Source organism: Perna viridis, chromosome 11 (assembly GCF_037379345.1).
Source record: "Perna viridis isolate PV_CMFRI_1.1 ecotype Kerala chromosome 11, ASM3737934v1, whole genome shotgun sequence".
In the NCBI taxonomy this organism is placed as follows: domain Eukaryota; kingdom Metazoa; phylum Mollusca; class Bivalvia; order Mytilida; family Mytilidae; genus Perna; species Perna viridis.
In genome coordinates this window covers 5,975,701-6,080,393 of record NC_142455.1, presented here as the reverse complement: position 1 = coordinate 6,080,393, position 104,693 = coordinate 5,975,701, and the positions used below count along the sequence as shown (strand labels likewise).

The window sequence follows — 104,693 nt, the reverse complement described above, 5'->3', positions numbered from 1 at the left end:
CTAAAAAGGAGTTGAGAGCAAATAGATCGGCCAGGGTAGGCCAAGAACCGAGATCGAGACGTGTTACGATCGATATAGACCATGACATCGGTTCAAAACGAGGCTCAACAGTACCTTCTGTTGCAGAAAAGGATTATTTTTAGTTGTCTTAAACGTTGTATTTCCTGTTTTTCTTTAAAGAAAAGATTTTTTAAACTAGCATGGTATTTAACCATGTTGTTGAATAAAAATGTATTGAAGAACTTTCCGCGTTTTCGTTACAACTTGTAGCAAAACACATTTAACACGCAAATGTTATCTCTAAGCGCCTTAGTGTCATTTTGTTTACGTACACAGCATGACGTGAAATGGCTAATTTTATACTACACCTATTAACACATTTATGAGACTCTATCCCTTGCTACAAACAGTAGATAAATGCTTTTAATTCGCACGCGCCGTTGTTTTGACTGCATTTACATTGTACCGTTTAAGTAAAATACAACTTTTGAGCAACGTGTTCATTTAATAATGGTTTCATGTGCATCTAATAGGAAGAGTTTAAATAAATTCATATAAAGGTGTTGTTTATCCTCCATACTTGTCAAACAACAATTTAGGGTCATTATCAGATTCCATCCATGTATTGTGAGAAAATGTTAACGTTATATATCTAACATTTTCAGAATTCGCAGATTTAGAGTTGTTATTTGCAGTAATATATGTATATAGGTTAAATCATTATAAAACATATTTAAACTGATCACCCACTACATAGCTAATAGAACGATACATGTGGATGTTTTTATTGTAAATCCTGTCCGAACTAAACATTACCTGGATCATTCTCAGAAAATGTCCAGATTCCACAAAGTCAATTCATGGAAATGAAAAGAGACTGTCAAACACATTTGAAACTTTATTTGAAACTTCAACATCTCTAGAACACTAAACTACAATTTAACAGTAAGAAGAACAGTAACATTTTGAAAAATAAGGCATGAACATACACTGCAAGATTCCTTGGTATTACTTATTGGAAAAAGCCCCTTTACTTGCAAGAATTGAAAGAAAATTATTAAAATTAAGTGTTTAAAACTAATGTTCCTTATTTTGATCGCATCCTTTTAACATTCGCTACAGTAAATAGTAAGATCAAAATTGAAAGCGGAAATAGTTTATGACTTGTTTCCAATAAAATGAATTTGCCTAATTAGTAATCAGTTTTTCTTATCTCATGATGTAAATGTTATATTGGATTATAATAATAATAGCTTGTTGAAGATTTATTCTAAATGAAGTTTTTTTTTTTAAAATAAACAATAAAGGAATAGAAACACCAAAGACAAAATGTAATAAAAAGGACATAAATGGTAACACCAAGGATATTTTTCAAGAAAAAAATTGAATATTTTGCACAGCCGACTATTTTGCATGTGTATCTGTATTTGATTTGGTGTTTATAAGGTTTCAAAAGTATTCTAGAATTATTGGCAAATTATCAGATGTAATCATGTTACGGATCTTCCTTGGCGTTACTTCTCATATGTCCATGGTGTTACAATTTCTTTCAACGGTCATAAATATATCTGTATGCACAGCCGATTATTTTGTATGTATATATGCATGTGTATCTGTATTTGATTTGGTGTTTTAAGGGATTTTGAACAAACACGAAATTGCATGCGTTGTCATGCTAAGCTTACCCCACTCTAAGTCGGTTCGGGAAACAGGAAGTTGATGTTTGACAAACCTGAAAAGGGGCAGCACGATACAAATCATCGTGATAAATGTGTATATCAAATTTAAAATCAATCGCGTCAGTAGAAGCTTAGATATCTGTTACCGAAGTTTTTTCGAACGGACTGACGGATGAACGAACGGACAGAAGGTGATTATACTTAAATTTGAAATAAATCCCTTCAGTAGATGTTTAGAAATCTGTTACGAAAATTTGTGACATTTTGGCAGAACAATCGCCTAAGTCGGCTCGGTAAACAGGAAGTAGACGTCGGACAAACCTGGAAAGGGGAGGCATGGTACAACTCATCATGGTGAAGGTGTATATTATATTTGAAATCAATCACTTCAGTAGAAGCTGAGATTTATCTGTTACGAATTTTTTTCGGACGGACAGACGGACGGATGGACAATGTGATTGCAATATAGCCCCCTCTCTAAAGAGGGGGTATAATATAAAGAAGTGCAGCTTCAGTTTCATTTGCTTTTATATCTATCTGTCCAGAGTGTTACTTTAATTGTCCGTAGTGTTACTTTAATTGTCCGTAGTGTTACAGTATTTTTCCATGGTGTTACTGTTTATTACGAATTTTCATTTAAAACATAAACAATTGTTTCATTATTCAAAAACAACTTGTCATCATTTTTTCTTTACACAAAAGAAACAAGATTTTCAAATTTTATAAATATACATCGGTATTTAAGACCTTGAATTAGACAAAATTCCTTGGCATAATCGAATATGTCCATTGTGTTACTTTTTTGTGGTAACTCCATGGACAGTAATACCAAGGACATATTTGCCAAAACTATTCTCCAATAAGAAAATAGTTACTCCCCAGTCTAAAAATAAAATATCATCTGCAACTGCTTCAAACAGAAATTTCAATGATAACTTTTTGAAAACTTGCTTAAATTGTTTGTCATCTTTTTGCTAATAACATGGAGGTTAAAAATGATTACGGTTGTCATGAGATAATACATACCTTGGCACTGATATATTGGAAAAAGAATAATATTTTCTTTTGCTTTCTGGAACCAAATGGCAGCACAGGAAGTGGTGTTCAGAGATACTTTATTAAAGAAGAGTTATTAAAAGGGAAAGAACTCTTACACATACTTAAATGCTTTGGGTAGCACCAAGGACATGGCAAATGTCACTCTTGATTTCTACTTAAATTTTGTATTTTTTGTAGAATTTGTTGTGACAGTTTTTCTCGTTTCTGACAAATAATGGCATAATTATTATAAAAAAACATTGTAAAGGGGAGATTTTGGTGAGAAGGAAGAAAGAATCAAGCAATATAGGTGCTACAAGCGGCGAAACCACATGAGAAATCAGACCATTATGAGGTATTTGAGCACAAAATTTATTTTTATTCTGGTGCACAGAAATATATCTATTGTTATTTTTAAATTTTATGTACCAGAAATTAATTAAACAACAAGTAAGACGTGTGTTTAGTAAAATTTAATTGTATTCTATTCTATCAATCACAAGAATTTGGACATTTTTTGAGAATAACCCACCTAATCAAATATTTACTATAAATACGCGAAAAAAAATAACAGAATTCATAAACAACTTCCGAATCAATTGCGTAACTTTATCCTAAAATTATATGAAGTATTCCAAGCCAAGGAACCAATGCCGTATAATTATTTACTTGGAAAGGTCAAGTCCAGTTCATCAGTATGTTGATTTGCACACGACACTCTAAACTTAAAATTATCAAGTATTATTTAAGATACTGAAATGTGGCCTTGGGTGGAACTTCACGTGAACAAACAGGTGAAACAATTATTAAATATTTTTCATACTAGTTAGCATGACGCAGTAAATAAAAATATTGCTAAGATATCTATGATGTATGATGCAGAATATAAAAGAATGAAATGGTTAATAACGTACATTTAGACATACCCAAGGGAAGTTAAATAACTTTACTGCGATCCCGCAATTGTTTGATTTATAGAGCTTTTAATTATAAATGAAGATTTTAATCGTCCACTCTTGCTTCCCGGTTGACAAGAGTAATTTATCCCATTAATGAAATCAAAACCAAAGTCTCTATAGAAGTAATCTATTGAGAATGCTTCATTGTGTGAAATTTGTTCAAGAATTAATTATTGTCAATTGCAATTAATAGATTTAATGTGATATTAGGCAGTTCAAATAGTAGGCAGAAAGAACTTAACCTCCTCCGCGGGCTTATTTACCGCGGGCCTATTTACCACTACTGGTTTCACCACGTATCATTCCGCAAATGAAATTATGCGTTGTACATTTAAAGTTTACTTCTGGGATCACATTATTTTTAGGTTTCCCTTACCTATATTTTCGGAACATATTGCTATTGATATCCGAATGGGAGGATATATCCTGCATAAATTTTACAAATAAACATGTGAGGGTAAAAAGTTAGTATTATGTCAAACATAAATCTCAACGAAACATTAGGATTTATGTATTGATTATTTTTAATTTTCTTCTTGAACTATATACATACCATAACTACCGGTAAATCACTCATTGTAATGAAAAAAAAAACAAATAAACAAACAAAAAACAAACAAACAAACAAAACAAAACAAAACAAAACAAAAAATAAATAAATAACACTTGAGGAAATATTTATTAATTCTGTTCATTATTTAAACAATTAGCTACCAAAATGAGCTTGAATATTTACTTTCATATTTTTGGAGCAACACGCGTCTGTATGTTGTTCTAGCGTTTATTACAGTATACTTCTGTAAATGTATAGGAACCAATAACACTCTTATTTAGTATGCAGCAGGTTTTCAAAATAAAACAAACAAACAAACAAACAAACAAACAAACAAACAGAACAAAAACAAACAAAAAACAGAACAAAAAACAAAAAACAAAAAACAAAAAAACAAAAAACCAAAAAAAAAACGCTGACGTATATTTTTGTAGTGTTATAAACATTGAAAGAATGTATATCACAGTTCATGAATGTTTTGGCCAACTATCTTTCAAAAAGATAGCCGACGGATTTCATCGCTTTTTCAGTAGATATTAAAATACCAAAATCCGATTGTTGGACACTGTAATCATTGCGCTATGCTTCATACATCATTTGGTTATTCCGTTGGTTCTATAAAAAAAGCCAATGTATGAAAGTCAAAAACTGTTTTGGACTGAAAATTTTCCGTTCATGAAAGACCTCACTGGATCCTCCAATTTCACGGTTGTCATCACTTTTGTCCAATGAAATTCTAGGTTGTAAGCTCAATCGGTTAGGATGCTTTGTTGAGCATCATCAGTTCCACGAGATGTCAAAGTGAACTCAATACCCGCTGCATCGAAAGAAAAAAATATATATAACAATTAGATTAGAAACTAATGCGCTAACGTGAGGAAAAACGGTATTGGCCTTTACAAGAACTTCATCTTATTTTCCCTGAAACTTAGATGGAGATGTACTCAAAGTTGTTGGTGTCGTAATACCTGCATATCTGATGTTGGGAAGTAGTCCCATTAGGTTTATAGTCCATTCTGTGATTAATAAAGACCATACATTAAAATTGAAAAATAAATCTAACATTTCCATGACAATAACTGATCGTTTTATATATAAATTACAAAAAAGAGCGGCAAGGCAACGACTTACGATGCATAGGATTCTGTCAGTACTTTTAATTGAAGAATGATCCGAAGATTTTGCAGGAATCGACTTAAGAAATTTAAAGTCATGGATCAATGTGAACTTTATGAACAGGTTGGTAAACTATTTAGTACTTAATTTCTCGATCTTCGGGAGAAATTGAATGTATTCTAACGCTCCACACAGCGGCAGACGTTCCATTCCTCTTGTACTAATTCTAGAGTGGATTTCGAACGTCAGACGCTCTTCGGAGCTTGATGTATTCACTGGTTTGAAATACGTTGGATGCTAGGACAAAAACGTTAATTTTTTTTCTTTCTTCGCGTGTACATATAATACATATCTGTTATGTTTTTTTTTAATGTTTTTATGTGTTTGGTGTTAGATAAATATTACTAAAAATGATTCATTATGATTGTTCTGCATTATCATGCATCCTGATCCATTTAGTTTCATACTCTATTAAAATAAAATGGTAAACTTTCGTAAGTTAAGATGAAAAATTAAAAAAGGTTTTATATGGTTTATGGTATTAATTAAATACCAAACGCATCTTTGCACATCATTCGTCTTTTTTTACAGTATGGTAACTTTAAAAAAAGTTTCTATACCTAATTAATTGCATTAATACTTTTTTCCCACATTTTGACCATATTTTTTCCCCGACGCAGTCGGTTAAGTTTTATATTTTACTCATATATTTTACGCTCATCTTTGGAAATGCAGATCACCTGATAGAAATTCTTTTTCCCTTTTGGCCAAATATTGGTAACTTATTGCGTTCGAAAAGCTGTATCGAAGATTTAAATCGCGTCTCCTTTGTTGTTTATTTAATGAAATGTAAAATAAAAAGTGCCAATTTATTTCGCTTAGGCTACATGTATCTGCACTTGTTTTAACTTAAGGAGGTAGACCTGGGGTAAGGGACACAACTCTAACAAATCATTGGAACGTTTTCATTCAGCATTTTACATCAATATCATGTAAGCATCGAAATAACTTGGACTGACTTCATTCTGTTTCAAATGAAAGCTTGAAAGGCTTTGGTGAAATTGAATATGATACAAGGATATCGCTGATTTCAATAGTTTTGTTCCTTACCCTAGGTCTACCTCCTTAAGTCAGTCATATTTCGGTATCTAATTTACACACTCTCCCTTTCAGAATGACAAGGGAACTATTGCAATGGAAGAAAGTTACAATTCCAAGAAGTCATCAAGCGTGAAGACGTTGCTTTCAAATCTTGGATTGGAGTCAAACGTTCACGGTATTTCGAGATTAGTTTCTAACCGGCCGTTATATTTGAAGTTTCTGTGGCTTATTGCTTTTCTTGGATTAGCAGGATTTGGGCTATATCAAGTGTCGAGCATATTCCTTAACTTTCTCCAGTACCCAGTAAAAACTACAGTACGGGTCAGGTTTAACCCTCTTCCATTTCCGTCCGTTACAGTTTGCAATATGAACATCATTAAAAGATCAGAAGCTGACAGAATTAAAAACAAGAAGTTAAAACAAATACTGAATGTAAGTAATTTATTATTAAAATCGGATATACAGACATTTAAAAAAAATGTTTGTTTACCAGGATAGCGTTTCTATTTTTCACTGTCACCAAAAGAGCTGTACGTACATACGCAATTTTCATTTCCGGTTATTTTCCCCTTTTCTTTAGACGAACACCTCGGTATTTTTTAGCGGTGAGCTCGCATCTAGCCCGAGAGGTTGTGGATTCGAACTGCGGTCGGGTCGCACCAAAGGCTTTAAAATTGGTAGCCACCTCTCCGCCAAGCACGCGGTATACAAGGGGATAGAATGATAACTTGGGAGTGAGCACAATGTGTCATAGGGCGTTAACCCAATCAAGTAAATTCATCACACGACGCAGTTTGAACGATAAAATACTGATAAAGTATATAATAATATTTTCAATAACTGTTTTAACATAATTATGCATTGGTATTCTGACGAAAAAAAGGTGCTTAATAAGTTTTACATTCAAATCGAAGTAGCAGTTTATAAACTTTGACCTTAAACGACATTAAATCCACTTCTGGAAAGGCAAAATTACGTACAATTGCGGTTAGAATTCAAAGAAAAATAATATAATTATCAGAATACGATTTTAACTCTTATTCAGATGGAAATATTGGTTTGTCAACGGGTAATATCTGTAAATGAGATTAACGATATAACTCTTAGTTAATAGTTATTTTGTGAATTTCTTACACGTAGCTATTGTCCATAAAGAGTTTACCGTGATGTCCTGTCAATTTTTGAATAAAATTGGGCTTATAAATAATTGTACGTGTTATGTATTCCACATTAAAATCTCTAGTTTGTACGCTGATATTTTTTCATTTGGAAATTATGATACTGAGAAACAAAAAACATGTTTCTTCTTGCTATAATTTCGACAGAAAATTTTGAGATGAAAATTCAAACAAATATAAATCTTTGACTGTTCAAATCATTTATATTTCGTAGGGAACTTACGTTCCACCAATTAGCAACACGACAAATACAACATCTAACAGTCTGCGGGGAATTTTAGATACTGACCCAAATATTACCGATCCACTCGGGCTCCATGACTCGCTTGACCCAGCCTCGGATTGGATGACCAATCATAACAATTTCTACAATTCTGAAGGACCAATAGAACCAGTAGTTCTTGATAAAAAGTCAATGATACAGCAGAAATTTGTAGACGAATACCAAAAACTGAGCAGGCAAGTCTCAGAGATATTGATTATTGACTAATGATCGAATATTAGCCTAAATATGATCTTTTTTTCCTTTTGTTTTTTAAAACTGCAAATACAAGATACAAGTTCGCCAATACGGATTTAAGCCGTCAAATGCGTCATACGGGCTGGTTAAACTGCATATTGGCCAAGGCTAATATGACTTATTGAACTAGTTAGTCAATGAAGGTATAATTACGTTAAGTTTTCCATTCTGGCTGAATTATTGGTCCTCGCCTAGCAAAAATGGCCATCGGCTAAGTCTCAGTCCAATATGGCTAGCCTCGGACCAATAACTAATTCAATATGGAAAAGCTGACGCAATAACTAGCCTCGGACCAATAACTAATTCAATATGGAAAACCTGACGCAATAACTAGCCTCGGACCAATAACTAATTCAATATGGAAAACCTGTCGCAATAATACTGTATTTCTATACTTTTTTAGATTTTTTTCAGATATTGGGATCTTGCCGTAGTTATTATTTTGATTGACTTTGTCGGAACGAGTTCTCTATCTTTTAATACACTTTTCAATCGCATTAGTTAGATGCCTTTCATTCGTAATAAGTTACCGAGGAAAGAAATTTGCACTTTACAACAAGCTAGGTACATGTGCACGAGTAGGATGATTTCGTTTTTCATGTTCTCTTCAAGCCTTCACTTTTCTACTAGCATAATTTAGGAAGATGGCAATCAAAGACTATTAATTCCTATGTTTTGGCAACGTTGACATCTAGAACATTTAATTCATGAAAGATTTTGTTTGTTTTTATATTACCTGAAATGTATGTTTCAGGAAAAACAGGAGTGAACTAGGACACCAGATAGAGAACATGCTATTAGACTGTACCTTCTCCGGCACTAAATGTGATAGGTTTGTAATCAAAATACTAGGCTTGTTTTCCATTAACCGGTATGAACAACCAACTTTCCCTGATTCTACTTCCGGTTCGTCTGGTTCTGAGACAAACCGCTTGGTACGAACCAGTAATGGAACAAAAGTCTGTGTTTCCAGTGGAACGAACCGTATAATAGAAAGAACTATATTAACCGACAAACAAAACTCCCCGCTAAAAATATCCGGGAAATAAATGTTTATTTTATACCGCCTTGAAAGCAGGTATAGACTGATCGTGATGTCCGTTTGTACCTATATTTCTACTTTATGGTGCGGAAAAGTTTGTAATAGCACACTAATTGTTCTTTTTTGTTGCCTTTTGTAATATTGGCTTGTTATCTGGTTGAACCAAGCTGTCGATGGTAATTTTGAACGTACAAGAATACTATGAAGATTTTTCCGACGCAGTCGGTATATTTTCGCTTTTTACCCCTTGACCTTAAGACGCTCTTCCATGGAAACGCAAGTCGCCTGATTGCAATTCTGTTTCCCGTTTGGCCAAATACAATCTCAATGAAATGCAGAAAATTAAAAGTAGAAAGAAAAACATTTTACCGCGTCGGCTATATCTTTTTTTTAAATATAGCATTTGTTTTCTTTTTCTAAATTGGACATAAATATATCTAGAATATTAAGGTTGACAAAATTTTACCTTTCTCTTTGAAAATACTTAGACATATTAGGTACGTGTTTGACATTTTAGTAATAGAAATTTGCTCAGTCCCTTCTTTACATAATACTTTCAGATGTAATACTAATGTTTGACATTATGAGCTAATGCGAATGGACATCTCCCCTATTTACTCCATATAAATTTCCATCCTTATTCCTTATAGAAAATTCTCCATTCCCTATAGTAAAATCCCTTTCTTCATTCTAAATTTTATGTATTTGAATTTTTTAAAATTTGCACGGAAGCGTATTAGCGTCACCTTAATTAAAAAAAGAGCAGTTGTATATTCATATTTGTTTTATGCTCTACAGTCCAGCTAAGAAGATTGTGACATATGAATATGGGAACTGTTATACACTGCAGTCACCGCGGTATTTGTCTGCTTCAAGTGGCCCTCAAGGAGGTCAGTATACAGCTGTAAAAGACCTATTTTAAACTACAGTATTTTCTAACATTAATCTATTTAAAAAAAAAGTAATATTTATTACATGGCATGGTTCACACTATCTAATTTGAAGAGTTTTGAACTAAAAACGAGTAATATAGCAAATTTCAGGGATTAGAGTCGGTCTTTACGTGATAAACAATAACAGGGAGAAACGTATTAGGTGGTTAGCCGGACGATTAAAAAAGAGTATTTCAATTTAAGTTTGATATTTAGTTTAAATTTTCCTGTCAATTGTCCAGTTAAGTAGCACTCCAGCTAAGAATCACGCAAAATTTGATTCATAGGTAAATAGCCTACATATTTTTATTTTTGATATTTTGTTTTAATTGCCATAGTAAACAGACATTAATACTCAGTTTTTCATATAATCCGTGTTCATAGGTGATAAGAACTATATAGAATGCACTGTAGATTTCAAAATTAAGGGAGATAACTCTGTAAATGACACTCAAATATAATAGAATCTATTGGATTTTCAATGTTAATTATCTCCTAAGAGCAGGCATATTTAAATGAATAAGTACACATTTCATAATATAGACCCATAAAACAACTTATTTACAGAAATAAAAGTATGTAGCCATATTTAGGGTGTATCACATTTTTTTTTAAATTGCATGATTCTTACAAAGACCGCTACTTAACTTCTTAAGTTCATCAAATGATTTTCTCAATTCAGCGCAAACATGTTTGTGTAAAGTATCTCAGCATTTAATCAAAGACGCCAGACATCATGAACCAGCAAGTCCAAAATTTTGCAGCTGATTATCAACTTATCTGCAACTTTACTGGTGCATACATTTTTGAACATACACATGTACTTCTAGGTACATCATGAATACGATTATATATATAGTGGATGTAATGGTCACAGTTCATATTTTTGTGCATGCAGGAAGATGTAAGGTGAAGGTAAAGGAACCCCGTGCATACAGTGACTTGTCCGTTTTTACTGGGCGTCAGTAAAAACCAAAATCCTCTACGTAATACCCACAATAGAGACATAGTAGGCCATCGATCTAAATAAGTTTCAAATATTCCCACTAAGAACTCTTTTGTATGCTTGCACTTATTAACAAAGGAGAACGCCTGAGCTCCGAACTGGGAAGAATTCAGGAATCAATTCCACCTGGTACATTCAGAAGATACCACAATACTGCGAGGGAAAACACAGAAGTACCATATCCTAATATATGTTTGCTAACGTGCGATGAGGGACATGATCTACCCCTTCATCTTGCATCATCCCGCTTGTACTGTGACACCTGTTTAAGAAGGTAGACCTAGGGTAAGGGAAATTACTCTTGAAATCAGTGATATGTTTGTATCATATTCAATTTCACCAAAGCCTATCAGGCTTTCATATGAAACAGAATGAAATCAATCCAAATTACTTTGATGCTTACAAAAGATTGATGTAAAATGCTGAATACAAACATTCCAATGATTTGTAAGAATTATGTCCCTGAACCTAGATCTACCTCCTTAATATAAAATATTCATGAACATTAACAATATCAGAATAAAATGAATAAAAGGATAACTGGACATCAGTCTCTTTAATACTGTTGTACATGTGAATAATAAAATTATCTGAGTGATTAACTGGAAAAAGTTCATTTGTAGCTTGAAAGTTGTCCATTTAACTTATTGACAAATCAATGTACAAGTACGATTTGAAAATAAAAGAGCTCCACACATCAATGACCACTCTATACATTCAAAGAGGAATAAGACTGATTCATTGTACACATATGTTCAGTAAATTAAAGTTCGTTTTAGCGCATTCTTTCTCCATGAGCTGTCCCGATCACATTGGGTATGTGGAAGTCACAGGCTTGTACATGGACTGATGTGTGTCCAATAATGATTCAAGTTGTTAGATTATCACCTTGCGTTTTTGAGTTACATAACTAAAAAGTACAACAGCAAATGTTCTATCAAAGAAAACCCAACAAAGGTGATGAAGAGGAAAAAAGGGGGAAGGGTGGGTCGAACAAATTACACTTGTGGATACTGATCAGAGTTGAGCGCTCAGTTGAAAAAAAACCCACTTAAATTGTAACTGAATACCCGGATGAAAAATTATAAACTAATTAAGAAAAGAATACCGGAAACATAACCAAAAACGAGTGGAACCATTTGGAATAAAGATGTGTAAAAATCTGACATCACGCAGAATGATTTTAAAAATTAATTGTTTTAGGCATGACATTAACAATCAATCTAGAAAACCATGAAGCATTCGAAGAAATGACTGAAGGATTCGGGTTACGTCTGGTAATCCATGAAGTCGGAAGTTTTCCGCTACCGGTAGAGAAAGGGATGACTATTTCCGGGGGTGTCGCGACCTCAATTTCACTTAAATTAGTAAGTTTCTTTGCACTTGAAGATTATGTAGCAAAGGTTTAATCCAAACAACTCCTTTAAAATTCAAAATTCAAAGTTCCGTGCTTTTCATAAAAAATGAAAAACGTTTAGTTCAGCACTTTTCAGTTTGAACCGTCTTTGACTATTATGAAAGTTGTGAATATATTGACTCGCCACTATCTCCATGATTTATTACTGCAACCCCCTGCCGAATTAGTTGCGTTTTTATTTACATATTATGACATATTTATATAGGAAAATTACGAATACATTTTTGTCTTATTTTTGTCCCGTCGCCTAGCGGAAATGCAAAAAATCATTCAAAAAGCAAAGATAATTGTGCATAATTTCAGACAAAAATCAAGAGAATGAACAGCCCTTATGGTAAATGTGAAGATCCTTTAGATTATTTCAAGAAGAACCAAGTCAGATATACAATACAGGTAAATGTAATATAAAACCGTGATTATCGAGTTTTTCAATGAAATGTTTCTACATTTTAAGGAAGTAGGAGTAGGGAAAGGGATAACTCTTGAAATCAGTAATATGTTTGTATCATTCAATTTCATTAAAGCCTTTCAAGCTTTCCTTTGAAACAGAATGAAATCAGTCCAAGTTACTTTGATGATATTGATGTTAAATGCTTAATACAAACGTTCCAATGATTTGTAAGAGTTATGCCCCTTACCCTAATATACCTCCTTAAGTATCAGAGTTCAGGTGATTCATGCCTATCACAACAACCCACAAACCTTACTTCTATTTTTTATTCAGATAAGTCTTTCATATTCATTCAATAGTAAATTTGAGATGAAAATCATGTAGACTGTACATAAAATGGGAGCTTTTGCAAGAGTTATTATTCTTGATTTCGTTGATTAAAGTTGGGGACAAATCGTTAAGTTTTCTTCAAAATTACAAATATGTATGCAGAAAGGACTACAGTTACGAGAAATATGTACTAGATTGAAAAAGCAATGATGTTCGCTGTTTTGGCCCACGAATTTTATACTTAAATTATATATCATGTAGCAACCAGTAGATTATAAAATTGATACAAAAATATATCAATTTTTTCTAGAGACCGTTAGCAATGCATTAAACTTTTAAATATTATTTACTGTCACATTGAATTTACAGTTAGAACATATTTGCGAATTGTCGACGAATTTTGCATTTGTCATACTCAGTAATTATTGTACTACAAAAAAGTCGCTGATTAATTATATAATGAATTATGGAATATGTAATATTTATGGTTTGGGAATTTTCTCGCTACTGCAAAAATCAAATTTGCATTTACAGCTAAAATCACAAATTCGTAATAAATAATTCAATACTTTCTGATTTTACTTTGCAAAGAACAGATCTACATAAATTTGTAAATGATTACAATACTATTACACGTTGTTTTTCTTTTTTTTTTTTGGTGTACAAGGGTTGTATTTTGAATTGCTGGGAATCTTTAGTGCTGAGTAGTTGTGGCTGTAAAGTTGGTTACTTGAAGACGGAGCTGGGATTTTTCACTGATCATGATAACTCGACAGAATATACTATTAACACCGGCGGCTGCATTACATACACCGGTAGGTTGTTTGTTAAAGAGTAATCAAGGGAACCAAGGATCTAGCGGAAATCAAAAGAAAGTAATCCAGGAACAAAGACCAAACATGGAAAACAGACATAAACAACAAAGAACATTCAGTAACTAAAATAATACATACAAAGTAACAAAAGCAAATGGGTAACTCCTCGTACTCCATTAAAAACTTGGAGCATGGACCAGGTGCACCGGTAGGGCAAGCGTCCTTAAAGTTATACCTAACAAATGTAAAAAAAAAAAAAAACGAAAGCAAGATAGTGAGAGAACAAAGATGATTTGAAATCGATTCACACAGACATAAAACTAGAACAATTGTGAGCAAAGCTAAGTTGGTGATGCCTCCTGCTCTCCCTTCAAGAAAGCATCGAGAAATCTTAAAAGCTCTTTCAGATGGAAGAACAAAATTGAGGTGCACAATGGAACGATGTGTTAAACCGTGTGGAAGTTTCATTCACCGGTTTGCGAGGGATTTTGAATCTGAACATGAGACGAAAGAACGAACGGATGGTTGGACAGTAAGATCCCTATTCAACCCCTGCTTTTCAAGGAACATATTTATTAGCATACCCATTCAAGAATTAGTTTGCTTTTTTACTTCTTGACTTTGAAATTTCTAATTTTGTGTTACATGTTTTTTTTTCTAATCCTGCATTTATTCAGATAAAGCAAGGGAATTATTATTTCATATGGATCTTAAAATTTCTTTTTCAGATAAAGTGTGTTATCTTTACTTAAGGAGAGATTTTCTTCGGAGAACTTCGGAGTATTGTTATTGTCCTCCCCCTTGCTTGTAAGTTGATTCTGTCTTGATATATATCGTTTAAAACGAAAACAATCTGACAGTGGATGAAAACAAAAAAATCACTTTATTTCTCATTCAGAAACAGTTACAGACCACATAACCAGTCTCTGTTTGTCACTCCCTTGTTGCACTTTCGAGATACAAATATATAGGATGTGTGTAAAATTGTCACTTTGCAAGAGTTGTCGTTCTTGATTTTGATTGATTTGCTTTTAGTGGAAAAAAGACTATATGGTTTTTTAAACAATACAGATCAAAATACAAAGAGGACTATAGTTAAATATAGCATATGTAGACCCCTCTCTAAAAAAACAAAACAAACAAAACAAAAACAAAACAAAAACAAAACAAACAAACAAACAAACAAACATCGTTGGTTTGGTAGTTTTTTTTCTAAACCATGAGACATCTTCACAATAGGCAATCTCTGAATTTTACACAGACTAGTACTTAACATAAGCATGAACAAACTTAGTGACATAATTTGCTAATGTCATTTTACAAAAAAAACCCCAAAAAACAATACTTCAATAAAAGCAGATTGATTTATTGTTGGGATTTAACGCCCTAACAGCAATAAAAAATACTTCAATAAAAGCAGTGTAAGTGCAATATCTAGCCTTACAATTTCCGAAACAGAGGTTGGTAGCTCCTTCGCCCTTGTGCCGTAGGAGATACAAGGACCTCTATTTCGGAGATTGCTAGCCTTTGTTTCAAACCAATTACGGATTTAGGGCGGTTCTTTTAAGAACTTATTCAATCCTGCTTAAATGTGATTACTAGTGATCTTTTAATCATAAAGTTCTTTCTATTTAAGGATTGATTTCGTTGCTGGTTAGATTATGGGATGTAAACGACTTTGGAAGGGTTTACGCTGAATAAACTTTTTAGCGTAAATCGACCCAAAGTCTTTTATATCCAATTGTCTAACCAACAGTTGATAACTATTTTTATACTTCCAAAATAAATAAAAATTGAAAAATATAATGTTTTTATAAATTAAGTATGAAATCAACACTGTTGTTAATGCGGATCAATACTGTCAACAGTCAATCGTTTGCAAACGCTGAACTATTCAGAATTTTACAAAAATTAAAATATTTTGAAATATGTTCCCAATGATGTGACCTACAAGTATGAGCATGTCCAAAGCAGAAAGTCAAATGCAACAAGTGCACATCAGAAGATTTTGAAGATCGCAAAAATATTATCAAATATTTTATCATATCAGTTATATGCTTATTTCATATATCTCAAGTGGGGAAACTGGGACATTGATTATACAAAAAAACGTACCTTTTTTTGAAGTGAATCTACAAACAGTGTTACATTTAATGATAAGATTTAAAAAAAAACACCAGTTAACTGTCAGTCTCCGCAAGAATCATGCAGTAGGTGAAACGTGATCAAAATTTTGACAATATAGTTTAACTATTTCTTCAATCAGATTCATGAAAAATGCAACAAAAAGATTTTTTGTATCATTTTATAAAATGAGATAAATAAACACCACAATTGCACCGTAAATTCACATTTCAGAGGCAGACAACTGTCAACAACCTTAATTTGTAACACATATTCAAATTTGTATAGTGTTCAAATACTTATTATTTCAAATTGGGAATAATTTCTTGAATGAACTTATATTGTATATAAACATATAGGTTTCAGGTGTTTCCTATTTTGCCTGACTCTTACAAAGTTTTGTACTCAATTATGAATGGTTCTGCATATATTCACGATCGCTCTTAGAATGATTTTTTTAAAGTCTTTTAATTTCTTTTAATTTGCAAATATTTCTTAAAATAGTGAAAACGTGTACTCAGCATCTTCTTCAGGAGCAATTTGGCCTCACAGGAAAAAACTGGTGAGAAACTTCATTATTTTAATTTCAATTACTAAGAATATAATGCATGTTAAATTTGTTTTTATTTTTAAGTCGAGGTATTTTTCCCCTTTTCGACTTATTAAACGAATTTCTACTCGAAATATAAAACGAAAATAGAATAAAAGTAAGTTAGACTGATTTTGTTCAGCATATTTATAAAGTTATTGATTAGAGTTTAGTAATTAATGTAGCATTACTGTCATGAATAATTTCAATTAGTGGAGAAAGACTTCAGTGAAATTAAAAAAAATACCATGATTAGACGAATAAAAGTAAAATAATATCTTTTAAAAGCGTAGAAAAAAGCAAAGAAAAACTGGATAAAATCAACACAAAATAGAAAACACAGACGATTTATACAAGTATATGATCTTTTATGGACCCATTTCACACCATGAATTAGAATCTAGTGCATCGTGAGGGTAAGCACTCTCTGCTTTCTTTAATTTTGCACAACCAATTTTAGGCTGAGCTGAAGAATCTTTCATGCGAGACGTACAATGTCTCGGCTACAGGAGAAATAGCAACATGTGGCTTAGATAGTCTGAATATATCCGAGTTGAGGTATATATTATATTAGATATTAAACAAAACTATCGGCCTGAATATATATTTGAGGGCCAGAGAAATTTCTTCTTGTACGATCTGCAAAATGAAGCTGTTATTTTTTGTGTTTGCTATGTTGAAAATCACACCACATTCCTCAAACTGTTTTTCTCTCCAGTTGACTTTTTATTACACTCATCATAGTTATGTATGGTTCATATATTGTTAAAACATGCTCGCTTATTCTATATGTATATCTGTATATTGTATTTAGAAAAGGACTAAAATATGATTTTCTTTTGTCCAATCCATTTTTTAGCCAAAAAAAAAAGTTTGTTGAAACTAAACTTTTAATATCAAACTAAAGGCTACTTGATTAAACATAATTACTAAAGACGGAACTTCTTGTACTGACTGATTGAAAAATGCCAAGCCGCACAAATTAAATATGCATATTAGGTATCAAAAAAATTATTAGCCAGGGAAGCCTAGGATTTGTTAGAACAAATTTACATTATTCCAAATCGTTCGAGTGGTCGATTTGTTATTTTACACCTAACTTGGAAGCCTTAATGTGAAATAATTTTCTTGACAAGTAAAAATAAAATAATTAAGACTAAAGAATAATATACAACAGCTTAATTTGTTATCGTAAAGATAATTATTAACCAACTGTCTGGCCTTAACTAATCATTATATTCTTCTCCTTAATTCTAGCTCAAATTTCCTGAAAATACATATCTATTTTGAGGAACTTAATTACGAGGAAGTCATTGAAGAACCTCTGTATGATGTAAGTAAGAATTGGAAGATGTACGTGTAGGTAGTAACTATTATATAGACATATTTTAGGCATTGGTTTTAAATTACAGAATAGGCCTGGAAATGAAATATCTCCGGTTACAGTATTTAAAATTAGTCTCTTGAAAAAATGAAAGAAACTGATAGATTTACTTTTTTCAAGTTTTTTATGTTTCAACTTTACAATAAATATCTTATTTACTTTGAAAAATTAGTTAATTTTCAATTACATAATTCAAGTAAAATAAGTTAAATTTTAATTAAAAGAGAAATAGTAATGCATTTTGGTATTAACAAGACGAACTAAAACAAAACACACACACACACACACAAATTAATAACAGTTCCCTAGGAGCAACATTAAACTGAAACGAATACATGATTGTTGTTAAATGAAACAAGGTAATTCAAAAGTGTACTTCTTGAAACTATACCAAAAAGGGACCTAACTCTGAAATTTGAGGGTTCGAACTGTTCTGGTAGTATGGACACCTCCATATTGTGATTAATTGCGTACCAAGAAATATGTTGCTACACGAAATCCTGAATAGTATAGTTTGAAAGTGGTTGTGATGACAAAAATAGGGTTGACGGACGGACAAATCGCATAGAAAATATTAAAAATGATCTGTCAAATTAAAACAACAGTAACGTCTGTCATTCTTTTATCAAGGTTAACCAGATAATAGCGGATGTTGGTGGATCATTAGGACTGTGTCTAGGGTTTTCATTACTTTGTATATGTGAACTGATAGAAGCCATTGCAGAGGTTATACTAACAATGATAAGAAGGATTTGCAAGACAAACCGTATAAATGGTGCGAATTAACATTTACTGCGGGTTCTGAATCGTAATCTTGTTATCATCATATTTTGCTTTTAAGTAGTACTCCAGATAAGAATCATGCTAAATGTAATTAATATGTACGAACGCGTACATATTTTTATTTTTGATATTTTGTTTGAAACGTTATACAAAGCAGAATATAACATGTGGTTTTTCATATAACCCCTCTTCATAGGAGATATAAATTATATAGAATGTACCGAAGAATTCAACATAAAGAGCGATAACTCTGTAAATGAAACCATTGGATTTTGAATGTGAATTATCTTCTAGGAGCAGACAAATTGGAATGAATGATTATACATTTCATCATATAGACCTATAAAGCAACTTAATAACAAAAATAAACATGTTTATTCTTTTTTGGTGTGTATCACATATTACAGAATTTGCATGATTCTTTTCATTACCGCTATAACCTTGGTTCCCTTGATTATTCTTACAAAGACTGCTACTTAATTTTCTTCCATACGTTTTTGTACTGGTTTGTATTGAATACAAATATGTTGTTTACACATTATTCTCGAGTACAAAAGGAAGTGTATTGATTGGAGTATTTTAAATATCAAAAGGTCGTAAGAGGGCTTTTCCGATGCAGTCGGTTTAGTTTCGCTTCTTACCTTTTGTCCATAAAGACGCCCTTCCATGGAAATGCAAGCCACCTAATCACAATGCTGTTTCTCGATTGATCAAATACGGATAACTTAGTGGCATTTGAAAAAAAATGTATCGAAAATTACTGTTACAGTAAAAAAAAATATAAGTAAAAAGAACAAATTTTACAGCGTCAGCTACCTTTTTTGTTAAAGATAGTACTTGTTTTATACTAGGATCAAGTAAAATCTACGGTTTTCCATTTCCATGAAGTATTCAGGCGATTCAAAGGATAGTTTTGTAAAACTATGAAAAAAAGCAAAGCATCATTTCTAAACATCATATGACTTGTTGTAAAGGGAAATAATGCTCATTGAACTAGTCAACGAAAGTTGCAGCAGAGAATTCTGTGGGAAAAATCTGACCATCTGCATTTTTTTTAACATTTTTTTCTTCTGTTTCATTCTGTAATCACAAAGAAAACGATTCATCTCTCCCCTAAAATGTAATGCTTTTTGGGCCACACTCGACATATGTGAGAAAGTAATGTTTTAAAATAAAGCAAAAGAAAACACAGAAATTGGTTTGTTTGGTATTGGATAGGGTTCTAGGAACAAGTTTGTACCACAGTTCTCATATTAATGCCACAAATGATAATAGTTGAAGAATAGTTATAAAGCAGAATAAAACATATTACACGATTTGAAGTGCAAAAAGTTACATACCCATGAGTATCTGAGTTGTTATTATTCTTAATGGTGATATCAACAAAGAATGATAAAAGAAAGAAAAAAAAAATAAGGAAACATCAAAATTAGGACAATGTACATGGCGAACAGAATGACATATAAAATTGTTGGTAAGGAAAAGAAAAAAAAAAAAAAAAACAACAAAGAAACTTAAATACTTGGAATGTAAACTCCCACAAAAAGGACCGATTGCAAATAAGTAAAATCCTGACGTAGTCTTGCTACAATAATATAGCTCCCCGACACACCTTGTCAAGGCAAAATCACAAAAACAGTAGAGCAAGCCCAGGTTCAATATCTGTTAATGAAACAAAGTTCATGAATTTAATGATATAGAAATGCTTGAATGTCATAAATAGTAGACATAGTAAAAGTCCAATTTTAAAAGTCGCCTACAAAATCTATACATATGACAGTTTGAACCCTCAACCTATGATAACCTTTTGATAAATCATGCCGAAATCAGATGACCTAAATGACCTTTAAAAGGTATTGTTTTATTTAATAATACAACACGATCAAAATATGATAATAAAAAAAACTTGCAAAGAAGAAAGTATGCTGCACCATTGTCAGTCATAAGACCTAGCTATGTAGCTCTTTCCAAACAATATGACACCATTAGTAAATGTCAAGTTTGATATTTTTGTAATCCGGTTAGAAGTGCAATTCTACTAAAACTATATTGTCACATCTGTGTGAGTTTTTGAATTTGAAGGCTAAGTCACGAACATAAATAAACCCTGAATAATTATTGACTGTTTTACTATGACCAATGGAGCAGTGGTCAGATTTAGTTCCAAACACTATACATAATATCATAACTATTGATTGAAATGCAGTTTTAAAGTGGCGGGTAATAATAATAATATTATTACAAACATACAAAAAATCATACGCACACCGATAATAAAAAGATATAACGCGTTCCGTGAAATGGTGCTACTTTGAATGTTGTCTGCGGTAAATTGATTTGACAGTCTCCAAATTTTTCAGGTCAGATTATGTTGTAACCGAGACACTACCTGAACGTTTCCGTCAAATGAAACTAGAAATTACACCAAGTAAATCTGGACTTCTCATTATGTATGACCCCTCAGCTAACGATGCCATTTTTGTTCCTCCAAATAGGAACATTACGGTAATAGTCAGATTGAATCTTCAATTTACGATAAGAGTTATTGGCCTTTAATGTCAATGATAACGGGTTCAGCAGATTCTGCTCTCATACGGCTTAAAACCCATGATAGATAAAACACAATTTTATTGGTAAAGTGGATTAATTACAAGGTCTCATACATCATAATAATATTCCTAAAGAAGCTAAACCGTGACCAATATCTGAGCTGTTCCGAGCGTGTATTATGGAATGTAGTAATAAACAAAAGAATGTTTAATTGTGAATATATAAATTTTGTAAATAATTTTATCTCTAGGATTTATATTCCGTTTTATTTATAAATGCTCATGTCAGATAAGAAATGCAGTAAACACTGTGCTATTCAAATATCTTATATGATTTCTGAAGGAAATTCAAATTTAAAATAGTATAAACCTTAAATCAGTGTAGTACACAAACGAAACCTTAGAAGTGTATAATACACAAACGAAGCGTTTAGCTTGTTCTTCTCCGTTTAACCTTTCGCATTTAACCTTTTTTCCTTGTGTCAATAATTCAAATCTTATTTTATTCATAGTATACATACATACCTCTTAGATTGCTTTACACGTAGGCATTTATTCATATAAAGAATTGGCAGTTTTTAGCAATCGAACAAGTCCAATATTAAATTCTTTTTCTAACGAATTGCCAATATTTATTGCACTTTTCGATATATATCTTATCTCAGAATGCAGATGAAATATTAGTAGCCCAGTAGTTCGCGTTTTTGTTTTGTTGAATGGTTATATTCGAAAGAGTAATCAAGAGAACTAAGATTCTAGCGGAAATCACAAGAATGTAATCCAGGGGGGGGGGGACAAAGACCATACATGGAAAACAGACAAATACAACAAAGAACATATAATAAACAAAATAATACATACAAAGTAACAAAAGTAAATGAACAACTCCGACGCCACTAAAACTGGGAACATGGACCAAGTGCACTGATAGGTTCCACATTTAAACTCTTTAATAAAGAGAGATCGTTCCATTGTATACACCATAACATAATGAAATCAAATTTATTGTTTGCAATTTTTACATCAATATCGTTTACAATACTTTGATCGTCGTTTGCAGTGCCGTTTGTTTGGACCGACACAAAATGCATACGCTGCAGCATGTGCAACATAGCTTTGTTCATTTGTTCCAACAAACAGATGCGCCATTGGTCCGCGGGCATAAATAGGTACATCTTCTGCTGCATGGGATTCAGAAAATAGGTTGACTCCGCTCTGGAATTGATAGTCAAATGCCCCTGTAAAATAACAAGTTAGATTTTGTAATATTAAGATCCTTTGTTGTGCGTACAAAACACAAACTAGGGCCTGAAACATTGTAAAATTTGCAAATCGAAAGAAATAAACCACAACATCATATTATAATCAATTTGAGTAATAGAAACACATGAATACTGGGTACATTTTCTACTTTTCCCAAGTTCAATTGTACATCTGTATTGTATAAAGATGCAATGAACAATAAAGATCTGAATATGGTTCTACTTTACATTTTATGTCAACTTTCGAGTTGGCCTTATCTGCGAGATGTATTAGACATTCGATTTAAGCTGATATAATGTTATTTGTATAATCTACAACATGGAAACTCTCCAGAAAGACATTAAGTTAATTTGTTATCTTATGCACTGAAATGTAAGGCTATAATATACGTACGGCATATATAACTTACACTTATTCATCACAACACTTACTTGTATCAACACCTGTTATATCAGTCCGCTGAACTTGTCCATTTGCGTAGAAAATGGTTGTATACGGAAACCCATCGCCAGCCACGGCATCATTAACAAACCCTGCATTAAAAAGCAATATCACATTAAATTAAACCGAGGAACCATTTATTTTTTTGGCAGGGGAGGTATGTAAATAAATATCAAACGTATGTTAATATTACTTTTTCTAATTGCCTTATCTAAATTACTTGTTAAGTTGTAGATAAGGATATGTAAATACAAACTTTGTCCACACTGGAGACGGTTTAATCAAATTTTATTGGCTAAAAGGCATTCAAGCTTGAATATAAATAACACACCTAGAATATCATTGCCTCGTTTTGGATGTCGGCCACCAATCGTAAAGACATGAGAATGGTCAGCAGTTACAATTACCAATGTATTTTTTTCTGACGTCAGATCACATGCCACTTGAACTGTATCGTCGAACATCACGGTTTCTTCCAAGGCACGTCGACTTTTGGTATCGTGATGACCGTGATCTATTCGGCCACCTAAATATCAACAGTGCCAAACCATCAAACGAAAACAATTTTATTGCTTTAAATGTGTCTTAATTTTTAAATATTAATTAGTACCCAAAATCTTCTTGTTTTTATGTAATTACTTGAAATGAGTGTAGCGTTTAATTAAAAGATATATATAATATTGTCAAAAAGTATGAATGTAAAATCACATTATTGGGTGGTCTTTTCAAATACATTTAAAGAAAATAAATACTAAAGTATGTAAAGATTTTAAACTGATTCTTATATTATTTTTACATACTTTCAACAACAAGGAAATATCCTTTTTTGTTTTTGCTTAGAATCTTGATTGCCTTTTCTGTCATCTCTTTCAATGAGGGTTCCCCATTTGAAGTTATATCTCTCTCATGTTCATACTGCATGTGTGATGATTCAAACAGACCTTATGTGAATATATTAGATTTTGAACTATTTAAATTACAATGCACATTCTTTGACACTGCAGAATGTGTCCTTTTTAAAGACACTCGGACAAAAACAAAAAAAACAAAACAAAAACAAACAAAAAACAAAAAAAAAACAAAAACAAAACAAAACAAAAAAACCCAAAAAAACAAAAAACCAAAACAAAACAAAAAACAAAAAACAAAAAAAAAACTTCATTTATATAAAATTGACGATGAAATGAGTCATGTGTAATATCAAATGTCAGGTATCAGGCGGAATATCATTAACTTATTATTCCTATATATTAAGAGGTCTCGACCATTACAACAAAAGTTTGTATCAAAAACGAATTGCATGGAATCTAATAAGTAAGCATGATTCTATGATTCATGTATGTCTCTTATGTTTAGAATGAATGCAAAAGTTTTAATTGTATCGAGACTCACACGAATGAAATTATCTAGGCATTTTTACCATTCGTATAATGTAATTGTGATCAGTTTTGAAATAGAAATCTATATTTACCCAACAGATACTCAGTTTTATCAGGATCAATAGCATCAAACTCCTTTTTTCTCCAGACATACTTGTGAGAAACACCTCTGTTTTGCTTGTCGTTAATCCATTCCTTAAAAGATTACTAACGTTTATGAGGATTTATTTTTGTTTTTTATTCGTAACGTTTTTTCATGAGATATTATAGTATATTGTCTTCCATCAATTACATTGGACGATAACTCACAAATGCTGAGAATTTTGTCATATATTTTTGAACATTTTTCATCTGAAGGAGGAAACTCACTTTTCTGTCGTTGACATTTTTTTCCCGTTTAGAGTTCAGCCTTGAAAATAAGAAAAACAGAACGACGTATAATTTGCTTTTAGTTGTTAATTTTCTAGTAAAAGTGTTTATGAAGCACGAAAAGTCAACTTAATAACTCACCTAACTGCCCATATAATTGCAAGATTTCTTTTTCCGAAATTAAAGTTTTAAGTTATAATAATACATTATACCTGCACTAGGCTTATGTCATCCCTTTGATCTTCATGAGCAACATTCAGTTCAGGATCAATCTCGCTTTTAGACAAAAAGAACTTTCGACCTCCTCCAAGAGCGACCTAAAACAAAAGCTTTTATTACCCAGTTTGTGATTTGTTAATTATCCAAGTGTTAAATATAGCGTATAAATTCAGATAAATACGCATTTTAGTTACATATTTTGTGATTATCTCCCATTCACATCACTCAGGATGTCATTATCAAATATGAAGAAATACTTAATAAGCCTCTTCTAATACAGAAAAAAATGACATGATCAATCCTGTCAATGAAGTTGTACCTGGATATTTGGATTATCTTTGATTAGTTGATAAGCGATATCAGAGCAACCAGGTTGAGTAGGGTCTAACTTTGTATCACCTTCCCATTCCCGTGAAGCAATATTAGCATATGCAGCTGCCGGTGTAGCATGGGTAAGGCGGGCAGTAGAAATTATTCCAACTGATTTTCCGCATTCCAAAGCCCAATCCATAATTGTTTCAATTTCTGCTCCCTTACCAGATGTGCAGTTATCAAATATTGCATTATTGTCTAAGCCAAGTAATCCTGCTTTGGTTTTAACACCTGCTATTAGAGCTGTCATGGTTGCGGCAGAATCAGGATTCTGTTGATCAGTGTTGTAAGTCTTTAAGTAAAAAGAAAAAAGAAAAAGCTATACATGTACTACTTCAAGGTGAAAGTATTTTACGAAAACACATTTTACAACGTAAAACGCAGCATGATTATGATACATGTATTTGAAAGTAATGTTAAATGATTTTTACCACTTGCATTTATAGAGAATAAATATATATGCTCTTCCAAAAAGAGAGAATAAATATAAATTAACAAATTATGGATATTTTAAACCAATGAGCCACTCTATGGCCTCCGAATATATTCCAACACGTCATACTCAACATATTCTAACACATAGCAGTATGCTACATGAGTAAGTATCCTAGATGTGCCACTTGAACATTTTGAGAGACTGTTCATGGAAATATCAGGCAGTGGGAGGCATCTGACAAATTTTCACCTATTTCATATCACCAATGCATCCTTTCTCAAAGCTGAATGTTGATTTCTAATTTATTGCATCGATTAAAGAGAAATAAATTACATAGAAAGCATTGAAATTCTTTTAAAAATTTACATAATTATGATGTATAACATTACAAAGGGGGAAAATATTCAGTGTAATCAAATTTACCCTGTGCCATCTACACAGGGTGATGTATTATATGGATAGAATCTAAACGTACCTTTAACAGACCAGTATAAGGAAATTTTTCGAAATTAAGTTGCGTTTCTTCTCCAGATTTACCATCTTGTTGCCCTTTATAAATTCTTGCTGCAGTTACAGTTGAGATTCCCATGCCATCTCCCACCATCATGATAAGGTTTTTAGCTTCATTTTTGTTCAGTCGGTTACGAAGGGTCTCTGCAAGCTTTGTCTGTCCTTGCTTGTACCAAAAATATTTGTCTAAAAGTAATGCATATTACAATAAAATAATTCATATAATCAGTGTGATTAATTTCTTTACTAATATATCCTAAGAATTTTCAAAAAGAAATTGGTTTGCATGATACAATTGTCAAAGACAAAAGTGAATTAAAGAGGGGAAACGTTCAATATTTGGTATTTTGACCGGAAAATTATGATTGAATTCTGATAACTTAAAGAAATTGGCATGTTTTACTAAGACAGAAAAAAAGCATTCATTAAATTTTGTGTACGATATCCTAAAGAACAATCATGCCAAGTTTGGTTCCAATCGGCCCAGCAGTTTCAGAGGATAAACTTCTTGAAAATTATAACATCAAAAACTGCATAAAAATAAGAAAAAAGGGCAATGACTCCTAAATATGTCAACTGATATTCATAAAAAAAATTACTGTCAGTATTTGGCTAAACCTTTAACGTTTTGGAAATTTAAAAAAAAACATATGGGACAATATCAATCGGTCCAGTAGTTGCAGAGAAGTCATTTTTTGAAAATGACAGCATGAAAAAACAAAAATCGTCACAAAAGGGCAATAACTCAAACATCGGTTAACAAATTTTCACAAAAAATTGACCACAAATTGATTTATTCATGCCTTACACTACTGCTACATCAGAATTAGGCTAAACATCGCGATTTTGGAGATATTTGCTGTCTGAACTCTATGTCCGTTCTATTTTAAGCTACGGGCGGCCATGTTTTTAAACCTAGATCTCATGCAGAATACCCTAAGAAACATCCGTGCAAAGATTTATATTATTCCACTCAATAGTTTTAGAGGAAATATTAAAAAAAAACAAGGACGACGACAGACGACGACGAACCCAAAGTGATGGCAAAGAAAGCTCACATTACCCTTCAGGTCTAACAACCTCTTGTATGCAAATAGCATTAAATGTAAAATATACTAAAATAGTGTTTACTACGTATTTATCGCATCTTTAGTTTATAACGTTCGAAAACGCCCGAAATTTAAGTCGAGTTAAAAAAAAATACATCTAGAATATTGCCTTGTAATTAAAATAAATCACGACATGATATGTTATAATATTATTCAAAACAAAATTATTTTGTGACAGATATGATAACTAATATTATGAACATGTTCAACACACCTAAAAAAGCATTTTTTCCCTTGGCTAAGTGCTTTGTGGCCATTCCCCGTAATGTTATACATGAACCATGGGTTACTGTCCATGTACATGTACGACATATGCCGTACATCTCGTTTAAAAGCTGTTAACTACCGGTTCATGCTAAGCAAATTTCTTAATCTTACCTTCAACATTCGCCGATGTAAAAAGTATTGATAAAAGAAATATAGTAAAAGAGACTATTACAGGTGTACAGTTCATGATTTTGCAACTGGAAGTAAAGACAAGAAATAGCGAGTGAAAGATGTCTTTAAGTACTAAAGTGAACACCTTGGAAACCTTTTTTCTTTGAACAGCCTATTTATAAAATAAAAATATTATCGTCAAAAACGTATTAACGTTAATGCATGCTATTAAATATTTTGTTCCGTTTAACATAAGGTTAAGAAATGTAGAGGCATGAAAAATGTGACAAGATATTAAAAGTACGTAACTAACATGTAATAAATATTATTTTAAGTGTAGCACTCCAGCTAAGAATCATGCAAAATGTGATTCATGGGTAAAAACAATAGAATCTATTGGATTTTCATTGTTGATTATCTCCTAAGATCAAGCAGATTTGAATGATTTATTACACATTTCATAGTATAGACCCATAAAACAACTTAATTACAAAAAAAAAAAAAAAAAAAAAATGTGTAGCCTTTTTTTTGATGTATCACATTTTTCAGGTTTTGCATGATTCTTACATAGGTGAATACTCAATTTCAAATTTAATTCAACAGGAACATAATGTTTGTAAAATAAGTAAACGTATCATAATTGGTGCAGTCGTTGTCATGCTAAGGTAACGCCTAACGGACGAACTAATGACAAAGTGACCCCCAAAGCAGCCCAATTGTTGAGTAAGGGCACAAATCATACTTTACGTCATAACTCAACATGGCCCATAAAACGTAAACAGCCTGAGAGTGATATCGCATCGATAGTAATACATGATAACAATGCTTAAGTACTGCGATCGTTCTTTTTGAGCAACAAGCATGCATTAACAGTATACTTATTGATGATATACGGCCACTGACATTGTATAACACTTTGGCTCCCTGCCTGATTTAGAAAAAGTTAAGATTGCAGTATAGAAACGATAACTATACATTAACTTAAAATAATAAGGATGTATGACTTCAGCACAAATAATAATGAAAAAAGCTTCGCGTTAACCCTGATTCACGACTCATTCAAAACCTGTTTTCTTTTAAGTCAATACACTGTTTTTGTCTTTTTACGTTTCAGCATTCCTGTTCAACTAAAAAAAATTCAATCTATCGTACATATCGCCGGAAAGAAGTTACTTTTTTAATGTTCTGTTGACGTACATCAACTTAAAATTGTATGATCATGATACCAGAACAAGTGAACTGTTAAAAAGATATATATTTTGCCATCTTAATATTGTTTCAAATATCGATCAGGACACTGCAGTACATACCCTCTCTGGACACACAGGATAATCCAACACAGATAAGGGCAAGAACATTTACTAAACAAAACGCATTTACTTTTTGCTTGTAAGTCATCTATGGGCGATAGAAAATGTGTAAACGTTTCTTCTGACAAAAGTATGTGGGATTTGTAGAGTGCTTTAATTCTCTGCGGTCTTTAATATGCTTGACATTGATGTATTGCCTTATATATTAACATCCAATACTCCTACATTAAAGGAGACAGAGGAGAACAAACTAGAAGTGTAGAATTGGGTAACGTTTTGTCGCTAATTGCAATATTAAAAACAAAATATGCAAATTAATTTACAATCTCTGTTCTACATGATCGAAAAGTAAACTGCCAATAAATTCGACATTCAAGAAGCTGCATATACATGCATAACATCTCAATTTAAAGACGTTTACTTACATAAAGTAGGTGATCAATCAACCTGCTTGTGGTTAAGATGCTTAGTTCTACAAACACATTATACAAGGAACATAGATATATTTTTTGTGAACTATAATATACAGATAAATTATCATAAATTTTATATAAATATAGCATAAGCGTTACGTCGTGACAAAGGGTTTTAAACCAATTTATTGTTAAAGGCAAATGGATATAAACTCTCATTATAAATGCATGCAGTATTTTCAACTAAAGAGAATGTCGACGAAATGTTCTGTGACTTATACATGATTGCTTATATTTCGTCTTTTGTACATTATTCATAAGTGATTGATTCATTCGAATTTTTGAAACTATCATTATTTGACAGTGTTCAATTCAAATTACAAGTTGAAGTTAAATTTTCTATTGTCGCCCATTTTAACTTTCCAATTCATTGACATTTTCCCAACTCTTGTTTGGGTCTGGTAAATTTTGTCTTTTATTAATTAAGAAGCACTCCAACTAAGGATCATTCAAAATTGGAATCATGGGTAAAACAAGCCTACATATTTTTATTTTTGGTATTTTGTTTGAATTGCTATAGTGAACAGAAATTAACATTCAGATTTTCATATAACCCGTGTTCTTAGGAGATAAAAATTATATAGAATGCACTGTAGATTTCAAAATTAGAGAAAATATCTCTGTAAATGACACTAAAGAACAATATAATCTATTGGATTTTCAATTGTGATTATCTCCTTAGAGCAGGAAGATTTGAATGAATAATTACACATTTCATAGTATAGACCCATAAAACAACCTAATTACAGAAATAAAAATATGTAGCCTTTTTGGGGTGTATCATATTTTTCAGATTTGGCATGATTCTTACAAAGACTGCTACTTAATTTTCTTTCATACATTTTTGTACTGGTTTCTATTGAATAGAAAGATGTTGCTGTTTATCTTTTGTTGTGTACGCATTATTAATTCTCGTGTACAAAACAAAGTGTATTGATTGGAGTCTTTTGAATATCAAAAGATAATTAGAGGGCGTTTTCCGATGCAGTCGGTTTATAGTTCGCTTTTTCCCCTTCGACCTTAAAGACGCTCTTCCAACGCAAGTCGCCTGATTGTAATTCTGTTTCTCGATTGGCCAAATATTGATAATTTAGTGGCATTCGAAACAATTGTATCGAAAAATGAAATCGCGTGCCATGTGTTACTGTGGAAAATTATAAGTAAAAAGAACACATTTTGCTGCCTCGGCTACAATATCTTTTCTTTCAAAGAAAGAACTTTTTTTTAAACTGGGTTAAAATACAATCGATCATTTTCCATGAAGTATTCATGCGATTCAAAGGATAAAAGAAGAAAACAATACAAGTGGAAACATCCAGTCAATAACGTAAAAGTTCCACTTTCCTATCGACAAAGCCATATAAGATCTACCGGGAAAGGCAAGATATGCAAATCTGTATTTGAAATGTTAATACACACGATAAATAGTTACAACGTATCAACCGTTGAACACAATCAGATAAAATGACAAGTAAGTGTGAAAACGTGCCATAGTCAATTCAAATTTGTTTGTAGATAAATTGGCTCTGTCAATTGTTTACGGTTTTGTTATACAATATATTACTAAAGGGTGCTAATGCACGAGCTTAAGACATGAAACATGCACATTGTCACATGACTATTATTATGAACATTCTTTCATAGATATTATTCTAAATTTGTCATTCTAATAGACCACTTGAGAAAATGAAAGGCACCGCAGAGGTTGCATACAAAAGCTGGCGGACACAATTAGTAATTCTGAGCCCATGCTTATTAATCAATTTTCTTAAGTGATATCTATGTTCACAAAATTAGCCAAAAAAAAAAAAGAATAACAACCTAAGGGTAATTAAACGTATTTCCTGGATCATTGTCTTTACCTCGGGGTGACTTCCGGTAAATTATGTTTCGTCCTGATAAATCTTATACAAATATAAATTTTGAAAGGTAAGCACTTTTTATTAATGTTCATTTAAATTTAGTAGTTGTAAGGACCATGGAAACATAAAATTAAGTTATTCATTCAAAAGTTGTCACATTGTATTGTTTTTTGTTAGCTAGCATTAGATATTCGATAACAATGATTTTTTAATGCTTTTGAAAGAGTTAATGAATACGTAACTGTGAACTTTTTCATAACCAGCTTCCGGTCATTTATATTTGAAGCAGCTACTGGGATCATTCTATTTTTCATTGGTAAGGGGAGTTCTAAAATGAGGAAAGATATTTTTTTTTTGTTTTGTATTATGTAGTCAAAGTTGAAAAAATACATGATTTAGAATAGTACATTAAAATTATTACATTTATAAACCACATTTTAGATGTATTCTATATCATAATAAAAATGAGATCTCAATTAATATTTATATCCTCCATCATAAAACTGGAAGAATCCTTCTCTTTTAATGGAAAGTGTATGATTCATGTTACAGTAAAGGAACAAGTGTTCTATAAAATGCATACAGTTTAAATTTGTCTTTGGAATTGTAGGTTTTAAATAGTGCTATGAATTTTATATGTGAAGTAGTGAATTTAGTGCTTTATGATGTGAATGATTTCCATTGGCTATACCAACTGCTATGGTTTTCTTAGTTTGAGATTAAGTGCCATGATTGTTATTATTTTCGTTTGTATTATAGTTTTGGGTAAGGAGCTCTGCTATTGCTAACTTAAAACTTATGATGATTTTTAATGAAATTTGAAATAAGTGCTTTTTTCATTGGAACTTTATGTGAAGTTCATTTTGTAACGTAATATGTGGTTTTGGATTAAATACAATGGTTTTAATCGAAACTATAGATTTAGATTGAGTGCTTTTATTTGAATTACAGTTTGATATTAAGTGCAACTATACAACTGAATTTATGTGGAGATTTACAAGTTTTTTTATTGGATATGTAGATCTGGATTCAGTGCTTTGATTTTCAGCTCGGAATTGAAGGTTTCATGCGTTAGATTTTCAATAGAATAATACATTTAGATTAAGTGCATTAAATCTTATTAAAATTATATTCACATAAATTCTTTTGAAAACAGCGTAATGAAACCATAGTGAGAGAATTGACAAGAATTGGAACTAGTAAAGAAAATACATGTACCTGTACTGCGATTCTACACGTATGTATTTTGAATAGAAAGCCAGTACTCAATGAATTCAGATTTGAGATAGGATTATTTAAATCAACTGCAGCATGAACTTCAAGTCATGTTTCATTTCATGGATAAGATACTAAAATAAGTTTATTGATTTTAATTAATTTGCAATTTCAGATTTTAAATCCTCTGATAGAACCGTAAGTTTAAATATTTATTCTTGAAAAATATTTCAAAAATTGTCCAAACCATTAGTTTTCCACTTAGAAGCTTAAAATATTATATATGATGAGATTCATAGCCTATTGACTGCTTTACACCTGTCAAAGTAATGTTGCAAAAGTGAGTGTCCACTTATATATTAACCCTTACAACAGCAACTGGTCATTTTTTATGTCTCATTGTTTTGTCAATCATTTTTTTTGTTCAGCAGATTGATAACAAAAGTGTGAGTTTCACGGTTGTAGAAAAAATCACTATGATAGAGAAGACGGTGCATGTAATATTTTATACAAAACCATCTAGTAAAATAACTTTTGGTACTTAAAAAGGCTATTAGCAGTTTAATAATTAATTCCTTATATTTTCCCAGCACTAGCAACAAATGTAATTTTTGGTAAATTTTAATATCCTGAAACGTTTTATTAATATATTAATATTGATATATGTTGTACTCGGACTCTTTAATTAATATTCCTTTATTTTAGGTTGGCCTTTTGTGTACCTTTCTTACATAAATACTTCTAGACACTGTGATTGGACAAATTGTGCTGATACCCAAAATGTTTTATTAATTCCAGGCTCTTAGACCCCAAACTTCATCTGCATAAAATACCAAAGAATTGACACGGTTATGATATGACTTTGATCACAATTTTAGTTAGGGAAATGAAGATATGACTAGAAAAAAGTCAGTTTACAGCTCAGTCATTGTTTTAAAATGGTGATTTTTTAAGAAAAGTTTTACTATCGTCGCCTATGGGAAATAAATAGTACCGTTCTACCTATAATGAGATTAGACTTACCCTCATTTCTAGCATCCGTAACCGCAGTCGTAATTATGACAAGAACAAAACACGCCAACCTTATATTATGCATTTTCGAAATGTCATTTGATATAAACAAATCATTTATCTTCACTTTCATTTATATAATAATACATTTGGTATCGTTTGAATGCGACATATGCATATAATAGATTCAAAAAAAAAAAAAAATAAATAAATAAAGAATAAAAAAATCGTCTTTGACACAGCTTAACTATGTGAACAACATTTGACATATATTATTATCATTATTATGCAAATGCAAAACCTGTTGTTTTTCTAGATATTGTGTAAATGAATTCATCAATGTGTTGTTTTAGCTTAACTGCATTAATTCTTTGGTAAAAGGTAAGATGAGCACATATCAATTAATTTTGATTAGCGTACGAGTTTAACGAGTTTAACGAGATTGGCGAGAATCCTGGCCGGTTAACAATAAACGGTGAAATTCGTGTTTTTCACTTGAATGTGAAAAGTGTAATATACAAGCTAGGTTATAAACAAACAATTTCAAGTGATGCCCAGATAATCTGTTTTACTGAAAGCCATCTCGATGAAAAAGTAAGCAACAATGTTTGAAACTCCCTGGGTTCCATTAATAAATTTATGGAAATGATAGAATTTGTTTTGAGGAGGTATTGCAGTTTTCCCTGCATGCTGTGCCTAAGTCTGATCTAAAATTTCCGAACAGTAAAATGATTTGGTTTGAAGTAATATTTTCTAATTTCAAGATATTAATTTACGAAATTTATCGATCATCTGGCTCCTTACAGCAATAAGGGGACAGCGTCGAAGCATCGGTTGAACGGACATTTGATGAAAACTCGCGAATCGTAATTTAAAGGGATCTGAACAAAGACCTTTTACTGCGTCGTCAAATTCTAGACTGATTAGAGTCGTTAACAATTTTATTCTCACAAAGTCTTACTTGACCCAGTTTGGTTTCCGATGTAATTAATAGTGATCATTCGATAAATGATCATAATGCTGCATGTATGTCTATTACATAGACAATAATAGTGTCTTGACTTCACGTAAAAGGAATAAAAGCATATGAGGCAGAGCCTCGCAGTTTCCCCGTTTAGTGTCGAATACTTTTATCCCTTTTATGTGAATGCAAGACATTATTATTGTATTTATACTGCAAAAAAAAAATATTTTCTTGGACGGAGAATGTTACTTCCAATACGAATGCTATCATGTGTTCCCTGTGTGACGCCCCCTTTTCATATGGGTGAAATAATACGGATGACGTAGCCAGGTGTAAATTTGTTAATCTATTTGCAACCGGTTGGAGTGCGACAGACTGTGCTACTTATTTACCAAATAACTGACTCATTTTGCAACAAAGATATGTGGTTAACAAATGCTAACAAGTAATAACATACATACTCAGTTAAAATCCCGAATTAAAAACATTATACATCGTTGTTTCTCGAAAAAGATGGTCCACCTAGATACATATATATAGTTCTTGGGAGAGATTCCTCATACTTTATAAGAAATAATTCCAAATCATCTTCCAAATACACAGAAGAAGATGTTTACAAAATGCTGGAATTTTTAATCGACAACATATTTGTCCAGTGTGGTGGACGCGTTTTGCAACAAACGGTCGGTATTCCCATGGGAACAAATTGTGCTCCTCTACTTGCTGACCTATTCCTTCACTCGTATGAGGCTGATTTCGTAGCTTATCTGATCCGAAAGAAAGAATATCGTTTAGCTAGATTCTTTAATCTCAGTTTCCGCTATATAGATGACGTATTATCTTAAAGAATCATAATTTTGGGGATTTGATACATAGCATCTACCCCAAAGAACTTGAGATGAAGGATACTACAGACACTGTGAAGACATCCTTATATCCTGACCTACACTTAGAAATCGATGGCAAAGGAAAACTATTGACCACACTTTACGACAAACGTGATGACTTTTCATTCAAGATTGTCAACTTTCCTTTCATCTGTGGCAACATCCCTTCAACACCTGCGTGTGGAGTGTTCATATTACAACTCATACGTTATACCTGAGCTTGCTGAGACTTCGCAGATTTTTTGTATCGCGCTAGAACTCTAACAAATAGGCTTCTGGAGCAAGGTTATGTTGCCACAAGGTTGAAGTCATCACTTCAAAAGTTTTATGGCCGTCATCATGAACTCGCAGATCGATAGGTTGTACCCATCTGCACCATGAAAACTGATTTGTTCAACGTGTAGTAGTTTTCCTTACCTCTTTCCCCTACCCTGGACTTGACTTTTTATGAGCAACTCGGCGGGTGTTTCTAGAAAAGTAGAGGACGCTTACCCTACCGGTGCACCTGGTCCATGCTCCCAGTGTTAGTGGAGTCCGAGTTGCTCATTTGCTTTTGTTACTTTATATGTATCATTTAAGTTACTTTATTTTCTTTGTTTTGTATGTCTGTTTTCCATGTCTGTTCTTTGTCCCAGGATTCCATTATTTTGATTACACCTATAACCTTGGTTCCCTTGATTATTCTTTGATTTAGACTCAGTTCCATTGTGTCCTCGCTTCAACGCTTGGCTGGTTTTATAAAATGTGTCACATTGTGTATTAAATCACAGTCGATGGCCGATGGCGTCGGACATGTAATCATTCAAGCAATAGGCGTCGCTTAAAGTGGTAATAGAAAACAAGCGCATTTTGACATTTATTAATTTATTAATTACCTATTAATCTAAGACTCCCTTTCGCAACATAACCCATTTTGTCATGACGCAAAGTGATCGATTGTTATGCGCAATCATAATTAGTAAGCATGTACATAATGAAATTCTTACATATATATTTCTAAACCAAAATATTGTTTTCAAATGTATGATCGAGTTATTTTTACTTGACAATAATTACTTTATTATGTAAATGCGCATTGTTCAAACGAAATTTTGTAAAAAAAAGAAATGCTCGTGATTATAAATGGAAATAAAACCAAACTTCAAATAAATATCTTTATTATCGAAGCCTTTATTCCGAGGGTTGTGACTTATTATAATAAGTATGCAATTAATTGACACATTAGAATAGTAGTAGTACACGCATTTTAAAAAAAAATATACCATGTTTTGCCAGAATCATAGGGACGTCCCCTTTTATGAATCTTTTTTTTTTTAATTCTTTTGTTATGTAGTTAGATATCATTCCATGTACGAATCATGCAAGATAAGTGATTCATGCATAGAAATGGTAAAATCGCTTAATTATTTTGGTTCTTCTTCATATTCCTCAGTGATAAAAGCTTTAATTAACCCAAGCTTGGAAACAGCGTCTGACGTTCGAAACTCCCTCTAGACGCTGCACTCGGCCTTCTAAGAAAATACAAAGTCGGGAAAATGTTAATGATTTTTCGCAATGTTATCCGATTTTCAAACGACGTATGATTTGAGTAATTTTCGAAATTTCGAAAAGCCTGGCAGCAGCGGTTATTAAGTGAAGAAACGAACGATTGCCGCTGTAGGCCTGTATGCAATTTACTCTTGTCATAGGAAATATAATTTACCTAGTTATAAAGGAAAAATCCCGCCAAAATTGCCCCTATTTAATGAACGATTTGTTTTCAGACCAATATAAACAGATAGCACTGATAAAACACATGGAACGTCGCCCTTTGCACCTTTCTTAGCTGGACTGCTACTTATTTCTTTCATTTGTCTACATTTAACCGTTAGTATTGAAGTGTATGCTGTTTTCCTTTATTGAAGGCTAAACGCTGCGAGACTGATTTTCCCTTTTTTATGGTGTTTTTCTTTCACACGCACACACGCACACACACACAAAACCAAGCAAACTGATAAACAATGTTAAACATCGACCTAGCATTGTTGATAATTTCAAATATGTCTTTCGCATTTCACTCAGCTTTTTGAACAGTATGCCAAACCGTTTTGTGACGGAAGGTTTATACTGTTAGTAAAGACAAATAAATGAAGAAATAAAGTTACTGCATCAGTCCTGTACTTCAATTTGCCAAACACCTATTTTGTCATGATAAGTTGAGAAATGTCAAAATGTGTTTGTTCTCTAATATGACATTTGCATATTAAGGTCTTATGAATAAACAGTCAATATGTTTGACTTACGCATATAGGGAGATTGCAGTATAAATTCCCATTTAAATTGAAGTATTCATATTCGAGAGAAGTCTGGCTCTATAAACAAGACTTCCAAGGATTGATTTAACGATGATAGTGAGAATAAAGAATGGGATGCATTCTTTCTTAGACAAAAACGTAAATGAGATGACCGAAAGTTTCACTAACAGGTACATTGAATTAATAAATTTTAAACAAAACATTCCTCACAAAACAGTTATGATACGACAAAAAGATAACTGCATAACTCTCAGATACATAAAGAAATGCGGAAACGTGATCGATTACACAAACGATTAAGAAACAAGAAATAACAATGTAACTGAAAATTTTACTAAAGATATAAAATACCAACAAAAAACTAATAATATGGTTAATCGGGCTATGGAAGAGTAATCAAGGAAACAAAGGTTATAGCGGTAATCAAACGAATGTATTCCAAGGACAAAGACCGGAAATGGAAAACAGACATACTCAACAAATAATATAAAGTCACTAAAATCATACACACAAAGTAACAAAAAGTAATTCTTTATCAATACAAATGAATTGCTGTATACTAAAAATCAAAATAAAAAATTGTATTGGAAATCAGTCAAGACGCTGCTAGGCAAAGGAAACTTATCGTCAAATATCCCACCTTTACTTAACCTTGAAACAAACCAAATTGAATGTGACGAAAGTGAAAAAAGCGAATATACTGAACAATTTCTTCTGTTCTATAACTGATATTGCAAATTCTGATTCTGATCTCCCGAATATTGACAAACGAACAGATCAAAAACTTGATTTTAATCTTCTAACTTATGAAGAAGTTAAAAATATCCCGGAAACATTACAAATTGGCAAGGCAGTGGTATGTGATTATAGTAGTCGTCATATGCTTAAACATACAGCGAATACAGTATGTAAACCCTTAAGTACCATTTAAATAGATCACTCCAAAGTTCTGTTTATCCAACCACCTCGAAGTCGGCCAATGTCATTGCGTTTTATATAAAGGGGATAATTCAAATCCCTCTTATTAAAGACCCATCTCACTTCTTAGTTGTGATGGGAAAATGTTCGAAAGAGTTACTTTTTTTAACATATCCATAATCATCTACATGGCAACCGATTGATTTATAAATACAAGTTTGGGTTATGTCTTGGTCGTCATTCTACCGTTTATAAGCTTTAGAAATATTTTATAAAATATGCTTGGCTTTAAAAAAACCAAGAAATGGTGTGCACGGTCGTTTGTGACATTTCCAAGTCATTTGATAAAGTTTAGCATCGAGATGTACTTAAAAAACTTCAAACTTATGGTATTTCAGAAAAAATGTATAAATGGTTAGAAAATTATATCACAAATTGAAGACAAAGTGCAATGATAAACATGTCGTTTCTGATGAAGGTATTATCAAATGTGGAGTACCACAAGGGTCCGTGTTGGGTCTTTTATTATTCTTAATATACATAAACGATTTAGTTGACTATACCGAAAGTCTGTCAAGGCATTTTGCTGATGATACTTCTCTTTTTGTTCTTTATCTGATTCCAAAACCTTAGAAAACAAAATAAACAGAGATCTTACCCAAAGTTTTAGACGTTGGAAAGGAACAATCTTGAAAAGATTTATTTTTCCTATATAAGACCAGTTTTAGAATATGGGTGTAATATTTGGGATGGTTGCGGCCATATAAATCAAATTGGAACAAGCTCAAATGGAGGCCGCGAGGAAAGTCGCTGGATTGGTTAAATTTTGTAGTATTGAATCATTACATTTTGAAACTGGCTGGGGATCTGTAAAAGAGAGACGTAAAAATAGAAAGCTTCTTAACAAAATTCGTAGAGGAGTCTCCTGCCTACTTATTAGATTGTCTTCAATATTTCGTTGAGTTGAAAATTAAAATTCGAGAAATCAAAATGAATATTGGGTACCGAAGTCAAGGTTACAATTTTATTCACACTCCTTTTTTCTTCTACCATTATCTTGTGGAGTTGATTGGATAAAAACGTTTGTCACTCCTCTTCAATTCTTATTTTCAAAAGGAAAATCAATTCCACCTTACCAAAACCACCAAAATATATTATGATATTAGAAATAAACGTTACTTATATATACAAATGTGCCACACATGGGAATCATATTGTTTGCATCATATGATTATCATATCGAGCACCATATGATAATTATATGTTTCATATAACATATAATAATCGCATGGTTATCATATGATAATCACATATGATTATCATATGTTTTCAAGCCCATATTATCATATGAGAATCATATGATAATCATATGACTATCACATAATAAATATCATGATTTTCATATGATAACCATATGATTATCATATGAATCGAGCACAAAATGATTATAATATGTGGCACATTTGGCTGTGTACGCGTTTAAGACTCAGGTGTAGTAATCTTAATACAGATCTCATCGAGTTAATTTGAGCACTGATCCAAAATGCTCAAGCAAATTCGCAAAAGACGATTCTATTCACTATTTATTTTGGAAATACCCAATCAATATTGATTAGACTTAATTTGAAAGATAGATTGTCTTTCTTTTTGAGATGAAAATAGAAACTTTTATTTGGTGATGATAACCTTGGAAACGAAGACAATGAACAAATTTTCTAATCTGTACAATGTTTTATTTAGCAAACTAGGCATTTTCAATGCACCATTATATTATATTATATTATATTATATTATATTATATTAACTGTATTCATGTTTATTCCATATGATCGTTATTTATCTTTATATATTGTATTTGTATAAACATGTATATTTTTGTTATTTTTTGTTGTTAATTTGTTTTGCTTTTCAATTGTACATTGTGTAGTTATTATTGTTAATGCATGAATAACATTTATGTAAGTTACTTATTCCTATAAAATGGGAGAGGACATTTTTAAGTTAACTTTTGTCCAGTCCAATTGCTCTTTATGCAACACAATATGTTATGTTCACTAAATTTGTTCATCTATAAATTTGAAAAACGTTAGAACAAAATTACCAGAGGAAAAATAATAAATCCGGCAAGGCACTCTCGACCGAAAACCATACATATGAACCAAAGACACCGACCTACTAGTTCATTTTTTTCAAATTGTATAAATGCATGTCATTCATATTACGCGCACTTATCTATGAAGAAGTTTGAAAAAGTTAATTACGACCCTTATGAAGATCTCAACGCAGTGATGACCAAAGATTGATACAGTTCCAAACTAGTCATACAACCCTACTTTAAAGATGATCAATGTGTTACTTATACTGATAAAAGGGAATTTGAATAGGCTGGAAATTCCTACTTTAATGATTTTTACTATTTTATCATCATTTTGAAACCTTTATCATTTTATCGCGCTAGACTACTTACAAATAGACTTCTGAAACATGGTTATGTTGCTACAATATTGAAGTCATCACTACAGAAGTTATGGTCGTCATCATGAACTCGTGGATTGTTGCAGTGTATCAATGTCCACCATGAAAACTGATTTGTCCAATGTGTCACATTTTTCTTTTCCGCTTTCTTTTACCCGACACTTGACTGTTTACGACCAACTCGGTGGGTGTTTCTTAAAAAAGCAGAGGACGCTTACCCTACCGATGCACCTGGTCCATGCTCCCAGTGTTTATTGGAATGCTAGTTGCTCATTTACCTTTGTTATTTTGTATGTCTGATTTTAGTTATTTAATAGCAAGAACATTAAATAGTCAAAATAATATGTGCAAGGAAACTCGGTAAATGAGATACTCGGAATCCACTAAAAACTGAGCGCATGATCCAGATACACCGGTAGGATATACACGTTGCATAAAACGATATTTTGCGACGTCCTTTTGATACTTTATTGGTGTAACAGCTCGTTAATATCTTTGACTGGGATATGAAATCTTTTATCACAAAAATATCCATAAATCGTTATAAATTTGGTAAGCTAAGATTATGCCAAAAGCTGGAATGAACGAATATGTACTTTATTCCGATATTTCAGAATTTACAACGTACCGCGAAATGGTTGTTTGCTTACTTTGTATGTATGGTTACAGTTATTTAATGTCCTTTGTTGTGTATGACTGTTTTCCATGTCTGGTCTGTGTCCCTGGATTACATTCTTGTGATTACCGCTATAACCTTGGTTCCCTTGATTATTCTTTGCAGGTGTAAAATGTCATCTTCTTGCTGATCGGTTACAAAATATTGTATTAGTTCTTTTTGGGAAGTCTTTATGGGTCGAATTTATTTATTTATTTTCAGAAGAACGAATTTACATAAGAAAGGAACATGTAATTCATACTTGAAAAAAAAATCATGTTGATGTTTTTACATATTATTGATTATTAGTTCTTTTTCCCAATCTAGATATCAAGATAAATTGATCAAATTGTAAAATGACTTGAATATACAAGGTTATCACACGTGTTATTTCTCATGATATAAACATTTTATACAGTGAAACCTGTCTGAACCGAATCATGAATAAATCAATTACCTGTCTAAACCAGCAATACCTGAACCTGTTTAAAAAGAAAGATGTCTAAATGGAACAAATAAATACGTCCTACAGTTGAGACTGGTTTAACTGTAATTGCGATTAACGGTTTTAAAACTTGAAGCTGTATTTCAGGACGTCACTTTTATATTTCTTCATAATGCTTATTTGGTCATTTGTATGCATGCCTATATAAACATTAACTCATTGTTTGTTATAAAAAACAACTGAAGTTTGTTAGAATGTGTTAAAAATCTTATTAATCAAAGCAAATGTATCAGAAGTCATGGAAGTTTATTAGTGCTATTCGTTCTAAAAATGAAGCATCATAACAAAATTACTGAACAGATAAACTCTAGGGACTAGACAAAAGGAATAGTCAAAAGGAAAGTCCGTACAAATAATGGCAATATCAGGGTGAAAACCAGAAATTTGGAAAAATAGAAGAGTTGTTGTTCTTTATTTCTAGCGCTATCCAAACAATTTTTTAGCGCCACCCGGTGGATGGAACTACTTTGATTCGCGTAAGACTACAATTCCGGGAAGAAATTCTCCTTTCTGCATTGGAGGTTATTTTTTAGTGTAGCGGAAATGGCCGAGTAGTTCCGATTGGTGGAAATTCTTTGAATGTAATGGTTTGGAGTGTTCCATTCGATTAGTAAATTTTATTTCAGGATTAGATTGATCGTTTGGTAACTACCAATAGTTTGTCAGAAAAAAATACAGCAACAATACTGACCATCCTCCTGGAACTTTGCTTTCAGCTGATGTTTATGCTTTTCTTGAACGGTTTTGTCATCATTTGAGGTTGGTATTTTTAAATAATATCTACTTATCATTATGACAATCATATATCTGAAAATGTTTTACTCACTTGATAATGTTTCAATGCTTTTGTCCTGATTAAATATAAAATTAATACTAGTAATGTCTGCCAATTTTTTCTGCTTCTGTTATATTATTTTATTCATTTTTAATACCGATTAAAGTCTGTAAATTATTAGCATACAGTTTAATTGACACTTTCGAGTCAAATATTTTAATATTTCTATGAATTGGAATTTGTTAACGGTCAAAACGATGTTTTGATAACAACAGAAAATATTTTTTTTAAGTTTTTGTATGTCATTATCTTTCATCCATTCTACGGAAGACATCCTGAAAGACATTTGCCAGTTTCACAATTCCGACGAAGTCATGAAGGGCAGGTATATATAAGTGCAGTCCTGTTCTTTTCTAGACAGTTCTGGTTTAAATCCTTCATAAAGGAATGTAACATTAAAACGTTGTCAGATGTCATAGTTTTATGATCTTTAGATGCATTTTCCTGCCTATGAGACAGCCCTGTGAAGTTAATTATTCTGATCTTTTGTCAAAATTGTTTTTGTTTAAAAATTACGAACAAAGAAATCACCAAGTAAAATAGCTTAAAAATCAATGATTCTTGATTTTTTTGTGATATTTTTGTTAGTGTTCGCTATGTAGCCATCCTTTCTTGGCACGGCCCGTTCCCATTTCTGAATATCTCTTAAAGGATATAGACCTAGGGTAAGGGACACAACTCTTACGAATTATAGGAACCTTTGTATTCGTTATTTGATATCAATCTCATGTAAGCATCAAAGTAACATGGAGTGATCGCATTCTGTTTCAAATGGAAGCTTGATAGGCTTTGCTGAAATTGATGATGATACAAACATATCACTGATTTCAACAGTTATGTTCCTTACCCTAGGTCTACCTCCTGTATGTTTGCACACCTAATCTAGCATAGGGTCTGTAAGCCTCCTTCTAGTTTCATTTTCTTTACCAAAATTCCCGGAATCAGAAGGTAATGAAATTTAAGACCGATCTGCATTTTATTGTTTACTTCCGGGATCTTGATACACGGTGTTACAATACAAAATATTTTATTAAATGTATTTTCTTAACACTTTTATCATGTAAAAATAGAAACTTATCATTTTCTATCGGCATTTTTTCACGGAAAGATGTTTTGCTTTTAATCATGAATTCAACACTTTATAAATGGCAAATCTCCATGCAGACTAGGACCCATTCTCGTGAAACAACGGAACCACATGGCAAGACTTACATAGCCTATTGGCAAACAAAACCAACACTACAATTATTATTGGTTCAAGTATCACATTCTCATTTTCTTGCAGAACTATAGCGTATTTAATGTGTCTAGTCAAATTCACAGATGAACGGATTGGGATAAGTGCAAGCATCTGGTGAACCGGCACGCCATTCATAATTGTGAGCTATGGTCATGGCTGCACAAAACGTCGCATCCTGTACCCTTTCGTTCCACCAATTGTTATATGTAACTTTCTCGCCGTTGTGCCATACCCAATGACCGTCCCTTTGAGTTATACCCAAATATCGGAACCAGGAAAAATCTATATAATAAAGAGGTGATCTTTTTTACCACATTATTCAATGAGGACATTCCAAAGGGGTAAAAAATAAAACCGCTTGAAGCAACTTTAAGTAATTTTACTAGACGTATGTTATACTTTTAAGAGAGAAAATACCAGCTATTGACATGACCTACGAATTATGTGTTAACTGCAAACAAATGTGATAAAAGAGAGACAAAACTGACTATTTCACGTGACTCAAAATACACTTGTTTCTTGTAACATGGGTTAAGAAAAATGTGATAAATATATGAGATAAACAATTTAGTAAATTGCTCTACTAAGAATTTTTCCAGGACAAGAATGGTTTCAATATACTTTAAAATTCCGTTTTTTTCTAGTAGTGTACTGCTATCATTTAGTATCTGAAACAAATGCGAAAACAATAATGCAATTTCTGTGGATATATCCAAAATTTGCTTTCCGGTTAAGAGGGAGTTAATCGTGATGAGGGTGATATATCGTGGTGATATATCTTAACTACCAATTATTTTAGGGGGGGGGGGCAGAAAAAGAATAGACCAAAATCAAAAATAATGCTAATCAACAGAAATTGAGATATTGGTATGAAGTATAAACTTATCGTAAGTATAAGGATACCTAATATATTTCAAAAAAACTATAAACGTCATATAAGCATCATTTGCTTTATAATATGTTCATAGAGGAACATAGAAGTGCAATCTACAAAGTGCTGTAAAATTACTTAGAATAGAGTTACCTCCCGACCGATCGAGTGTATATACTGTGCACGATATAAAATCCATTTCTTCCTTAGAGTTTATGGCAACCAAGTTTCCTCCAAGACTTTCACAGTATAACTATAAAAAATATCATCCCATTTAAAATACGAGGAAAATGCTTTTGCATACAAACATCAATAAAATTGACAAAACGAAATTTTCCAATTTCTTAGGAGTTTAATTCGAGTCTTTGTATATTATGCTCTCCTGAATATACAACAACTTAGCCAAACTTTTAATAAGAAAGGCTTAAATAGTCCAAGGAGCTTCAATAAAAGATGTGAAATTCAAACCTAAAGTCTGCCCCAGACGGGCAACTGAACGACAAATTTACCTTATCAACGGAACGGACATCGCATATGAATACCAAAATTAAAAACATTAATAATAAAAGGCGCAAAATATGCGGTGATGTTGAATTAATTTGATGGAGTTCCCCTTACCCTATCGAATATAAATTAGCACACAAAAAACATCTCAAATAAAAACAGGTTTCTAAGTTCCAAAGTAAAACAGACAACATTACAGCGCAATCATAAAACATTAATCGATAATAACAATTCGTTTATAGTCGTCATAGCATTCCCTTATTATGTTTACTCTTACCTTTGCATGAGTCGCGTTCCTCTTTATTTTGCTGAAGAGGTATCGAGAGTTTCCATACGTAACTGTTATATTTCTAAGGTCTGGAGAATTTGGTGGAATGCCTGGTTTGTTATACAGTAATAAAAGTAATAATAATAGCTATCTATAATGATATTTCTGTTGTTGTTATAAAACGCTAGGAATATTTAAGTAGCAGTCTAGCTAAAAATCATGCAAAATATGTTATATGTAATACCCCCTCCAAAAAATGCTACACATTTTTATTTTATAGATTAAGTTTTTTTATATGTCTGTATGATGAAATGTTCAATCCAATCTACCTGCTCTTAAGAGATATACCACATCGGAAAACCAACAGTTTACCTTGTATTTTAGTGTCATTAACAAAGTTATCTCCCTTAATTTTGACTGTTACAGTACATTCTGCATAATTTTTATCTCTTTAGAACAAGGGTCATATAAAAAAACACATTTTAATTTCTGTTTACTATAACGTTTTAAATAAAATATCAAAAATATAAAAAAAAATGTAAGTTTTCCAACATGAGATATTCAGAGTTAAAATGTAAGGTTTTCATTTTACTTTAAAAACTTTTTAAAAATGTCCCGAAATAAGGCATGTAATATAACTCACAGACAGGCATCGTCCTATCCCATCGTCTACTTGAAGTACAGGTAATCATGTCAGGTCCGCAAAGTGTATATTTTTTGTTACATGTAAATGTAGCTATGTTACCACTTCTTGGTCGACTGAGTTCCACCCGTCCATTTGGTAAGTTATAAATATTCGAGTATCTGGCTAGGTTAAAATACGTATCATGATCTCACGACATTAGAAATACACATGTATGAACATAAATCAAATAAATGTATCAAACAAATACTCCCCCCCCCAACCTCAAATAGAAATGCATCTCCAGCACCACCTGCTTAATGTGAAAGTACAAAGGATAGGTATTAATATATTATTTCACTCTTTTATTGTCATTATAACATTTATCTCTGTTCGGTAGTATCAAAGTTCTGACGCCCTTAACCTTTTCCTATGCCATTGGTTTGAATGAAGAATGAAATTATTTGTACCCAAAGGTTATTATGTTATTATGTATCAATATAGCTTACAAGGTCTAGTTGGACAACGTCTTTGTTTATAGCCGTAATATCGCCCTCTTCTTCCATGATTGAATTTATGTCGCCATGCTGAAAAAGGTCATTTTTTTTTTGCTGATGATATATGATTATTAAAATAAACTGTGTACTTGTTATATCTATGATAAAACAAAACCTTCATATAATTGTTTCTTCATATCTTGAGCAAGATATTTATGATTTATGTGCTATACTATTGATACGCTTCCTTATGATACATATAGTAATAACTTTTCTTAGATCTCTAATTATTCTATGGTAGAAGTGTTAGTTAAAACGCAAATACCCCCAGTAGGAATATATCAACATTAATTGAAAATCGATTAACTATCTCTCAATACAGTTATTAAAAACTACAACCTAGCAATACAATTTTTAAGAGCGAGACCAGAAATTTACAATACACTAAAAATTAATGAAATGGGTTGGGAAAGGGGTTGGAGTTGCGGAGGTTGAGTTCAAGCTCTGCACGAAATTAATGAAACGTTTCAACAAAAAGGTTGAATCCAATACCAAAACAATTCTTCGATTGGTTCACTTCTGCAAATTTGACCTTTTAGTTTAATATGCTAAGGTTTGTTTTCAAATATCTTACCGTCAACATCATGGATGATAAGAGTGGTCAATATTAGTATAGTTGTCAGTCTTACCATCCCTTTGGGTGTATATTTGTCCATTTGCTTTGCAATCATTAACTGTGTATAAAATCAAATTAGCATGCAACATATGCAGTCATTTCTATTTGGTGTTTTCTTATTAGCTGATTATTGATTTGAATTGAATAAAAACTTGTTTTTGTGAGGTATTCTTCCTTGTCGTTGTCTTTTTTCACACAAGACAAAATTGAAAGTCAGGAAACAAAAACTATGGCGGAAGTTTGATAAGCAACATCTATCCTTAGCTACGTATGAATTGAATATGTATATTTTGTTTTTGCATTTTTAGGTAGAATATGAAGCAGCAATCTTAATAAGAATCATGCAAATTATTTAAAATGTAATATACCTAAAATAAGAGTACACATTTTTATTTTCCTTATTTTAAGTGTCTTTATATGTCTATTTAATGAAATTATACATTCATTAAAAGATAATTCACATTTAAAATTCAATGCGTTCTATTGTATTTTAGCATCATTTACAGAGTTGCCGCCCTTAATTTTGAATCATACAGAACATTCTATACAATTATATCTCTTATGAACGAGGGCATATGAAAATCTACGTGTCATTTTCTTTTTTTACTGAAGCATTTTTAACAAAATGTCAAAAATAAAAAAAGGTAGGATTTCCAACCATGTATCACATTCTTAGCTGGAGTGATACTTAAATATCTCCACGTAGCATAACGTTTTACAATATATAATACTGTAAATTATGTTTATAAGGTCCTGATGTCTTTTTACTACTAAAATATCTCAACAAAAGCAAGACTGTTTATTTAATAACAAGAAAATACCCCTTTGATCATCATTTTACGAAAGATTCCTTTCATCCTTTTTAAGTCAATGATGTATCTTATCAAAAAAAAATATGTTAGTGACAACAGAAACGCTTCCGAAAATAACAAAAACAAAAAACAATTACATTCTTAGAATTCATTGGAATAATTTGTTCTTTATTCGAAACAGCTGGATATCATGGGAGTTTATTGATGACGAAATGACATTGCAGATATCTGCTTCTTTTTGTTATATTACTGAGTAAGGTTGACAGTCTATATAAAGGAGAGATATGCCTTACTTAAATGAATTGAAATCATACATTGACGGAGGAATGGCTGAAATGCCTGTGGCAAAACATGGACTCGGCAATTCATAACGATAAAGCTCGTCGCTTCAAAATATACGGTCGTCATCTTTTCGTTCTTAAACATTATAAGATGCCAGTTACCAGCCTGATATTAAATTTTGTTTTCTGTCAGAGCATAAACATTCTTCCTTCGCGGAAATGATCTTCAGCTTTGTTGGTGTCCTACAACGAGTAGAAATTGCTAAGCCTTTCAAATAAATCAAGTTTTACATTGTATCTTTTTCATCATGCTGGTATTTCTGTCTTAAGTTTGACTTGCCTTGATTTTTGTTATGTGAGAATAAACAAATAAGTCACAAAGCTCAATATTTTCATTATTTTACCACTGGTCGGCCATTTATGTCACACTGTTTTACGGAAGAGAAAGCAGCATCTTACTTCTGTCGGTTTCAAATTGTGTTTTTGTATACGATAACCTCATTTTGTTTGTCGGTATGTAGTTGAAACTTAATCGTTTTTGACAATTCTTGACACGACGAACTAGGAACATTATGCCCTTATTATGACAAAAATATATCAATAATGTTTTTGTAATATGATAATGTATGTATATTTTTGAGATGCTTAAGTTCATTGTTGGGACGTCAACTCTTGTCATTTTTATACGTTATAAAACCATGATTTTTAAAAATGGTTGAATATTGCTACATTTGTACATTTTTACATTCAGAAGCTAAGTCCTTATCAAAGCAACATTGTTTTTATTTTCACAAATGTTAAGTAGCAGTCTTTCTAAGAATAATGCAAATTCTGCAAAATGTGATACACCTCAAAAAAGGCTACATATTTTTATTTTTGTTATTAAGTTTCTTTATAGATCTATATAATGAAATGTATAATTATTTATTTCAATCTGTTTGCTCTTAGGAGATAACCCACATTGAAAACAAAACAGTTTCTATTGTATTTTACAGCCATTTACAGAGTTATCTCCCGTAGGTATGACTTCCACAGTACATTCCATATACTTTTTATCTTCTAAGAGCACGGGTTATATGAAAAACCACATGTCATTTTCTGTTTACTATACAAATTTAAATAATATATCGAAAATAATATATATGCTTTCCAACGATGAATCACATTTTACTTGATTCTGAGATGGAGTACTTCTTAAACTATATAATAATAAATGTTGTCATAAAATATATAGTTTTCCTTGGTTGTGGATATCATTTCCATGGCAGAGACTAGTAGATTGCCAAAAGGCAAATATCGTATAATTTTGTTGTAGTTGGTTAACTTCAGCAATGTTTTGTTTTTGTTTTTTTTTTTTTGTGTTAAAAATTAAGTGTTGATTACGTTTGTTTTATGTGTTAAGGAATAAATATTAACATTCAAGTCTCAACACTGGATGATAAAGTTTCAGTTTAAGGAAGTAGACTTTGGGTAAGGGATACAACTCTTACAAATCGTTGGAACTTTTGTATTCATCATTGTACATCAATCTCATGTACGCATCAAAGTAACTTGGATTGATTTCATTCGGTTTCAAATGAAAGCTTGAAATGCTTTTGTGAAATTAAATATAATACAAACATATCACTGATTTCAAGTGTAATGTCCCTTACCCTAGGTGTACCTCCTTAAGTTGGGCAAACAAGAACCTTAACACCCTTCTTATATAATACTTTCCCTTTTGTTTGCAACTTAAAATAAAGAATAATTAATTAAACTTATACACAAAAGTTGCAGTAAAGGCATTTTTATCATTTACATACATGAACTTCTGCAAATACACGTTATGGTTTGAAAATATTTTTCTTCATGTTTAAATAAATAAAAAAAAATACATGTCAAAATTTTTGTGATATGTTCTATCACAACTAGTGTCCGGCTACTCTGCATACGGTATTATTGAACTGGAATATCCAAAAAAATTAAAGTCGAACTTTATCAAAACCAAATATTTGTTAAAACTTTCTATTTTAGCATATTTAGTAAGTCCTTTAGCTTCTACTTTCATTTTGTCAGCGTACACTGATATGTGGTTCCCTCCTTTGCCTTAATTTGTTTATTTTCACATTTATTGTTGAAACTGATTTTTTTACCTTATAAGTACTAATATTTTTAGTAAGCACAAAACGTGTGCTCTTTTCATTCATAAGTGTTGCATAAAATCAAGAATTATTCTTAGGTTTATTCTGATAAGGAAATGCCGTGAAGAAAAGCACATCTGATCATGCACTTTTTGGTGGAAAGTCAAAGTAAATGAATTAATTAAATATTTTTTATTTCTAGTCTTTTTAATAATTTTCCACTTTATCTACAGGATTTGGTTTCACTGTCATTCGGAAAGCGATCAGTGGATTTCACAAATAAAAGGTAATGGGTCAGTGCAGTTTACTCGAACACTTGACCAATTATATTTGTTTAGTAAAGCAATCGATCCACAGTCATTTCCGGTTTTGTCTTCCCAGAATTCCACTGTGACCATGTCCCCATTGGTCCATTCCCATCTTTCATTTTTCTTAGTCAAGCCTATGTACCTATTGCTCCTGTACACTGCAAATATATGAATGTGAAGAAATTTATAGAAATGAAGAATTAAAATAGAAAAAATAAACGGCGCTGACTAAAATGAGAAAGAATTTATTTCATTATGACGTAATTTCAGTATGCTTGCGTAAAGTCACATATTTGAATCTTTTATAATTTAACCAGGAACACATTCATGATGATAAATCCTGAAGGTAACCATTATTTTCATTTATTATAAGCAGTTTAATCTTTGAAACGTTCAAGTTTTAAGGAATGTCATGTGTGACGAAATATTAGCATTATTTAAATAGAAAAAGGGATATCTTAAACAAGGGACGTTTATGCATATATGTATATCAAAGAAAATTCTTGGACAGATACTTATTGACAGAACGATAGAATTAGGCTTACAATTATATTTGTCCATTTGATATGCTCCACATGCTATGAAATCCTGCTCTTCTCGTGAGTTGATTGACACAAGATTGCCTTTGAGCCGTTTACAAAATGCCTACAAAACGCTTGACAATTACATTGCAACCTTGTTTTATACTTCTGCAACACTCTTGCTTGTATATTGTAAAACAACACCTGTTCATTTTTTACATATTTTTCAACAATTATGTTGAATTCAAATCAAAAAAGGAAATATTATTATATAGATAGCTGTATTTTATCAAATGTTTCCAATGTAATAAATTTCGATAATTCCCACTGTAAAAAAAACTCAATAATTTCACGCTTGTACTTTCTCCGGCCAAAACGTCACAATCTGGATATCAATCCTCCAATCATATAATATAAAAATCATGTTGATAGTATCGACAACATTATAAAGAGAATCTATATAATAAATAAAATTATCAGTTGGTTATCGTAACCATAATATGAACGCTTGAGAATTTAGCTCGTTTGTTCCGCACACTCGTAGAATCTAGGCGTTCTTCGGCACTCGTGATAATATTTTAGATATTCACTTTTTCCAATTAGTTATCCTATTATAAATAATACTTCTGTGTTCAATATATTTTTCTACAATATTATTTTGTTATGATTGCAAAAATGATAAATAGGATGGTGAGAAACTATGTAAGAAATTTTGTTTAAGGAAATAGACCTAGAGTAAGATATATAACTATTGAAATTAGTGATATGTTTGTATTTTATTCAACTTCACCAAAGCCTATCAAGCTTTCATTTAAAACAGAATGAAATCAGTCCAAGTTACTTGGATGCTGACATGAGATTGATATAAAATGCTGAATAACGTTCTAATGATTTGTAATATTAGGGACCCTTACCTTAGGTCTACCTCCTTAAAGCTCCATATTTACTTCTTAAATTATTATTATCGACCAGTTTTTTTTATATTAGGACTAACCTCAGCTTTGATAAAGTTCAATGAATGTCTCATGAAAACGTATGCTGCATTGCCGTATTTGGTAAAAAGATAGTTTTTATTTTTCAGTTTGTCACTTAAACCTAAAATCAGAAAAAAAAACATGTTTAAACAGACGACATGAATATTGTAGTATAACATTTTGCAAACATGTTTTTGTTAAAAAAAATTAAAGTAATTGAGGGATGTGCTTCATTCTTCATTTTAATAAACAAAGTGTATGTCCTATCTCTCCAACTGTTCGTGTATAATTATTGAACAAAGCAACTTTCAATTAATTCCTTTTATAAATTTGCAAAACCTGCGATGACCTATGTAAGTACATGGAATGTTTCATCTTCAACATACCTGCAGTTAAGTGTCAGTCCCTGTAAGAATCAGACAGTAGGTAAAATATGGCATAAAAAACCCATCATTTTGATAGTGTAATTTGACTATTTGCACCATAAGAATCAAGGAAAAGAGACAAGATTTTCCATATCATGCTTGACCATTGAGTTATAATTTCATTAAAATGCATTGAAAATGAACATTTCAAAGGCAGATAACTCTGTCAAAATCCTCATTTTTCTAACATTCTATTAAATAATTTCTGAACAAAGCCAGTGATACAGTAATTAAATAATAGTCTTTTCAAATAGAGAAGGTATCCTTTGAGTGATATTTTATAGTCAGATCGGTGCATGTTTCTGATTTTTTTTCCATGTTGCCTAATTCTTACAAACACGTACACTTAAGTAATTTAATTCGAACAAATATGCGCTGTTATTTTATTTATCTTGTAGATCTGTTAACCAAGAATTGATTTTAAACTTAGATTTTCTTCCAAACTAAGAAAACCACACGGCAACTAAAATTTGTTATTGTAAGAATTTGTACTCACATGCTGGGACTGTCCTATCCCACCTCCCGGTGGTGGTACATGTAATAGTGTTCGCTCCACAGAGCGTGAAATTTTCATTACACGAAAAGGAAGTGGAATTCCCAACCGTTGCTCGTTCAATCTTTACATCCCCGTTCGAAAAATTGTTAAGGTTCGAATACTTTGCTAAAAATTGGAAATGAAAGTAATAATGATAATAATGATAACACTGATACTACTTATAATACATTGTAATACTAATTTAAATAATGATAAAGAAAACTCAAAAGATAAATAATTTATGGAAATTATGAAAAAAGAAAAAGGAAAAAAATATTGAAATAAAATAATAAATTTGTGACAAATTTCCCTATTTTGTTTCCTGAATATGACTGTAAATGAGATTTTAAATACTAGTTTGAGGCACTTTTAAATTTGCGATTCACTATTTGAGATTTTAAGAAACCCCATTTCTATCGTCGAAGTAGTTTCGAACTGACAGTATACAAGATATTTTCAAATCAACTTTCGTATACCGGTTTCCATAGGACGGTAAATATTATATGACCAATAACCAATGAACACGTCGAACATTGAATACTTTCTTTGAAATAGAATACAAACCAGGTTTCAGTGGACAGCTGTAGTGTACCGGTTTATAAGGATAGTTCCTTCTCCATGATGTTTTATATCCTCTGTATCCGTGAGGTATAGGGTTACTCCATACTGAAAGAAACACAGACGTTTTAGGGACATAGAAGTATTTTGTCTTAGAGTTACTGAGAGAACCAAGGTTATAGCGGTATATTAGAATAGGCAGCAACTGTTAAATTTTTCATCATTATTTTGAGTGGTTTGTCGAAATAGTTTGCTGAGCCATTATCAATCAAAATATTGCAATCATGAAAGAGTAACCATGGGAACCAAGGCTATATCGGTAATCAAAGAATGTAATCCAGGGACAAAGACCAGACATGAAAAACAGACATACACAACAAAGAACATAAAGTAACTAAAATCATACATACAAAGTAACAAAAGCAAACGAGCAACGCGAACTCCACTGAAAACTGGGAGCATGGACCAGATGCACCGGTAAGGTAAGCGTCCTCTGCTTTTCTAGAAACACCCGTCTAGTCCGGAGTAGACAGACATACACAACAAAGAACATAGAGAAGTCACGTAATTCTTCATCGAACCAGTAACCATTCAATCTTCAATGTGTAGTTTTGTGAACAGGATAAGATAATAATAGATAATATGAATTCGATACAGTTAAAAAACAAAACAAAACAAAAAACAAAACAAAACAAAAACAAAAACAAAAACAAAAATAACACCAATTTATTATTTTAAGATTTTAAGATAATGTTAGTGTACTTATGAGAAAATTCAACTGTATACCTAAAGAGATATCGTAGTGGTCAATATAATGTTCAGATACAAGTATAACAAAACTTCAATAATACATACAGTATTTCTGACATGACAGTTTTCCAACATCCTTATCAACTAACTATTCTTCCACATATTAAAAGTCAAACTGACTCATGATTATGTTAATTGTTAATCGTTACAAATCAGCTCTACATTACAAAAACGTCTGACAATTTTCCTGATAATTTCCTGGTGCAAAAGTTAAACATTAATTGAGCGTTAAAAATCATGTTTTCAATAATTTAGCTCTTTCTGTTTATTTGGTTCTAATGCTGCTAATTAGAGGTTACCCCTTAAAACATGTGTGCAACGTATCGATATTAGCAACATCAATATCATAATGTGTGTAATTTGTATAATTCAGAGATCAATTTCTTAAATTTAATGTGTTAATAATAAACTATTTAGGAATTAAGTAAAGTATAATAGATGCTAAAAATTAGATATACAATCAGTTTATACGTTTAGTATTAATTACTCCTACCGGGTTTTAGATTATAATACCGACTCCTCCCTAAATGAAAATCTCGAAGAGAGTGTCCCTTGTAAGAAAAATCTGTCGTCCAACGATTCCGCTTCGTGGCTACAAACCAATTAAAGAAATGATTATGGCAAATCATAGTTAAGTAATTGAAGTATATTTTACATTTTACTTTATATTACATTTAAGACATTATAACAGAAACAGATAATAAAATAACAGTATGTGTACTTTTTACACGTTTCATATCATACATGCCATACAATACAATTTCAGTAAATTTACCCAAAACTGCATTGCTAAACATACAAATACACATACAGTTTAACATATCACGTTTATACTGAATGTTCATTACAACGACAAGACGGATAAAAGATTGGTTGCTCTTGCTCTCTCTCTTTTTCTGTATGTGTGTGTGTGCGTGTGCGTGCTGAATACGGAAAACAATGAACACATTATAGCATTGAAACCTTTTTGTTTTATATGTTTCTGGTTATAACGTTCTGAAATGATTCTGTGTTCGAATTGAAAAACAAATACATTCCTGTCGGTCTCTTTTATTATTTTAAAATCGTTTCCACTCAGATTTTGAGTACACACTTAATATATATGTCGACTTTTCGAATTATTACTGTGTACTACATTTATGGAGAACACCACTCTACTAACAAATAAATTGAAATTTGTCGATGATATTTAAATTTTAAACTTACCATCAGAATTATACAACATGAGCTTAATGGCTATCACAAGAAAAAGAAATTTAATCATCATAAATGTCCGTGTCTAGCCCTCCAGAAAACGAACTTCGGTTAAAAAGACGAAGGGTGAAAGACGTTTAGATGTTTCTAAAACTAATTATTATCTAAGCTTTCAAACGAAATATCAATTCAAGCTGTAATTAAAGGAAACGTTCAGTGATGTTAGACATCAACAAACAGGAATAAGGAAACCACGTGTTGCCATTTAGAAGTATAGATTATTCATATTTTTACTTAGACAAACTGCATATTTTCAGTCTTGTTCGACAGTATATCGTTAAAGAAATTTCAGCTTATTCGAATTCACACTCGATTTTTATTGTTGAAAGTAAGATTGATTTTGTGTGTTCGGTGGTCAGTAACAACAAATTAAAATAAAAGAAATAAAAAAAATAAAGGAAAGCGAAAAGAGTGAAATTAAGATACAAAGTCAACCACTCAAATCGGTGAAGTCAGAAGTCAAAACAGTACAGGAGACACAAACAATAAATAAACGAAAATAAAAAGGACTTATGTGAACCCAATCCGCGAATTTCCAAATAGATCTTGAACTTTATGGAATAGACTCGTCAAGTTCAAGATGAATTGATATAATACCAGTATGTTCTCTGTTTATGTTGGTTTTATTGTTATAATTTACAATTTTTTTTCTAATTTCTGTTTTCTCCTTTACTTGACCAATAATGTATTTGTTTCAATTTTGGTTTGTTATATCTGTTTGGTTTTCAATGTCATAACTCATTTTAATTTCTGTGTATTTCCTCTCCTTCACTTTGTAAACTTAAGATTTCCCTTTTTAGCATAAAATGCGCATTTATTGTGACCTATGTTAGCGGACGTTGTCAAGGAAGTTCATATAGATTTATGATATTAAGAAGATGTTGTAATACAGATAATGCAAAGAAAAGAAATTGGTTGGATAGAAGAATCATTAAAGTATTCTCTGCATTACTGTGCGTTGACCGTGAAAGTACTTTATTGATGGTATGCATGATTGCGCGAAATAAAAAAAAAACAAAATACAAGACAAAACAAACACTAAGAAACGACAAATAAACAAAAAAAACAAAAGAAACCAAAACAAAAGCAAAACAAAAAACAAAAAACAAAACAAACAAACAAACAAAAAACAAACAAACAAAAACCCCCAAAACAACCCCAACAATTTTTTTTCAAGAATGTTTGTTAGCTTTCCTGCTGCCTTTAAAAAAAACATGAGCACATTTACATAATATTCGGTTTCCTCTAATTTTACATGTGATCAATTAATATGAGTGTAGGTAGGAAAGCAAAGTTGAATGTATAGATGGTTTTAAAAACAACATTGCTTTTAACAGTTTTATATCAAACATGATTTTTTTTTCAGACTGTCGTTTAAGATACGTTTTGTACAAAACTAAAAAGACACTTCCTTTGTATTACCATTGATATTACATTTATCTTCCTGTCAAACTGAAAACAGGCTCTCAGTGCTTCCTAGATCAATTGTATTAATTACCATTATGAGGATTTCGTCCTCCATTATTGTTGACGTCAAAGTGTATCCATTAAACTGTAAGATAGAACATCATTAAAAAAAATTATTTTATCGTAATTAAGTACCATTCCATATAAAACTAAACTAAAATGTGTCATATGGTAGATATTGATTCCCCATTATTGTGAGTTTTTGTATTAATGCTTAGGATATATTTTACAAGGAAAGCACTAAATCTTTGTGTTGTAAGTGAGATAATTCATAGATATTTACAATGAAAACACTACAAATAAAATTAGAAGGTTATACAACTAGTGGTATATTAATTCATTGTTTTCTTGATGGTAAAGGAAAACTATTGACCAAACTTTACGACAAACGTGATGACTTTTCATTCAAAATTGTCCACTTTCCTTTCCTCTGTGGCAACATTCCTTCAGCACCTGCGTATGGAGTGTTCATATCACAACTCATACGTTATGTCAGAGCTTGCCGAAACTACGCAGACTTTTTGTATCGCGTTAGAACTCTAACAAATAGGCTTCTGGAACAGGGTTATGCTGCTACAAGATTGAAGTCATCACTACAGAGTTTTTATAAATCGTTATGGTGTGTCCCTCTACGGCATGAAAACTGATTTGTTTAACGGGTCATAGTTTTCCTTTCCTCGTTTGTCTACCCCGGACTTTACTTTTTATGAGCAACTCGGTGGGTGTTTCTAAAAACGCAGAGGACGCTTACCCGATCGGTGCACCTAGTCCATGCTCCCAGTTTGTAGCGGAGTCCGAGTTGCTCATTTGCTTTTGTTACTTTGTATGTATGATTTTAGTTACCTTATGTTCTTTGTTGTGTATGTCTGTTTTCCATGTCTGGTCTTTGTCCCTGAATGGCATTCTTTTAATTACCGCTATAACATTGGTTCCCTTGATTACTCTTTCTTTCTTTCAAATCTTCATATTTGAAAAATTAAAACAAGCAAATTAGATAGCAATTTTGATACCATCATGTGCCATCCACCCTTTATATTTGTTGATTGAATTTTATATGCAACTGAAACCGATGCATTTAAACTTCATATACTGACCTTCAAGTAAAAGCAAATAGATTGGCACTTAAATATAACAGAAATATATATATATTTATTGTCTTTGTCTGAATTTCTGAATAGATTAGCACTTCAGTTATTCCATTAAGTAATACAAAAGTTTTTGTTTATTGCAAAAACAAATTAAAAATTCCTGTTTTTTCTATCAATGGGTCTTTAAAATAATAAAATAAAAATGAAAATGACTTATTGTATGGTTTATTATCAAGCAGGTTCAACCTGTAAAAGGACGAAGTTGAATATATGAAATTTTATTTGTATTTTTATATTAAAAGTAATTTTACTCTTTACTGTTTGTACTTTTTGTATGTTTAAGATGGTCTGGAGTGGCACGTCAATTAATTGCTAGTAGTACTTTATTGGTACATTTGTGCGACGTATTATCAGTTTCTTTATTTCTGTTTTACCAAGAGACTCATACCTTTTTGATATTTAAGGTATGCTTAATAATATGATATCTTTTTTTTCACAGGGCCAGATTTAAGAAGTGGAAGGATCGCGGTAACGCCAAAGTACTTTTACCCCACAGCAATTTTGCGGCTGTCAGGAATTTCAGGCCTCTGTATGTCTGTTTTCGTTTTCACTTTCAGTTTACGTTTAGTTTATGTTTTTGGAATCTATAAGAGCAACTATGTCGCTGTATTTGTGTGTAATATTGTTTTGGGACAGCTGCAAGCATGCCCGTTGGTATGAGTGTTTCTTCGTTGTTAACTGATATTGGAAGTCAGACTTACATGTAAACAAACCAATACTTAAAACAATCTGGGCCGATATCAATATTTCGTGCTGATAGCAAGAGCAATATTAAAAAGGCCATGTTTTATTTTTAACTTTATTCTTTTAATTCAAAGTTAAGATATTTTGCCAAAACCCTTCTCATAAACAAAGGAAACAACACTTTTATTGTCATACTTTTTGTTTGAAATCATCTTTTAAAATTGCAGTCATCTTGCTCCACTGTATTCTAGAATCTAGTTCTGGGACAATTTAATTTTGGGACGAATTTACTTTAAGTTAGATTTTAATATCAATTCTCTATAAGCATCAGAGAATCAGTGGCCAGGCCAATATTCAAAATTAAGCTGATATTGCTTGTGTTGTTAGTGTATAACCCATAGTTACTCACAAAAGTGAAAAAAAAATAAAATCAAGCTACTATGGTGCATAGAGAACATGGTAACCAACATCCCTCATTTCCCTTAGCAACCATTTTGCCAATTCACTAAAAATCATTGAAAATTTCCAGTTTTAACTGAAAACTGGTATTTTAATAAAAGAGATGACTTTGATCAAACAATTGATTTTGATGCTTTATCATCAAAGGTTAAAAATAACAAAGGAATCTAATAATAGTAATTTTTTTCATTTCACAGTTACTAAAAATAGCATATATCGCATAAATGAGCAAGTGTTAATTTCGCTGAAAAAGACTATTTTTGCATATCCCGTATCTTCTTATGGCATCCAGTCTTCATATTTGTGGATATTAACATATACACATATGTATCCCAACTTTCAATCCACATGAAAAAAATGGACAAACGTGATGGTTTGGCGCAGAGCCATCAACAATAACAGCTATTATGGTGTTATTTCTGGAATATGGGCAAAATATGTAAACAACAACTACTATATTTTCTGCATATATTTGTTCACTAAATATTATTATTACAATCATAAACACAAAATAAACAACAATTTATTCATTAGACATATAGAAAGGATAAGGTAACATAGGCCCCCTATTTAACGAAAAAAAAGTTTAAAGTAAATAACAACAATGTGATATACACTGACGACATTTTTTTAAATGGTTTTTGATTTTCACAAATTCATCAAATTTCAGTTTTATGGAAGCCTTAAATCTGTTAAAAAAAACAAACCAAACAATTAGGAAACATGCCAATATTCAATGTATCTTAACTTATCTGGACTCCTATCTAAGTAATATTGAGAAATATTTGTGGGTCAAGTTGGATGAAGCACTCAAAAATGGAAAAGAATGTTCCAAAAAGTATCCAATTTTGCCATAATTAATAAAAAAAAATCACTGATTTATCAAATTATGACATATGTTCAATCATCAATAAATAATATGATTGAAAATGTAAAATGAACATGCTTAATCTTTTATTTCACCTTCTCAACAGAAAAAAACCTTCATATCAAATATCAATTTTTTTGTAACTAGTCCTTTAAGTCTCCACAACAAGGGCATATAGCACTCAGCATCTTGCAAAGTAAGTTTTGAATTAAAAGTACTTCAACATAATTTTTAAAAAAAAAAATCAAAAAATATACCTTATTAATAATCCACAAATAAAATTTTCAAGTCTGTCATTTTTTGTGGTCTTTATGACTGTAATGGGGTATTTAGCTTGTTACACTGCAACTATACGGTTCTATTTGAGCAGTAAAATACCTTGATGATATACATCTTCAGTACACTTTACATTACGTCTCGTTTCAAATCACAGACCAATTGATTTTAATACTTTAGTACAATTTACCATTATTCCATATCAATATAAAGAATGGGAAAAATATTTAAAATATGTGTACCTTTTTAGTCTAATTAAGCAGTGCTGATTTCAGTACCAATTACCTCCTATTTTCTTAAAATGAAACAATATTGGAAGAACTGATGAAGTCCATGAAATTTTAACCTTTACTGGATAAATTAATTGTCTGAACTTGGTAGTAGATGGTACTGGAATCTTGACTCCATACTGTAATCCAGGATGCTTTACAACATTGTATAGATACGATGTCAAACCAGAATTCAACTTCTTTACACAGCTGAATGGCTTCTTGACAGCTACAAAAGATGGAATTTGTATCTGCACAGTCCACATCTTCTGACTGTTTTCATCAGCCTCTTTGAGAGATCCTCAGAACTGATCCCCTGTCTTGTGGGTTTATAAAATATAGTAACTTATCATCTCCCCCAGGACAAATTGTTTTCATCACAGCACTAAGACATTGCTTTGCCTTTGTAACATATTCATTATCTGTTATTTTGCTAGTTGTAGTTAGGTTTTCATGAATCCTTGTCACAGGACTGATATAAACCGTGGGCAGAAAAGAATTGAGACATTGCAGTCGACTTCTTTTTCCATCTGGTACAAATGAACTTCCGTCACTATATACAATGCAATTTGAATCTTAAAAAATATCTGCAAATAAAAAAGGTATATTATTATCTTGCAAAACACACCAGATCTTTTTGCTGTGAGTCATTCTCATTATGGTCTAAAGTCCTTGTTTTTTCAGGACATGGGAACTGCAGTTTAAAATTAAAAATGTGAACATCTCCATAAGGTTGCTAACTACATGCATCTTAAGTGGATAATTTTACTTACATCAACAAGATTGACATTTGGCATTTTAACAAAGTAATTACATACCATTTTCTTTTATGACACCACACTGAAAAAGAAAGGGGTCCTATTTTTCCCTTTGTCCATTCTCAACACTTACATAACAAATTTTGCTTACACAATTTCATAACATTCTTCTTATTTTGAGAATGCTATTGTTTAGGTATCCTGCCAAAGAGTATGCGTTTCATCAATTTAACATAGGATTTCTTTTGTGTATATCATGAACATATTACATGTAATAATAATACTTATCTTTGCAAAATTATAATTATGAGTTTGAAATGTTCCAGGAATAAAACAAACATTGGTTTTTATGTGACCACCAGTAGTGACAAAACACTACTGCTTGGTTGATTATTGTACTAGTTCAAAATGATCATCTGTCTTGTCAAATGATTGATTGATCGCTGTTTTCAGTGGGTTTGTTGTTTTCGAAAACCTTTAAAGACAATGAAATGGATATTCTCCAAATATAAATAGAATTTCTTTTTTTTTCTATTTTTAATAGTTTTTGAAGTTTAAGTTGTACTTTGGTCTGCAAATTTTAGAAAATTGACCATGCAGGGCCCTTTTGGTGACTTTACTGAGTTTCAAAGTATAAATATACATTCAGTTCAAGCCTATACCAGGAAAAATATGTGGGAGGGTTGGACGGCACATTGCATTATACCCCACCACCCACAGAATTAACAGAAACTTTTTATAAGGAAGTATTACTACATGTAAGTACACATTGAAGTACCCCTATCCATACAATGTTTAAAAGATGTTGTTCAACTCCCTCCCACCCCTACATTTTCTCTGGAATAGCCCTCAGTTGACTGAAATAGATCATGTTTCTTGTAAATGAAAGAAAAACTATAGAAATCCAAACAATTTCAGGGAAAATGGCAGATCTTTTAAACTAAGTTGGTCAGAACATTCCATATCATAATTAAATTACCTGTTTTGCTTCATTGGCACTGTGGTAAAGGAGAATTATTACAATAATCACTTACCGCTATCTGAGGTACTTCTTTTGCAATGTCGACATATTACTGAAAATTTGAAACTTTATTTTAATGAAAAGCAGGACAGATAACAACTTATTTTATACAAAGCTGTCTTAAGAAACATTCATGCAAAGTTTGGTTGAACATGTACATGTACATGTAGTTTCAAAAAAGATTTTTTAAAATCATAAATATAAAATTCTGCCAAAAAATTACTTATAATATCCAATTTTATGAAGCATTCAAGGTAAATGAAATTTCTAATTGCTGGAGTCATTGTTTTAATCTTCACTTAGTGTATGATTCGTGATTGAGTATAGTAACTGCAGTTGAATTTGTCTCTATGATCAATTTACATATGAATTAGTCCTCATTCCGTTTACACTTACCAGTTGCAGGACAGGAACACAACTCCCATATTTTGATGGACATTCTGAATCTGTTTGGTTGTAACATGTCTGTCTGCTTTCACTGTCTTGCTGGTGGGATGACAGTTGAAAAGGGCTGGTGTCTGGAATTTTTTAACCAAGATCTTTTGGCAACAAGTTTTTTTTTTATTTGTGCAATGTGGGCTACACACAATGAAAATTCGCTGGTATGGATAGAATTATCCGTGAAAATGTCCGTCAATTAAACAGAATGTTTGTCAATCTTCATTTTTTTCAATGCATTGTGGTCAGTGCATGTTTTGGTAGAAAGGAGAAGCTTTTGCATCATCAACAGTGTATCCTTCCATTCTAACAAAAGAGTGATAAGGGGAGATCACTGGTAAGATAAAACCCAGAGCACAGTCCCTGTCTCTCTCTCTTTCTCTCCAAATCTTTATATTTTAAGAGCAAAATTTCGGGATCTTGAAAAATAGTATCTCATACCATTTTTAATATATTTCTAACCTTATTATGCATTTTGTTAGCCATATTGACGCGATTGATCGTGTTTGCTTTTTTTCAGGTATTAAAACCGGAGTATAAAAATCAGCATATGAATATTTTGTACATTGATTGCCCACATATTTAATTTGCAAGTTAGGTTTAAATGCTTCTTTTGACATGTACTTGGAAGTTGGTGCGATCAATAAATATTTCAACTTAAAACTCAACTTGGGGTCAAACTAAAACTTCAACATTGTGAAAATCAACAATATTTGACTGGCACAATCCTATCATAGAAATTAGGTATTATTTAATTCCTTTTTTGAAAGTTGTAATAATAAGGAAAAAGTTGCAGAATGGACTTTTCTTCTTCAATTGATATTAAGTGGAACTACTGCTATTTTTCAATTTTCATAGTTTTCCAACATGGAAACCAAACACCAATTAAAAATTTTATTGCATATATCTTAATAGTTATATGCACTTGACATATAGGCATAATATCAATGAAATCTGTAACATGACCGTGGCCAACATTTTTAGGATCCCTTTAATGCTTAAAGAGAATTGATATTCAGCATTTTCAGCACAAGCTGAAATTTACTCTCTATAAGCACACTGTACCGGTAAAATCAAAGTGGATGTAATAAACTATTCCTAGGACTATATTATGCCGTTTAGGTCATTGCCACACTCTTTCGAACTACCATGGCCGCCTAAATTGGTTTTAAGTTGACTGGCCTTCATGCATATATGAACGATCTGGCGAAGTTCATGCAAGTATGAACTCTCTTCTAAAGACGTTCTCGACCAATGAAAAACGGCTTTCAGCATGAAGAATCTTATAATTAGAATTATATGCAAAATAGACCACCAAATAGTCTAGCGTTGTACCAGATACTTAATTCAGTTCACAACCAAGAATGAATAACGGATGTTGTTTAATTCATGATGACGGTCGTGAAACCTTTTAATGAAATTATATTTATATGAAGTACACGTAATCCATTCAAAATTGTGAAGAGTGGTGTTTAATTTTTTTCAAAACATTTCTTAAAACTACGACTCTTAATTGAGTAATTTTGATTAATATATTATTATAAGTAATCATAAACATCATAATCCACGGATAACTACTAGAAATGGAAACAAGACACACACAACAAAGAATATGATGTTATCAAAACAAAACGTTCACAGAAAAAAGATAAGTTTAAAACTTTCAACAACAACAAAAAAAAAAAAAAAATAGTAATAATAATAAAAAAAAATTATAATAATAAAAAATAAATTAAAAAATAAATTCTTTTTCAACGGAATCGATCTGTACAGTGTATAATATAACCAATCAACAATAAGTTTTTCCTATCAATTGTAATGATAACACTCATTTTCTCCCTTTAAGCCCTTTATTTCCAATTAAAAAAATAAATGGTGGGAAAAAAGGCCTCCCAAAACTATAGGGTCCTCTGGCATGTCCTTAAGAACAATGTGTAAAAACTTCAAAAATATCGTCTCAATCTTTTTCAATGAAGTCCCTTTGCTAAGGGGAGTCCAAAAAAAATTGGTTATTATATTTCCCTATGCTGCGATTAATCCCCCTCTGCTGCAACAAATTAACCCCCTGCTGTGATACATTAACCCCTGCTGCAAACAATTAACCCCCTGTTGCGATAAATCAAACCCCCTTGCGATATTTAAACCCTCTGTCATGATATTTTAATCTCCTACAGCAATATTGTATTCCCCTGCAGCAATATTGTAACCCTTGCTGCAATAAATTAACCCCCCCTGCTGCGATATTTCAACACCCCTGCTGAGAAAAATTTACACCTTGGTTCGATATTTTGACCCCCTACAGTAACCTATCTTAACTTTATCTTTATATAAACATATAAAGATATTTGTTAAATAATTTACAGCAGGATTTTCTGTACTATACCTTAACCTTTTAGGTTAATAACTCGCTGAAAATACCAATACATTGACGTTCGCTAACATTATATCACTGGAATAATAAAATATTTTTTTACAAATCCAAGTCTAAGAACAAAAGTGATTTAATACGTACGTCAATGAATATTTGAAATTTTTATAGTAACTCCAGTCAAAAATGTGAAGTTCAAGGACGTCTCAAATACAGATGAATATTCGTAAACTTAAATTATTTTCACGTTTTGTGACTGTTGATTTCTATGACAGGAAGGACTTGGGGAAAAAAGTGATCTTCAATTAAAACAAAATGAGTTGATGACCTCTATGGATAACAAATCTGTTGTTTATTTTTATTTGTTAGTATTTTTGTTCAATTTTGTTATATTATTTACATTTTCAAATATATATCAAGTATTTGACACAACAAAGAAAATAAAGTAAATAAAATCATAAATACAAAGTAACAAAAGTAAATGAGCAACTCGGACTCCACTAAAAACTGGGCGCATGGACCAGGTGCAGCGGTAGGGTAAGCGTCCTCTGTAAATTACAGGTTGATTAACTTGTCTTGTGTCACTATTCAAACTATAGAACAATATATTCATACTTGACTAATTTTGTTTTTATTTCGCCTTATTTCACAAAATCAATGCCACTGAAAAGATTGCAGTTTGTACAGTTTTAACCAGAAGATAAAGAAAAGTGAAATTGTCATTATATATAGGCATTTATTTTAAAACACTCAGGGTCTATGAATATGGTCAACTACTGTCCGTTTCTTTAAATGTATCCAATCATAATTTATAAAACTAATTGTTAATTGGAACTATTTAATATTATAAACAGCTGTGTAATTCAGATTCATAACTAAATGTAAAATCGAACGTTTTCTTTTTTAATCAAAACACTAACCTCATCCTTGACCTCTCTTCAACGCCTTGTTTTGTCATTATGAGCGTGATTCATCTGCTATAGTTTTATCGTCATCATCTGTCTTCATAGGATTGGAATTAAAATAAATAATCTGGTGACTCCGTCATAGACGTGGTTATGGTTATTCAAGCAATTAGCCAATTGTGATACTAATACTTCTTGTATATCATTTATTATAGGATCTCAATCTTCTTGAGTAAAATGTTGCTAAGGGAGAACTACAATGTTTTGAATTATATATACATTTTAGCATAAACATAAGGGGCATGGGATAGTAGCAACATAGCCTCTACCTGTCCCCCTCTCTAATTTCGTGGCAAGTCAAGTTGATTTAGTTTCAATTTATGTGTGAGTTATTATGAGTTATGTGTAATTAAAATAAACTAAATTTCTATGGCTTCCAAGTTCATTTCCAACAAAGTTAAAAAGCAACTGTCCCCTATTTTACAGATTTATAGGTAGTTTGTCTAGTCTTGAAATGCACTTATATCTATATGTACACTAGACGTCTGCTGAAACCAGCTTAAAATGGCAGCCTCCATATAACTAATCATAACAAAACAATGGCTTGGTAATGGGCATATATGTCTGTGCTTAAATGACTCGTGAATTATTGAAAGATAGCTTGAGTCTATTTGAAGGCTCGCATCGTCAGTAACTTTGGGATTTTGCCTGACAATATACCTCCGGTGTCTAATTTTGACAATTTTAAAAATTAAGCATTTTAAGATAAAAGCTTGAACCTGAACCTTAAACATGTTTTAATTTCTTTTACTTTCATGTAATTGAGTAGAGACATGATATCTCAGCTAACTTATCACACCAGTTTCATCAGGAAAAACATAAAACCAGATGGACAATTTTATTGAACTTTGAACTGTGAAGCCACCCCCTAAAGTAATTGTTCAATAAAACACACAATATTAGCTTAGCTGTTTAGTTTGCAGATATATACTTATTACTACCTATACTTTGACTGTTATGTCAACATCAGTTTGCACAAGTTTCTCCTTTCTAATATTGTGATAATGTCATAGAATTGTTATGGTTATTTCAGCATTCCTATCTCGATGGATACCAAAACTTTTTGTGTATAATGCATTACATAATCTCAAATATACTGCATACTTATATTTAATGCTGCTAATGGGAGAGAAGAACCATGTGTTGACATAATATACATATTTCATATGTTATTGTAAAGTGCTTGTTCAATATAATACTCAATTATTGGCTTTTTTTCCGACGATAATTTAACTATTAGCTGTACGTTTTTGAATGAATCAGGCAAAATGGGAAACTTCATAAATATTGCATATCAAAACCCCACCGAACTGACAATATAATTTCATTCAAGGATACTTTTTCTATTTGAAAAGCCCATTATCTGATCTCTGCTTCACTGGATTCGCTCAGAAAATTTTTAGTACAATTTAAAAAAAATGCGGGGTTTGACAGAGTTAACTACCCTTCAAATGTTCATTTGTTGTGTATTTCAAAGAGAATATATCTGAATTTTCCAAAATGATTGTTTTTTCCCTTGATGTTGCAAATATTCCAGTTAAACTTTCAAAACGGTGGGTTGTTTCATTCCCTGTTTGACCCACTGTCTGATTCTTACAGAGACTGGCAATTAAGGTTCAATTCGCCAGTAAAACCAATAAACTAAACCCCAAAAAGGAGAGGTTTCTACTTGTCACAAGCACTTAGCAAACAAAATTTACAATATAAATACATGAAAGTAACTTGGGGGAAATGAAACTAGAATAAAACTAGATCTTATTCGGATAATCTGGTTCCCTGGTCTATATCATAAGCAAACCTAGGATCCTTTAAGATATGGACTAAGATCGCCAGCGATAGATATGGACAATATATGAGTAAATTTCCGTTTCAAAAATGAATACAAATCCAGATGAAATAAATTATTGTACAGTTGCATCGAACGGAAATGTAAGTAATTTGAAAGAAATATCTAAAGTTTATTCTTTAAATTTGAATATAAGAACGAAAAAAAATAACTAAAATAACGTGTCATCCGCTCAACCTACATAAAGACAGAAGACGTCATTGGTGACCCGTCGTTATATTTGAGAAAAAATGTGAAATGAAAATATTAAACGGGCTGCCAGAGTATTGTTAAGATAGCTTAAAGTCTTTTCGATTTTTTAATAAGTGAATAAACTTGCTATAAAATATCTATAAAACGTAAATACGATGTTTTTTTTAAGCCGACGATGGTAAGAAAATAAATGTTGAAATACGCATAAACAGAATCAAAGTAACAAGCAAGAGACCATGACAACGAAAAACGACAATCGGAATCAAAGAACAAAAGAGTAGAAGCGATATTATAATCTTATAAATTGTAAATACTGCATGCATTCACATACTCTCACTCCGGCGTCCCGTTCATTAACGGTGAAAAAAATAATGAGTTACCAGTTACTTAATAATTAAGTGCGGCCTGTAATCATGTAATATGAAATAATGCTATTTAAAAGAGTAATCAAGGGAACCAAGGTTATAGCAGTAATCAAAATAATGCAATCCAGGGACAAAGACCATGTATGGAAAACAGACATTGTATATATATGGATAAATTTATACCGAGTACAATTTATTTGCTCTAGAATGATCCTACCTGCTGGTAATTTTATCTAGAATAATTATACACCCAAAGCATATTATGTACAAAAAATACTAACCTAAAGCTCGAGCTTGTCTCTGAACAACACTCCAGATAAGGGCAATGCAAAATGTGATCCGTGGTTGGAAATCCTACATAATTTTTGTATATGTCGTTTAAAACGTTATAGTAATTAAAATGTGGTTTTCGTATAACCTTGTTCTTAGGAGATAAAAAAAACATATACAGAATGTACTGTAAAATTCATAATTAAGGAAGAAAACTCTGTAAATGATACTAAAATAAATAGAAACTGTTGGAGTTTTCAACGTGGATTATCTTCTAAGAGCAGACTTGAATAAATTATTAAACATTTCATCATATAGACCTATAAAGTCACTTAATATAGAAATAAAAATGTGAAGTCATTTTTGAGGTGTATCACATATCACAGTATTTGCTTGATGTTTACAAAGATTACTACTTAATAATTACGACAAGAGTAATGAATCAGTTGGTTTACAGATGATATATATTCTGACTTCTTATTTCAATTGCTAAAAAATATCAGCATGATGAATTTAGAATTGCCCCATTGACAATAGAAAACGATTTATAGCAACTCAACGTCTATCAGTGACATGTCTACACGTAAACGACAGTCCTTTATAAAAATGCTATATCATTTTACTAAATAAAGGTTCTACATGCTACTCTGGGATTTTTCCTACGGCACATTCTTCTTAATACCTTTTTTTATTCCATTCCTGACTGAAAGATTTCACCATTGTACTATAAACAATTTTCACATTATATTTATATATCGATATCGTATCGTAGTGATATCTTTATCAACACCAAATTCGCAGAGTCCTAGAGCATTCGGTCAGCTTGGATACACATGTCTGCTCTTGTATTGAATTACAGTTTGCGATGATTTTTTCGCAGTGAGTTATATAGTTACTTCATATTTTATGTCTTCCATTGATTGAATGATATTATTCGATACATGTATTTGTTTTAATTTAATAATTAACAAGGCAATTCATTCTATTACATTGTACTTCAAAAATAGTGTACCCAATGCAAGTTTCCAAGTTAGTTAAATCTCTTTCAAAATTTTTCCGTGAACTATCTGAAGGAGCTAATCAGGTCATTTAATCAGGGGAAACAAATTCTATCCCCTGAAGTTAACTATATTACTAGCTGTAATATGGCAATTTCTGATCACGTTTACTTTTGCATATATCCGAAATAATTACGCTCATGGTATAAAAAAGAAACCATCTTGAAATATTTTTTATTCATATTTTTATCGAAACTAATCCTTGTTACATACAAAAGTTATCAATTGTCCGATTGAACATACATTTACACATTTTATTGACCTGGTATTTAGTAATGACAGACAAAAAACAGGATTATTTTTATTGCAAACATATTTTGTTATATAAAACATTTTAAAATGCATTCGTAAATACAAAAGGCATTTAATTAATGAGAATTTCTCATGAATATTTTAACTTAACGTTCCGGTGAAGATACATTCTTGGAAAATTGTACAAATCTTCAATTTGATGATGAAATGCTTTGAACTTCTTTTTAGGTGGCATTAATTTCGTCACAATTGAACAAATTTGCGGTAAAAATGATTTATCGAAACCATTATGGAGGAACGAACTAATAATGACCAGATACACGCATACCAGTATATTAAGATTCATGAAAGTATCAGCGTTATATGCTGAGGTTAGGAAAAGATAGAAGTGCCCTCAGAACTAGAATTACTTGTATCTAATAACTACTTAATCATCCAAAATAAGATTTGATTTATAAGTTTAAGATATATATTGGTACGTACTTGTCAGGACAACCACGATCAGAGAAAAACACAGAATCATGCTCGCCACTTCATTTCGACTGTCTGTAGTAGCAGTTTTCTTTTTGTTTGAAAACTCATTTATGTAAGGGGTGCAACAGCTTGAGTCTAGTTATGTTTTTAATGAGTAAAGACTTAATCATGCGATATTTTTTATTTTTAAATAAAAGGGGGTTTTGATCATCATCATACTTTAAATAAATAACATTGTTGAAATGTCATCTTCCATGAAGTATTTATGATATGTGCAATATTGGCAAACTGGTAACATCTTATTTAAAACATGTCAACTATTTCACTGACGATTGTATAATAACATATTTGATCTGAGCAACACCATCGTCATTAGTAATTTAATTTCAAAAGTAACACGGATTCTGATTCGATGAAACATCATCTTACTGACCAAATTTGTTATGACTGTGACGTAACCAATGTTTTTTAAATAATTTGATCGTTCAATTTTAGTACTTAAATTTAAATATATGGAATGACTGCTTTATATTTTCGGTCTATTTGAAATAACCTCAATTCCCGTGGTGCACACCTCAAAATAACCTGCTATGCTGTTTTTTTATTGTGCATCTAGTGATTGAAGTTATTTCTTCATAGATCGAAAACAAATATTAGCTATTTCTTAGTTAGATTTTCTTGTAAATGCCAACGATGTCTACAATGTATATTCAATTTTGTCATAGACCTATGTGATATGACATATTTTTTATTTTTATTTTTAAGTATAACAAATCAATTTCAGCGTTTGTTTTTAGTATTGTAAATGTTGGTTTAAATGTTGTGTTCAACTCGGAAAGTGTCAGCAAAAAAGAACAATGCTGAAGTAAAACATAATACTAAGCATGTAGATGTTCTACAAAGTTCATATCTGAATAACAAAATACATTAAAAGCCAGCTCCTTGATGTAAGGAAACTGGTAACAGATTATTTTAATTTTTAACTCTGCACACAGTATATACATAAGTAGTATCGCTTATTCCCGTAGGTCCAGACATTAGAGGTGCAAATAATTAAATCATATTATGTGGTTTTTTTTCATTAATTTATGATATTCTATAGACTTGCCTAATTCGCATTGATCAAACGATATGTCTATTATAAATCAAATCTTTAAAAAGAAATTGCTTTTTGCCAAATGGAATATCTTTTTTAAAATTTTGGTCATCATATTATCTTTATCTTTTTGTAGCGGTTGAATATGTATTCACCCAAGCATGACGATGTTCACTTATGTGACCTGTGACAGCTTGTACCTTATAAGGATCAAATTATATCGTCAATTATATTGATCAACCAATCGTGTAATAAGCTTCCGATTTTCATATTAAGAAACTTTTGAATACATATTTGTCTTTGGAATTTTATTGATTCCAAATTTTACAAGGTAATTCGAAACGAAAAAAAGGACAATTACCCTTCATATACCGAGCATTGTTGTCATAATGTCATCAAAATACAAATACAAATTGTTAACATGCATAACTTTCAAATCATTGGAATTTCATAAATAGATGAATTTATTATATACTTTATCAATTATGTTTCTAGATTTTTGATCAGATGTGATCTTGACGTACCGACGGGAAGAGTGTACCTAATTTCAAGCTGTCGACTTCTTGATAAGTTTAAATGGAGTTCGTATTTTTTTCTCCTACTTTTTAACCTTTTTCAAGGAGATATAAACAATTTCTGTCACATAAATCATCCTGAAAAATTGATGTTATTTGTCAATGTAAAAACAAACATCGTAACAGAACTACAAATTATTGTTTTTCGATCAATTCGTATACAGATTGTCTTCAGGGATAGAAATACACAATTTTCGCATGAATCTGTATTGTATATCTGAGACACACATTTCTTCGTCTTCGCAAATTAGAAAATCCCAAGACGTAAAAAAAAGTAATCGTTATTGTCGCGTGTCCAAGGGTTAAGACGTCACAAATGTATATGTTTTGTTTCTTGTATTTTAGAATTTTTGACACATATGAGAATTTGATTTTACTTGTGGCGTATAAAACCACGAATACGCTGATATGATATTAATTTATTTCCATTTTGCACCCGTTGCACATTTATTAATGTAATGAAATTTAAAAAAAAGTAGAATGCAATGTTAGATCCTACATGCAGTGACAGCAAGGATCAATTGGTTGATATAATTTTAATTAAATTGGCTATGTTTTGAATTGCAAATGTCAAATGGTATCCGTTACCGTGGTCTGTACTCTGACTTGTGTTGCGTAGAGTACGGACACTCTTAAATTAGCCTCTACAATTCCATCGCAATAATTACACGTCACATATGAAACAAGATTTCGTCAGTTGGATTTCATGTGTATACCCTCCAAAGCTACAATGCCGTAGCGTAATTGAAGGTCTAATGCATAAAAAAACATCGATAAAACGTTTTACTTATTGCAAATGTTTAATCACACAACCATTATGGTAGGACATTTAATTTCAATCAAAATTTCAACAAAATCAGATATTAATATTTGGTTACAATGTAGTATATTTTGCAAAGTATACATGTATCAATATGTTACTAGCTTTTTCAAGCTTTGGAGGGATGCGTTTTCTATCTATTAAGGTGGATTTGTATTCTTCTGCACTGAGTATGTCTATTTTGGTTTAATTTCCATCATGTCTTTATAATTTACATCTTGACGTTTCTGTTTGATAAGTGGGTAGAAAGGCAGAAGTAGATGCTCAATTGTTACACATATATGGTAGTATTCCTATGTGATTTCGCCTACCGGATTTTACTCAGATGCAATGTGATAGTGCCGTTGATTGAGTAGGACATGTTCACAGTTCTGTCACACCTGATGTCGCTCTTGTGTTTTTTTTTGTGGAAGTTCATATTGCAACTGTTTTAATTTTGCAGTGTAATTCAAGTTGTCCGTCGATTACATATATAGTTTTATATATTTTATCACAAGCTTTAAAAACCAAAAAATGTGCATATTCATCTGCACCATAAAAACTTTTTTTTCAATGTTTCATAGTTTTCCTTTTCTCTTTTGTCTATCCTGGACTTGACTTTTTATGAGCAACTCGTCAGGTGTTTCTATAGGAGCAGTGGACGCTTACCCTACAGGTGCATCTGATCTACGCTCCTAGTTTTTAGTGGAGTCCGAGTTGATCATTCACTGTGTCTGTCGTTTGATTTCCGCTGGAATCTTTGTTCCCTTGATTTCTCGTTCATGAAATATCCTGACCCAAACAAAACGATTATCAGCCTCGGACTGAAATTTTGTTTTTTCGTCTGACTTATAACTAAAATTTGCTTTAAGTACCATGAAATAAGCAAACAACATTGATTGTGTGTATCAAGTTTTAAATTATTCTAATTTCAAACGCTATAAGCAGTTTTGATATCCAATGACTTACTTTGATATTTTTCTTCCGGTGTTGGATTGCGCTTCCTTCTTTGGATTGAGTATTTGTTGTACATAATTTTTTACTTGGTGTTAAACTCCGCAAGTATTTGTTCTCATGTTACCGATGAGAGGTAACTCTTTGACACAATGTACATAACATACTTATATAGATTTGCTATATACATCTATATTATTGGTATTTTTTGCTTTTAGACGGCAACTTTCCATGTATAATTGTGTAAGCTTATTTGTTGTGATGTAATTTAGATTTATTTCAGGCTTCAATTTGAGTTCGATCCTTTTATTACCTTTTCTATGTGACTACAGCTGCTTCCTTAATTAAATCTACAAAGATTTGACCCTTATACTTTTAATTTTAAGAATTGGTTGTTGCACTGTAAGACTATATACAGTACTTTTATATTGTACATCTACACTTATAAAAACAGGTTCTGACCCCTGCCTATGGTAGGCCATTTTATCTAACTTCCTGCGTTAAAGGGCGCATGCTTGAAGAACTAAACCTCACTAATGTATTAAAGTGATAATTTTTTGCTATGGATTTAAACAGAAAACACAACGAAACGATTTGTGTTACAAGTGAATAAGTACGATGCAATGCTTCAAATTCTTTATTTTTCGTCGATAACTTTCATCCTGGAATTCCAGAATCACAACAAGGACCTGTCAATATTGCTGAAAAAAAAAACATGGCCTGACATGAATAATAAGGCAATACCAATAATTGGTTAAGAATGTTTAAGCAAATCAAAATTTGTAAGGTGTTTCAGGAATGTTGTTTCGTATTGACTTTTTGAAACATTATTATACCTTGAAATTGAAAATGCAGTTGATACGTAGATGCAATTTGAATCACTTTCGGATTTCATTTTGAATTTATTTTAAATAAAAACGCATACCATAAGTATGTAATTGTCTTCCTTTGTAGTCTGTTTTAAGAAACTGTTTTTTTTTCTTTATTTTTTCTGTTATTTTTTTTTCATGGTGTGAATTTGTTTGCTTATTGGAATGTTTGTTCGTTTTCTGTTCTTTTTGTTTTCTATGATATGGTAACCGCAAAATATATTTTTATATAAAAATAAAGGCTGTAACAAGGTGACTATAATGACGCGTTCAAATAATTACGTTCCTGTATTTTATAATACCAGGTGTTTTTTTTTTATTTTTATGTATTTTGTTTAACTCGTATATCACCTAGTTAATGACAAACAAACATTTAAACACGAGTTTTTTTTAATTCATTTCACAGTTGAGTGTTTTAGTCCTTGAACCGATCCACGCAGCGATTTGACGGATCGATGACCGTTGACTGATTGATCGCTGGCGGATCGTTGATCGAAGACCGGCCTAATCGCAATTTTGTTATGTAAAATGACGTTAGATCTGTTTTAAATAAAAGAAATGTAAGACAAAAGTATAAATTGATGTTTAAATCTATTACATTATATAAATGTGTGTAAAATTGACAAAGAAAACAACAAAAACCGTAAAATACATCGACCACGCTGTCGTCACGTGATGCGATCACCAGTTAAATGGTCGTTTTGACGGATCGATGACTGACCGGAAACTGATCGGTGATCAATTACCGATCGCAATTTTTGTTGCACAGATCGGTTCAACTACTGTACATGTTTATCATTTATAAAACAATACATATTTAGGAAATGCATTGTGGCTTACTTCTTTTCGCTCTATCAAGACGGTCCATTTGATCTGAAGGTACAAAAAAAAAAAAATACGTATTGTCCTATTCGAATAGAGCTAAATGACTAACTAAAGAGTAAAACTTCTTTCTAAGTGGTAGAGTAAGTTATACGATGCATACAAGAATTTTAAATAACATAAAGCTTCCTTGTTTGCTTTTTAATAACGTGTTGTTTTGTCACAAAATAACTTAATTTCAGAAGTAACACGATTTCTGATTGGATAGGACAGATTTGGTCATCAACTCAGAGCAAATTATGTATATGACTGACGCCATCAACCTGTTTCAATGTTTTACTCGTTCAATTTTGATAGAATAATTAAATTATAGAGAATGACTGTTATATTTTTTTCAGTTTATTTGAAATAACATCAATGCCCGTGGTGCACACTTAAAAATAACCTGCTACACAGTTATTTAGTGTGACCTACGTGATTGAGGTTATTTCTTCACAAAGTGAAAAAAATATATCAGTCATTCCTTAAATATTTTAATGAAGCCTAACGTTTCGTTGAAAAAGGGTAAATAAGATTCCTCCAAATACCTAAAGAATAAAATAGTGTTTACTAAAAAGGAAAGCATAAACATCAACAATTCATCTCAACATATAGAACATAAGCTTATAAATCAATTCAAACTTGATGAACCATCAAATTATGGGCCATCCAAACACCTTCTTGTATTACACATATCGCCACATTTCAAGAGACTTGCATTTATTTGCTTCTGGTTGAAAAGTCTTTTAGCGTACTCTATTTACATTTTTACAGATGCTATTTACTTGATGAATAGAGAGTAGCACATCAAAATAACGTATCAATACAACCAAATATTATAAAAACAGGAATGAAAGAGACAGGAACGTATGCCAGTAAGATTATCGATCGAACACGAACATTTGCATTAACTTTATACTTAAATCTCTATATTACTACCATGATCATGAATCAGGTGTTGTACGTATTATTTTGGTTATTTTATATATTTTATGTGTGTGTAATGTTTCCCATTTATTGGTCTTGTCCCTGGATTACATTCTTTTGATTTCAACTAGAATCTTAATTTCCTTGATTAATAACAATTATAAGTCTGGATCTCTAAAAATCTGGCAATGCTTGTAATACGGTATAATTTGACCAAAAAACCAACAACCCTGACAGTGTAATTTTTTCTACGAAGTTTTTTCTTTATTATATTGGTAAAATAAATTATATATACAATTCCGTGTAAACAATTCAAGGGCAATTTATACTCCATGGTTACAGAAAAGGAAAATAAGCCGTTATTTCAATCAGAAAACATGTCGTTGAGTATACATGTGCATATATTGTCATATCGGTGTTTTTGACAAAAATGTTTCAGAATTTGATTGATTCTTACGAAGTTTTGACCCTACTATATAATATGTTCTTCTTACCTTCAGCTTCTCGCATTGCTACTTGAAAGTCATCAGACTTTTGATGCATAGGCACTTGAAAAGAAAAGAAACTTCTGAATGTACTAATTTATAAACAAAATGTAACATATATATATATAACGTCTCAGAATGTGACGACTCCATTCGCTACACTGCTCCATCGGATCCAGTTGATACAGGAAAGATAACGTTAACTTATAGAATGGTCTGAAATATTCCCAACGATGTTAGAACTGTCCAATTTGCGAAGCAAATTTTTTGGTCGTTCCCTCCGCGGGACTCGAAGTCATACCGCTCTGACATATATGGCAACATCGCCAGCACTAACTCCAGCGCCCTAGACCACTCAGCCAGTTAGGCTATATAAAAATATAGCGTTCGCTGGCCGGGTCATTCCTCCTCGTAGGATTAATCTAGGGCTGTAACTTAGTACACGATGTACGGTAGTACGGGACAGTTCATCTAGGTGTTATTATGTAGGATAGAGGATCAAATTAATGATGCATGTCACAACCAATCAATATTATACAACGTCTCAGAGAATGTGACGACTCCATTCGCTACACTGCTCCATCGGATCAAGTTGATTCAGGGAAGATAACGTTAACTTATAGAAGGGTCTGAAAAATTCCCAACGATGTTAGAACTGTCCAATTTGCGAAGCAAATTGTTTGGCCGTTCCCTCCGCGGGACTCGAACTCGTACCGCTGTGACATCTATGGCAACACCGCCTGCACTAACTCCAGCGCCCTAGACCACTCGGCCAGCTAGGCTATATAAAATGGTCAGCGAAAGCTATATTTTTATATAGCCGAGTGGTCTAGGGCGCTGGACTTTGTGCAGGCGGTGTTGCCATAGATGTCACAGCGGTACGAGTTCGAGTCCAGCGGAGGGAACGACCAAAAATTTGCATCGCAAATTTGGCAGTTCTAACATCGTTGGGGATTTTTCAGACCTTTCTATACGTTTACATATCTTCCCTGTATCAATGTGATCCGAATAGAGTCGTCACATCTTGAGACGTTTGTATATAGATATATATAAAAACATTCATATGTTTTTTTCTTCTTTCGTCTCTTAATATTATGCTTTTTTATTGGAATATTCGACTGCAGCATATGCAAATCAACTATGCATATATATGTTTCCTCACAATTATACATATTTAGTTGTAGGCAATGTGCAAATGTAAAAATAAAACAATGTCTTCTTCGTCATGTTTAATCAATTCAGAATCTTGCTTAATGATAACCAGTGATAAATATTTTCCGTTTGAAGTTTTCATGCCCGGTGATTGTTTTGTGTCTTTCAACTTTATTTCATTTCGAAATAGTTTCCAGGCAAAATTAAAAATCCGTCACAAAATATCCTCTAGCAATATGTGGAAGTTGATTATGTCAACGAACTTGTTACGTCATCAAGGTCACCAAGGATTTGTATATGAAATGTAATTCTACTGTTCACATGTTAGGTTTTTTAAAGACTCTATGATTTAAAATATTTACCATTTTTATAGAAACACATGTGAACTCTTCGCAACAAAGAGTAATCAGGGAAACCAAGGTCCTAGTGGTAATCAAAAGAATGCAATCGAAGGACAAAGACCAGACATGGAAAACAGACATACACAACAAAGAACAAAAAGTAACTAAATTAATACATAAAAAAGTAACAAAAGCAAATGAGCAACTCGGACTCCACTAAAAAACTGGGAGCATGGTCCAGGTGCACCTGTAGGGTAAGCATCCTCTGCTTCTCTAGAAACACCCGCCTAATTGCTCATAAAAGTCAGGTCCGGTGTAGACGAAAGAGGAAGGGAAAACTATGACACGTTGAACAAATCTAAAGATGATGTTTATATATATATTTTTCTACTTTTTCAAGGTAAGACTTTTATAGTTTTTTCGGTCTATACAGAAATATCCTCAATAATGAGGTGCACACTCAATATACTACGTAGCATAGTTAAATATGCAAAATTCAGTCTATGAGATCGTTTATCCAATCAGTAAATTAGTTCTGAAAATACTTTTCAAGTACATAGAAAGGAACATTATAATACTAAGATGAGTAATGAATCTTTCCTCCAATGTCGCAAAAGTAGGAAGGTATCTATTCTAATTAGTTGCTAAAAAATGAAAAATAAACAGCTCTCATTAGTTAAAAATGTTTCACAATATAAGTTTTTGTAACACGTCAATTATAAAGAAACAGTGTTCTATCTTAATCAGTTGGTAAAATACTTCTTTGTCTCTTAAAATTATTTTTTTTTCCAAACGGATACAAATTTTTACTTACTAGCGAATGCAGTCATAATAAGAGACCAGCATAACAACATTCCTAAGAAATTCATATCAAGACAGAATTATAGATAATAAATAACATATACTGGTTTGACATATATATGAAGTGTCAGTGTTGTGACAGATTGCAACGCTTTACGTTTATTAAAATGTGTACTCTACAATACTTAATCACCCAAAAGTTTTATTGCACAATCATCACAAGAGTGCACATAACTCTTTTTGCACAATCATCACAAGAGTGCACATAACTCTTAGCGAGATTGATAACACGTGGTGGTTATGCCTGATATTCACCAAAAATGACGTAAATCAGAATAAATAATTATGCACAAATGAAATAAAATGTGTATCCTACAGTGGTTGTCTCGTAAAATGACTTCTACTGCTTTTTTCCGGTTATTCAATATGACTGAATGATATCATAAAAGCATTTAAGTGTAAGTCAATGTAATAATTAGGCAGTGGGTGAAAGATAGGATGGGAAAACGTACCATCTTGAAAGTTTCATTTGACTATTTGCACCATCGGAATAGGTAAAAAAGACAAATTTTCAATATAGCTTAGGTAAATTGAGTTATAAAGTACATTTCAACATTTTAACATTCTACGGCAATGTTTAAAGCAAATGCAGTGATGCAGCAGAGATCAAGTAATGTCTTTTTTTTTCAAATAGAAAAAGCTAATTGAGTGAACTTTTATTGTCAAATTATTGTGGTTTTGACATGCATATTTCTGATTTTTCCCATTTCACCCGATTCTTACAAACACTTACACTTAATACAGAAATAACAATTAATTGTTTTTCTTTTTGTCAATAAGTGCAAGTCAGGTACACTAGCACATAGTTTTTTAGGGTTTATAATTGAACAAATTGATTAGATTTGTAGCAACCATTCTGATTGCATCTCTTTGGCGTATATAACCTCGACAAATAAGTATGAACCCCCTACAAATAATGTATTTTTTTTTTTGGTAGCAATATTCAAATAAGAATATTTGAGAAAATCATAACTTCATTTCAAAATAACATCCAACGAATCAAATCGAAATGAGAACGATAACTTTTGCAAAGTTCCAATCTCGTATGCTATCAATACAATTTTTATCTCAATATTAGGCTTCATGGATAATTCTAATTGATGATGGGGTTATAGAATATAAACAATTGTTAGTTGGTTTTACACACATGTACTTTTCTAACAACTAAATGGAGTTGAATAAAAAAAAACTTGTAACTAAATGATAAAAAATAAAGACTTCAGATCATATGTAAGTAAATGGAGTTATGATTTAATATTACAATGTTACCGGTATCAGAAAAAAATGATTAAATAAAATATAAATTGAAATTAGAGAATAGGGAAAGGGATATTGTGAATGTAATTTGACGGTACATTCTATTTTACTATGCATATAATGAAAAACAAAATCCAAATCACATTGATTTTCATAAGCAATGTTGTGGACAAAATATTGTCTCTGGCTGATTTACCCCTAAATAAGCTCAAAACCTACCTATACTTAGTTAAATTGTAGTCATTAATCTATATCAATGAATCTTTAATACACATTATTCATGATAATGGATACTGCTCGTCTATATGGTAATCTTTCCATTCTCCATTACTCCAATGCCTGATGCCCCTTTCTACATGTGTCATTTCGAACTCATATTGAACATAGCTGGTCTTTGTCTCTGGTTTACATTATTTTGATTACCGCTATAACCTTGGTTCCCTTAATTATTCCTCCATTAAAACACTGAGTGTGCATGTTACGACTTTTATTATTTTCTTTTTTCATCTTATACCATAAAAACTATTAAAGTCTAAATAAAAATTATAATCATTGATATATATTTCTAATGAATACCGCCCAAGTCCTATTGTTCAATGCCCCATTCTTCAGAGCCCGGTACATCCAATTCCCCGTTGCTCCATACATCCAATACACCATTGCCCTATATCCCATTAAATTAGGGGTTTATACCATTCACGTATTACATATACACCCTTTCCTGTTGTTTCGCAGTGTTTGATAACTGAATAAATATTTGTTATAGTTATAGAGTAGAAGCTAAACTGATAAATGCGAGATTAAATGTTTGATTTGCTATAACAGACAGTAGAGAAGATCGATAATGTGAACATTCCATCAACAAAAGACAAATACTACTATTGGTTCTGCGCATATTGTTTTTGAACGTTACTATTTCACAATGCGTCTATGACGTCAACGAGATCCCGAGAACTTGGTAGAGTTACGGTCATGTGGTCTATCATAAAAAGAAAGGAATACTATTCGAATAAAATTAGGAAAATGAGTAACCGGTTCAGATATTTTCATACGGTAATATTTTCCACTTTTGATCAGCAGGACAAATTGTGCTTATCACCAGTAAAAGTACGGTTCGCGTATTTTTTTTTTCACTATATGTTAACGTTTAGTTTTTTTTCTTGGTACGGTAGACCCGTAATTATTCCATTTATTCAACACATGAGCGAAATTATTTAAACAAGGTATTTCGCTTAATTCTAAATTTCTAATACATGCACACAAGTGTTAATTCTGACAATTTTGGAGGAAGCCTAACCGATAATTCATGGAAAATACAACAGTGTCTCCCTTACGTGTCAGCGCGGGAGATTTAGTCGCATTCGAAATTTCTTTCCTCTTATATAGAATTTAGCTTAATATTTTAATGAATTACTACCGTTCTTGTAAAAACACGTCGCAAAAAAAATTTTTGACGATACTTGTTAAAATGACCTCAATACTCGTTTTTCAAAAAACATAGAGTTAAGTCAAGAGATACATATGGAGAGTTGAGCAGTTTAAGCAACTTACAGTACAAAACTTGTGTTATCATGGAAATTTTATATTTAACCATTTATCCTGTAATATCCTGCGTGTAGAATCCCGACTAAATATTGCTTTAAATTGTGTTAAGGGTGATACTTGGGTCCGTTTTGCAATATTACTACAGATACGAGATAAGTATGAGAAACTCCCTCGAGTTGAAAAAATATAAAATAATATGTTTATCGCTATTTTGCTGAAGTGTAATGTATTAGTTTTCTTTTATTTCAAGTTTTCTTGCCCCCCCAAATTAAGTTTTATAAGCGCTGCAAAGTTTCTTTCGGGAATATTTTTTTCGGTGGAGTACTACGTGACGTCACGTACGTTGTGCAGCTATACGATTATTTGCGTTCTCCCTCGACTGGCGTGAGATTGAAAATTATTGTATAGCATGATCAAAGGGATTTTAAATAAAATAGCGATAAGGTTTTATTTTTTTTATAAATCGTTTTTGCATTTTCCTGTACGTACTTGTACAGCTCTTAAATGGCATAAATTTCCCATATACACAATATACCACCCCCATTCGCCATTCTAGAAAAGAAGAGGACACTTTCCCTAACGGTGCACCTGGTCCATGCTCCCAGTTTTTAGTGGAGTCTGGGTTGCTCATTTGCATTTGTTACTTTGTATGTATGATTTTAGTTACTTTATGTTCTTTGTTGTATATGTCTGTTTTCCATGTCTGGTCTTTGTCCCTGGATTACATTCTTTTGATTACCACTATAACCTTGGTTCCCTTGATTGCTCTATTCCCTATTGCCCCCATCCCCGGTCCCTATCCCCTAAAGAATCCCTATTGCATATTCTTAATGCTTGCATTATCAAATTGTATACTTTTGAATTCTTTTACATTTTAATTGTTAATTCAAAAAAATAATACATTATTTATATCAACAAACTTTAAAAAAACTGTTTTTTGATTCTCCCGTTTCAAAATCCCCAACTCCCCATACACAAGCCCCATCCCAATTCCTCATCCCACAATTTAAAAATCACCATATACCATAGGATGGCAATTTTTTCTACTACAATTTCTAAGATAAAACTAGTGTAGTAAATGCATTATGTTCTATGATAAATATTTACCGGAAGCGACCCAATTAATACTTTTCATTCTATTTACATATGCCTTTTAAAACCTTTTTTCAGCTTTCCATTATTCATAAAAAGTTTTAATAATGATATTGATAGAACCTTTGGTTCATCAATCTATTAAAATGTTCTGAGATATTTTAGATTTTATCCATATTGACATACTGTCTTATATAATGTTACATTTAAAAGTCTCAACGTTCTATATGAAAAGACTTTTATGTTAATTGTCGAAAATTAGATTTTCTTTTGACAATTCATCAATTATTGGGTAAATACTATTTATTAAGCATTGTTCATCAATACAACATAGCGCAAAAAAAAAAGAAACCAACATTACATTTAGCTTATTTTACATAAAATATGTTTGCATTTGAACCATGTTTACTGAAAAGGTTTTATTTTTTTTAGATTTTTTTTCGAAGCTCAGCAGTATGAGTCTTTCGGACACACTTTTAGCCACGTCGAAAATCTTTTATCAAATTTGACGCAGAAATCAAAATATATAAAACCTTTATATAACCAAAATAATCAAATGAAGGTGGAAGTATGTATGACATTGAATGCTATTAAAGATTATGATGAAATTTCAGGAACTTTTTCAATTTAAATCTTGGGATTCGGATTCGTTCTGGGGCATAGATACTATTCGAATCCCTGTAAGCCAAGTATGGATACCGCCGCTATTTTTAAGAGATTATAACGACAAAAGTTATCTGTATAGATATGCAGATGTTTTGCATTTAGAAGCGACGCCGGTTTATCATCAGGTATCGGATTTGTTAATGATGGACTCTTTCATATTACGTGCTCCTCCGATGTGGCTTACTTTCCGTTCGATGAACATAAGTGCAAACTAACTGGTTTATCATATGAATTAATATCGGAAATACGTTTAACATCCATATTCGGAATTTTCATGGACTATTACACGCATAACTAAGAATGAATGATTAAACCTAAAAGCGAGGCTGTGTCAGAGGGCAATATTACTATTGGAATTGCCGCGATAAATGTCAGAAGTAAGTGAGATTTCTCCTTAGCACTAAAGCGAGAGTATCGATTCCCTTTACTAAATGTAGTCCTTCCAATTGTATGTATCAGCTTTACTAATATTCTTGTTTTCCTTCTTCCGGTTGAATCAGGAGAGAGAACATCGTTTTCGTTTACAATTTTGCTTACACTTACTGTTTTTATGACACTGATTTCAGACCGTCTTCCACCAAGTGCCCGGATATCGATTTTTAACATTTATCTTCTCCAACAGTTAATTCTAAGCATCATCACGAATATTTTAGTTGTTTTGAGTGTAGGAATATATTTTAAGGAAGATTCTTTCCAAGCGGATGGATGTTATTTGGTTATATATCGATTGTTTTGTCGGTCATTGTCTTCTAAGGTTGTAGATACCAACATAGATGATACCAATGCAAATTCATCCGCAGACAATGAAGCAATATGTTGGAAATCAGTAGGAAAATACTTTGACAAAATATGCTTTACATTACTTGTGGTGACGTATATAGTACAAAGCATCATTTATTGTTTAGTTTTTGTGGTTTAAATAAAGAAATATAGTGTGACAGCGAAAATAAACCAAATTGCCTTCCACATTTATTTATTATTTTTAGTTGTCGTCTGGCAATCTGGAATTATTCGTATACCATAAAACTTGCATGGTACTTGTATGTAGCAGTACCACTCAACATTATCTTTGTTTCCTTCAACCTTTTTGTTTTGTCTGCTTATTAAGTTTTTGCTTATTCAAATTATTCAAGATGACGCCAGGATATTAATTTAGTTGCGGCGCAAGTGTCAGTCTCTGTAAGAATCAGGCAGAGGGTGAAACATGGTATGAAAAAATGCACCATTTTGAAAGTTAAATGTGTCTGTTTGCACCATCAGAATAAAAGAAAAATATTTTCGACATCATGATGGTGCATCGAGTTATAATTTCATTGAAATGCACTGAAAATGAACATCATACCAAGGGCAGTTTTCTCTGTCAGAAACCGTATTTTTCTAACATTCTATTGAAAAGTTAAGTAAATCCAAATAGAGGAAACATCCAGTTAATTAATTGGTCCATTGTTGTTAAGCTAAACTTTCTAGTTGTCGATACACTGGACCGAGTGAATTCATTTTAACCAAAGGCATTGTAAAGTTAAGGAATACAGACGCTGCCCTCACTTATAAAATTAAAGATTTAAGTACAAGTTCCAACGTATGAAATTAAAGAATCAAAACAAGTTTTTATATGGAAACTGCAAACAGTTTTATCAATTTAAGAGAAAATGATAATTAAAAATATAACACCACCCGTATTAAAGACTACACATTCTCGGTTTAGGTGCTTAGATAATTTGTTGTTTATCTCTAAGTTATTACAAACTTGGAATTGATTATGTTTCTATGAGTTGTTTTTACAAAGAAGTCATTTTTGTGTATGGACGTACCCATTTTCAATAAAAAAAAACAAAATTCGTGAGAAATTCAGATGAAAAAAAAAAGATTTTTTTTTACTCTGAATTAAACATTCTCAATCTACAAGAATTGTTTCAATAGTCGAATCGTTTGCTAATGAGAAAACCGTAAAAGGAGGGATTGGTGTAAGGCTTATTTAAAAAAAAAATAACCTTACTTATTACTCCGTTGGACTCATTACTTCGAGTGTCAATTTTCGTGAACTTGTTTATCAACCGCATTTATGATAAACACAGCAATGGGGTTACCCGAATGATAACACGTTTGAAAACCATTCATGCACACATGTTACAGCTTAATTTACCTGTAATATCTGTAATATTGAAATACTCTCATTTTTGAATCAATGTTCCTTTGAAGATACTGCAGTTTATTATAAGAATTCAAGCAAATAGTGTTTATTTTCACCATATTTTCAAAGCACACATTCTGTTTATTTCTGGATATGCATGTATGTACATGCACATAAATATTTTATACATGGTGTGTAATGTCTATTTATACATTGTAAGTACCCATATCTTCTTTGTTATTGCCTCTTTCACTCAATTTCTCCTCACATTTTATCTCAAAAGATCAAAGATTTTTTCGTGGTGTACATCAACAAACACTTTGAGTAGATGTACTTAATTTGACATTCATCTAGATGTATATTCAAACATATACATATACTATTTATATCATGTTATAACATGGGTCCAAAACAGCTCTCCAGAGTATAAACTAGCTACGATTTTGATTCGGTCATGATAATGTAGCAACCTAAAATGTAAAAAGTAAACACTTCCAATGTTATATGCATTTATCAAATGGTGGGTCACATTTTTACATATCATATTCAGATTTGTAAAGTTTTGCAGACAATTTGATAGGAAATATTATGCATTAGGGACCAGCCAGGGGTGGGTCGGCATATAAGTAGAGAGTTGTATGTAAAATGTACTACCATTCTCCAATTTGCTTATAATAAAATTACTTCCTGTATATTTTGTTTGCATTTATTGGCCTCAGTATTGATATCATCTTTTTTTCCTGGACAATCCAGAGGAATTTTTTATACCTCATTTTCAACCTTTTTTTATAATTTGTTTTATAATGTATACTTTATACATCATACTAATGACATTAAACATGTTTCTATTATGAAACAAATACTGACACTTAGGTATAGTTTTCACAGTAAAATTGACATTTCCTTGTAGAATGTCTTCAAACTTTACAGGAATCCGTTTCAATCTTACACATAAATTCATTCCAATGTGCAATATTTGTCTCTCAACTGCTTACAATTCATCACTTAATGCATTCTACTATTTAATACTCTCTACTGCACGTAAGATCATTTTTAAGCATTCTCCATGCAATTTCATACTGTGTACTGCACATAAATTCATTCCTCGTTCATTCCTCATGCATTCTACATGCACTTTCACACTTTATACTGCACATATATTTATTCCTCATGCATTCTATTTGCAATATTATTCTCATAACTGCTTATGATTTACCAGTTAATGCATTCTACATGCAAATTTGTACTCTCTACTGAGCTACATAAATGACGTATTATCTTTAAACAATGCTAATTTTAAGGATTTGATACATCGCATCTACCACAAAGAACTTGAGATAAAGTATACTACAGACACTGTGAAGTCAGCCTCGTATCTTGACCTACACTTAGAAATCGATGGTATAGGAAAACTGTTGACCAAACTTTACGACAAACGTGATGACTTTTCATTTAGAATTGTCATTCGTTCCTTTCAGCTGTGGCAACATCCCTTCAGCAACAGTGTATGGAGTGTTCATATCACAACTCATACGGTATGACAGAACTTGCCGAAACTCCTGTCTTTTTGTATCGTGCTAGAATTCTAACAAATAGGCTTCTGGAACAGGGTTATGTTGCTACAAGATTAAAGTCATCACTATAGAAGTTTTATGGTCGTCATCATGAACTCGTGGATCGTTACGGTGTATCCATCTGCGCCATGAAAACTGATTTGTTCAACGTGTCATAGTTTTCCTTTCCTCTTTCATCTACCCCGGACTTAACTTTTAATGAGCAACTCGGTTGGTGTTTGTTTCTGGAAAAGTAGGAAAGTAGAGGACGCTTACCCTACCCGTGCATCTGGTCCATGCTTTACTTTGTATGTATGTATGTATGTTTTTAGTTACTTTATGTTCTTTGTTGTGTATGTTTGTTTTCCATGTCTGATATTTGTCCCTGGATTACATTCTTTTGATTACCGCTATAACCTTGCTTCCATTGATTACTCTTGCACATAAAATCCTTCTTTAAGCATTCTCCATGCAGTTTCATACTTTGTACTGCAGATAAATTCACTCCTTAAGCATTATACATGCACTTTTCTACTCTCTACTGCACATAAATTCGTTCATCATGCATTCTACATGCAATTGCATACTTTGTACTGCACATAAATTCATTCCTTGTGCATTCTACATGCAGTTTCATACTTTGCACTGTACATAAATTCATTTCTCAAACATTCTCAATGCAATTTCATCGGCAGATAGGGAACTAAAACAATTTTTCAATTATCTTAAGTAGTATTCCAGCTAAGAGTCATGCAAAATGTGATTCATGGGTAAAAAGCCTACATATTTTTATTTTTGATATTTTGTTTGAAAAGCCATAGTAAACAGAGATTTACATTCAGTTCTTCATATAGACTGTGTTCTTAGGAAAAAAAATTATCTAGAATGCACTGTAGATTTCAAAATTAAGGGAGATAACTCTGTAAATGACACTCGAATACAATAGAATGTATTGAAATTTCAATGTTGATTATCTCCTAAGAGCAGGCAGATTTGAATGAATAATTACACATTTCTCAGTATAGACCCATAAAACAACTTACTTACAAAAATAAAAATACGTAGCCTTTTTAGTTGTGTATCATGTTTTTCAGATTTTGCATGTTTCTTATTTAGACTCCTCCTACTTAAAAAGTGAAAAAAAGTTTTGTTGATTTTATGTTTTTGCTTTCCGCAAACATCGTTTTCCATTGAAAGTAAAAAGCTCCGCCCACGACTTATGGTATGCATATTCACAAAATGACATATTTTCACCTTTAAATAGAGTTTTCTTTGATATAACATACAAAATTGAAAAGATAACATTTATTTCTACCAAATTCAAACAAAAACTTAGCTATAAAGAACCGTAAAATATTGAAAAAACACCACTTTATAAACAAGGCGAGGGTAACGCCGTGTCTATGGTTACCAATCGACGGCATGTTAGAGTTGTCTCCCCATTACAAAAACAGACATTAGAGGACATTAACATCTTTAACATCCTTGAGTAGATATAATTGATCAACCATAATGTTTGTTCTGCGTACTGTCCTTTTATTTCAATAAACAGTAATTCTTTTACATCGCATATTCAATTGACTGGATATGGTTCGTATATAGAACGTCCCGTTATTTTTGTCACGACAGAACTCAAGCATGATTTTCAGTTATTCAAACTCACAAGGTAACGAGAACCCTCTAGGGAGTCCAAGGGATCCGCCAATATCAGCTATTGATTAGTTCATCTGTAATTAACATGTTTAACATTCTGCCAGAACGTCTGAAGAAATAATGTGTCAGTTATCAATCAGAACCAAACCACCACTTGATATCAATATGTTACAATTTAGTAAGATCACTGTATTATATTACCTTTTTAGCATAGAGCAAAGTATTTTGTGTATTATGGCTACATTTTGATAATTATTACGAATAATAAACGTGAAAATTGTGTCAAATAGTAGTTGTTTAATTGTTTTGTTGATCCATCGAGGCTTGAAAGCTGATATAACAATTTGTTTATTCTCTTTGTCCTTGTGTGTGGCTGCTTAATATTGTTGTCAGCTCTTACTGATTTGATCATCTTTGTTAAAGGAGTTTTGGGGCCGATTGTATTTATAAATTAACCTGACAGAAATGTCTTTTGTATTTACAGAAGTAAGGGAATTAGTTGACCTAATGAAACAAAAAGACAATTGTTTAACAGTTTGACATTACTCATTTATTCTATATTGTCTATTCAATTGTTGATCAAAATAGTCTCTTTCAATAACCGCGTAACCGACAACTGGGCGTTTCTATAAAGCAAATGACGCTTAGCCTACCTGTGCACTTGGTCTATGCTCCCAGTTTTTAGTGAAGTCAAGAGTTGGTCATTTACTTCTGTTACAATGTATGTATTATTTTAGTTACTTTATGTCTTTTTATTATGTTTGTTTTCCATGCCAGGTCTTTGTCCCTGGATTACATTTTTTTATTTCTTCTCGAAGTTTGGTTTCCTTGATTACTCTTTCATCTTAAAATAATAATTAGAAATGCGTGTTCGTGAAAATTACGTTGCTAATGTTGTATTTTACAAAGACCTCGCAGATTTTGTCCGGCAAACCGGACACAACAATTTTTTTTTTGTATTCACCTTTCAAAGATATTGGCTGTAGTGAATTCTTAAGATTTACTTATAACTTCTCAACTCTTTACACTACGTAGCCACATGAAAATTGAAATCTCGTTTGAAAGGACTTATTCCTTATTCGTAAATCTGTTGATGATTGAAGAGTAATCAAGGGAACCAAGGTTATAGCGGTAATCAAAAGAATGTAATCCAGGGACAAAGACCAGACATGGAAACACATACACAACAAAGAACATAAAGTAACTAAAATAATACATACGAAGTAACAAAACTCGGACTCCCCTAAAAACTGGGTGCACCTGTATGTTTAACGTCTTCTGTTTTTCTAGAAACACCCGCCGAGTTGCTCATAAAAAGTTAAGTCCAGGGTAGACAAACGAAAAGGAAAACTATGACCCGTTGAATAAATCATTTTTTATGGTGCCGATGGATACACCATAACGATCCACGAGTTAAAAATGACGACCATAAAACTTCTGTAGTGATGACTTCAATCTTGTAGCAACATAACCCTGTTCCAGAAGCCTATTTGTTAGAGTTCTAGCGCGATACAAAAAGTCTGCATAGTTTCGGCAAGCTCTGGCATAACGTATGAGTTGCGATATGAACACTCCCATCGCAGGTGACGAATGGATGTTGCCACAGATGAACGGAAAGTTGACAATTTTGAATGAAAGTCATCACGTTTGTCGTAAAGTTTAGTCAATAGTTTTCCATTACCATCGATTTCTAAGTGTAGGTCAAGATATGAGACTGACTTCACTGTGGCTGTCATATCCTTTATTTCAAGTTCTTTTGGGTAGATGCGATGTATCAAATTCCCGAAATTAGGATTGTTTAAAGATAATACATCATCTATATAACGGAAACTGAGATTGAAGGATCTAGCCAAATGATATTATTTCTTTCTGATCAGATCAGCTATAAAGTCAGCATATAAGAGTGAAGGAATAGGTCAGCAAGTAAAGGAGCACAATTTGTTCCCATGGGAATGCCGACCGTTTGTTGAAAAACGCGTCTACCACAATAGGCAAATATGTTGTCGATTAAAAATTCCAGCATTTTGTAAACATCTTCCTCTGTATATTTGGAATATGATTTGGAATTGTTTCTTACAAAGTATGAGGAATCTCTACCAAGAACTATATATTTGTATCTAGGTGTACCATCCTTTTTGGAAAAACAACGATGTATGATGTTTTTAAGTCGGGATTTTAACTGAGTGTGGGGAATAGAAGAATACAGTGTTGAAAAATCATAGGTTTAAATGCTATTATATTCAGATAATTGTCTTGAATTGATAGTCTCCAAAAGATCTTTTTCAGGATCCACATTGAATTAATACCACTACGGGAGTAACAAGTTTTGTGATAGGACGGCAGACCCTCTTTGACAGTTGTGAGTATAGAAGTTAAAAGTTTTGAAAGAGGTTTGGTGGTACATTTTGCAGATCCAGCTATGAAACGTTGTTTGTATGGATTCTTGTGGGGTTTAGGAATCCAGTTCATAGACGTAAATCACAATCATCGTCCTTGGTAGTGAGACCAAAAGAGGATAGCTAAGATTTATGGTTTTCCACAATCTCTTCTTTGGAGAGAGTGGTAGCAGTATAGGTCTTATCACTGCTATTATTTGCTACGTCTACCTCTGATAATAAACATCGGATGGAAAATGTTTTGCAGACAAAAACAATGTTGTTTTGGGCTTTGTCTGCTGGTACGACTACATTTTTGTCATGTATAGTAGACAATGTTTTTTCTACATCGGGGTCTTTGAAAACTGATGTAGCATTAGCACTCATTACATACTTAAAACTTTCATTCGTTTCAAAATTAAAGACCTCACGGTCTTTAATCACTCTGACAGAGAATCAATGTCTTCTTGTTATTGTTTTATCCATTTTCTTGTATAGTCCTCGACGGCATCTAATATAACTTTAATTCTAATTGATGGAGCGTAGTTCACGGTACTTGGGACCTTTAGACAGGATATTACGCAGAGATTCGTTTTCGATAATGGTTAAATCTCCCGTAACGACGTGACCAGAAGGACCATATTTGAATGGAGGGATTTTGCAAGAACAGTAAAGTGGTTTAGCCTTGAAGTCCTCAATCTCGAGGTTCCGCAATAGCCTTTTATAATTGAAAATTTTGGATGCAGTGGGTGAAGTATAGGAATATGAAATAATTGGTATGGATTTGTCTTTGAAATATGGGGGAATTTTGTTGGTAACGTTTTTGTGATGGAGGATGTTAACCAAATTAATTGCATCTATACCTTTGTTGACAAACGGTAGTGGAAGAAATGATCGGTTTTCTTCATCTTGACTTTTCACACAAAAAAGGGAGTGCAGTAGAGTGAGATGTATAGAATAAATGTAAATTTTATTGCGCTGCTTTTTATTTTCGCGACTAATATTCAGACTAATATTGATATCTTATTAAGTGAACTATTTGGGGTTTTTATTATCGTGATGGTTAAATCACGACACAAATGGCCAGCCTGTAGTAAAACAATGATAAAATGGAGTTTCCGTGATTTATTTCTAAAATTAATTTTTTTTGGTGAAATCACAAACTTCCAGAAATGCAACCAAAAGTACAATAATTGTTAAGAACTAGTCAAGTCCATCCTCAACCCATATATTGCCCTGAAAATTGCTTGAAATTTAAAAATTGAGAAAAAAAGCATTTGAGGACATGTTGTTTCACTAGTTATTTCATATGTGAACTATGCTTATTTTTAAATGGAACATGCTAGTTCAAAACTAATCTTAACAAACTGTATGCATTTAAGTGCGTAACATGGTAGTTCAAATGTCATAACAAATCATTCGCAATCATCAGTTGGATTACCTTATTTTTTAAAACATAAAACAACGATATTAGAGAACCAAAAAAAAATTGATTTGGACCTTGAAAATCAATGACAAAGGAGAAAAAAAACTTTTAAAATCCACGAAACTTAATACAAATTAGTAATATTTATAATAATTATGATGATAATGACAAGGTAATGACTATGTCATACCAGAAAGGTCGAATAAAGGCAACAGTGCATCAGGATGTGTATAATAACATTTCTCAGGTTAGAATCTTACCTAGTGAAACGAATTAAGTTTAATTTAAGAGGAGTGTGTTTTACTTGTCCAATATTGTTGGTATACTTTTCACTTGTTTACCAAGGCAGGATTACAATACCCATCGAGTGGCGGATCTAGGCGAATATTCCAGGGATTTTAACGCCCCATTTGTAGGAGGATTTTAAAATTTTGTTGGAAAATGATAGCCTGTACCACCTTGTCATGAATTTGAAATTGGCAGCTCCAAAAATATTCAAAAAATAAATATTCCAGTACGGTCCTAGGCTGATTTGTTATCAATGTCAATATATTATTGTTATGTTCATTATAGGTCAACATAGCTAATGTCAGTTTAAGATTAACCCAAACTACAATTAAAATGAATTTTAATTTTGAGTAAATGACTGCGATTTATTCTATGCATTTGTCATCGATAGAATATCTAGATATTTTAGATTATGAATAACAGTGGCAAAAATTGTGAGTTTTAAATAATAGAAAACACTCACTTTGTGATCCTCACCGGTGATCCTGTCAAGAAATTGTTTTGCACCCCCCCCCCCCCACTTTACCTTAAAAATCTTGATCCGCCACTGAATAATCAATATGTTTAAAATACCCCAATACTGATGTCAGTAAAACTAAAAGATTAAATGTCAAAGGTTGGAAAACATTGTTTGGGGAAATAATCAACGGCAATATTATGACATAATTAAAACCCTGTACAAAATTTGTCTTTATAAAAAACCGAATAATACCAGGAGAGCCGTACGATGGGAAGAAAAAAATTCAGCTCCGTGAAGATCTTTCGAAAGCTTGACAAAAATTATTTGGAGGTGAATCAATAATGTTTTTGGTGCGCCGGGAGCATTTAGATATACTTGTGGGAAAGGAAAATAGCGGGAAACGAATCGCCCCTTTTCCCTTCACATTTTAACTAGAATAGTCCTTATGTATTTCGGACGATTTGAGTGTTTCTTTCAATCCAGATTAAAGATATGATCCGAGCTAAATCCAAAAATGTAAGTAACAAAATGTATAGGACCCTATGGAATTAATAATCATGTTTCTGTGACCATGTTAGTGGCCTGATTTATATTTATATTACTTGTGTAAAGGAAGATACATGTATTTGTGTCTTTTGGATATTTGATTTTATTTTCTCTCCTGTGTCTACTTGTAATTAAACTAGTGTAATAAATCATAATGTCAAAATGCATCAACTTCGATGATAAATATTCACCGGAAGCGAACCCATTTACGCTTCTATTTACTTAATCCAACGAAATCTTTTTTATACGTATTTTGTTTGGTTTTCTATTATTCAAAGAAATAAGTTTAAGTAATAATATTGGTAGGACCTTTGATTGATCAATCCATTGAAATTTTCTGCAATATTTTAGATTGTATACATATTCACATAATGCCTCATTTAAAAACTGACAAGCTCTATATGAATAGAGTTTTATGTTAATTCGTTTATCCCCGGTGTTATGTTTACAATTCATATTCTATTGAATACTATTCATTAAGCATTGTGTGGCATTACGGTATATGAAAAACAACATAAGCTCAAAAATATAACGTTGAGGTGGTACATTTTAACTATGTTTCCAGAAAAGGTTTTATTTTGTTTAATGATTTTCAAAACTCAGCAGCATAAAATTTTTGGATATAGTTTCAGCGACGTAGAAAATCTGTTATCAAATCTGACACAGACATCAAAACATATAAAACCTCTATACAACCAAAACCATCAAATGAAGGTAGATGTCTGTATGACAATGAATGCTATTAAAGATTATGATGAAATTTCAGGAACTCTTATGCTCACAGCATCTTTCGCAGTTATGTGGAGGGACGAATTCAAATCATGGGATCCAGATATGTATGGGAGCATGGGCATCGTTCGAATCCCCGTGAATCAGGTATGGATACCGCCGATATTTGTGAGAGACTATAACGATAAAAGTTATTTGTATCGATATGCAGATGTTTTACATATAGAATCAACGCCGGTTTATTATTTATCTTCTGGTGTAGGATATGTAAATGCAGATGGACTTTTTCATGTCACGTGCTCCTCCGATGTAACTTTTTTTCCGTTCGACGAACACATATGCAAAATAACAGTGTTACCATATGAAGTAATATCGGAAATACGTTTAACATCCATATTCGGAATTTTCATGGACTATTACACGCATAACTCAGAATGGATGATTAAACCTAACAGCGAGGCTGTGTCAGAGGGCAATATTACTATTGGAATTGCCGCGATAAATGTAAGAAGTAAATTAGATTTCTCCTTTGCACTAAAGCGAGAGCATCGATTCCCTTTACTAAATATAGTCCTTCCAATTGTATGTATCAGCTTTACTAATATTCTTGTTTTCCTTCTTCCGGTTGAATCAGGAGAGAGAACATCGTTTTCGTTTACAATTTTGCTTACACTTACTGTTTTTATGACACTTGTTTCAGACCGTCTTCCACCAAGTGCCCGGATATCGATTTTTAACATTTATCTTCTCCAACAGTTAATTCTAAGCATCATCACGAATATTTTAGTTGTTTTGAGTGTAAGGATATATTTTAAGGAAGATTCTTTCCAAGCGGATGGATGTTATTTGGTTATATATCGATTGTTTTGTCGGTCATTGTCTTCTAAGGTTGTAGATACCAACATAGATGATACCAATGCAAATTCATCCGCAGACAATGAAGCAATATGTTGGAAATCAGTAGGAAAATACTTTGACAAAATATGCTTTAAATTACTTGTGTTGACGTATATAGTACAAAGCATCATTTATTGTTTAGTTTTTGTGGTTTAAATGAAGAAATATAGTGTGACAGCGAAAATAAACCAAATTGCCTTCTACATTTATTCATTATTTTTAGTTGTCGTCTGGCAATCCAGAATTATTCGTATACCATAAAACTTGCATGGTACTTGTATGTAGCAGTACCACTCAACATTATCTTTTTTTCCTTCAACCTTTTTGTTTTGTCTGCTTATTAAGTTTTTGTTTATTCAAATTATTCAAGATGACGCCAGGATATTAATTTAGTTGCGGCGCAAGTGTCAGTCTCTGTAATAATCAGGCAGAGGGTGAAACATGGTATGAAAAAATGCTCCATTTTGAAAGTTAAATGTGTCTGTTTGCACCATCAGAATCAAAGAAAAATATTTTCGACATCATGATGGTGCATCGAGGTATAATTTCATTGAAATGCACTGAAAATGAACATCATTTCAAGGGCAGTTTTCTCTGTCAGAAGCCGTATTTTTCTAACATTCTATTGCAAAGTTAAGTAAATCCAAATAGAGGAAGCATCCAGTTAATTAACTGGTTCATTGTTGTTAAGTTAAACTTTCTAGTTGTCGATACACTGGACCGAGTGAATTCATTTTAACCAAAGACATTGTACGGTTAGGGAATACAGACGCTGCCCTCACTTATAATAAAATTATAGATTTAAGTGTAAGTTTCAACGTATGAAATTAAAGAATCAAAACAAGTTTTTATATGGAAACTGCAAACAGTTTTATCAATTTAAGAGAAAATGATAATTAAAAATAAAACACCAACCGTATTAAAGGCTACACATTCTCGGTTTAGGTGCTTTGATAATTTGTTGTTTATCTCTAAGTTATTACAAACTTGGAATTGATTATGTTTCTATGAGTTGTTTTTACAAAGAAGATACAAGGTCATTTTTGTGTATGGACGTACCCATTTACAATAAAAAAAAACAAAATTCGTGAGAAATTCAGATGAAAAAAAAAGTTTTTTTTTACTCTGAATTACACATTCTCAATCTACAAGAATTGTTTCAATAGTCGAATCGTTTGCTAATGAGAAAACCGTAAAAGGAGGGATTGGTGTAAGGCTTATTTAAAAAAAAAACCGTTGGATTCATTATTTTACTCCGAGTGTCAATTTTCGTGAACTTGTTTATCAACCGCATTTATGATAAACGCCGCTTTGGAAACCATTCATGCACATATGTTATAGCTTAATTTACCTGTAATATCTGTAATATTGAAATACTCTCATTTTTGAATCAATGTTCCTTTGAAGATACTGCAATTTATTGTAAGAATTCAAGCAAATAGTGTTTATTTTCACCATATTTTCAAAGCACACATTCTGTTTATTTCTGGATATGCATGTATGTACATGCACATAAATATTTTATACATGGTGTGTAATTGTCTATTTATACATTGTAAGTACCCATATCTTCTTTGCTATTGCCTCTTTCACTCAATTTCTCCTCACATTTTATCTCAAAAGATCAAAGATTTTTTCGTGGTGTTCATCAACAAACACTTTGAGTAGATATACTTAATTTGACATTCATCTACATGTATATTCACACATATACATATACTATTTATATCATGTTATAACATGGGTCCAAAACAGCTCTCCAGAGTATAAACTAGCTACGATTTTGATTCGGTCATGATAATGTAGCAACCTAAAATGTAAAAAGTAAACACTTCCAATGTTATATGCATTTATCAAATGGTGGGTACCATTTTTACATATCTATTCAGATTTGTAAAGTTTTGCAGACAATTTGATAGGAAATATTATGTATTAGGGACCAGCCAGGAGTGGGTCGGTATATAAGTAGAGAGTTGTATGTAAAATGTACTACCATTCTCCAATTTGCTTATATTAAAATTACTTCCTGTATATTTTGTTTGCTTTTATTGGCCTCAGTATGGATATCATCTTTTTTCCTGGACAATCCAGAGGAATTTTTTATACCTCATTTTCAACCTTTTTTTACAATCTTTTTTATAATGTATAATTTATACATCATACTAATGACATTAAACATGTTTCTATTATGAAACAAATACTGACACTTAGGTATAGTTTTCACAGTAAAATTGACATTTCCTTGTAAAATGTCTTCAAAGTTTACAGGAATCCGTTTCAATCTTACACATAAATTCATTCCTATGTGCAATATTTGTCTCTCAACTGCTTACAATTCATCACTTATGCATTCTACATGTAATTTAATACTCTCTACTGCACATAAGATCATTTTTAAGCATTCTTCATGCAATTTTATACTGTGTACTGCACATAATTTCATTTCTTGTTCATTCCTCATGCATTCTACATACAATTTCACACTTTATACTGCACATTTATTCATTCCTCAAGCATTCGACGTGCAATTTCATACCGTGTACTGCACATATATTCATTCCTCATGCATTCTATTTGCAATATTATTCTCATACCTGCTTATAATTTACCATTTAATGCATTCTACATGCAAATTTATACTCTCTACTGAGCTACATAAATGACATATTTAAACAATGCTAATTTTAGGGATTTGTTACATCGCATCTACCACAAAGAACTTGAGATAAAGTATACTACAGACACTGTAAAGTCAGCCTCATATCTTGACCTACACTTAGAAATCGATGGTAAAGGAAAACTATTGACCAAACTTTACGACAAACGTGATGACTTTTCATTTAGAATTGTCATTCTTTCCTTTCAGCTGTGGCAACATCCCTTCAGCAACTGTGTATGGAGTGTTCATATCACAACCCATACGGTATGACAGAGCTTGCCGAAACTACTGTCTTTTTGTATCGTGCTAGAATTCTAACAAATAGGCTTCTGGAACAGGGTTATGTTGAACTCGTGGATCGTTACGGTGTATCCATCTGCGCCATGAAAACTGATCTGTTCAACGTGTCATAGTTTTCCTTTCCTCTTTCATCCCCGGACTTAACTTTTGATGAGCAACTCGGTTGGTGTTTGTTTCTGGAAAAGTGGGAAAGTAGAGGACGCTTACCCTACCCGTGCATCTGGTCCATGCTTTACTTTGTATGTATGTTTTAGTTACTTTATGTTCTTTCTTGTGTATGTTTGTTTTCCATGTCTGGTATTTGTCCCTGGATCACATTCTTTTGATTACCGCTATAACCTTGGTTCCCTTGATTACTCTTGCACATAAAATCCTTCTTTAAGCATTTTCCATGCAGTTTCATACTTTGTACTGCACATAATTTAAGAATTCAACTTCCGCCCTCCTAAAAACCTTGCAACGTCCTCGCAAAATACGTCTTGACCAATCAATGACACCAGCAATCCCTGATTTCAATACAGTTACTGAATCAGTCCATTATTGCTAAGTTTAACTTCCCAAATGTAAATAAGCCCTAAAATAATTTTAATTGTCACAATATCAAGATGTTTTTAATTGACACATGCAATGGCGTGAATTCCTATTTGGGAATACATACGTTGCGCCTACGGTTATGATAAAAATATAGATTTTCTATAGAATTACAGGACCGAAGACCTGTGTTTTAAGCAAAGGAAATACGAAACAACATTTTTGTGAAATGACTTGATAATAAGTAAACAATTCACGTTAAATTGTAAAGTGGCGCTGTATAATCGGAGAGACAACAAGCTTAAAAGTCGACAAAGCCTTTATAAGGAAACAGTTGTAAGCAGCTTTATAAATGTGAGAAAAATGATAATTAAAACTGAAATATATTAACGTTTAAAGGAATAAACAACTATACAAATAAGCAAGAAACTAACAAAACCAAAAAACAAGAAAAAAAGTCAATAAAACTGTATCGAAAACTCTGTCAAGATAAGAAAACATTTGGTTTCATGTTTCATACATATTATATATTTGATCGATCAACGATCAGTTTGTATTTCTGCATACCCTAAATTCTTGAGTCCGTAATCCACCTACATTACATTGTTAATTGCCTGGACATGGTTGGAGTGCAGAACTTTCCGTTTTAGAACACGACAGAACTCAAGAAAGACTTCCAGTAACTCAAACACACACAGTAACGAGAAACCTATACAGAGTCCGAGAGATCCTCCGACATCAGCTATCAATTGGTTTACCTAAAAAATACGTTTAACATGTTTTATTTTCTGTCAGGACATCTAAACAATTGCAATGTTGGTTATAAACCCAAGTCATATTAAATGCCGATATGTAACAGTTTAGTGAGATTTTCATCACCTCTATAATATTGCCTTTTTAGCATAGAGCAAAGTGTTTCATGTATACAAATAGCTATATTTCGATAAGTATTAAGAATAATAAAGTTGTAAAATTCTCTGACATTGTCGTTTTTTTCAGTATATTGTTTTAATCCATTGAGATATGAAAGTCAATATTACAATGGTTTATTATCTTTGTTTATGAATGCTTCCAATCATTTCTTGCTAAATGCAAATTTGATAATCATTGTTGACTGAGTTTTATATGAACTGTATAAACCTAAAAAATTGATATTTTTACAGAGGTAAGGGAGATAATGATTAAATCAGGGTTGACAAATAATTGCTTAATGGTGTAATATCACTCAACAAATGTAAATCACTGTGACTAAGTCTATGATTTTCAATGAAGTAACCCATTGGCGGCTATCCGTTTTCGGGAATATTTCTTAATCGCCAACAATAAATCACTCGCCAGTTTGCTTACATTAAATTCATTTACACATAAAATTAAGATAATATAAAACCATTTACATTTTACAAAATAGAATTACTTACGTCGTACAAAGGCTCCTCTATCACCTCCTCATAATTAAGAGCAGCAAAGAAGATATGGACCTTTAAAAAGTTTGAACTATAAAGGAAAAAAAAAGAAAATTTCAGAATCAACAAAATTTAATAATAAACATATAATATATATATATAAGTATAATGATAATGAAAAGTTCATGCCTATGTCATATAAGTATAGTCCAATAAAGACAAACATGCATCCGCATGTGTATAGTAACAATATTCAGGTTTGGCACTGACCTAATGAGACGAATTAAATCTAATTTTTAAAGAAGTTCGTTTTAATTGTATCGAATTATGCTGGTACATCTTTCAGTGCTTTACCAAAAGCATGATTACAATATCTATTGGGTGGAGGATCTAGGGGAATAATCCAGTGGTTTGAACAGCTATTCGTACGAAAATTTGTAAATTTTGTCGAGAAATATTTATTAATGATTGCTTAAATTGCTTTTTTCAGTCCCAACCCCACCCTCCATGGATCCACTAATAGGATTACTGCAGGCTTTGTCATATTGAATTTATGTCATGTCACTTTACTTTTGAAATGAAGAAAGACATGTTTGTGACAATCTTCAATTTTATAAAAAAAAAAGTTGCCGTTTTAGCACGAATCGGACCGATTGTAATTCGTTTTAATGGCAACGATAAAGTTTAGATTTCAATACGAGAAAGAAAAAACATATGTGCAAAATATGATTTTTTGTGATCATATCAACATTAAATACATCCACACAACCTATTTTGCATTAGATCGTGACGGTTATCCAATGTAGTTTTCCTTATGGTTTGCGTCTACAATTAAGAGACTTTCCATTTAGAAGCCGGGTAGTTCCTATGATAAGGGTGGCACATGGTAAATTTTATCCCAGAGTAAATTTCGTTCTTATGTAATGTTTATATCATATGTATTTCAAATACTACAAAATGAAAGAGTTATCTCCTTTTTCAATGAATTTTAATACAATCTCTGTCATGTTTTTTTTCTCTTTTAAAGTTGCATTTAATCCAAATCGAACATTCAACTTTGAGAAAGGATACATTTGCAATATGAAGTAGATGATTTTTTCTCAAATAAAAAATTTCAGGTGCCACTCTTTGCCTGTTTTTTTGTGTGGACGCCCTCTTAATAGTCAAACCTTAGACTCATGTAATCATCCACGTCATCTAATGCGCAGGTTCCGTTCAACTTAAAACCCTTCTTGTCATATTTTTCACATGTTAAGTTTCTCAACTCGTCCTGCAAATAAACATAGAAAGAAAATTTTAAAAAATGGTCTAGACATACCACTTTAACATGATTATTTCAAATTTGGAAATGTTAAAAAAATATGTTAAAAACCTTCCTGAACGATATTTAGAACATTGTTCCGTAACAATGGTACAAAAAAAGTATTTAAGGGAACCAAATTTCTGGCGGAAATAAAAATAAAATGTAATCAAGGAGCAATGACCAGACGGAGAAAACAGATACACATAATAAAGAACCTAAAATAACACGTACAAAGCAACAAAATCAAATGAGCAACTCGGACTCCACTAAAAACTGGGAGCATGGACCAGGTGAACCGGTAGTGTAAGCGTCCTCTGCTTATCTAGAAACCCCCGTCAAGTTGCTCTAAAAAGGTCAAGTCCGGGGTAGACAAAAAAAGGAATGGAAAATATGACACTATGAGCAAATCGGTTCTCATGGTGCGGATGGATACACCGTTACGATCCACGAATTCATGATGACGACTATAAAACTTCTGTAGTGATGTCTTCAATTTTGTAGCAACAGTAGTATATTAGTACATAATGTTATTGGTAATGGTACACCTAACCGGTAACAGGGGAAGCTTACTCTACCGGGTATCGTTTTGGTTTTTGTCTCTGGATTACATTCTGTTGCAGTTGCGGATCCAGAGTTTTAGGTAAGGAGGGGCCCAAAAACTTCATTTTTTTGGGATACAATAATACAGCTCCTTCATCATACTCTAAAATAACTTATCGACCCTTTGTTCTGCTTGCTATTTCGATATTCATTTTTTTGTATTTCCAATCTGGATCTTCCAACGCATTTGATTTCATTGGGGCTTCTGCTGAGTTTTTACTCTTTGAAACACATACGCAGCAAACCTTTTAATATCCATATGATAAGTAATTTTGAACTTACTTATTACCAAATGAATTTTAACACAAAAAACATAAGAGTATTTCAACAATCTTTCATTTACTTCAAACGAAACGAATCGGGCAGCCATTATGGTAATTTTCGTCTGAGTATTGTCTAAATTTATAGAGCGCAAGAAAAGCTAATGCAAATCGGGAACATTTAACGAACGGGTTTGAATTTATATATAAATGGTTGGACAAACGTATGAGAAGACAGGCGAAATCGTTGAATCCTAAA

The 104,693-nt window shown here is 32.0% G+C and overlaps 5 protein-coding genes and 1 long non-coding RNA gene across 7 annotated transcripts in view; 1 reads left to right on the top strand and 5 right to left on the bottom strand.

The window, feature by feature from the left end:
- The first annotated feature begins 5,441 nt into the window (after nucleotides 1-5,441).
- Nucleotides 5,442-19,177, top strand: LOC148602735 (acid-sensing ion channel 4-A-like). Its single transcript, XM_088553308.1, has 10 exons — nucleotides 5,442-5,468; nucleotides 6,519-6,878; nucleotides 7,839-8,083; nucleotides 8,899-8,976; nucleotides 9,985-10,076; nucleotides 12,328-12,491; nucleotides 12,845-12,934; nucleotides 17,251-17,348; nucleotides 18,048-18,123; nucleotides 18,805-19,177. The coding sequence occupies exons 1-10, from the start codon at nucleotides 5,442-5,444 to the stop codon at nucleotides 18,958-18,960; spliced, it is 1,386 nt and encodes a 461-aa protein (XP_088409434.1). The 3' UTR covers nucleotides 18,961-19,177.
- A 2,463-nt stretch (nucleotides 19,178-21,640) lies between these two features.
- On the bottom strand, nucleotides 21,641-29,423 carry LOC148602734 (alkaline phosphatase, tissue-nonspecific isozyme-like). 2 transcript variants are annotated; one of them, XM_088553402.1, is made up of 9 exons: nucleotides 29,293-29,423; nucleotides 26,461-26,681; nucleotides 25,497-25,841; nucleotides 25,171-25,275; nucleotides 24,682-24,784; nucleotides 24,011-24,151; nucleotides 23,542-23,736; nucleotides 23,201-23,302; nucleotides 21,641-22,744 (listed from the first exon to the last, which is right to left on the bottom strand). In XM_088553402.1, exons 1-9 carry the CDS (start codon nucleotides 29,378-29,380, stop codon nucleotides 22,530-22,532), a joined length of 1,515 nt encoding a protein of 504 aa, XP_088409528.1. In that variant the 5' UTR covers nucleotides 29,381-29,423; the 3' UTR covers nucleotides 21,641-22,529. The 2 variants fall into 2 exon arrangements, with proteins under 2 accessions (XP_088409528.1, XP_088409529.1); XM_088553403.1 differs by lacking the exon at nucleotides 29,293-29,423 and adding an exon at nucleotides 27,983-28,095 and having other exon boundaries at nucleotides 21,643-22,744.
- A 15,198-nt stretch (nucleotides 29,424-44,621) lies between these two features.
- LOC148602733 (asialoglycoprotein receptor 2-like) lies at nucleotides 44,622-48,145 on the bottom strand. Its single transcript, XM_088552318.1, has 6 exons — nucleotides 48,023-48,145; nucleotides 47,401-47,478; nucleotides 46,913-47,077; nucleotides 46,279-46,379; nucleotides 45,651-45,750; nucleotides 44,622-44,908 (listed from the first exon to the last, which is right to left on the bottom strand). The coding sequence occupies exons 1-6, from the start codon at nucleotides 48,117-48,119 to the stop codon at nucleotides 44,694-44,696; spliced, it is 756 nt and encodes a 251-aa protein (XP_088408444.1). The 5' UTR covers nucleotides 48,120-48,145; the 3' UTR covers nucleotides 44,622-44,693.
- A 3,309-nt stretch (nucleotides 48,146-51,454) lies between these two features.
- Nucleotides 51,455-56,822, bottom strand: LOC148602732 (uncharacterized). The gene is made up of 7 exons (XM_088552309.1): nucleotides 56,615-56,822; nucleotides 55,902-56,000; nucleotides 54,605-54,706; nucleotides 54,002-54,166; nucleotides 53,101-53,201; nucleotides 52,131-52,230; nucleotides 51,455-51,743 (listed from the first exon to the last, which is right to left on the bottom strand). The coding sequence occupies exons 1-7, from the start codon at nucleotides 56,673-56,675 to the stop codon at nucleotides 51,541-51,543; spliced, it is 831 nt and encodes a 276-aa protein (XP_088408435.1). The 5' UTR covers nucleotides 56,676-56,822; the 3' UTR covers nucleotides 51,455-51,540.
- Nucleotides 56,823-75,885: 19,063 nt separating this feature from the next.
- LOC148602731 (uncharacterized) lies at nucleotides 75,886-80,793 on the bottom strand. The gene is made up of 4 exons (XR_015916250.1): nucleotides 80,714-80,793; nucleotides 78,416-78,469; nucleotides 76,974-77,006; nucleotides 75,886-75,965 (listed from the first exon to the last, which is right to left on the bottom strand). It is a non-coding gene; the product is annotated as an uncharacterized LOC148602731 (long non-coding RNA).
- Nucleotides 80,794-100,921: 20,128 nt separating this feature from the next.
- The window catches only part of LOC148602730 (epithelial sodium channel subunit beta-like), a 16,111-nt gene continuing 12,339 nt past the window's right edge, over nucleotides 100,922-104,693 (bottom strand). The window contains exons 11-13 of the mRNA XM_088553286.1: nucleotides 103,441-103,541; nucleotides 102,287-102,362; nucleotides 100,922-101,626 (exon numbers count right to left, since the gene is read on the bottom strand). Coding sequence (XP_088409412.1) covers nucleotides 101,462-101,626; nucleotides 102,287-102,362; nucleotides 103,441-103,541 — 342 coding nt within the window. The 3' untranslated portion in view covers nucleotides 100,922-101,461. The remainder of the gene's footprint in view (nucleotides 101,627-102,286; nucleotides 102,363-103,440; nucleotides 103,542-104,693) is intronic.

Coding starts and splice junctions, on each gene's coding strand:
- LOC148602735 (XM_088553308.1), top strand. CDS start 5,442: ATGGATCAATGTGAACTTTATGAACAG. Junction 6,879..7,838: donor AGTTAAAACAAATACTGAAT/GTAAGTAATTTA, acceptor TATATTTCGTAG/GGAACTTACGTTCCACCAAT. Junction 8,977..9,984: donor TCCGGCACTAAATGTGATAG/GTTTGTAATCAA, acceptor TATGCTCTACAG/TCCAGCTAAGAAGATTGTGA.
- LOC148602732 (XM_088552309.1), bottom strand. CDS start 56,675: ATGATGATTAAATTTCTTTTTCTTGTGATAGCCATTAAGCTCATGTTG. Junction 56,001..56,614: donor CATGTTGTATAATTCTGATG/GTAAGTTTAAAA, acceptor ATTGGTTTGTAG/CCACGAAGCGGAATCGTTGG. Junction 52,231..53,100: donor TGAACTTTATCAAAGCTGAG/GTTAGTCCTAAT, acceptor AGCGTTTTGTAG/GCATTTTGTAAACGGCTCAA.
- LOC148602734 (XM_088553402.1), bottom strand. CDS start 29,380: ATGACTTACAAGCAAAAAGTAAATGCGTTTTGTTTAGTAAATGTTCTT. Junction 25,276..25,496: donor AAGATAATCCAAATATCCAG/GTACAACTTCAT, acceptor CTTTTGTTTTAG/GTCGCTCTTGGAGGAGGTCG. Junction 24,152..24,681: donor TAAAACTGAGTATCTGTTGG/GTAAATATAGAT, acceptor TATTCACATAAG/GTCTGTTTGAATCATCACAC.
- LOC148602733 (XM_088552318.1), bottom strand. CDS start 48,119: ATGATTGCAAAGCAAATGGACAAATATACACCCAAAGGGATGGTAAGA. Junction 47,078..47,400: donor ACGTTGTCCAACTAGACCTT/GTAAGCTATATT, acceptor ATTTTAACCTAG/CCAGATACTCGAATATTTAT. Junction 45,751..46,278: donor GGAACGCGACTCATGCAAAG/GTAAGAGTAAAC, acceptor TATTTTTTATAG/TTATACTGTGAAAGTCTTGG.